Source organism: Ranitomeya variabilis, chromosome 4, assembly GCF_051348905.1.
Source record: "Ranitomeya variabilis isolate aRanVar5 chromosome 4, aRanVar5.hap1, whole genome shotgun sequence".
In the NCBI taxonomy this organism is placed as follows: domain Eukaryota; kingdom Metazoa; phylum Chordata; class Amphibia; order Anura; family Dendrobatidae; genus Ranitomeya; species Ranitomeya variabilis.
In genome coordinates this window covers 239,823,364-239,967,542 of record NC_135235.1, presented here as the reverse complement: position 1 = coordinate 239,967,542, position 144,179 = coordinate 239,823,364, and the positions used below count along the sequence as shown (strand labels likewise).

Here is a 144,179-nt window from a genome sequence, read left to right as displayed (position 1 = left end):
GCAGCGTCTCTCCCTCCTCGCTCTCTTGCAGCGCCTCCTCTCCCTCCTTTCTCTTGCAGCTCCTCTCCCTCCACCCTCTCTTGCAGCGCCTCTCCTCTCCCTCCTCCCTCTCCTGCAGCACCTCTCCTCTCCCTCTTCAGTGCTGTGTTGCTGTGTTCCAGGAACGCCTTGGTTTGCAGCCATGATCATCTCACCTTGTTCCTCACCCTGGTGTCCGGCTTGGAGTTCATTAGATTTGATCTGGAGCTGGTGAGTAGAGTGGAGACCTGCAGGGGCTGGTGATGGGGCGCACGCACCGCCAATACTGACCATCAGGGGGAGACTGTGGGGGGATAAGGGAGGTGACCTGTGTCCGAAACTGAGCAACACAGACACCAGGTGAGGTCAGAGAAGAGAATGGCATCCGTAGTGCAGCCTCAGGACCTGTGCCCGAGACCGGGATCTGTCAGCATGGAAAAAATAAAATGTACCTGTGAGTGCAGCTCTGGAGTATAATACAGGATTGTCACTGATCCCTTCTCCGTGGTGTCTCTAATTCGTCATATACCCGCTCTCAGCACGTGACTTGGGTTGTGCCTTCAAGGGTTAGTATATCTCCCCACTCTTAGTCCAGCATTCAACCTCTGTCCCATGCTGTAATGGGAGCATAAATCACACACCGACCCAGGCCACACACCCGTGCATACACGCTGCCACCACTCACCGAATACACGGGCGATGAGACCCGGAAATATTAATACTAATAATGTCTACCACTCAAAAGGCTCACACACCTTTGGCTATGGATTCTTTTAGAACATTCAAGGTTCAACTTGTTAAAGTTTTATACTTTAATACAAAAAACTTCAATGCTTACAATATGAAAAAGGTATAAAAATATGATAATAAAAAGACACACAACTTATGTAAAACAGTATAAAATAACAGGAGAAAACTTACAGAAATCATTTAACTGGTAGTTTGCTTGCTGCTGTCTGTGGGGGGGGGTGAATATGGAGTTCGTGGAACCCATCAGCTCCTCAGGCTGCCCTCATTATGTGAACAAGATTCTAGGTATACAGGTCTAATTTATAGCTTTGGTCTGGAGGTCAGGTTTCTAGACCAGCCCCTCAGGTTAATATCATAATTGCTTGTTTTTTGATTGGTGATTGGACCACAGCCATGACCCCCCCCCCCCCATCCCCCAATGAACCAATGAATATATTATTTTCTCTTGAAATCCTTTGTGTAAAAGCTCTCACAGAGATACTATCAGGCCGTAATTAACATCTCTCTTCCAAGAGCTAGGAGGTGTCAAATGCTACCTTTCTTCTTGGCTTCCAGCAGGACCCCCTGGTGAGATTGGAGATAGAAGTCTACTTGTCTCAGGAAAATATATATTAACACCTGGGTGCGACCTGCAGCTTTTCAAAACAGATGTTACATTATTGCTAGTGACACTAGCTGCTGCGGAACCTCTTGCGGCAACCGCGGCTACACTCCACAAGGCTCTACCGCAGACTTCGTGGACCCACCGATCCACAGCAAGCCGCTTGTCAGCTTCGTAACCCCGCCGAGTTACAGCCAGACACAATCTTCGTGGCCCCGCCGGGCCACAGCAAACAACTCTGAACGTGCCTCCTGGACCGTTGCCCGCATTCGAGCACCATATGTAAGATTGCACTTACTTACGGGTTTGGGGAATACTCGTTTGGCAGCGTATTACACACAAGACCGTATTTTCTTCCAAAAGTTCAACTGGGTTTATTACTCCATAAACCCCAGTGGCAGAAAACACAAAACAACAATCTTCATATCACGGCAAAACAAAGTAACAATGTTCACAGCGTGACTCTGTTCCATCAGGACTGTGGCCATACACTCTTGGTCGAGTCCAATATTCAGCCTCTCTCTGGAGCCAAACACACAGTCTGGTATTACCTGCTTGTCCATGCTGCAGGCTTTCCAGTGGCAGTACCACACGGGACCTGTTTCTGGCTCTGCAGATCCCTGTCCTCACCTCGTGCTGTTCAGGGATCCAGTCCTCCTCCCAGGACCTCCCAATACCCAGTTTACTCGGGATCACACAGATGGCCTGTCCGGGTACTATTCAGGACGTCCATCCCCGGCGGGGACCGTCCAATACCCAGGCCAACAGTCGCAAAGTCCCACCACGTGCTCTTCAGGGCTAGCACACCCAACACCGAGGTTTCTCTCAGGACCTTGCACCTGTATCATTCAGGTCTGCACACTCAGACCTACAGGAACCTTCAGGAACATACACAGGGACCATGTGACCCACACCCTGGTCGCATTATGTACCTTGTAACCACACCCCCATAGGTGAGGTACGGATCACATGGGCTGGTCACGTGATCCTGACAGCATTGCAGGTCCTCAAAATACCCACACTGCCAAATAGGAAAAGGGGTACAGTGAGTGCCCCCACTCAGAGTTGAGGTATGTGGGTAGCTAGACCCTCCCATCTCTCATAGCTACCCGCAACCCGGACCCAGGTGCACTAAATGACATCTTCAGTGCTTACGTGCTCTAAAGCAAACTGCATTCCTCAAGGTCTGCAAACAGGTCATGTTTTCAGGATTTCCTTGTATTGCACAGGTGATCATTTAATCACCTGCACAGAATGATTCCAGCACCTTGTGCAATGAGAAGGAAATCTTGAAAACACGCATGGTTTGAGGCTCTTGAGGAATGCAGTTTGACACCCCTGCTCTAAAGACAAGATACTCCGGGATGCATCGCAGGGAGCATCCATCCCTGTGACACATACCTCCCATTAACCACAATGCCAGACACTGTCTCACCATCACATCCATGCCTACAACTGCCATGCTTTCTCACGGCCTCAATACGCCTCCGTGCGCATACTGAGGAGACCATGCAGCGCCCCCTACCTGTTACAGGGGTCACTGCATCACTATATATATATATATATATATATATATATATATATATATATATATATATATATAATATATTTTACCACAAGGATGTAACTCAGGATCAGTAATGTATGTACACAGTGACTGCACCAGCAGAATAGTGAGTGCAGCTCTGGGGTATAATACAGGATGTAACTCGGGATCAGTAATGTATGTACACAGTGACTGCACCAGCAGAATAGTGAGTGCAGCTCTGGAGTATAATACAGGATGTAACTCAGGATCAGTAATGTTGTTGAGGGAGGATCTAAAGTGATCCTTCACGGTTAACTCAGTGATTTCCAAATTAATCTACAGGGCGTTGCCGGCAACTGAAAATGACCAGACGGAGACGTGTGTCTCTGTTTGGGGGGATCGAGCAGATCTCTGGCCCCCGTTTGTGTATCACTTTTCATAATCATAGAAGTTATACTTCAACCAATCAACATAAGAACACGCTCACGGTTCTTAACCTATAAGAATGCAGGAACAGTCTGTACGTCAAAGTCTCGTAGAACAATACACCCTCAGTCTCATGTCCTGCCCAGGTTGAAACAATCAAGGTCTCATAACAGCTGTGAGCTTTAGCCTAGTATCAAAATTTATATCAAAACAGCAAAATGGAGTTGAAAAGCACAAAATGGAGAATCTTTCTTAATTTGTTCCTTCACATTCCCCCCTAGATAAATTTTGTTAACTAATATGCAGCATCAGAGGTACTATCCCAAGCTATAAGCTCGAGGGGTACTGGTCTTCACATGGCTGGTGTCATGTTACCAGCCATGGCTGTTGCAGCGTACCCGTCCCCCCCTGTATACTAGAATTTATGAATAACAATTATTGATAACAGTAGTGGGGATCTTTTGAAGGTAGCCATGCGCTTGGCTTTAACATCATCAGGCAACTTTGTGAAATCGGTGTATAGAACAGAAGAGCAGGGGTGGCAACGCTTTTGGTATTATCATTAGCTGTCCTAGTGCAGAATTTCCTAATACATACAGAAATACACCAAAGAACAAGTTTTAGTATTACTTACATGACAAGGATAAAGGCAGTGATGTGTAACAAACTTTGCAAGATTCCAGCTATCCAGCCCCCAAGTCCCTCAAACCAATTGGCTGGATTAAGAAAGGAGAAGGTGTCTGCCCACCAACTGTCCTTATTACGATCATTGTCTTTATCATATTGATCTCTGAGTCTTTAAATGTCTTCAAACTTTAACTTTAACTTCATAGTGCTATTGGGATCTATATAATAACAGCATGCCGGTCCAATACCCTGACACATACCACCCTGTGCTGCTGTTAAGTAATCCAGTACTACAGTATGTTGATTAGTGACTAATAAATTGGTTTTGGACAGCAACAGTAGTATTAAGTATATCCAATATATCCCAAATTTGATCATCTAGAAAATCTATGGCCCTAAGCAATTTATCCCACATTTGTGTAATCATAAGGTAAATGAAAATAGAACTGACAATTTTATTGGCTATACCCATCTGTACTACTAATCTTTCATGATATTGTACAAACTTATTATTCAAGAATGTTGGGGAATTTGGGCTGTCCCATGTGTTTACCAATATTATTATATGGAAATACGAAAAACCAAAACATTATGCCCCTTTATCTGCCACTACTGTGTTTAACCAGCTTGCAGTGTGATGCGTGGATCCACGTCGACCTTCCTTCCAGCTTTACTGACGTAGGATAAGGAGGACCTGATAGGGACCGTCATATAAGGGTTCTAGTCCGTGTTTCCTGACATGCCTTTTCACGACCACAAAATCACCAGGCTTCAAGTTGTGACAAATGTCGGTTTCTGCTGAATCTGGAAGGGAAGAAGAAACTAGAGCATGGGTGTTGGCAAGATTTTTACTAAGCTGAATAACATATTGAACAGTACAGTCAGTTTCCTCTAAAAACTGCTGAGGCTGGAAATTTGCAACTGGAGGCCTAGCACCAAACAATATCTCATATGGGGACAGGCCATGTTTTCCAATAGGGGTAGTACGAATGTGGTACAGTACAATGGGTAGGAGCTCTGGCCATGGAGCCGTAGTCTCCTGCATCATTTTGGTCAATTGTCCCTTCATTGTGCCATTCAGCCTCTCAACTTTCCCACTGGATTGTGGATGGTAAGGCTGTGTGCACATGTAGCAGATTTTTCGCGGTTTTTCCCTATGAAAACGCTATAAAACCGCAAAAAAAAAATGCTCACATTAAGCATCCTATTTAATAGAATGCAATCCGCATTTTTTGTGCACATGCTGCATTGTTTTCCTGAGCGGAATCGCATTCCAGAAAAAAACGCGGCATGTTCATTAAATTTGCTGAATCGCGGGGATTCCGCACACCTAGGAATGCATTGATCTGCTTACTTCCCGCATGGGGCTATGCCCACCATGCGGGAAGTAAGCAGATCATGTGCGGTTGGTACCCAGGGTGGAGGAGAGGAGACTCTCCTCCACGGACTGGGCACCATATAATTGGTTAAAAAAAAAAGAATGAAAATAAAAAATCGTAATATACTCACCTTCGATGGCCCCTGGAGTCTTCCCGCCTCTCAGCGGTTCACGCGGCCGCTTCCGTTGCTATAGATGCTGTGTGTGAAGGACCTGCGATGACGTCGTGGTCACGTGACCGCGACGTCATCGAAGGTCTTTCACACACAGCATCTATAGGAACAGAAGCCGCTGAGGAGATCGGCTGTCTGCGGGAGGTGAGAATAACTATTTTTTTTATTATTTTTAACATTCTATCTTTTACTATTGATGCTGCATAGGCTGCATCAATAGTAAAAAGTTGGTCACACTTGTCAAGCACTATGTTTGACAAGTGTGACCAACCTGTCAATCAGTTTTCCAAGCGATGCTACAGATCGCTTGGAAAACGCTAGCATTCTGCAAGCTAATTATGCTTGCAAAACGCTAGTTTTTAGCGGGAATATGCATGCCAATTCCGCATGCGATATACCCACGGCAGGAGCTGCAGAATTGCCGTGAAAATTTCTGTGGCAATTCTGCAACATGTGCACTTAGCCTAAAGAGTATGGAGGGCTACAGTGGATCCAAGCATTGTCAGAACCTCCTGATACACATGAGAAGAAAAGGCCGGGCCTTGGCCACTTTCAACAACTTCTGGAACACTATATCTGCATATAACTTCCATCACCAGTTTCTTCACTGTGGTCTTTGCAGTCATGTCAGACATACAAATGGAACGGTCGAGTTTAGTCCGGGATGCCCAAGGCAGGGGCGGAAGCAATAAGCCGCTTTAATTCAGAGAAGGCACGATAAAGGCTTTCCATACAAACCGGTGATCTTTGCTTATAGTTTATTATACCGTCTTTCAGGGCATTGTAGAGAGGTTGCATTATGCGGGATGCGTCCGGTATCCACTGACGACAATAAGTACATAGTCCAAGAAAACGCTGGAGTTCAGTCTCATCTTTCGGAAAAGGAAGGGAGCTGACGGCTATTTTTTCTTTCTTTTGTGAGGTGTCTGACACCCTGAAGGAGATAGTGACCCAAAAATGTCACTTGACCAAAGCAGAACTGAAGTTTCGAGGCCGAAACCCGACAGTTCAGATCTGCCAGATACTTGAGAAGGCTAACGGTGGCAGCAATGGCTTCCTGCTCTGTTTGCGCACACAACAAAAGATCATCCACATACTGAAGCAGCGTGACATAGGGGTGATTTAACTGCCAGAGTAAAAGACACTTGCCCATATTTTTTTTGCAAACTGATTGGGACTGTTTCGGGCCCCTTGTGGCATAACTGTCCACGTCAATTGTCATCCCTGATAAGTGAATGCAAACAGAAACTGGCAATCTGGGTGTAATGCAATGCTGAAGAAGGCATCGGTAAGGTCGGTGACTGTGAACCCAGCAGCATCTTGAGGTATCTGGGAAATACTACCATAAGACGCCCATAGAACTTCTCGGCAGTCCAGGATATATTGGTGTCTTGGGGTTAAGGGGCATAGGGCTTACAGTCGGGAGAAGAGGCTTAATTTCCTGGGGAAGGACCATATCCTCTAACAGGGAGACCCCCTGTCCCAAATTTTTAATTGTTTGCTTTCCCGACACATTAATCTCAGTCACTTTCTCAGTTCCTTCTTGCACCACAAAACATCCAGTTTTTTGTCATAGTAATAGACAACTTTCCTTTTTTCAACGTAACAAAAACAATCAGAATTCACTTCCTCTGTTAATCCTCAATTTGCTATATATCAACCACTCAACTTGAAGCAGGTGAATCTTTTACCAATCTTTCAATCACGCTGATAACCAAACAATCACTTACAAGTTTCCTTCTAAAATTAGGCACCATATTTCACTTTCAACTTCCAACTTCAACTTACAATATTTCTTTCTACTGCAATACAATACTGTTGCTTTAAACAAAACACAGATCTCCCAACGCGTACTACACCAAGGACACAAAATACAGAGAATCTTGAAGGCAGCTACATGCCCCCTCCATACCAGAGACTTGACAGAGATAAGAACAGAGAGGAGAAAATCACAAGCAATTCTCGCAGCGGTTTGATTCCCCCCTCCCATCAGGTATTCAGCAGAGATAAGAACATGGTGTCTTTCACACAGAAACAGAATACAGCAGTTCTCAGACTTAATTTCTACAAAACCTTCATCACACAATTCATGTGCCAGACCACCTTAGAAAAACCCATGATTGAGAATATCTTTCCTGCATTCCTAACAGATTTCTTTCCCTGTCTTTAGGCTAACAGTATCAGATCCATCATACAAATTCAAAGTCTTTTTCTTCCACGGAAACTGATTCTCCTTTAGAGCTAAATATCCTTACTTTAGTTGTGCACAATACTAGAGCGGCCGTATAGTTTGTGCCACTGGGTCTCTCTGTCCTCCACTGGGGCAACCCAAAAATGCAGTACTCAGTGAAAGGAGGAGGGCGTCTCAGACTAACCCTCCAGATACCCCTGGACATACACATATATCTATATATTCCTGAGTTACGCATCCTACCCATCTTCGATCACCTCACCGCGCCTGATTCTAACAGTGATCAGGATTTCAGGATATTTTGACTATAAAGAGAATTACATCACTGGTCAAACCGGGGTGTCCGTCCCTTATGAGGTATGGTTCGAGCACTGGGCCCCCAACGGAACTACACCTCTATATGATTCCACCCAAGAATCACCTCAACATCGGGGACAAACCTCAGATCCTCTTTGCAGCTCAAACACAGGAAAACCACACCAAACGGTCAGTCTGGACAGTATAACTGCCAGCTTACCGTGGTTGTTGTGGGGGATGATCAGTCACAATTTTCCAGTGCCTGTGTCCGGTCCGAGGGTCCTTTGTCTTGTTGTCCTCTGGGGGGCAGAGGCGTTCCTGTTTGGGGCCCCACGTACGTGCTGTTGAGGGAGGATCTAAAGTGATCCTTCAAGGTTAACTCAGTGATTTCCAAATTAATCTACAGGGTGTTGCCGGCAACTGAAAATGACCAGACGGAGACGTGTGTCTCTGTTTGGGGGGATCGAGCAGATCTCTGGCCCCCGTTTATTGTGTATTACTTTTCATAATCATAGAAGTTATACTTCAACCAATTAGCATAAGAACTCGCTCACAGTTCTTAACCTATAAGAATTCAGGAACAGTCTGTACGTCAATGTCTCGTAGAACAATGCACGCTCAGTCTCATGTCCTGTCCAGGTTGAAACAATCAAGGTCTCATAACAGCTGTGAACTTTACCTAGTAACAAAATTTATGTCAAAACAGCAAAATGGAGTCGAAAAGCACAAAATGGAGAATCTTTCTTAATTTGTTCCTTCACAATGTATGTACACAGTGCCTGCACCAGCAGAATAGTGAGTGCAGCTCTGGGGTATAATACAGGATGTAACTCAGGATCAGTAATGTAATGTATGTACACAGTGACTGCACCAGCAGAATAGTGAGTGCAGCTCTGCATGTGTATAGGGAAACTGAGATCCACTTGTTAATTACCATTATTGAGTTTTTCTTTTGTTTTCTGTGTGGATTATAAATCTTTCTTTATCCGCACATGTCGGAGAGTTGGGGGATCAGTATTATAATTTTTGGGCGTTTTAGCGGACTTCTTTCCTGTGTGCTCAGCTCTTTTCCTTGCTTCCTCTTGGTGGTGATCTGTATTTTCTCTTCCGCAGGATGTTCCTTACCTGGACGTGGCTCCTTACATGCCGGAGTACTACAAACCTCAGTATCTCCTGGACTTTGAGGACCGCCTTCCCAGTAATATTCGGAGTTCTGAGAGTCTGTCTCTGAATTCCTTCAACTCCATCAACTCCACTAACTTGGAGTGGGACGACAGCGCCATTGCGCCATCCAGTGAAGGTAGGAGTGCTGCTGGGGTGGAGGTCGGTGGCGTTACGGGGGCTGGTTTATACACATGCAAATCGTGGAGCTTGGTGCAACTCGCGGTCCATCTACACTGGTTCCTAATCCACTCTCTTGTCCCTGGTCTCTGTAGATTATGATTTTGGAGATGCTTATCCTGCGGTGCCGTCCGTCCCCAGCACAGACTGGGAAGGTGGGGACCAGCTGCATTCTGCCCCTGATTCTGCCTCCTCATGTGGTCACTTCTCGACCTTCTTTTGTGTTCTCCTTTGCCTTCATCCTTCTTTTTGCGTTTTCTCCTCATCTTTGACATTGCCTGTCTTCACCTTTTGTTGCTTTGTCTTCCTCCTCCTTATCGTCAACTCACACTCATTACATTTTTTCCTCCATCTCCTCTTCCTCCTCTGCCATTATGTTGTCTTGTCCTCCTCCGCCACCATGTTGTCTCGTCCTCCTCTTTTTCACATTGTCTTCTTTTCATCCATGTCTTCCCTGTCACTAATCTCCAGATCAGATCTTCATGCCGCTGTTGGATGATACTAACGCACCTTGTTTTATTCTACGGGTCCAGATTTGATGATCTTCCTTGTAGATGGTTTTGGTGCTTGGTTCTTTGTGACTCAGAATCCACAGACAAAAGAGGGGATGACAAAGCTATGACGGGTTTTCTGCTTATTAATCTGGAATTGGTAGAGATACTGGGGTCCCTGCATGTCTGGATTTGTGGTCAGACCTGTGCTCTCTTGTATGCCTCAGTATATCCTCCCTGCTGCCACACATCCCTCCCTTTGTCTGTCAGTCTGTCCCCTCCCTCCCTTTTTGTCTGTCCCCTCCCTCCTTTTTGTCTGTCCCTCCCTCCCTTTGTCTCTGTCCCTCCCTTTGTCTGTCCTTCCCTCCCTTTGTCTGTCTGTCCCTCCCTTTGTCTGTCTGTCCCTCCCTTTGTCTCTCTGTCCCTCCCCTTGTCTGTCTGTCCCTCCCTCCCCTTGTCTGTCTGTCTGTCCCTCCCTCCCCTTGTCTGTCTGTCCCTCCCTCCCCTTGTCTGTCTGTCCCTCCCTCCCCTTGTCTGTCCGTCCCTTCCTTCCTCCCTGCCGCCGCACGTCCGTTCCTTCCTTCCTCCCTGCCGCCGCACGTCCGTTCCTTCCTTCCTCCCTGCCGCCGCACGTCCGTCCCTTCCTTCCTCCCTGCTGCCGCACGTCCGTCCCTTCCGCCGCATGTCCGTCCCTTCCTTCCTCCCTTCCGCCGCACGTTCGTCCCTTCCTTCCTTTCTCCCTTCCGCCGCACGTCCGTCCCTTCCTTCCTCCCTGCCGCCGCACGTCCGTCCCTTCCTTCCTCCCTTCCGCCGCACGTTCGTCCCTTCCTTCCTTTCTCCCTTCCGCCGCACGTTCGTCCCTTCCTTCCTTTCTCCCTTCCGCCGCACGTCCGTCCCTTCCTTTCTCCCTTCCGCCGCACGTCCGTCCCTTCCTTCCTCCCTGCCGCCGCACATCCGTCCCTTCCTTGCTCCCTGCCGCCGCACGTCCGTCCCTTCCTTCCTCCCTGCTGCCGCACGTCCGTCCCTTCCGCCGCACGTCCGTCCCTTCCTTCCTCCCTTCCGCCGCACGTTCGTCCCTTCCTTCCTTTCTCCCTTCCGCCGCACGTTCGTTCCTTCCTTCCGCCGCACGTCCGTCCCTTCCTTCCTCCCTTCCGCCGCACGTTCGTCCCTTCCTTCCTTTCTCCCTTCCGCCGCACGTTCGTTCCTTCCTTCCGCCGCACGTCCGTCCCTTCCTTCCTCCCTGCTGCCGCACGTCCGTCCCTTCCTTCCGCTGCACGTCTGCCCCTTCCTTCCTCCCTTCCGCCGCACGTTCGTCCCTTCCTCCCTTCCGCCGCACGTCCGTCCGTCCCTTCCGCCGCACGTCCGTCACTTCCTTCCTCCCTTCCGCCGCACGTTCGTCCCTTCCTCCCTGCCGCTGCACGTCCGTCCGTCCGTCCATCCCTTCCTCCCTGCCTTTGTCTCTCCCTCCAGCTTCTTCCCAGTGTGGTTGTCGGCAGTCTATGACGAATGATGCAGAGGGTGTATGTAGTGACAGGATATGGTCATGGCAAAAACCCCGACCTCTGCCGTCCCAGGGTGCCCTCTGTAAATGAGTAACGCTTGTTTATAATTCCCCCCGATCCCTTGTCACAGATGGAGACCCCCATGATGGCAGCAGCTTCCCCCGCTCTGCACCGTTTGTGCTCAATGTCCCCAAAACACAAGGGAAGAGCTCAGTGCAGCGATGCAACCCGTTCACACAGGATGTGTCCCCTTGTGATGTCACCCCAGGACCCGGCACAATGGCCGACACGCCCGACACCAGTGACCCCATCACACAGGACTCGGAGCTAGAAGTCACCTCTTCTGAGACCACCCAGTCTAATAATCGGCCTCCTCAGGACACTCGCCAAGATGTGACTGATGGTCTCTCCACCTCTGAATCCACCCCGGTGCATGACGCAGCCTGGAGGACAGGAAACAACGGCAAAAATGCCGAAGACAACTGCGAGCTGGAGGTGATACGGTGAGTAACTGTGGGCGGGGGAGGGGAGTCGTGCACTGGGCTAAGGGGGAGGGAGTGCTCGGCTGGTGCAGGGTGGGGGGGGAGTCGTGCGCTCAACTGGGGAGAGGGTTGTGGGGTGGGAGTTATTATTGTTGTTTATTATTATTATTATTATAGCGACATTTATTCCATGGCGCTTTACATGTAAGGAGGGGTACACATAATAAAAACAAGTACAATAATCTTGAACAATACAATTCACAACTGGTACAGGAAGAGAGAGGACCCTGCCCGCGAGGGCTCACAATCTACAAGGGATGGGTGAGGATACAGTAGGTTAGGTGAGGATAGAGCTGGTCGTGCAGTGGTTTGGTCGATTGGTGGTTACTGCAGGTTGTAGGCTTGCCGGAAGAGGTAGGTCTTCAGGTTATTTTTGAAGGTTTCGATGGTAGGCTAGAGTCTGATGTGTTGGGGTAGAGAGTTCCAGAGTAGGGGGGTGCGCGAGAGAAATCTTGTATGCGATTGTGGGAAGAGGAGATAAGAGGGGAGTAGAGAAGGAGATCTTGTGAGGATCGAAGGTTGCGTGCAGGAAAGTACCGGGAGATGAGGTCGCAGATATATGGAGGAGACAGGTTCTGGATGGCTTTGTATGTCATGGTTAGGCTTTTGTACTGGAGTCTCTGGGTAATGGGGAGCCAGTGCAGGGATTGACAGAGGGGTGCGGCCGGGGAATAGCGGGGGGTCAGGTGGATTAGTCGGGCAGCAGAGCTTAGAATAGATTGGAGGGGTGCGAGCGTGTTCACGGGGAGGCCACAGAGCAGGAGGTTGCAGTAGTCGAGGCGGGAGATGATGAGGGCATGGACAAGGGTTTTTGCAGATTCTTCGTTTAGGAATGTACGGATCCGTGAAATATTTTTGAGTTGAAGTCCGCAGGAAGTGCAAAGGGCTTGGATATGTGGTTTAAAGGAGAGATCAGTGTCAAGGATTACCCCGAGACAGTGAGCTTGTGGGGCTGGGGAGAGTGGGCTTTAATGGATAGGTTGGGGGGAGTCAAGTGAGATGGGGAAAAGATGATGAATTCTGTTTTATCCATATTAAGTTTTAGAAATCTAGCAGAGGAGAAGGATGAAATAGCGGATAGACATTGAGGGATTATGGTTAGTAGGGTGGTGATATCTGGTCCAGACATGTAGATCTGTGTGTTCTCAGCATAGAGATGATACTGAGGGCCGAAGGTGTAAATGGAGAAGAGCACCTTCGAGAGGAGAATACCTTCAAAATGTGAAACATGTTTGTGGTGAAATAAATCTATATATATAAATATATATAATCTGTCCTGAAGGCTGCAGGTCTCACCCAGGTGTTAGTATGAATTATCCTGAGACACCAGACTTCTGTCTCCAATCTCGCCAGGGGGGCTAGCTAGGACCAGGAAGGAGAGGAAGCGCTTCACACCTTCGGCTCTTTTGAAGAGAGATGTCAATTACAGCCTGACACTATCTATCTGTGGGAAACTTTACACAAAGGATCTCAGAGAAAATAATATATTCATTGGGGGCACGGCCGTGGTCCTATCAAAAACAAGCAATTAGAATATCAAATTGAGGGGATGGTCTAGAAATCTGACCTCCAGGGTGACTCTATAAATTAGGCTCGTATACATTCAAAATTGTTCACATATTGGGGGCAGCCGAGCTGATGTGATCTAGTCTATATTCATCCTACCCTCAGGGAGCAGAAGCAGACTATAAGTTAGCTATTTATGTAAGTTTTCTCCTGTTTATTTTATACTGTTTTGCATACCTGTATGTCTTTTTATTACCATATTTTTATACCTTTTTCTTCACTGGAAGCACTGAATCTTTTTTTATTAAAGTATAAAACTTTAACAAGTTGAACCTTGAATGTTCGAAAATAATCCATAGCCTAAGGTGAGTGAGCTTTGAGTGGTAGACATTATTAGTACTAATATTTCCAGGCCTGGGTCGGTGTGTGACTTATGCTCCCATTACAGCATAGGACAGAGGTTGAATGCTGGACTGAGAGTGGGGAGGTAGATTAACCCTTGCAGGCGCAACCCCAAGTCGCGTGCTGAGAGCGGATACGTGACAAATTGGTGGCAGCACGAGAGGGATCTGTGAGAATGTTATTAATCTAGAAAAAGGAGTTTACCAGAAAAGAGGGAAAGTGGAGTCTTATGATAAACTGTGGACGCTTTGGCTGGAATTGGTAGGGGAGGGTTGAGGAAAGAACGTTCTGGGAAGTTTTTTCCTGTTGGAATGTTTGTTCATAAGGGGACACTAGGAGTCATCACATAATACTGAAGTATACGATATGCTAAGGGAAGAGCATGAGCTGTCTAAATGGGGAGAAGGAAGGGGGAGGGTAATGTTGGGAATTATTGTGGGGGGAGGAAATTTTTTCCAAATCCTTGTATTGTTGTAAAATGTTTGTTATTTTATACTTAATAAAAATCTATTTGAGTTAAAAAAAAAAAAAAAATGAACAGGCGCCCAAGGACTGAACCTTGCGGGACTCCGACAGACAGGTGGCGAGGTGAGGAGGTGGTGTGCGAGTGGGAGACACTTAATGTCCGGCCTGTTAGGTATGATGAGATCCAGGATAGGGCCAAGTCTGTGATGCCAAGGGATGAGAGGGTCTGTAATAATAGGGAATGGTCCACTGTGTCAAAGGCAGAGGACAGGTCCAGGAGGAGGAGGATAGAGTAGTGTCGCTTGCTTTTGGCGGTTAATAGGTCATTGGTGACCTTAGTTAGGGCAGTTTCAGTGGAGTGATTTGACCGGAAGCCAGATTGTAAGCGGTCGATAAGGGAGCAGGATAAATCCTCATTATTCTGTGGATATCTGAGGTAAATCCTCATAGCTCCCAACCGTCCCTCATTGTGCGGGACTGTCCCGGTTTTGAGCCTTTGCCCCGCTGTCCAGCACGGGACACTCTGCTTCCCGCAGACAGCAGGAGAAGCAGCCGACACGCCCCCTTGTGTTAAGCCGGGCCCTTACCCTTCTGTATGGCTGCCTGCTTTCTGCGCACAGGACCTGTGATGAGGTCACAGGAGGGGGAGGAGTCAGAGGTCACATGATCGGGACCTCCGTGGATTGCAGGACTCGGCTGTGCTGATTGCCAACTTGCCACATGGTGCTGCAGGATGAGGTAAGTAATGCCTTGTGTGTGTTCAGGAGGTGTACAGTGTGGATGTAGCAGAGCCATGTGTGTACGAGGTGTATGGAGCGGAGCCGTGTGTACGAGGTGTATGGAGCGGAGCCGTGTGTGTATGAGGTGTATGGAGCGGAGCCGTGTGTGTATGAGGTGTACGGAGCAGAGCTAAATGTGTACGAGGTGTATGGAGCAGAGCCGTGTGTGTATGAGGTGTACGGAGTGGAGCCGTGTGTGTGAGGAGTATGGAGCGGAGCCGTGTGTGTACAAGGTGTATGGAGCGGAGCTGAATGTGTACGAGGTGTATGGAGCAGAGCCGTGTGTGTATGAGGTGTATGGAGCAGAGCCGTGTGTGTATGAGGTGTATGGAGTGGATCTGTGTGTGTATGAGGTGTACGGAGCGGAGCTAAATGTGTACGAGGTGTATGGAGCGGAGCGCGTGTGTACAGAGCGGAGCCGTGTGTGCAAAGTGTACGGAGCGCAGCCGCGTGTGTGGGAGTAGCTATGTGTGGCCATTATATGGTACGAAGTATCATGTGCGGCCAATATACAGTATGGAGCATCATGTGTGGTCATTATACAGTATGGAGCATCATGTGCGGTCATTATACAGTATGGAGCATCATGTGCGGTCATTATACAGAATGGAGCATCATGTGGGGCCATTATACAGTATGGAGCATCATGTGCGGTCATTATACAGTATGGAGCATCATGTGGGGTCATTATACAGTATGGAGCATCATGTGGGGTCATTATACAGTATGGAGCATCATTTGCGGTCATTATACAGTATGGAGCATCATGTGGGGTCATTATACAGTATGGAGCTTCATTTGGGGCCAATATACAGTATGGAGCATCATGTGCGGTCATTATACAGTATGGAGTATCATGTGCGGTCATTATACAGTATGGAGCATCATGTGCGGTCATTATACAGTATGGAGCATCATGTGGGGTCATTATACAGTATGGAGCATCATGTGGGGTCATTATACAGTATGGAGCATCATGTGGGGTCATTATACAGTATGGAGCATCATGTGTGGTCATTATACAGTATGGAGCACTGTGTGGCCATATTTTTTTGTTTATAATTATTGTATCTGAAACAGTGTGATCAGCAGTGCTAAACGGGTGTGGTTGGGATGTGGATATGGGTGTGACTAATTATGAATGGGTGTGGTCAGAGGCGTAGCCTAAAATTTGCCGCGGCGCGTGTTGTGCGCCGCAAACTTTGTCCCTCTTTCCCATCTTCAAAAGTTGGGAGGTATGCTCATTATTCTGTGGATATCTGAGGTAAACCCTCATTATTCTGTGGATATCTGAGGTAAACCCTCATTATTCTGTGGATATCTGTGATAAATCCTCATTATTCTGTGGATGTCTGTGGTAAATCCTCATTCTGTGGATATCTGTGATAAATCCTCATTATTCTGTGGATATCTATGATAAATCCTCATTATTCTGTGGATATCTGTGATAAATCCTCATTAATCTGTGGATATCTGTGATAAATCCTCATTATTCTGTGGATATCTGTGATAAATCCTCATTATTCTGTGGATATCTGTGATAAATCCTCATTATTCTGTGGATATCTGTGATAAATCCTCATTATTCTGTGGATATCTGTGATAAATCCTCATTCTGTGGATATCTGTGATAAATCCTCATTATTCTGTGGGTATCTGTGGTAAATCCTCATTATTCTGTGGATGTCTGTGATAACTCCTCATTATTCTGTGGATGTCTGTGATAAATCCTCATTATTCTGTGGATGTCTGTGATAAATCCTCATTATTCTGTTGATGTCTGTGATAAATCCTCATTATTCTGTGGATATCTGAGGTAAACCCTCATTATTCTGTGGATATCTGTGTTAAATCCTCATTCTGTGGATATCTGTGAGGTAAATCCTCATTATTCTGTGGATATCTGTGAGGTAAATCCTCATTATTCTGTGGATATCTGTGATAAATCCTCATTAATCTGTGGATATCTGTGATAAATCCTCATTATTCTGTTGATGTCTGTGATAAATCCTCATTATTCTGTGGATATCTGAGGTAAACCCTCATTATTCTGTGGATATCTGTGATAAATCCTCATTATTCTGTGGATATCTGTGATAAATCCTCATTATTCTGTGGCTATCTGAGGTAAATCCTCATTATTCTGTGGATATCTGTGATAAATCCTCATTCTGTGGATATCTGTGATAAATCCTCATTATTCTGTGGATATCTGTGATAAATCCTCATTATTCTGTGGATATCTGAGGTAAATCCTCATTATTCTGTGGATATCTGTGATAAATCCTCATTCTGTGGATATCTGTGAGGTAAATCCTCATTATTCTGTGGATATCTGTGATAAATCCTCATTATTCTGTGGATATCTGTGAGGTAAATCCTCATTATTCTGTGGATATCTGTGATCAGGGTCAGACTGGCCCTCTGGGAAATCGGAGAATCCTCCGGTGGGCCCACCCTCTGACCAGCACCACAACTCCTGCCTACTTCACTAGTGCCTGCTCTGCCCTGTATTCCTATCATGTGCACCGAGCAGTCAGTGAGTGCATTATTCCGTACTCGGTGCCGCCTGCATTGCTCAGCAACTGGTGACCTGCAGTGAGCGCTTTCTCATCATCTGCTGCTGCGGCTTCTATTGATCTCATCGAGCACTGTGCAGCTGAGAGCGGTGAGCGCCATGAGATCAATAGAAGCTGTAGCAGCAGGTGATGAGAAAGCACTCACTGCAGGTCACTTGTTGCTGAGCAGTGCAGGCGGTGCTGGCATCGGGTAATGAATAATGCACTCCCGGTAAAGCCAACACAGACTGGTAGACTGCACACAGCACGGGAGCGGCTAGAATGGAGCTGATTTTTGGAGGGAATGATGTCACTGGGAGGGGCGGGGCCTCTTGTCTATTGAAGACCCAACAGCAAGAAGCAGCGTTGTGCTGAGGCATCTGGAGAGGAGGGAAACATGGAGCTGTGTGAGGAGAGGACTGAGGGGCCGCACCATGGAGCCGTGTACAGATGGGAATGAGGACCCAGGACTCACTGTGAGTACTATGAACATGTATTTTGGAAAGTGTTGATGTAACTTGAGTGGGCTGCATAGGGAAGATGATGATGAGGGGCTGTTTGGAGAAGGGATGATGATGAGGGGCTGTTTGGAGAAGGGATGATGATGAGGGGCTGTTTGGAGAAGGGATGACGATGAGGGGCTGGTTGGAGAAGGGATGATGATGATGAGGGGCTGGTTGGAAAAGGGATGATGAGGGGCTGGTTGGAGAAGGGATGATGATGAGGGGCTGGTTGGAGAAGGGATGATGATGAGAGGCTGGTTGGAGAAGGGATGATGATGAGGGGCTGGTTGGAGAAGGGATGATGATGAGGGGCTGTTTGGAGAAGGGATGATGATGAGGGGCTGTGTGGAGAATGGAGGGGGATGATGACTGGGTGGTTGGAGAGGTTGAGGAGTGAGAAAAAGTCTCATGGTGCAGCGCTGAGCTCAGAGTTCACCAGGAGAAATTTCTCAAAGTGGTCTGCTGTGAACTCTCTGAGCTCAGCGCTGCACCGTCAGACTTTTTCTCACAATCCTAGCAGGGATCTTACCGAGGTCACCACAATTCATTGGCCTGACTGGGAACCCAGCCTCAGTGACCTTGGGTAACCTCAATGACGTCACCACCGGTCACAGACGCTGCGCTCTCAAGCAGCTCATTCTTCCTGTGGTTCTCAGCCTGGACGGTCGCATCTTGGCATCATCCATGTTGAAAACTGTTTATCATCCAGACATGGATTACGGCGTGGGACAGAACGATGGACAGGTATGGTATATTGTTGTTTTTTATTTTTGTTTTATTACAGGAGACGAGTGATTCAATGGAATGGGCATTAGGTGAGTATGGTTTAATTTAGAATTATTAAAGGAGTCTGTGTCTTTCTTTCAATTAAAGGATTTTATCCTGGCTGTCTTTATTTACCTAACCATGTTTTCCAGGTCACCACCTGACAGCACACTGGAGGACGTCCTTCTTATCCATCATGGGACAGGAAACACGAGAGGTTAAAAGGACCCTCCCCCTACCACCCTTCAGTGTTTTTCCTCTCCCATTATGGATAGGAACGGACGAGAGGTCTGACCGTTCTGTGCGGGAGGTGTGGATCGGGGGGGCTTTGCCTCACCCTTCCTACCATGAGGCACCCGCTGGCCGACACCCTCCCGAGGGTCCCTCTGCCTACCAGTGTAGCGCTGCTCCTGGTATGAGGATCGCTTCTCCCTGCCGGGGGCTCTCGATCCTTCCGTCGCGCCCCCTGGTGCATGCGATCCCGGCGGCAGCCTCTGGTGATGTCGGCGTTTCCATGTGGCCGTCGGGGAAGCCAAAGCACGCTGCACCGCGCTCTGTTTCCGGCCGCGCGTCACTTCCGGTTTGCGGCCGAGGGGGGCGGGCGGCATCTCTGCAGCTGCAGGAAGTTTGGAGCGGTCAGATGGCGCGAAACGCTCCATGAAGAACAGGATAAAAAGGTATGTGCTGGGGCATTAGCGATCTCCAGAGAAACATGGAGGACGCAGCTAGATCAGAGGGGCAGGAGACCATAGCACCAGTAAGTGGGGCAGGAGCCCTGTGTTATATGGATTCCCTTTTAAAAAAAAAAAAAAGTACTATACTAGCGATTGCTATGTGTTCTGTATAGGCGGCCTCCTTGCCTGAGAAATCCTTAAAGAAGCCCAGCAGGAATAAAAAGTGTCCTATCTGTGCGGCTAAGATGAAGGATACCTGGCAGAAACCCCTGTGTGAAGCATGCACCTGCAGGATCATAGGAGAGGAGCAGGCTTCTCTCATGACAAACATGAGAGCTATTATAAGAGAAGGAGGCTCAGGCTTCCGTATCAGGCCTGGTACTTCCTCAGGCCTCACTTCCAGAAAAATCTAGGAAAAGGCCGAGGGAAGAGTACTCATCAGGAGACTCATCATCTTCCGTGTCAGACCTAGAAGAGGAAGAAGAAAGTAGAGAACCTCCAGAGAAAGGGAGAAGATATTTATTTTCCGCTGCAGACACGGGAGAAGTGTTAGAGGCTGTGCGTCATATTATGCAGATCGAGGAGCCCCAGCCATCTTGTTCTGTTCAGGATGAGATGTTTGGTGGCTTACGCTCTCAAACCTCTAAGGTTTTTCCGGTAAATTCCCATATCCGATCCATGATTCTGGAGGAATGGGAGGAAGCAGAGAAAAGACTGACTATTCCTAAAGACTTCAGACTCCGCTTGCCATTTGATCCAGACGAAGTTAAAGAATGGGTCGACATTCCTAAAATAGACATACCGTTGGCTAAAGTGTCCAAAAGGACTGCAATTCCTTTTGAGGACTCATCCAACCCAAAAGAGCCCATGGATAGAAAGGCAGACGGCCTTTTAAAAATGGCCTGGAGAGAGTTCATCAGCAGTTATTGGAGCTAATATAGCAGCGACATCGGTTGCTCGCTCCATGCACCTGTGGTTAGATGACCTTCAGGATCAATTAACAGCTAAAACTCCTAGGGAAACTATTCTGAAATCCCTGCCTCTGTTAAAATTGGCAACCACCTTTCTGGCAGATGCGTCCACAGAATCCGTTAAGTTCGCAGCTAGGGGTCAATCCCTATCTAATGCAGCCCGAAGAGCTATCTGGCTCAGAAGCTGGTCGGGAGATATGCATTCTAAGAATAAGCTGTGTTCGATCCCCTTTTCCGGGGGCAGGGTCTTTGGACTGGTCCTCGATGATATCTTAGAGAAAGCCTCAGACGTAAAGAAAGGGTTCCCTGAAGAAAAGCCTAAAAAATTCCAGCCCTTTCGTAGACCCCGCTATAATCAAAAACCAGATTACAGGGGTAAAGGGAAACAAGGTAGATGGAGTTACCAAAAAGGAGGGGATAGCAGGCTTAAAACCAAAGACTCGAGCTACTCGGGTTCAGGTTCTAGCTACCGGAGAAAATGAAGCCATCAGAGTAGGTGGTCGTCTAGCCGAATTCCTAGAGGGATGGCGGGAGATAACGAGTCCTTGGGCCTTACAGGTTCTGTCCCAGGGGTACAAAATAGAGTTTATATCTCTCCCTCCCGAAAGGTTCCTAGTTTCCAGCTCCCATCTAAAATCGTCATCCCCCATGTGGTCAGATATACAGGACCTCCTAAAAAAAGCGGCAATTGTTCCGGTACCCCCTCAGGAAGAGTACAGAGGTCATTACTCTAATCTCTTCTCAATAATAAAAACATCGGGAGAATCGAGAAAAATAATAAATCTAAAACACCTAAACAATTGGGTGTTATACAAGAGATTCAAAATGGAGTCAATTCGGTCAACCATCCCTCTGTTGGGAAGGGGTATGGTAATGTGCACTCTAGATCTAAAGAGTGCATATTACCATGTACCCATTCATCTAAATCCCCAGAAGTTTCTGCGCTTTGCGGTAAATATGGAATGAAAAATCTACCATTTTCAATTTCGCTGTCTCCCCTTCGGCCTGGCATCTGCTCCTAGAGTTTTTACAAAACTTATGGTAGAGGTGGTCGCCTATCTGAGAAATCAGGATATAATGGTAATTCCTTATTTAGATGACTTTTTAATAGCGGCAGAATCCATAGGCCAGCTCAGGATCAACTGTCAATCCCTCATTTCCACACTAGAGACTCTAGGGTGGATCATAAATTGGGAAAAATCAGACCTAATACCAAAGTCAAAAATAAAATTCTTAGGAGTCATGCTGGATTCGGAGACAAGAATGTCCTACCTACCAGAAGACAGGTTAAAGGGCATAATAGAAAAAGTCCATCACTTTTCCCAGGGACGGAACTCTATCAGAGACGGGATGAGAATATTGGGATTAATGACGGCCTGCATCCCTTGCATGAGCTGGAGCCAGTTTCATTCTCGGCAGCTTCAGCAGGGAGTTCTGATGAGTTGGAACAGAAAACAGAACTCTCTAAATCGGAGGCTGAAACTCTCTTTCCAGATCCAAAGATCCCTGAAATGGTGGACTCTCTCCAGGAACCTTCGGCTAGGGGTACCATGGCTTCAAACCCCCCGAGTGTGTCAGTCACGACAGATGCAAGTCAGCAAGGTTGGGGAGGTCATGTTCAAGGAAGATATTTCCAAGGTCGTTGGGAAAGGAAGGACAGCAAGAAGTCATCGAACTACAGGCAACTACACGCAGTTTGGAAGGTCTTAACAGCTGCGCAGCACCTACTGAGAGAAAAACATGTAAAAGTATTTTCAGACAATACGACAACTGTAGCCTTCCTTCGGCATCAAGGAGGCCCAAGACATATGGCATTGCAAGGTGTGGCGGAACAGATCTTCAGATGGGCAGAAAAGTCGGTACTGTCAATCTCGGCGGTGCATTTGGAGGGGTCCAAGAACCAGTTGGCGGATTTCATCAGCAGGAAAAGAGTATCTCCGACAGAGTGGGAACTGAACAACGAGGTCTTCAAAAGTCTTTGTCACCGTTGGGGGAAGCCGGCTGTGGATCTGTTTGCTACCAAACAAAATGCAAAGGTCAAAACCTTTTACTCCCTAAATCCCGGGGAAAGCCCAACTGCGATCGATGCCTTCTCACATCCCTGGAACAACGGTCTTCTGTATGCGTTTCCTCCTCTGGCAATGATTCCAAGAACACTCAGGAAAATTTGCGAGGACAAGGCCAATGTCATTCTCATAGCTCCTCACTGGCCAAAACGGAGTTGGTTTCCGTTGTTAAGAAGGCTATCAGTAGAGAAACCCCTACGGTTACCAGGAAGAGAGGATCTTCTTCTACAGGGTCCAGTTCTACACCAGAATCCAGGAGCTCTTCAATTGACTGCCTGGATTCTGAACGGAAGGTCTTGAAGGCAAAAGGTCTTTCAGATGACGTCATCTCTACCCTCCAAGCCAGCAGAAAACCTGTGACATCAGCTATCTACACAAAAATATGGAAACTATTTTGTGGGTTTTGCGGGGAGATGACAGTTGATACTGACCATCCAAATATCCCAAAGATCCTTGACTTCCTGCAGTCAGGATTCCAAAAAGGCCTTAGGCCTAGTACATTGAAGGTCCAAATAGCGTCCCTGAGTGTGTTTTTCGATTTTCCTCTATCTACCCACCCCTGGATTAGTCGGTTCTCTAGAGCAGTCCAGAGGCTAAAACCGTTAATTAGGAGATCGGTCCCGCCGTGGGATCTTAATTTAGTCCTGAATTTTCTATGTGAACAGGCGTGGGACATAACGGGGTATAGATATTAACAAACTCTCCCTTAAAACCGCGTTTTTAGTAGCAATCACGTCGGCAAAAAGGTTGGGGGAACTACAGGCTCTATCAGTGCTGAACTCGTATTTACAGATCTTTGAGGATAAACGGATAAACTAGTGCTAAGACTCGATCCGGCTTTTCTCCCTAAAGTCGTCTCCGATACTAATATGAATCAGGAGATTGTATTACCGTCATTTTGCCAGTTCCCTAAAAACCAAAAATAAAGATTTTATCATAATCTGGACGTGAGAGAGACGGTACTCATGTACCTTGATTCATCTAGGCCCTGGAGACAAGATAACAACTTGTTCGTTCAGTTCAGGGATCCGAAAAAGGGGAAAAAAGCGTCTAAAGCGACTATTGCACGGTGGATAAAATCCACAATCAGTTTAGCTTATAAAGCTAAAGGGCAGAGTTCCCCCGGTTAACATTAAAGCCCATTCATCTAGGGCCATGGCCACGTCATGGGCAGAGAAAGGGGGGTCTACGGCAGATCAGATCTGCAGGGCTGCATCATGGTCTAATCATAGTACCTTTTCTAAACATTATAAGTTAGATGTGGTATCGCCTCAGTTGGCTTTTGGTAGAAAGGTACTTCAAGCAGTGGTCCCACCCTAAATACCATTCTCCTTTGGTATTTCTCCTGTGTGCTGTCAGGTGGTGACCTGGAAAACAGTAATTAGACCTACTGGTAATTGTATTTCCAGGAATCCATCCTGACAGCACTATTAGTTCCCTCCCTATTGTATGATCTTTATACTCATGTGATGTAACATTTGTATGATTGATTATTTTGTTGGAATAAATCTTGTTTTTTTGCATCCATCCAGATGTGTTACTTTGGAAAAGCACTGAAGGGTGGTAGGGGGAGGGTCCTTTTAACCTCTTGTGTTTCCTGTCCCATGATGGATAAGAAGGACGTCCTCCAGTGTGCTGTCAGGATGGATTCCTGGAAATACAATTACCAGTAGGTCTAATTACTGTTTTTTATACACAATAATCAATTAATATGGTGTAAAAAAAAATTTGAAGTGACAACAAAGTTTATTTTTAAAACAATAGTAGTTTTTATTATTGTATACAAAACAATATTAAAAAAGTTCAGGAGCAAAAGATCACTGGAAAAGTGGAAGTTACGAAAGGTTCACAAATGACATGTAATTGGCAGATAAAGTGCATAGTGCAAAAAAATCATTCATTAGTATATAGATTACCGTATATACTAGAGTATAAGCCAAGATTTTCAGCCCAAATTTTTGGGCTGAAAGTGCCCCCTCGGCTTATACTCGAGTCACGGTCGGCGGGGGAGAGGGAGCTGAGGCATACTTACCTGCTTCCGGGGCTCCTGGTGCTCCCCCTGCCCGTCCCACGGTCTTCGGTGCCGCAGCTCTTCCCCTGTTCAGCGGTCACATGGGACCGCTCATTAGAGAAATGAATAGGCTGCTCCACCTCCCATAGGGGCGGAGCCGCATAATTCATTTCTCTAATCAGCGGTGCCGGTGACCTCTGACAGAGGAAGAGGCTGCGGCACCGAAGACCAGCTGTCCGGGGGAAGGAGCGGGACGCCGGGAGCAGGTAAGTATTACATATTTACCTTCCCTCGTTCCACACGCCGGGCGCCGCTCAGTCTTCGCGTCCTCTTGTTCTGACTGTTCAGGTCAGAGGGCGCGATGACGCATATAGTGTGCGCGCCGCCCTCTGCCTGATCAGTCAGTGCGGAGAGACGCCGGGACGGGACACTGGGGAGCTGCAAGCAAGAGAGGTGAGTATGTGTTTTGTTTTTTTTATTGCAGCAGCAGCAGCAATGGCACAGATTTATGTGGAGTATCTATGGGGCAACGGTGCAGAGCACTATATATAAGGCACAGCTTTATGTGGAGCATCTATGGGGCAACGGTGCAGAGCACTATATATAAGGCACAGCTTTATGTGGAGCATCTGTGGGGCAACGGTGCAGAGCACTATATATAAGGCACAGCTTTATGTGGAGCATCTATGGGGCAACGGTGCAGAGCACTATATATAAGGCACAGCTTTATGTGGAACATCTATGGGGCAACGGTGCAGAGCACTATATATAAGGCACAGCTGTATGTGGAGCATCTATGGGGCCATAATCAAAGGTCAAAGGTGCAGAGCATTATATATGGCACAGCTAGCTATGGGGCCATAATCAAAGGTGCAGAGCATTATATATGGCACAGCTATCTATGGGGCCATAATCAAAGGTGCAGAGCATTATATATGGCACAGCTATCTATGGGGCCATAATCAAAGGTGCAGAGCATTGTATATGGCACAGCTATCTATGGGGCCATAATCAAAGGTGCAGAGCATTGTATATGGCACAGCTTTCTATGGAGCATCTATGGGGCCATAATGAACGGTGCAGAGCTTTATATGTGGCACAGCTTTATGTCGAGCATCTATGGGGCCATAATGAATGGTGCAGAGCATTATATGTGGCACAGCTTTATGTCGAGCATCTATGGGGCCATAATGAACGGTATGGAGTATCTATTTTTAATTTTGAAATTCACCGGTAGCTGCTGCATTTTCCACCCTAGGCTTATACTCGAGTCAATAAGTTTTCCCATTTTTTTGTGGCAAAATTAGGGGGGTCGGCTTATACTCGGGTCGGCTTATACTCGAGTATATACGGTATTAAGTGCATTCAATGGTATATGTTATAAAATGCAGTTCACCAATTTAACTAATCTATACCAAAACTTGCCACTACATGGTACAATTGCTCAAAAGAGCAAAAAATATATTTCACCTTCATATGTGTAATGTTGATTTACTGCCCTAAATCAGGGAGCAGTAAATGTGTGAGCACCTTATGCTAAATAATAGTCAGTGCTTTTAAATCCTCTCTGCTAAAAGCAGTAGCTAGGTTTATGTTAAGGCATGTATTCATCCTTGGGATATCTAAAAGTGCCTATATACTCCGCAATCTATATAATACCTTAGTAGCATTGAAAGGATAAAGGTGACTGAAGACACTTTTAGTTAAGTAGTGTGGATGGGTAAAGAAGCCCAAAACACATTAAATGGTGGTTAAGACACAAAAGGCAATCATTACCTGGATGTCACCGTGATCACCGCGTTTGCTGCCGTGCCGCCATCAAGGAGCCCTAACCTCCCGCCCCGACGTGCGCGTTTTGCCACCCTTCTTTTTCTTTATTCTGGCTGTGTCTTTATTTACCATACAACTATAGGATTAGTAGGATTAGTAATGGATGGGTGTCTTATAGACGCTTCTCCATTACTAATCCATGGGCTCGATGTCACCTGACAATACAAATACAAAGGTGACATCAACCCCACTTGCCACCGCTACAGGGAAGTGGGAAGAGGCGGGCAAAGCGCCAGAATTGGCACATCTAATAGATGCTCCTTTTCTGGGCAGCTGCTATTTTTTTAGGCTGGAGGGAACCTATATCAATGGTCCCTTACCTGCCCCCAGCTTTGAGCTTTAGCAAGGCTGGTTGTCAAAAATGGGGGGGACCCCACGTCGTTTTTTTTTTTATTCTTTATTCTTGATAACCAACCTTGTTGACTCTGACAGCTGAGGGCCCCCAGCTGTAAGTTTTGCCTGGCTGGTTATCAAAAACACGGGAACCCACTGTGTTTTTTTTTTTTTATTAGAGCGCAGCCACCTCTTGCTCTCACTTTTATTAGCAGCAGCAACCGTAGGTGGATGGAAACAGTAGTCCCATCAGCGGACGCCAGTGACCGTAGGAAAACGTTATACCTCTGATCACAGCTGCAGGCTCATGCTGTCATTTCACAGCGTCGGAACTGCAGCTGTCTGACAGGCAGTAATAATTTTACCACCAGTCAGAAGCAGTGTTTTCCGAGCTGTCATGCATATGACATTGTGGCAAACACTGGATGTTTGGGAACCCCATTCAAGTGAATTGGGTCAGGGTACTGTTCTGCTATCTGAACACAAACTTTCAGGGGTCCACCCATCTCTAACCTTGTGTTTAGTGAGTGTCTGGTGTGTATGTGTCATGTATAGTGTGCTTATGTGCCACATGTTTAATACAGTTTTTCTGTGCTAATTGATTATAACTGTTCTCAGCAGCACTTGACTTGTTTACACTAAACTATCTGCTGCCGATAAGGATGCTTTTTACCCCTTAACGACCGCCGATACCCCTTTCCACGGCGGCAATTAAGAGTACTTAAACCACGGCGCCATTAACGGCGCTGTGGAAAAAGTGTACAGCGCCCCCCAGAGTTGGAATTTCTCCTGGGTCTCGGCTACCGGGGGAAGCTGAGACCCCAGAGAATATGATTCGGGTTGTTTTTTACCGACCCCGGTGTTGCTATCGCCATTATTGATGGTATAACGGTGACTGCAAAAAAAAGGTCAGATTTTCCATTTAATTTCGGGTCCCCTGATTTCCTTCCCCGCTGTACCTCTGGACTCCAGGAATCTCCCTGTGATTTCCCCCAGCGACTTCTTCCGGGAGAAAATGACATGCGCAGTGCGCCAGCCGAGATCGGCCCGGCAACAATAGGAAAATTATTCCTATTGGTTCATTTTGATCACTGTGATTGACACTATCACCGTGATCAAAATAAATAAAAATAGTAAATAAAACCCCCTTTTATCACCCCCCTTAGATAGGGAAAAATAATTAAATTAAAGATACATTTTTGTCCATTTTTCAGTTAGGGTTAGGTTTGGGATTAGGGTTAGGTTTGGGATTAGGGTTAGGGGTGTCTTGTGGTTAGGGTTGGGATTAGGGTTAAGGGTGTGTTGAGCTTAGGGGTGTGTTAGGGTTAGGGTTGTGTTTAGGAGTGTGTTGTGGTTAGGGTTTGGATTAGGGTTAAGGGTGTGTTGAGCTTAGGGGTGGGTTAGGGTTAGGGGTGTGTTGGGGTTGGGGTTAGGGTTGTGGTTAGGGTGTGTTGGGGTTAGGGTTGGGATTAGGCTTAGGGCTGTTTTGGGGTTAGGGTTGGAGTTATAATTGGGGGTTTCCACTGTTTAGGTACATCAGGGAGTCTCCAAGCGTGACATGGCGCCATCGTTGATTCCAGCCAATTTTGCGTTCAAGAGGTCAAACGGTGCTCCCTCCCTTCCGAGCCCTGCCATGTACCCAAACAGTGGTTTACCCTCACATTGGGGTATCGGTGTACTCAGGACAAATTGCACAACAAATTTTGTGGTCCATTTTCTCCTAATACCCTTGTGAAAATAAAAAAAAAATAGTTCCAAAGTACAGTACATTTTTTTGTGAAAAGAGTAAAATGTTCATTTTTTCCTTCCACATTGCTTTAGTTCTCGTAAAGCACCTGAAGAGTTAATAAACTTCTTGAATGTTGTTTTGAGCACCTTGAGGGGGGCAGTTTTTAGAATGGTGTCACATTTTCTATCATAAAGACCCCTAAAAGTGACTTTAAATGTGATGTGGTCCCTAAAAAAAATGGTTTTGTAACTTTTGTTGGAAAAATGAGAAATCGCCGGTCAACTTTTAACCCTTATAACTTCCTAACAAAAAATTGTTTCCAAAATTGTGCAGATGTAAAGTAGACATGTGGGAAATGTTATTTATTAACTATTTTATGTGAAATATCTCTCTGATTTAAGGGCATAAAAATTTAAAGTTTGAAAATTTTTAAAATGTTTGCCATTTTTCCGTTTTTTTCATAAATAAACGCAAGTCATGTCGAAGAAATTTCACCACTAACATAAAGTACAATGTCACGAGAAAGCAATCTCAGAATCACCGGGATCCATTAAAGAGTTCCAGAGTTATTACCTCATAAAGGGACAGTTGTCAGAATTGTAAATATTGGCCCGGTCATTAAGCTGCAAATTGGCTCTGTCACTAAGGGGTTAAATCAAGTGTAAAAATCATTGCACCCAACAAATGAGCGTGTTGCTTGTTTGTCAGGTGATTGTTTGGACAGGTCTATAGTTGGAAAAAATTCCCTGATTATCCGCTTGACTAGATGGAAGCGAAGGGAAGACTCTGCAGCTAATACCGCTTAAGCGTGGTGGGCCCCATGAATGATTTTCTCTGGTGGGCTCAAACTACTCCAGTCCGACCTGAGTATTATACGGGGGTGTCACGAATCCCTACTCCGTGGTGTCACTTATTCGTCACGTGCCCGCTCTCACACGTGACTTGGGGTTGTGCCTACAAGGGTTAATCTATCTCCCCACTCTGTCCAGCATTCAACCTCTGTCCTATCCTGTAATGGGAGCATAAGTCACACACCGACCCAGGCCACACACCCGCTCATACGCGCTGCCACCACTCATCGAATACACGGGCGATGAGTCCCAGACTAATAATAATACTAATAAAAATATGTCTATCACTCATAAGGCTCACACCCCTTTAGGCTATGGATTCTTTAGAACATTCAAGGTTCAACTTGTTAAAGTTTTATACTTTAATAACAAAAGGGTCAGTACTTACAATAAGAAAAGGTATAAAAATATGATAATAAAAAGACATACAACTTATGCAAAACAGTATCAAAATAAACAGGAGAAACTTACAGAAGTTATCTAACTGGTAGTTGCTTCTGCTCCCTGAGGGTAGGATGAATGTAGATTGGATCACAACAGCTTCTCAGGCTGCCCCCACATGTGAACACAATTCTCTGTCTGCAGCCTAAATTTATAACTTTGGTCTGAGGTCAGGTTTCTAGACCGGCCCCTCAGGCTAATATCATAATTGCGGGCTGTTTGATTGGCCACGGCCGCTCTACTAATGAATATATTATTTTCTCTTTTGAGACACTTGTGAAAAGGTTCTCAGGAGCAGATCACCTCAGGCCGCATTTAGCATCTCCCCTCCAAGACCTAAAGGTACCTTCACACTGAACAACTTAACAACGATAACGATCCGTGACGTTGCAGCGTCCTGGATAACGATATCATTGTGTTTGACACGCAGCAGCGATCAGGATCCTGCTGTGACATCGTTGGTCGGAGCTAGAAGGAAAGCACCTTATTTCGTCGCTGGCTCACCCGCTGACATCGCTGAGTCTGCGTGTGTGACGCTGATTCAGCGATGTCTTCACTGGTAACCAGGGTAAACATCGGGTTACTAAGCGCAGGGCCGCGCTTAGTAACCCGATATTTACCCTGGTTACCAATGTAAATGTAAAAAAACCCAAACACTACATACTTACATTCCGGTGTCTGTCGCGTCCCCCGGCATCCCCTTCCCTGCACTGTGTCAGCGCCGGCCGGCCGTAAAGCAGAGCACAGCGGTGACGTCACCGCTCTGCTTTACGGCCGGCGCTTACACAGTGCAGGGAAGCGGACGCCGGGGAACGCGACAGACACCGGAATGTAAGTATGTAGTGTTTGGGTTTTTTTACATTTACACTGGTAACCAGGGTAAACATCGGGTTACTAAGCGCGGCCCTGCGCTTAGTAACCCGATGTTTACCCTGGTTACCCGGGGACTTCGGCATCGTTGGTCGCTGGAGAGCTGTCTGTGTGACAGCTCTCCAGCGACCACACAACGACGAAACAGCAAAGCTGCAGCGATCGGCATCGTTGTCTATATCGCTGCAGCGTCGCTTAATGTGACGGTACCTTAAGAGGTGCCAAATGTTACTTTTCTTCTTGGCTCCAGCTAGACCTCCTGGTGAGATATGGGGACGCAATGTCTACTAATCCTAAGGAAGTACCTGTTAACACCTAGGTGCGACTTGCCTTCAGGACAAATGTTACATTATCACTAGTCACACATATAACCCTAGACCTAGGTCTCTACACGCATATAGATATATATATACACATATTTCACCACAGGGGGGGGATGATGATCTGTAGTATTATACAGAGGGATGATGACTATCTGTAGTATTATACAGGGGGGATGATGATCTGTAGTATTATACAGGGGGGATGATGAGCTGTAGTATTATACAGGGGGGATGACGATCTGTAGTATTATACAGGGGGGATGATGATCTGTAGTATTATACAGGGGGATGATGATGATCTGTAGTATTATACAGGGGGGCATGATGATCTGTAGTATTATACAGGGGGGATGATGATCTGTAGTATTATACAGGGGGAATGATGATCTGTAGTATACAGGGGAAAAGATGATCTGTAGTATACAGGGGGAATGATGATCTGTAGTATACAGGGGGGATGATGATCTGTAGTATTATACAGGGGGGATGATGATGATCTGTAGTATTGTACAGGGGGGATGATGACGATCTGTAGTATTATACAGGGGGATGATGATCTGTAGTATTATACAGGGGGATGATGACGATTTATAGTATTATACAGGGGGATGATGACGATCTGTAGTATTATACAGGGGGGATGATGACGATCTGTAGTATTATACAGGGGGATGATGACGATCTGTAGTATTATACAGGGGGAGATGATGATCTGTAGTATTATACAAGGGGGATGATGATCTGTAGTATTATACAGGGGGGATGATCTGTAGTATTATACAGGGGGAATGATGATCTGTAGCATTATACAGGGGGATAATGACGAGCTGTAGTATTATACAGGGGGAGATGATGATCTGTAGTATTATACAGGGGGGATGATGATGATCTGTAGTATTGTACAGGGGGGATGATGATGATCTGTAGCATTATACAGGGGGGATGATGATGATCTATAGGGTTACCTGATCTGCCTTCAAACATGCCACCATCACACCCATCCTCAAAAAAGCTAACCTTGACCCAACTGCTATGCCCAGCTATCGCCCCATATCGCTGCTCCCGTTTGCTTCAAAACTCCTTGAGCATCATGTCCATGCTCAACTTTCCTCCCACCTCTCATCTAACTCTCTCCTTGACAACCTCCAATCTGGCTTCCGCCCCCACCACTCCACCAAAACTGCCCTGACCAAAATTACTAATGACTTACTCACAGACAAAGCCAACAGACAGTTCTCCATCCTCCTCCTTCTCGACCTGTCCTCTGCTTTCGACACAGTCTACCACCTCCTACTGCTACAGATTCTTCCTTCCCTCTGCATCAAAGACCTCGCCCTGTCCTGGATCACCTCATACCTTTCCGACCGCACATTTAGCGTTTCCCACTCCCACACTACCTCCTCATCCCGCCCTCTCTCTATTGGTGTCCCTCAAGGCTCTGTCCTAGGGCCCCTACTTTTTTCCATCTATACCCTGGGCCTAGGACAACTTAAAGTCCCATGGCTTCCAGTACCACCTGTATGCAGACAACACTCAGATCTACCTCTCTGGCCCAGATGTCACCTCCCTGCTATCCAGAATCCAGGAGTGTCTATTAGCCATATCCTCCTTCTTCACATCTCGCTTCTTAAAACTCAATGTAGACAAAACCAAACTGATCATCTTTCCCCCATCTCGCGTATCCCCCTTACCTGATCTATTATGGTAAAAGGCATCACACTCTCTACCGCACCTGAAATCCGCTGCCTCGGAGTAACCCTTGACTCTGCCCTGTCCTTCAAACCGCACGTCCAAACTCTTGGCACCTCCTGTCGCCTCCAACTCAAAAATATTGCCAGAATGCATCCCTTCCTCAACCCACAATCTACCAAAACCCTTGTGCATGCCCTCATCATCTTCCGCCTCAATTACTGCAACACCCTCCTCTGTGGCCTCCCCGCTAACTCCTTTGCACCGCTCCAGTCTGTCCTCAACTCTGCTACTCGGCTAATCCATCTCTCTCCTCGCTACTCCCCTGTTTCTCCCCTCTGCAAATCCCTCCACTGGCTCCCAATTCTCCAATAAATCCAGTTCAAACTACTAACACTGATCTACAAAGCCATCCACAACCTGTCCCCTCCCTATATCTCTGAACTAATCTCCCAGTATCTTCCCTCACGTAATCTTAGACCTCCTACTCTCCTCCACACTTATTCGTTCCTCACACAACCGCCTCCAAGATTTCTCCCGAATATCCCCCATCCTCTGGAATTCGACGCCTCAACACATCCGCTTATCCACCACCCTCTGATCCTTCAGACGGAACCTGAAAACCCATCTCTTCAGGAAAGCCTACAGCCTGCAATAACCATTCTACCGCCTCACCACCACCCGAGCTGCCTCCTCACCACCACCCGAGCTGCCTCCTCACCACCACCCGAGCTGCCGCCTCACCACCACCAGAGCTGCCGCCTCACCAACCACCCGAGCTGCTGCCTCACCAACCTCCCGAGCTGCCGCCTCCCAAGCTGCCCCTCACCACCACCCAAGCTGCCGCACCCCTGACCTCCTGTCTCTTCCCCATTATCCCATAGAATGTAAGTGTGCAAGGACAGGGTCCTCGCCCCTCTGTACCAGTCTGTCATCGTAAATTTGTTTATTGTAAACAATATCTATAACCCTGTACGTAACCCCTTCTCATGTACAGCACCATGGAATTAATGGTGCTATATAAATAAATAATAATAATAATCTCTAGTATTATACAGGGGGGATGACAATCTGTAGTATTATGCAGGGGGGGATGATGATGATCAGTAGTATTATACGGGGGGGATGACGATCTGTAGTATTATACAGGGGGGGATGACGATCTGTAGTATTATGCAGGGGGGGGGATGATCTGTAGTTTTAAACGGGGATGATGATCTGTAGTGTTATACAGGGGGTATGATTGCAGTATTATGCAGGGGGGATGATGATGATCTGTAGTATTATACAGGGGGGGGATGATGATCTGTAGTATTATACAGGGCCTAGATGATGATCTGTAGTATTATACAGGGGGGATGATGATCTGTAGTATTATACAGGGGTGGGATAATGATCTGTAGTATACAGGGGGATGATGATTTGTGTATTATATACAGGGGGATGATGATCTGTAGTATACATGGGGGATGATGATCTGTAGTATTATACAGGGGGGGATGATGATCTGTAGTATTATACAGGGCCTAGATGATGATCTGTAGTATTATACAGGGTGGGATGATGATCTGTAGTATACAGGGGGATGATGATTTGTGTATTATATACAGGGGGATGAAGATGATCTGTAGTATACGGGGGGATGATGATCTATAGTATTATACAGGGGGGATGATGTTCTGTAGTATTATACAGGGGGGATGATGATCTGTAGTATTATACAGGGGTGGTATGATGATCTGTAGTATACAGGGGGATGATGATTTGTGTATTATATACAGGGGGATGATGATCTGTAGTATACAGGGGGGATTATGATCTGTAGTATTATACAGGGGGGGGGGGGATGATGACCTGTAGTATTATTCAGGGGGGATGATCCTTGTGGCTTTTTCCAGAAAGGATCTCTGTTCTATGTAATGCTGTGACCTTGCTGTGCACACAAGGACCTTCCTGCAATGACGAGCCATGAGGGGGTCCCCTCCTCTGATCTTAAAGGCGATGTCCACTACCGATGAACCAGGCTGCAGCGTAACTTACACCATATACTTGGCCTCTCCCCTCCCCATTGGCGTCGCCTCGGACTCTCACCCTGACTCTGACTCTCACCCCGCCATCTCTTCTACCTGAGTGCGGATTCGGCAGGTCGGAGCACAGTATGGCCCCTAACTGCTGGTTGGTCCACCTCAGTGTGGGTCTTACGGGTGGGTTTTTCATCCCCGTTGTTGTCTTGATCTTTTATGATCTGTTTCAGGATTGTAAGAAAGAAGAGAGGCGGAAAGCGTAAGAAAGCTCGCTCGGACGATGGCCCCCGGCCCCTCCTCAGCACCTCGGAGCCTGATGAGCTAGATAGCGAGCAGAACACTGGTGTATGTAATGGGGTCGCAGGAGACCAGGCGGGAGAGGTGGCCGAGCCTGTCCTGCGACTGCCCAAAATGCAGGACACATCCATGGAGCTGGTGGGGCAGCCACTGAGCGAGGTAATTGAGAAGTTGAACGGCCAACTGGACCCTCGCAATTGTGACCCTCACACGGAAACCACTGACCATTCCTTTCGGACCCGCTCCCCGGGAGAGACCCCCGGTGGCTTCCAGAGCCAAGACATTAGCCATGGCGCGCAGGACCCCAGAGATTTCTACTACTTTACCCCAGAGAGTCCAGACGCTGCTCCAGCAGGTGGTGGCGACAATGACCCTGCAGGCCAGAGCCAACCAGCACATGTTTCTGGTGGCCCTGAGGATGCTGGACCGGAAGAAGGAGCATGCGGAAGACCACCGGCTCCAGAGCTCCTAGATCTCAGCATGCCCCCCAACACAGGCTCTGCTGGGACTAGTAGTCCAGTGCTGAGCATCGCAGAAGACTCTGAAGTAGAGGAAGGTCAGGGGAGTCCTGCCGAGGCCCCTCACCCCTGTGACTTCAGGTGAGCGGCTCATGTCTGCACCGTCTGGTCAGGGAGATAACGCAAGGAAAGAGGGTGCTCTACTATTTGTGCAGAGGTTGTCTGTGAATGTTGGGAGTTGTAGTGCTTGGTTGTATATTAAAGTGTTTTTCTCCTCAGAGTGGATAATAACCTCCTCCTGCTACTGATGATCCATGTCTTCCGAGAGAACGAGGAGCAGCTGTTTAAGGTAAGGTGGCTGCTGGGGCCAGTGAGGTGTAGTGGCCGCATCATCTCGCCACTTTAGGGGGTGGTGTGGGCTGCAGCCTCCTGTCATTTTAGGGCGTGGAGATGGGCCGCAGCCTCCCGTCACTTTGGGGTGTGGGGTGGGCCGCAGCCTCCCGTCACTTTGGGGTGTGGGGTGGTCTGCAGCCTCCCGTCACTTTGGGGTGTGGGGTGGTCTGCAGCCTCCCGTCACTTTAGGGTGTGGGGTGGTCTGCAGCCTCCCGTCACTTCGGGGCGTGGGGTGGGTCGCAGCCTCCCGTTACTTCTGGGCATCGGGGGGCTGCAGCCTCTGGTCACTTCGTGACGTCTGGGGTCCGCAGCCTCTGGTCACTTTGGGGTGTGGGGGGGCCGCAGCCTCTCGTCACTTTAGGGCTTGGTGGAGCTGCAGCCTCTCATCACTTTAGGACCTCGGGGGGTCGCAGCCTCTCGTCAATTTGGGAAGTCGGGGGCCGCTACCTACCGTCGGGGCTTGGTGGAGCCGCAGCCTCTGGTCACTTTGGGGCATAGGGTGCGCACCCGCAACAGTACAGATGATCAACATCCCCCCTGTATAATGGTACAGATGATCATCATCCCCCTGTATAATACTACAGATCATCATCATCCCACCCCTATATAATAGTACTGAGTAGGCCTGCTCACAACACACTGGTTTCACATAACATCTGTATGCAGGGGGGAGAGAGGAGGGAGCAGAAAAGAAGAGCTTTCTATGGAGCTGAAGAGGGGGGTCAGAGAGCCCACGGCGTGTGTCTGCCTCCATGGTACCTTCTAAAAAATTACTCAGAACATGGCATTTTTACTTAAGTGACACCTCACCCTTTTGGATTGCGCTACGGAGGTAGAACCTCTCTGTACTCCTCCATGCTTACCTCGGCAGGTTCGCCCATCTGCATTGCCATGCTCGCTGCCCTTTTTGTGTTTCACGGTAAAGTCGTACTGATGGAGGGCAAGGCTCCAGCGTAGCAACCTTCCGTTGGTTCCACACATGGTGTGTAGCCAGCGCAGAGGGTTGTGGTCGGTCACCACAGTGAAGGTGCGACCGTGCAGGTAGGGCTGCAAACATTGCAGGGCACAGACCATGGCCAGGCACACCTTGATGGTGGAATAGGCCACTTCCCTCGGCAGAAGCTTCCGGCTCAGGTACAACACGGGGTGCTCTTGGTTCCCTGAGTCAACCTGGCTGAGCACAGCACCAAGGCCAAACTCGCTGGCGTCGGTCTGCACCAGGAAGGTTGACTACTGTCAACTGCTTTTAACACGGGAGAGTTGCACAGGGCTGTTTTCAAAGCCCGGAAGGCCCCCCTCACAGCTGTCTGTCCAGTCGACTGTTTGGGGTAGCTTCTTCCTGGTGAGGTCTGTCAAGGCTTTGCCAGGCCACTCTAGTCCTGTACAAAGTGCCTATAGTACCCTGCAGTGCCCAGGAAGGACATCACCTGCTTCTTGGTCTTGGGGGTGGGCCAGGACGCGATCGTGTCCACTTTCCCAGGCTCTGGCTTCATGGAGTTCCCGCCTACCCGGTGCCCCATGTAATGGACCTCTCTCATGCCCATCTGGCACTTTCCCGGCTTGATGGTCACACCTGCTTGGTGAATTCGCCTGAGCACCTCCTGTAGATGCTGGTTTTTATCCCAGGAGGAACTGAAGATGGCAATGACATCCAATTACGCCACCGTGTACTTCTCCAATCCCTGAAGCAGGTGGTTGACCATCCGCTGGAAAGTGGCTGGGGCATTCTTCATGTCGAAGGGCATGACCGTGGACTCGTACAGTCTGAAGGGGGTGATAAAGGCAGACTTCTCCTGCGCCGCAGGGCTCGGGAATCTGCCAGTAACCCCGACTCAGATCCATTATGGACAGATATTTTGCACCAGCTAACCGCTCAAGCAGTGTTGAGGGAGGATCTAAATTGATCCTTCACGATTAACTCCGTGATTTCCAAATTAATCTACAGGGCGTTGCTGGCAACTGAAAATGACTAGACAGAGACGTATGTCTCTGTTTGGGGGGATCGAGCAGATCTCTGGCCCCCGTTTTATTGTGTATCGCTTTTCATAATCATGGAAATTATACTTCAACCAATCAGCATAAGAACACGCTCACAGTTCTTAACCTATAAGAATGCAGGAAAAACTTAACCCATGAGGATACAGAAAAACCGGAAACTACATATATGGTCATGTCTTCTTGGCACAGAAAAACACATACTAACAGATGCCTCAGTCTTGTATAGCGATACACCCCCGAATCTATTATCTGGCTCGAGTCAGAAGACTCAAGGTCTTTATACCAATTATGAACCATAGCCTAGTTGAATAACAGGCTTGTGAACAACAAGATAAAGTTATTTCATGGCAGCTATAACCTTTTACCTAATTAAATAACAGAATTTATCTTGAAGCAACAAGAAAATGGAGTCGAAAAGCACAAAATGGAGAATCTTTCTTAATTTCTTCGTTCACAGCAGCTCCTCGATGCGTAGCATTGGGTGCGCGTCAGAGGCTGTGATGGCGTTGAGCCCCCTGTAGTCCACGCAGAACCGGGTGGTCTGATCCTTCTTTGGCACGAGGACTACAGGTGAGGCCCACGCACTTTTGGACCGTTGAATCACTCCCAGCTGTAACATCTCATCGATCGCCTGGCGCATAACCTGCTGCACCTCGTCGGAGATCCGATAGGGTGTTTGCTATAGTGGGGCATGATTCCCGATGTCCACCTCGTGGACCGCTAACTCAGTCCTTCCAGGTCGGTTGGAGAGCACGACCCGGAAGGGTTCCAGCGTGGTCCGCAACTGCGACAGCTTGGGTTAGGCTAACAAGACGCCTTCCTCCACATCCTCGATGGACCCACCGACCTTGGCTTGGGCCAGCATGTCCAGGAGTGGGGTCTTCTTTCCTGTCTTCGGACAGGTTCCAGACCGGTAGGACGTAGGCTTCACGTTCGTGATGAGCCTTCATCATATTGACGTGAAAGGCCTTTCGCTACCCCGAGCGTGGTCAAGCGTGACCACATAGGTGACTGGGTTGAGCTGTTGGTGGGCAACGTACGGGTCTTCTCAGGCTACCTGAAGCTTATCCTTTGGTACGGGGACCATCATCAACACCTTTTGACCCACGTGGTAGGTCCGCTCCCGGGCGTTCTGGTCGTACCAGTGCTTCTGATCAGCCTAAGCCTGCGTCATGTTGTCATGCACCAACTGCGTCAAGGTCTGCATCTTGTCATGGAAGTGCATGACATACTGCACTATGGACACTTCAGAAGGGTTCGGCTCCTCTTCCCAGGATACCCTTACCAACCCAAGGTGTCCCCGGACTTGTCTGCCTTACAGGAGCTCGAAGGGGGAGAACCCCGTCGAGGCCTGCAGAACCTCTCGGTATGCGAACAGCAGGTGTGGGAGGTACTGCTCCCAGTCGCATCCTTGGGTCTCAACCAGCATGCGTAGCATCTGTTTGAGGGTACCATTGAAGCGTTCACACAAGCCATTGGTCTGTGGGTGATACGCACTCGATACCAGACGCTTCACCTGCATTTTCTTACAGAGAGCCTCCATTAGGCGATTGGATCCCTTGATCGGTAAGAATCTCCCTGGGAAATCCTACCGGTGAAAAGATGGCCAACAGTGCATCAGCCACTTTATCTGCCCTAGTTGAGGACAGAGCCACTGCCTCTGGGTACCGGGTAGCATAGTCTACCACAGTGAGGATATTGCTTTCCGGAGCTGCTGGGGACGGCCAGCGGGTCACTATGTCCACCGCAATTCTCTGGAAAGGCTCCTCTATCACTGGCAAAGGGATCAAGGGAGCCTTAAGAGCAGGCCCCACCTTCCCCATTCTTTGACAGGTGATACAGGAGCTGCAGTAGTTTGACACATCTGTCCCCATCTTGGGCCATTAGAAGTGTTGAGACAGCCGGGCCTTAGTTTTGCTGATCCTCAAGTGTCCAGCGAGCGAGATCTCATGGGCAATCCGCAACAACTCACTCCGGAATTGGTGCGGGACGACCAGCGGTCTTTCCCTTAACCACTCCTTTTGGGATTGACCGGGTACTGTCTCCCGATACAACCTCCCTTGTTCTCAGAACACCCTCTCCTTATCAGTCACGGAGGTGGGCGTCTCGTCAAGTTGTCTCAAATTCTCCAGGCGAACATCTGAGTGCAGAGCAGCCTGTAACTCCTGGCTAGGGGCAGCCAGAAGCGACGTTAGGGTCCCTTCCCCATGGGGACACTCTGGGACCTGCTCTGGGTCCATCTCTGGTTCAGTCACGCCTGTGACTGAGGAGGGTCCATTAGGCAGAACATTATCTGCGTTCCAGGCACTCTGACTACGGGTGACAGCAGCTACGTAGGCTGTCTCCCCGGGGATTTCCACAGACCCATCAGCTGGCGCTGCAATGGGTTCTACCTCCCCATCCACCCCCACGTCCCAGGAGCAGTGCTACTTATGGGGCACTTTCCTTCCTCTGTGGCACTGGTCAGTTTCACGGCATCACCTTCCTCACGGTTCCCATGCATCTCCCCATTTCCCTGAGCACCATCGCTTGCCCCTGTTAGTGTTTCCTCAGCCATCCTACCCCACAGAGTGACATGGCTGAGCACTCCTGCACCTGTAGACACATTGTCATTAGGAGATAAATGGTTAGCAGGCAAACCATGCACATTTTACTTCATCAGTATTACACTCTGCATTTTCAGAAAAATGATTATCGGGTACATCATTAAACGGTAAAACATTGTCAGGTGACACATGCAATTTCCCATCGCTGTCATCATCATTCGATCGGGGAGGGGAGTCGGACATAATATGCAACCATCCGCCCCAAATCAGTCCCCAATAAAACATCAGTGGGCAAGATATCGGACAGCCCCACTTACTTCACTTCGCTCCCGGCACCCCAATCTATATACACCCGGGCCATTGGCAGGGGACAGCGGATGCCCCCAATCCCAGTGACAGTCAGGGTTTTCCCCGGAATAATCTTATCAGGGGCTGCCAGTTCGGGTCGGATGAGGGTTCGTTCAGCCCCAGTGTCCTTGAGGCCTTGAGCGACATGGTCCCCTACGGTGACGTGCTGCACGTTGTCACATACCCTCCCAACCGCCCCACCCACCAAGAGAACTGCTGCACTAGGCCCTGGGGCCTTGGCTGGGGGTTCTTCTGCTTCCCTGGACAGTTGGTTCTGATATGACCAGTCCGTTTGCAGGAAAAACACTGGCGAGGTTTGGTCGTAGGTCTGGTGCTGTTGGCAACGGGGACAGGGCCTCTGGTGTGTTGGCTGGCAGGGGCATTTGTGTTGGTTGCAAGCTTACCCCCTCTCCAGCTGGCGGTGACTGGCTTCCGGACTTCCGATTTACGGTTGGCCTCGTAGGCATAGGCAATCTGCGCTGTTTTCGTCACGTCTTAGGGCACTTTGTCAATCACGAACTGTCGCACCTCAGCTGGGCAAATATGAAAGAACTGGTCTTTGATCATCAGGTCTCCCAGCTGCTCAAAGGTAGTCACTGACAGTCCTTGGGTCCAGTGGTCAAAGTGGGTCCCGAGTCCATGCATCACATCGCTATAACTGTCGTGTGGGCCACGTTGGAGGTTCCGGAACTTTCTACGGTAAACCTCCGGTGTAAGCTGGTACTTCTTTATCAGGGCCTGCTTGATGGCCTTATAGTCACCATCTTGCTCTTAAGGGAGAGCAGCAAACGCCTCCAGAGCTTTGCCTTTGAGCCCTGGGGTTAGATATCGGGCCCATTCGACATCAGGCAGCCGATACTGTCTGCAGGCTTTCTCAAAGGCCCTCAGAAAAGTGTCCAAGTCCCCGTCCTTTTCCATCGCGGGAAAGTGCTCTGGCTGGGTTTAGGGAACGGAGCGTTGCTGGACTCACTGCTCCACGTGGTAGATGGTACGGCTCTCAGTTGGGCCAGCCGCAGTTCATGGTTTCTGTGAGCCTCTCGCTCAGCTCTCTCTGCCTCCCGCTCGGCTTGGGCCTCCTACTAGTATTGCTGGATCAGCCTCAGACGTCCATCACTGTCATCGGCGGGGAGTTGTTGCAAGGCCGCCTGCAGGTGGGGGTCCAATCCGCCCTGGTTGAATGTAGGGCCGGCATTCAGTGGTTGGCCCTCGGCAGCAGCACCACCTGCGGTTGTACTGGCTTCTGCGTCCCCTGCACTCTGAGAACCGGCTTGGTCTGCTTCAAATTGCACCAGTTCCGTGACCATTTGGACCTTGGTTTTGCCATGGGGGTCCAGGCCGTGGTACATGCATACTCCAACAAGAGTGTCCTTTTTCTGCTGGGTGTACCAGGCTTCTCCTTTTGCGGTCATCATGGCTGAATAAAAGATATGACAGAAAAACAAAGAGAAGCATAGGGGGTAATCGAAAGTACACACGGTATCGTCTCAGAACTAGTTAACACTGAGCTCTTTCTCCAAAACTTTTTTGCGCAGAGTCCTCACAAGAACTGTGCAAGTTTTTAGTGACAGGAATGATTGGTCAATCCAGATCACTAATGCTCTATTATCCCACCGCTCTGCCACCAATATGTCACGAATCACAGAAAGGTTATTTTTATCATCCCCACTGCTCGCACTAATATGTCATGAACCGGGGTTGTTTGGTTGCCCCAGTTCTTTTCTGAAGGGGATTTATCTATATCCCACTTCCCAGTTCCGGTTTGGAATTTTGCAGCTCTCTGGCGCCCCCCTTACCCTCAGGTCAGACAGGGTACTGCGCCTAGCATAATTAGTCGCCAGAAAGGCTGCCTTACTTTGTACTGGCTAATGGGCACACTGCAGCGAGGGCGATATAACTACTCCCACTCAGGCAGGAACAATAACTATCGACGCCATCCGTCACTGCCAGGTTTCCCAAAGGAGCAGGACGAACCCGCTGCCACCAGCTCCGATTTCTTAATAACGGGACCGGAGCCAACCCAGATTAGTAGAGTAATTCACTTCAGAGGACGTGACCGTACGTTATAGAGCAAGGAAAACAAAGCTAGTAATTTTATATATTTTACTCCAAAAGATAGGCAGTGTTTACAGAAGTATAAAAAGATATTATAAAATTAGATGATTTATGTATATACAGACGATTACAAATAAAAAGGTATTAAAGTTGAAACAAAACACAGTTCTCTCATATAATTTCAGATCATGGCAAACCATGTGGCTGGGGGAGGGTCGAACATCAAAATGCATCGGAGCAGCTTGCAGAGCTGCTGTTAGCTCTTTTCCTGGGCAAAGACTAGTGAAAAAGGAGCTCTCACGGTCTTATACCCCCTGGTCGTGAGTGGGCAGAGTTATGGAATGCACTCCTATCTCAGAGGGACTCAGAGTTATGAAACATTCATATTACCCCGTAGCTCCAGGATGCAACCACGTATAGCGACGACCAAATTACCATTGATCTTGTTTTGTGACTAGCATTCTATTAAGACCAAACAGGACCTGGCTATGCCATGTGGGTAAGCAGTAATTCGTTTCTCGGATACCCAGGGTACAGGAAATAGGAACACTCACTGGGTGATGGCCCGGCCGATGCAGAGCCCAAAAATGTATTTGTCCTGCGGCCCCATCGGCCATGTGCTTTTTGCAGGCAGCTGAGTAGACCTGCTCACAGCACACTGGTTTCACATTACAGCTTGTGATGAGGGAACAGCCGCCATCTTGGACGGGCATACTAACAGAGATTGGCGCGGCTCCATTTTGTCTCCTGGTCACAGGTCTGCAGAGAGGAGTGCTCCTGGCCCCCATCTTTTCTAATGAATAAGGTTCCTTTTAGTATGGTAATGGGCTGAGCACAGTGTAACAGGCAGATGGCATTTCAAAGCCTGAGTGAGGAAGCCACACCAGCAGGGGACATAGAGGTGCCTGAGGGGCTTAATTAAAGCACGCATGTCAAGTGGCCACAGGATACACATCTATTATGGCCGTCCAGTCGAACCGTCTCCAACATGGAATCGTGAATTATGGACGCATCGTCCGAGGTACCAGGTCATAAAAAAAAAATCCCCCTCGCCCTAAAGAAATTGCGCATCTGACAGTGCGACTCCCGGGTCTGTGGGAGTTCTGAAACCTGAGATATAGAGATCAGCCTCCCACAGGGAGACAAAGTACGCGTGCGCCGGAGCCGCGGCGTAAAGACCCGAAGAGGACGTCATGGAATGAAGATGGGAGGCGCCGGAGAGGACCGGAGACACCCATTTGACCAGACCGCACCGGGACCGCCCCTGGGTGAGTATAATCTAACGTCTTTTTCTCCCCTTTCAGGTAACATCGGGGGCTTATCTACAGCATTACAGAATGCTGTAGATAAGCCCCTGATGCCGGTGAGCTTACCTCACCAGCCATTTTGGGGGTGACAGGTTCCCTTTAAAATCAATGTGTCTCTGCAGTTGTCATTGATTTTTTGCAGACCGTGTGTCCGTGTGCAAAACACGGAGACATGTCTGTGTTCGTGGGAGCGCACGGATCACACGGACCCATTAAAGTCAGTGGGTCCGTGTAAAACACGTACCGCACACGGATGCTGTCCGTGTGCAGTCCGTGTGCCGTGCAGGAGACAGCGCTACTGTAAGCGCTGTCCCCCCAGCGTGGTGCTGAAGCCGGAATTCATTTCTTCTTCCCAGCAGCGTTGGCTGGAAAGAAGGAATGAAAAATCTTTTTTTTTTATTATTATTATTATTTTTGTCTTTAAAATAAAGATCCTTGTCCCCACCTCCTGTGTGCCCGCCCGCTGTAAATAAAATACTCACCCGGTTCCCTCTATGCTTCCTCTCAGCGCCGCAGCTCTTCCTGTATGAGCGGTCACATGGTGCCGCTCATTACAGTGATGAATATTCGGCTCCACCTCCCATAGGTGTGGAGCCGCATATTCAAAACTGAAATAAGCGGTACCACGTGACCACTCATACAGGAAGAAGCTGCGGCGCTGAGAGGAAGCATCGAGGGAGCCGGTTGAGTATTTTATTTACAGCGGGCGGGCGCACAGGGGGTGGTGACAAGGATCTTTATTTTAAAGACAAAAATAATAAAAAAACAAAACGATTTTTCATTCCTTCTTTCCAGCGTACGCTGCTGGGAAGAAGGAATGAATTCTGGCTTCAGCACCAGATGCAGGGGACAGCGCTTATCTCTAGCGCTGTCTCCTGCACGGTCCGTGTGGTACCCAGTCGGCACACGGCTGCCGCACGTGTGCCACGTGAGCACACGGACACGGATAACTCCGGTACCGGAATTATCTGGATGTGTGGGACAGGCCTTAGAAAAGGTTGGGGCCAGGAGCACTCGTCTCTGCAGACCTGTGACCAGGAGACAAAATGGAGTCACGCCAATCTCTGTTAGTATGCCCGTCCAAGATGGCGGCTGTTCCCTCATCACACAGCTGTATGCAGGGAGGAGGGAGCAGAAAAGAAGAGCTCTCTATGCAGCTGAAGAGGGGGTCAGAGAGCCCACAGCGTGTCTGCCACCATGGTACCTTCTAAAAAAATTACTCAGAACATGGCATTTTTACATTATCGTGACATGGGGCCGCAGCCTCTCGTCACTTTGCGGCGGGGGGGAGCCGCAGCCTCTCATCACTTTGCGGCGGCGGGGGGCCGCAGTCTCTTGTCACTTGGGGCCACAGCCTCCCGTCATTCCTTCTGTCCTTTTCTCCAGATGTTCCGGATGAGTACAGGACACATGGAGGGCGACGTCCAGCTGATCTACGTGCTGCTGACTGACTGTTACATCTACCTGCTGAGGAAAGGTTAGGCTCAGCACCCCGTTGTGTAGCCCCTCAGGGATCCCTTCAGTCATTGACCTGCCTCTCGCCCTCAGGTGCTGCAGATAAGCCGTACATGGTGGAAGATGCGGTGTCGTACAATGAGCTGGACTATGTGTCGGTGGGTGAGCGACGGAGCGTGGCGCTGGCCCGGCTGGTGTCTATTCTCTGCGTCTCATTGGCTGTCGCCCCCGTTTTTTCAGGTCGGCCTTGATCAGCAGGCGGTGACCCTCGTGTGCACAAACAGACGGCGGCAGTTCCTGGTAGACACGGCGGACCTGTCACTGACCGAGTGAGTAAATCTTAGGATGGGGTCTCCATCCTGTGTCGCCATGTGACGGCTGGGGTCCGGGCTTTGTATATTTTCATGCACTCGCACCCCCCATTCTGTGGTCAGGACTTTGGGGGAAATGTAACCCCCGATGTACCAGCCCGTCCCCTATGATCAGGCTTGTGCATTTCTGAATTTCGAAGGGCCAGTTTAGCAGCATTTGCTTTTTCTCTGTAGGATCTTCATATCTGCGTTGAAGTCAGCCATGATAAATGGGTGTCGGGAGCCCCCGTACCCTGGGGTCCTGACCGATGCCACCATGGAGAGACTCGCACTGGCAAAGTTTGTGTCACAAGAGTCCAAAATAGAGGTAATCGTCCTCTCAGGACCCCACAATGCGGAGAGGAGGTCGGCCGTCATGGCTCCAGGTCATCTGTGTGATTTATGGGCTAATTAAAGGGCCAGCGTCACTAATTCTAGCACCTCGGTGTGTGAGGACGAGTTCTCCGTGGACCTTCTAGCTCCATGCCTTCCACAGTCTCTAGAGCTCTGCTTGCTGTCAGTGACTGAGTCTTGTGTGTCCTTTCAGGCTTCGGATGTGGTGATGCTCTACTATGGCCTTGTGCACTGGGAGGATCCCGTCGATGAAGCTATGGGACCTTGTGTTCCCACGTCTTCATCCAGAGACCAGGCCGTGTCCAAGGAAGGCGTCCTCCATTACAAGGCGAGCACGTCCTACCTGGGCAGGGAGACCTGGAAGACATGTTACGTGGTGCTCAGGTGAGGGGTCAGGGCGTGCCGGAGGGCGGGTTTTGCTGTGCGTCCTCCATCTTTTCCCCGGCTGACCTATGACCCTTGCCTTTCAGTAATGGAATCTTATACCAGTACCCAGACCGGACAGACGTCATCCCCCTGCTGTCCATCAATCTGGGGTAAGTCTCAGCTGCTGCACTCTTCTTATGTTGTCCTTGGCTTTTATGATGATAACTAAGAAATCTGCACTCTGTAGAGGCGAGCAGTGCGGAGGATGCCGAAGGGCCAACACCACCGAGAGAGCCCACTCGTTCCAGGTGATCCTTGCCGATCAGCCATCCTTGGAACTGAGTGCGGCCAACGAAGAGGAAATGGCGGAGTGGATGTTACACCTGTGCCAAGCTGTGTCTAAGGGGGTGAGTCTAAGGGGGCTACAGCCTACCCTGTAGATTACCTGTGATCACCAGAGAAAACCAAAGAATCTACACTGTACGCGAGAGCTGCACTCACTATTCTGCTGGTGCAGTCACTGTGTACATACATTACTGATCCTGAGTTACATCCTGTATTATACTCCAGAGCTGCACTCACTATTCTGCTGGTGCAGTCACTGTGTATATACATTATGTCACGGATCCCTCTCCTTGCTGTCACTAATTCGTCACGTACCCGCTCTCAGCACGTGATTTGGGGTTGCGCCTGCAAGGGATAATCTATCTCCCCACTCTCAGTCCAGCATTCGACCTCTGTCCTATGATGTAATGGGAGTACAAATCACACACCGACCCAGGCCACACACCCGCTCATGCGCGCTGCCACCACTCATCGAACACACGGGCGATGAGTCCCCGAAATATTAATACTAATAATGTCTACCACTCATAAGGGTCACACACCTTAGGCTATGGATTCGTTAGAACATTCAAGGTTCAACTTGTTAAAGTTTTATACGTTAATACAAAAAGGTTCAGTGCTTACAGTAAGAAAAAGGTATAAAAATATGATAATAAAGACATGCAACTTACGCATAACAGTATAAAATAAACAGGAGAAAACTTACTGAAGTCACCTAACTTTTTAGTCTGCTTTCTGCTCCCTGAGGGGGGGGGGTGAATGGAGTTGGTGGAACACATCAGCGTCTCAGGCTGCCCTCACATGTGAACACGATTGTAGGTATACAGGTCTAATTTATAGCTTTGGTCTGGAGGTTAGATTTCTAGACCAGCCCCTCAGGTTAATATCATAATTGCTTGTTTTTGATTGGACCACGGCCGCGCCCCCCAATGCATATATTATTTTCTCTTGAGATCCTTGGTGTAAAAATTCTCAGAGATATTATCAGGCGGTAATTGATATCTCTCTTCCATGAGCTAGGTGGTGTCAAGTGTTACCTTTCTTCTTGGTCCTAGCTAGACCCCCTGGTGAGATTTGGAGACTGAAGTCTGCTTGTCTCAGGAAAATACATATTAAAGGGAACCTGTCACCCCAAAATCGAAGGTGAGCTAAGCCCACCGGCATCAGGGGCTTATCTACAGCATTCTGTAATGCATTCTGTAATGCTGTAGATAAGCCCCCGATGTATTCTGAAAGTTGAGAAAAAGAGGTTAGATTATTCTCACCAAGGGGCGAACCCGGTTCTGTACGGGTCCGATGGGTGTCGTGGTCCGGTCCGGGGCCTCCCATCTTCTTACGATGACGTTCTCTTCTTGTCTTCAGGCTGCGGCTCCAGCTCAGGCGTATTTTGTCTGCCCTGTTGAGGGCAGAGCAAAGTACTGCAGTGCGCAGGCGCCGGGCCTCTCTGACCTTTCCCGGCGCCTGCGCATTGCAGTGCACTCACTGTGTACATACATTACATTACTGATCCGGAGTTATCTCCTGTATTATACCCCAGAGCTGCACTCACTATTCTGCTGGTGCAGTCACTGTGTACGTACATTACATTACTGATCCTGAGTTACATCCTGTATTATACTCCAGAGCTGCAATGACTATTCTGCTGGTGCAGTCACTGTGTACATACATTACATTACTGATCCTGAGTTACATCCTGTATTATACTCCAGAGCTGCACTCACTATTCTGCTGGTGCAGTCACTGTGTACGTACATTACATTACTGATCCTGAGTTACATCCTGTATTATACTCCAGAGCTGCAATGACTATTCTGCTGGTGCAGTCACTGTGTACATACATTATATTACTGATCCTGAGTTACATCCTGTATTATACCCCAGAGCTGCGCTCACTATTCTGCTGGTGTAGATACAGGGGTGCACTTAGTTTCCTGGCTCATGTGACACTTCCTGTCCTCAGGTGACCCCTCAGGGCGATGTGCCGTCCCCGTGCCTCCCATGCTGCTTGGTGCAGACAGTAGACAAGCTCATCACCTGCCACCAGGACTGTCAGACCAGTTTCTTCCGAGCACTCGGCGTCACTGAGTTAATGGACTTGTGTTGTGTAAGCATCGTGGACGGGAAGGAGTACTGTGTACTGGTGAGTGTTCGTTACAGTGTGACCCCACGGGAGGAGCAACTGCAGCTTTCTAGCTCCGTCACAATTTTCAGATCTCTTTGCTGTCGGTGAACGAGAAGCTTTTATTTTACATCCATGAGCTGGAAATCTGTGCAGACGTTGATAGTGCTCACAGCTGAGGACTCGTCACAAGGTATCTGTGCAGGAAAGTCTGGTATATATTACCTTACACTGGCACATTGTGACAAGCTGTCAGCTGTGAGAACCGCTGCTTGTGTCCTGTGGATGTTCATGACTGAGCGGTTACAGAGCGCTTTGTTGCAGTGTGTCAGCGCTGTTGTTTCCTGCAGGAGTTCACACAGGAGCGGAGTCGCTGCCCACCTCCCTGGGTGCTGTACTTCAGCGGCCGCCCGGAGCTCGATCGTTTCCTCTCCTCTGTGAGGGCAGCGTGGAAATCCATCTACCAGGTGGGTGTCGCTGGCCGCGTGGTGGTTCGCCCCTAACGTGCTCTGCGCCCTTGGTCCCCCCCTGCTCTCTGCACCCCAGCCCCCCCCCCGGGTCCCCCCTCCTGCGCTCTGCACCCCGGGTGCACTCTGCGCTGCACCCCAGGCCCCCTTCCCTGCACTCTGCGCCCCAGGCCCCCTTCCCTGCACTCTGCGCCCCGGGTCCCACCCTCCCCCTGTGCTCTGCGCCCACATGGCCCCAGTCTGATGACGCGCTCTTCATTTCAGGTGGACCTTCCCCATAACCTGATCCCGGAGCCGGCGGTGAAGAAGTGTGAGGACGCGCTGTCCTTGATCCACAGCAGCTGGCAGCGCAGTGACAGCCTGTGCCGCGGCCGCGCCTCCCGGGATCCTTGGTGCTGATAACTGTGCCGCTCTCCGTGTATCTATGTACATATAGGACCATGTATAGGTGGCTGGCGCCGCGCTTCCGCCCACAGGACGGCGACTCAGCCTCCGGGCATATTAACCCTACCATTGCTGCTACTAACCCATCTGCCTGGCACCGTATGTACCCTCTGCTCAGTGTATCGGAGGGCGGTGCGGCTTGGATGTGCCGGTCCTGCCGTGGTAATGGTGGAAGGTGCGGACCCGCCACACCATGGGCATCGCCCTGGACACTGTGGAAGGTTATGGTTGTGCCCTAACACATTGCTGCTTTTAGATTTTACAGATTTTTATTAATGGCGTCACTCCCATCTCTGAGTTGAGTGGGGGGCGGTGACGTTCGTGGGCTGGGGGGCAGCGCTGCTCTCGTTCAGGGGCTGGGTGTGGGGGGCGCCGCTGTCATTCAGGGGCTGGTGGGGGGCGGCGCTTTTGTTCAGGGGCTGGTGGGGGGCGCCGCTCTCGTTCAGGGGGCTGCTGGGGGGCGCCGCTCTCGTTCAGGGGGCTGCTGGGGGGCGCCGCTCTCGTTCAGGGGGCTGCTGGGGGGCGCCGCTCTCGTTCAGGGGGCTGGTGGGGGCGCCGCTCTCTTTCAGGGGCTGGTGGGGTGCTCCGCTCTCGTTCAGGGGCTGGGGGCCTGACTTCCATATTGTGCCTTCTCTCTTCGGGACCAATTTCCTCATGTCCCGCAGAAACTACAGGACAATCTGCTGTTCCCAAATCCTGTCCTGGTGTCATGCGCTGGTGGGCTGTTACTCTGTGTCAGTGCAGATAAAAAGCTTATGTCTGCAGTTAGGCCTCTTTCACATTAGCGTCGTGCACTGCACGTCGCTATGCGTCGTTCTGTAGAAAAAACACATCCTGCAAAATTGCTTGCAGGATGCGTTTTTCTCCATAGACGTGAATTAGCGACGCATTGCCACACGTTGCAACCGTTGTGCGACGGTTGCGTCGTGTTGCTTCGGACCGTCGGAACAAAAAACGTTACATGTAATGTTTTATTGTGCGTTGTGTGCAGCATTTCCGACCGTGCATGCGCGGCTGGAACTCCGCCCCCTCCTCCCCGAAGCTCAGAATGGGGCAGCGGATGCGTGGAAAAACAGCATCCGCTGCCCCCGTTGTGCGGCGCTTCCACACTATGCGTCGGTGCGCTGCAACGTCGCATAGCGATGTGCAGTGCACGACGCTAGTGTGAAAGTAGCCTTAGAGGATTTTCTGCACTGGATACAATTGTAACGACCCCTCCGCTCCGAGGAGTGTGGGACCAGGACCTACGTCTGCGTGTGACCAGTGATTGGTTTTATTTGTTGACAGCAAGTAGAAATCTTACGTGATAGAGACAGAAGTCAGATAATGACAGGAGGATAAAGCTGATATGTACAGCAGAAGCCTGCGCTGCCCACGGTCAGTGAATACCCCGGTCTGTAGTTTCCCCAGGCTCTTGGGCCGGTCTGTCGGGGGAGGGCGGTCAGTGAATACCCCGGTCTGTAGTTTCCCCAGGCTCCCGGGCCGGTCTGTCGGGGGAGGGCGTAGAGTGAATACCCCTGTCTGTATTTTCCCCAGGCTCCCGGGCCGGTCTGCCGGGTTGGTCGGTCAGTGAATACCCCGGTCTGTAGTTTTCCCAGGCTCTCGGGCCGGTCAGTCGGTGGGTGGGTTCCCTGGCTGCTCCGGCACCCCGGGGAGTTTCCTGTTGTTATACCGCCGTACAATCGTATTGCAGCCTTAGGCCGGCGTCACACTGGCGTTTTAAACGGCCGAGTGCAATGCGATAAAAAAATCACATTGCACTCGGACCAATGTTAGGCTATGGGGCAGCTCCCACCAGCCGACTTTTTGTCGGCCGTTTTCCTCGGTCCGAGACAATCGCAGTATGCTGCGATTGTCTCGGACCGAGGAAAGCTCTCAGCTCACTCGCACCCATATAAGCCTATGGGTGCGAGTGAGACAGTGCACACCACTCGGATATCATCCGAGTGCTGTGCGTTATAAGGGGACCCCAGCAATGGAGGAGATGGAGAAATTAATTTCTCCGCCTCCTCCGCAGCTGTGCTCCGATCCTCCCTGTGCGAGAGAATCGGAGCACAGACGCATGACACTCGGCCCCTGCTCTGCTGCGAGCAGGGGCCGAGTGTCATTAGCATATCGCATCCGATGATCTCGCATCGGATGCAATACGCCAGTGTGACGCCGGCCTTAGTCTGGGCCCGGCTTCTCCGCTGTGGGGCTGTTGCGCAGACGTGGCGGCTCTGTGCAGCCTCCGTGGATTTCCCTTCCTCAGCATTACTTGCATGGTGTCTTGTCTGCATGAATCTGGGTCGTCCTCTGCACCTTTATTTAACCCTTTGCACTAAAAGATGGCGGCTCAGACAAGTGGGTGGAGATTTTTAATAATATTAGGATGGTCGCTGGGGGAAGGGCTATGCCTGGCGACATCGTCCTGATCTGTGCGCTCCCCGCGTCCCAGTATTACTGGTTTTATCTCCAGGGAAGCGGATTTTGTTTTCTTTCCTGCTTTGCACATTTATGGCCTCAGTCCTGCAGTTACGGACCCCAGAGCCCTGTGATGTCCACTCGGTGACAGCTCCGGATGCTGGTGGCCTGTGACACTGTGTATTTATTCCGCATCCTCCGACCCTCGCTTGTCTCTGGATTGTCACCACCCATCTTACGATCCCGCTGCTCCACTCCGGGACCTCGGTATGGCGAAGTGTTGGCACCTGCAGGGTGAAGACTGGGCAGCTGCTTGTGTCACACTCACAGCTCTGCTTCATTCTGCCGTTATGTCTCCACCCGTGTCTGTAGATAACACTAAACCATCACAGCGGTGGCCATGTGTAAATAAACTGCTCCAATACTTCTACACCGCGCCTCCGTCATGTCTGTACAGCCACCAACTGAACACAAGACCAAAGACGTACATTCCCCCACTCGGTATAATGTCCCCACGGTACATTCCTCCACACACCGTTTGATGTCCCCACAGTACATTCCCCCCACACACAGTATGATGTCCCCACAGTACATTCCTCACACACAGTATGATGTCCACACAGTACATTCCCCCCACACAGTATGATGTTCCCACAGTACATTCCCCCACACACAGTATGATGTCCCCACAGTACATTCCTCACACACAGTATGATGTCCACACAGTACATTCCCCCACACAGTATGGTGTCCCCACAGTACATTCCCCCACACAGTATGATGTCCCCACGGTACATTCTCACACACAGTATGATGTCCACACAATATATTCTCACACACAGTATGATGTCCACACAGTACATTCTCACACACAGTATGATGTCCCCACAGTACATTCCCCCACACAGTATGATGTCCCCACGGTACATTCTCACACACAGTATGATGTCCACACAGTATATTCTCACACACAGTATGATGTCCACACAGTACATTCTCACACACAGTATGATGTCCACACAGTACATTTTCCCCCCCACACAGTATGATGTCTCCACAGTACATTCCCCCCACACACAATATGATGTCCCCACAGTACATTCCCCACTCGGTATAATGTCCCCATGGTACATTCCTCACACACAGTATGATGTCCACACAGTACATTCCACCACACACAGTATGATGTCCCCACAGTACATTCCCTCACACACAGTATGGTGTCTCCACAGTACATTCCCCCACACAGTATAATGTCCCCACGGTACATTCCTCACACACAGTATGATGTCCCCACAGTACATTCCCCCCCTCAAACAGTATGATGTCCCCACAGTACATTCCCCCACACACAGTATGATTTCCCCACAGTACATTCCCACACACACATTATGATGTCCCCACAGTACATTCCCCCACACACAGTATGATATCCCCACAATACATTCCCCCCACACAGTATGGTGTCCCCACTGTACATTCCCCCACACACAGTATGGTGTCCCCACAGTACATTCCCCCACACACAGTATGATGTCCCCACAGTACATTCCCCCACACACAGTATGATGTCCCCACAGTACATTCCCCCACACACAGTATGATGTCCCCACAGTACATTCCCCCACACAGTATGATGTCCCCACACACAGTATGATGTCCCCACAGTACATTCCACCACACACAGTATGATGTCCCCACAGTACATTCCCCCCACACATAGTATGGTGTCCCTACAGTACATTCCCCCACTCGGTATAATGTCCCCATGGTACATCCCCCCCCAACACACAGTATGATGTCCCCACGGTACATTCCCCCCACACAGTATGATGTCTCCACAGTACATTCCCCCACACACAGTATGATGTCCCCACAGTACATAACCCCCCACACAGTATGATGTCCCCACAGTACATTCCCCCACACACAGTATGATGTCCCCTCAGTACATTCGCCCCACACAGAATGATGTCCCCACAGTACATCCCCACACACACACACACACAGTATGATGTCCCTACAGTACATTCCCCACACACAGTATGATGTCCCCTTAGTACATTTCCCCCCCCCCCCCCCACAGTATGATGTCCCCACGGTACATTCCCCCCACACAGTATGGTGTCCCCACGGTACATTCCCCCCACACAGTATGGTGTCCCCACAGTACATTCCCCCCTCAAACAGTATGATGTCTCCACAGTACATTCTCACACACACTGTATGATGTCCCCACAGTACATTCCCACACACACATTATGATGTCCCCACAGTACATTCCCCCACACACAGTATGATATCCCCACAGTACATTCCCCCCACCCAGTATGGTGTCCCCACAGTACATTCCCCCACAAACAGTATGATGTCCCCACAGTACATTCCCCCACACAGTATGATATCCCCACAGTACATTCCCCCCACACAGTATGGTGTCCCCACAGTATGATGTCCCCACACAGTATGATGTCCCCACACACAGTATGATGTCCCCACACACAGTATGATGTCCCCACAGTACATTCCACCACACATAGTATGATGTCCCCACAGTACATTCCCCCCCCACACATAGTATGATGTCCCTACAGTACATTCCCCCACTCGGTATAATGTCCCCATGGTACATCCCCCCAACACACAGTATGATGTCCCCACGGTGCATTCCCCCCACACAGTATGATGTCTACACAGTACATTCCCCCACACACAGTATGATGTCCCCACAGTACGTTCCCCCCACATGGTATGATGCCCCCACGTCAGAGGCAGGCAGAAGGTGACCTTCCAAGAACAGTGTCTGAGTCCATTACATCATTGTCTGAGAGAAGCCGTTTGCTGTACAAGTCGCCCCTATTGCCTCGTCCTGTAACCCCCCTCATGCTCCCATTGTCCTGCTGTGCGGCCGATCCGGAGACCTGACGGTGCCTCATTCTCTGCTCAGAATGGTGGAGGGGATGTCTGCTGGATTCCTGCATCTGTCCTGACTCCTGAACATGGGTGACGGCTGCCGACATAAAAGCGGTGTCTCTGGATCCAACTGTATGTGTATGTAGGTAGGGTGCACCAACATGTAGACCAGATCATGTACATCAGGTGCAATATCATGTGCGAGAAGAAAAGGGCGAATACCAATCAGGTGTGCACAGTCCCGAGACAGAGCCGCGTTCTTCTCTGGTGTCTATGCTACATGTAATTTCATTACTTCCAATCATCCTCGATCCAAAGACACCCCAAGATGTAGGATATATCACAGTGTATCTGTCGGGAGGAGGAGGAGCGATGGTCTGCAGAGAGGTCAGAGGTAATAATCTGCAGGATATATCACTGTCAGGTGGAGGAGAGATGCTCTGCAGAGAGGTCAGTGGTGTAACAATCTGCAGGATCTCTCACTATGTATCTTGTCATGAGGAGGAGGAGCGATGCTCTGCAGAGAGGTCAGAGGTGTAATAATCTGCAGGATATATCACTGTATCTGTCAGGAGGTGCAGGAGCGATGCTCTGCAGAGAGGTTAGTGGTGTAATTGCAGGATATATCACTGTATCTGTCAGGAGGTGGAGGAGCGATGTTCTGCAGAGAGGTCAGTGGTGTAATAATCTGCAGGATATATCACTGTATCTGTCAGGAGGTGGAGGAGTGATGCTCTGCAGAGGTCAGTGGTGTAATTGCAGGATATATCACTGCATCTGTCAGGAGGTGAAGGAGCGATGCTCTGCAGAGAGGTCAGTGGTATAATAATCTGCAGGATATATCGCAATGTATCTGTCAGGCGGTGGAGGAGCGATGCTCTGCAGAGAGGTCAGTGGTATAATAATCTGCAGGATATATCACTATGTATCTTTCAGGAGGTGGAGGAGCGATGCTCTACAGAGAGGTCAGTGGTGTAATAATCTGCAGGATATATCACTATCTCAGGAGGTGGAGGAGCAATGCTCTGCAGAGAGGTCAGCGGTGTAATAATCTGCAGGATACATCACTATGTATCTGTCAGGAGGAGGAGGAGCGATGTTCTGCAGAGAGGTCAGTGGTGTAATAATCTGCAGGATATATCACTATCTGTCAGGAGGTTGAGGAGCGATGCTCTGCAGAGAGGTCAGTGGTATAATTGCAGGATATATCACTATGTATCTTTCAGGAGGTGGAGGAGCGATGCTCTACAGAGAGGTCAGTGGTGTAATAATCTGCAGGATATATCACTATCTGTCAGGAGGTGGAGGAGCAATGCTCTGCAGAGAGGTCAGCGGTGTAATAATCTGCAGGATACATCGCTATGCATCTGTCAGGAGGTGGAGGAGCGATGCTCTGCAGAGAGGTCAGTGGTGTAATAATCTGCAGGATATATCACTGTATCTGTCAGGAGGAGTAGGGACGATGCTCTGCAGAGAGTTCAGTGGTGTAATAATCTGCAGAATATATCACTATCTGTCAGGAGGAGTAGGGACGATGCTCTGCAGAGAGGTCAGTGGTGTAATAATCTGCAGGATATATCACTATATCTGTCAGGAGGTGGAGGAGCGATGCTCTGCAGAGGTCAGCGGTGTAATAATCTGCAGGATATCACTATATCTGTCAGGAGGTGGAGCGATGCTCTGCAGAGAGGTCAGTGGTGTAATAATCTGCAGGATATATCACTATGTATCTGTCAGTAGGTGGAGGAGTGATGCCCTGCAGAGAGGTCAGTGGTGTAATAATCTGCAGGATATATCACTATGTATCTGAGGAGATGGCGGAGCAATGCTCTGCAGAGGTCAGCGGTATAATCTGCAGGATATCACTATGTATCTGTCAGGAGGTGGAGGAGCGATGCTCTGCAGAGAGGTAAGTGGTGTAATAATCTGCAGGATATATCACTATGTATCTGTCAGGAGGTGGAGGAGCGATGCTCTGCAGAGAGGTAAGTGGTGTAATAATTTGCAGAATATATCACTATGTACAGTGGGGCAAAAAAGTATTTAGTCAGTCAGCAATAGTGCAAGTTCCACCACTTAAAAAGATGAGAGGCGTCTGTAATTTACATCATAGGTAGACCTCAACTATGGGAGACAAACTGAGAAAAAAAAATCCAGAAAATCACATTGTCTGTTTTTTTATCATTTTATTTGCATATTATGGTGGAAAATAAGTATTTGGTCAGAAACAAAATTTCATCTCAATACTTTGTAATATATCCTTTGTTGGCAATGACAGAGGTCAAACATTTCCGGTAAGTCTTCACAAGGTTGCCACACACTGTTGTTGGTATGTTGGCCCATTCCTCCATGCAGATCTCCTCTAGAGCAGTGATGTTTTTGGCTTTTCGCTTGGCAACACGGACTTTCAACTCCCTCCAAAGGTTTTCTATAGGGTTGAGATCTGGAGACTGGCTAGGCCACTCCAGGACCTTGAAATGCTTCTTATGAATCCACTCCTTCGTTGCCCTGGCGGTGTGCTTTGGATCATTGTCATGTTGAAAGACCCAGCCACGTTTCATCTTCAGTGCCCTTGCTGATGGAAGGAGGTTTGCACTCAAAATCTCACGATACATGGCCTGTAAGATTTCTCTTACTGAGTGTATTGGGGGACACTCACTTGGCGCGGGATTAATGTAGCCAGGCACAATTTTCTAACAAAACAGTCCATGCGGTTTATTGAATATGCCATAAACCGGGTTATGCAAAGTTCATTACTTATATCACATAAAACACAACAGGCACCAACAGTCTCTTTGGTACCTGACGGGAGCTCCTGCTCCTCATGCCGACTCAGTTAACCTCTTCTGGGTAAGCTGCCTAACGAGGATCACCAACTTGCCTGGTCAATACCCAGTAGTCAGTCCAGACCTCACCGAAGGACTCCAGCTTCCCCACACAGTAACTGTCCCTGGCTCCGCAGATCCCGGTCCTCACCTCGTGCTATTCAGGGATCCGGTCCTCGTCGCAGGACCTCCCAACACCCAGGTAGCCAGGACTCTGCCTGGTGGCCTAGTCCGGGTATTCTTCAGGACGTCCTTCCCCAGCCGGCAACGTCCAATACCCAGGCCACCCGAAGCCAAGTCTCACGGTCTCAGGTGCTTGCAGGACCCTAGTCATTCCTAGGACAATCCAACACCGACCGTCTCAGGTGCTTGCAGGACCCTAGTCATTCCTAGGACAATCCAGCACCTTCACCGGTCAGGTCCATACACAGGAACCACACAGGACCTACCGGACACACCTCTCAGCTCCACACACAGGGAGCTCACAACCAACACTGACCCACACCCTGGTCATGTTACATACTGGTAACCACTCCCCTGGGTGGGAGTGTGTGTGTGGCTAGTCTGACCCTCCCATCTCTCATGACTAGCCCTGCCAATCTCCCATGAGAACTACAGGTCCTTCTCAAAAAATTAGCATATAGTGTTAAATTTCATTATTTACCATAATGTAATGATTACAATTAAACTTTCATATATTATAGATTCATTATCCACCAACTGAAATTTGTCAGGTCTTTTATTGTTTTAATACTGATGATTTTGGCATACAACTCCTGAAAACCCAAAAAACCTGTCTCAATAAATTAGCATATCAAGAAAAGGTTCTCTAAACGACCTATTACCCTAATCTTCTGAATCAACTAATTAACTCTAAACACATGCAAAAGATACCTGAGGCTTTTAAAAACTCCCTGCCTGGTTCATTACTCAAAACCCCCATCATGGGTAAGACTAGCGACCTGACAGATGTCAAGAAGGCCATCATTGACACCCTCAAGCAAGAGGGTAAGACCCAGAAAGAAATTTCTCAACAAATAGGCTGTTCCCAGAGTGCTGTATCAAGGCACCTCAATGGTAAGTCTGTTGGAAGGAAACAATGTGGCAGAAAACGCTGTACAACGAGAAGAGGTGACCGGACCCTGAGGAAGATTGTGGAGAAGGACCGATTCCAGACCTTGGGGAACCTGAGGAAGCAGTGGACTGAGTCTGGTGTGGAAACATCCAGAGCCACCGTGCACAGGCGTGTGCAGGAAATGGGCTACAGGTGCCGCATTCCCCAGGTAAAGCCACTTTTGAACCATAAACAGCGGCAGAAGCGCCTGACCTGGGCTACAGAGAAGCAGCACTGGACTGTTGCTAAGTGGTCCCAAGTACTTTTTTCTGATGAAAGCAAATTTTGCATGTCATTCGGAAATCAAGGTGCCAGAGTCTGGAGGAAGACTGGGGGGGAGAAGGAAATGCCAAAATGCCTGAAGTCCAGTGTCAAGTACCCACAGTCAGTGATGGTGTGGGGTGCCATGTCAGCTGCTGGTGTTGGTCCACTGTGTTTCATCAAGGGCAGGGTCAATGCAGCTAGCTATCAGGAGATTTTGGAGCACTTCATGCTTCCATCGGCTGAAATGCTTTATGGAGATGAAGATTTCATTTTTCAGCACGACCTGGCACCTGCTCACAGTGCCAAAACCACTGGTAAATGGTTTACTGACCATGGTATTACTGTGCTCAATTGGCCTGCCAACTCTCCTGACCTGAACCCCATAGAGAATCTGTGGGATATTGTGAAGAGAAAGTTGAGAGACGCAAGACCCAACACTCTGGATGAGCTTAAGGCCGCTATTGAAGCATCCTGGGCCTCCATAACATCTCAGCAGTGTCACAGGCTGATTGCCTCCGTGCCACGCCGCATTGAAGCAGTCGTTTCTGCCAAAGGATTCCCGACCAAGTATTGAGTGCATAACTGAACATTATTATTTGATTGTTTTTTTGTTTGTTATTAAAAAACACTTTTATTTGATTGGACGGGTGAAATATGCTAATTTATTGAGACAGGTTTTTTTGGTTTTCAGGAGTTGTATGCCAAAATCATCAGTATTAAAACAATAAAAGACCTGACAAATTTCAGTTGGTGGATAATGAATCTATAATATATGAAAGTTTAATTGTAATCATTACATTATGGTAAATAATGAAATTTAACACTATATGCTAATTTTTTGAGAAGGACCTGTATACACATAACACAAACTCTTGAGGGACTACAGGTCCCAGCATAACCACAATACATCAGATTGACAGTGCAGAGTAACCTCCTCTGCAACACGCATATTGGCCATTTACAATCCTGCCAAACTTTCTCTCTATACCATCACGTATCCAAGCGCATACTGGGGAGATCATGCAGCGCCCCCTACCTGTTACAGGGGTTACTGCATCACATATATCACAGGCCCCATTCATTCTTTCATGTACCCGGATCAGTCGTCCTGGCCCCTTTGCAGAGAAACAGCCCCAAAGCATGATGTTTCCACCACCATGCTTTACAGTAGGTATGGCGTTTGATGGATGCAACTCAGTATTCTTTTTCCTCCAAACACGACAAGTTGTGTTTCTACCAAACAGTTCCAGTTTGGTTTCATCAGACCATAGGACATTCTCCCAAAACTCCTCTGGATCATCCAAATGCTCTCTAGCAAACTTCAGACGGGCCCGGACATGTACTGGCTTAAGCAGTGGGACACGTCTGGCACTGCAGGATCTGAGTCCATGGTGGCGTAGTGTGTTACTTATGGTAGGCCTTGTTACATTGGTCCCAGCTCTCTGCAGTTCATTCACTAGGTCCCCCCGCGTGGTTCTGGGATGTTTGCTCACGGTTCTTGTGATCATTCTGACCCCACGGGGTGGGATTTTGCGTGGAGCCCCAGATCGAGGGAGATTATCAGTGGTCTTGAATGTCTTCCATTTTCTAATTATTGCTCCCACAGTTGATTTCTTCACTCCAAGCTGGTTGGCTATTGCAGATTCAATCTTCCCAGCCTGGTGCAGGGCTACAATTTTGTTTCTGGTGTCCTTTGACAGCTCTTTGGTCTTCACCATAGTGGAGTTTGGAGTCAGACTGTTTGAGGGTGTGCACAGGTGTCTTTTTATACTGATAACAAGTTTAAACAGGTGCCATTACTACAGGTAATGAGTGGAGGAAAGAGGAGACTCTTAAAGAAGAAGTTACAGGTCTGTGAGAGCCAGAAATCTTGATTGTTTGTTTCTGACCAAATACTTATTTTCCACCATAATATGCAAATAAAATGATAAAAAAAAACAGACAATGTGATTTTCTGGATTTTTTTTTTCTCAGTTTGTCTCCCATAGTTGAGGTCTACCTATGATGTAAATTACAGACGCCTCTCATCTTTTTAAGTGGTGGAACTTGCACTATTGCTGACTGACTAAATACTTTTTTGCCCCACTGTATCTCTCAGGAGGTGGAGGAGCGATACTCTGCAGAGAGATCAGTGGTGTAATAATCTGCAGGATATATCACTGTGTATCTGTCAGGAGGAGGAGCGATGCTCTGCAGAGGTCAGTGGTGTATTAATCTGCAGATAATATATCACTGTATCTGTCAGGAGGTGGAGGAGTGATGCTCTGCAGAGGTCAGTGGTGTAATAATCTGCAGGATATATCACTATGTATCTGTCAGGAGGTGGAGGAGCGATGCTCTGCAGAGAGATCAGTGGTGTAATAATCTGCAGGATATATCACTGTATCTGTCAGGAGGAGGAGCGATGCTCTGCAGAGGTCAGTGGTGTATTAATCTGCAGATAATATATCACTATGTATCTGTCAGGAGGTGGAGGAGCGATGCTCTGCAGAGGTCAGTGGTGTAATAATCTGCAGGATATATCACTATGTATCTGTCAGGAGGTGGAGGAGCGATGCTCTGCAGAGAGGTCAGTGGTGTAATCTGCAGGATATATAGCTGTGTATCAGGAGGTGGAGGAGCGATGCTCTGCAGAGAGGTCAGTGGTGTAAAAATCTGCAAGATATATCACTGTGTATCTGTCAGGAGGAGGAGGAGCGATGCTCTGCAGAGAGGTCAGTGGTGTAATAATCTGCAGGATATATCACTGTATCTGTCAGGAGGTGGAGGAGCGATGCTCTGCAGAGAGGTCAGTGGTGTAATAATCTGCAGGATATATCACTATCATGAAAAACACCAAAAAAGGAACAATTCAAGAAAACACACCAAAAACAGGCAGAGATGCTTACCTGTCTGAATAGGCCTCAATACAAATGCACAAGCAGGGTGCAGCGGACCCAAATAAAATAACAAATGCACAGGTGCAATACCTAATGAAACAGCCAGCCTTCAATCAGGGATTGGCCGTGTGGTACACCAATGACCTAAGATAAAAACTGTATGTGGCGTGTTCACACAAGGAATGCAAGCATCTGGCTCCAGCCTATTAATGACGCCTTGCATGATGCTTGCATTCCTTGTGTGAACACGCCACATACAGTTTTTATCTTAGTGCATTGGTGTACCACACGGCCAATCCCTGATTGAAGGCTGGCTGTTTCATTAGGTATTGCACCTGTGCATTTGTTATTTCATTTGGGTCCGCTGCATCCTGCTTGTGCATTTGTATTGAGGCCTATTCAGACAGGTAAGCATCTCTGCCTGTTTTTGGTGTGTTTTCAGGATATATCACTATGTATCTGTCAGGAGGTGGAGGAGCGATGCTCTGCAGAGAGGTCAGTGGTGTAATAATCTGCAGGGTATATCACTATGTATCTGTCAAGAGGTGGAGGGGCGATGGTCTGCAGAGAGGTCAGTGGTGTAATAATCTGCAGGATATATCACTGTATCTGTCAGGAGGAGTAGGGACGATGCTCTGCAGAGAGGTCAGTGGTGTAATAATCTGCAGGATATATCACTGTATCTGTCAGGAGGTGGAGGAGCGATGCTCTGCAGAGCGGTCAGTGGTGTAATAATCTGCAGGATATATCACTATGCATCTGTCAGGAGGTGGAGGAGCGATGCTCTGCAGAGAGGTCAGTGGTGTAATAATCTGCAGGATATATCACTATGTATCTGTCAGGAGGAGGAGGAGCGATGTTCTGCAGAGAGGTCAGTGGTGTAATAATCTGCAGGATATATCACTATGTATCTTTCAGGAGGTGGAGGAGCGATGCTCTGCAGAGAGGTCAGTGGTGTAATCTGCAGGATATATCACTATGTATCTGTCAGGAGGAGGAGGAGCGATGTTCTGCAGAGAGTTCAGTGGTGTAATAATCTGCAGGATATATCATTATGCATCTGTCAGGAGGTGGATGAGCGATGCTCTGCAGAGAGGTCAGTGGTGTAGTAATCTGCAGGATATATCACTGTGCATCTGTCAGGAGGTGGAAGAGCAATGCTCTGCAGAGAAGTCAGTGGTGTAATAATCTGCAGGATATATCACTGTGTATCTGTCAGGAGGAGGAGCGATGCTCTGCAGAGGTCAGTGTATTAATCTACAGATAATATATCACTATGTCTCTGTCAGGAGGTGGAGGAGCGATGCTCTGCAGAGAGGTCAGTGGTGTAATCTGCAGGATATATAGCTGTGTATCTATCAGGAGGTGGAGGAGCGATGCTCTGCAGAGAGGTCAGTGGTGTAATAATCTGCAGGATATATCACTGTGTATCTGTCAGGAGGAGGAGGAGCGATGCTCTGCAGAGAGGTCAGTGGTGTAATAATCTGCAGGATATATCACTGTATCTGTCAGGAGGTGGAGGAGCAATGCTCTGCAGAGAGGTCAGCGGTGTAATAATCTGCAGGATACATCGCTATGCATCTGTCAGGAGGAGTAGGGACGATGCTCTGCAGAGAGTTCAGCGGTGTAATAATCTGCAGAATATGTCACTGTGTATCTGTCAGGAGGAGTAGGGACGATGCTCTGCAGAGAGTTCAGTGGTGTAATAATCTGCAGGATATATCGCTATGTATCTGTCAGGAGGTGGAGGAGCGATACTCTGCAGAGAGGTCAGTGGTGTAATAATCTGTAGGATAGATCACTGTGTATCTGTCAGGAGGTGGAGGAGCGATGCTCTGCAGAGAGGTCAGTGGTGTAATAATCTGCAGGATATATCGCTATTTATCTGTCAGGAGGTGGATGAGCGATGCTCTTCAGAGAGGTCAGTGGTGTAATAATCTGCAGGATATATCACTGTATCTGTCAGGAGGTGGAGGAGCGATTTTCTGCAGAGAGGTCAGTGGTGTAATAATCTGCAGGATATATCACTGTATCTGTCAGGAGGTGGAGGAGCGATGCTCTGCAGAGAGGTCAGTGGTGTAATAATCTGCAGGATATATCACTATGTATCTGTCAGGAGGAGGAGGAGCGATGTTCTGCAGAGAGGTCAGTGGTGTAATAATCTGCAGGATATATCACTATGTATCTTTCAGGAGGTGGAGGAGCGATGCTCTGCAGAGAGGTCAGTGGTGTAATCTGCAGGATATATCGCTATGTATCTGTCAGGAGGTGGAGGAGCGATGCTCTGCAGAGAGTTCAGTGGTGTAATAATCTGCAGGATATATGATTATGCATCTGTCAGGAGGTGGATGAGCGATGCTCTGCAGAGAGGTCAGTGGTGTAATCTGCAGGATATATCACTGTATCTGTCAGGAGGTGGAGGAGCGATGCTCTGCAGAGAGGTCAGCGGTGTAATAATCTGCAGGATTTATCACTGTGTATCTGTCAGGAGGAGGAGGAGCGATGCTCTGCAGAGAGGTCAGTGTGTAATAATCTGCAGGATATATCACTATGTATCTGTCAGGAGATGGAGGAACGATGCTCTGCAGGGAGGTCAGCGGTGTAATAATCTGCAGGATATCACTATGTATCTGTCAGGAGGTGGAGGAGCGATGTTCTGCAGAGAGGTCAGTGGTGTAATAATCTGCAAGATATATCACTATGTATCTGTCAGGAGGAGGAGGAGCGATGCTCTGCAGAGAGGTCAGTGGTAGTGATATATCCTGCAGATTATTACATGTATCTGTCAGGAGGTGGAGGAGCGATGCTCTGCAGAGAGGTCAGTAGTGTAATAATCTGCAGGATAGCACTATGTATCTGTCCGGAGGTGGAGGAGTGATGCTCTGCCGTGAAGTCATTGTTGTAATAATCTGCTGGATATATCACTATCTGCCGCCTCCTCCTGTTCCGTGCAGGTACTGAGCGTTCCGCTAGGGGGCAGCAAGGGTCGGTGTCCTCGGTGCTTTGTCGCGGTCACCTCACAGGATTCTTCATGCAGGAAGCGGAGGCTGGGCTGCAGGTGCCTTTCTCCCCACGTGATGGGCGGCTGGAGGTGTGTGCTGGTAGGAGGCTGCTGATTGGTCAGTGGAGGCATCCTGGAGGTGAGTGAAGGAAGCCGCGGATTGGTCAGGGACGGTGTCTTGGAGGTGCCGGGTGCGCATAGGAGGTCGCAGATTGGTCAGGGATCGGGCGCAGGGCGGAGTCCGGCTCCGGAGGTGATGAGTGCGCGGCGGCGGTCGGTGGCTCCGGCCCCGTACACGACAGTGGCGGCTGACACCGGAGAGCACTGGCGTGTGCGGTGCTGATGGCGGGGGCTGCGCTCTGATCGGTCGTTCCGGTCTCTACAGATAACCATGGCGACCCCCCCGCCCGGCGCCGCCGTCTCCGTGTCGCCCCCGGTGGACTTCGTGCTCGGCGCCTCCGCCTGCTGCTTGGCCTGTGTGTTCACTAACCCGCTGGAGGTGGTGAAGACGCGGCTGCAGCTGCAGGGAGAGCTGCGCTCCCGGGGCTCCTACCCGCGCCACTACCGGGGGGTGCTGCAGGCCATGGCGGCCGTGGGGGCGGCGGACGGGCTGCGGGGGCTGCAGAAGGGGCTGACGGCGGCGCTGCTCTACCAGGGCCTGATGAACGGTGTCCGCTTCTACCTCTACTCGCACGCCGAGGCCGCGGGGCTGACGGAGCGGCCGGGGGGCAACGTGGCCGCGGGGGCGATGGCCGGGGCCCTGGGGGCCCTCGTGGGGAGCCCGGCGTATCTGGTAAGTGCCCTATGAGAGTCCTATGTAACGCCACAGATGTCACCCGCAGTCCTATGTAAGGCCACAGATGTCACCCGCAGTCCTACGTAACGCCACAGCTGTCACCCGCAGTCCTGTGTAAGGCCACCGATGTCACCCGCAGTCCTATGTAAGGCCACAGCTGTCACCCGCAGTCCTATGTAAGGCCACAGCTGTCACCCGCAGTCCTGTGTAAGGCCACCGATGTCACCCACAGTCCTATGTAACGCCACAGATGTCACCCGCAGTCCTATGTAAGGCCACAGATGTCACTTGCAGTCCTATGTAAGGCTACGTTCACATTAGCGTTGCCCCTATATTTAACATGGGGGCGCATGGACATGCGTTTTGTGACTCGTGCGTAGTTTTTGGCGCAAGCGTCGGCGCACAGGACGCTGCATGTTGCATTTTTTTTGCGTCCAAAATCAAGCCAAAAATGGACGCATGAGTCACAAAACAATGCGTTTTTGCATACGTTTTGCATGCGTTGCGTCACCGACGCAACGCCCAACAACGCAAATGTGAACGTAGCCTTAGGCCACAGATGTCACCCGCAGCCCCGTGTAACGCCACACGTCACCCGCAGTCCTATGTAACGCCACACGTCACCCGCAGTCCTATGTAACGCCACAGATATCACCTGCAGTCCTGTGTAACGCCACAGCTGTCACCCGCAGTCCTGTGTAACGCCACACGTCACCCACAGTCCTATGTAAGGCCGCAGATGTCACCCGCAGCCCCTTGTAACGCCACAGATGTCACCTGCAGTCCTATGTAACGCCACAGATGTCACCTGCAGTCCTATGTAACGCCACAGATGTCACCTGCAGTCCTGTGTAACGCCACAGATGTCACCTGCAGTCCTATGTAACGCCACAGATGTCACCTGCAGTCCTGTGTAACGCCACAGATGTCACCTGCAGTCCTGTGTAACGCCACAAATGTCACCCGCAGTCCTATGTAACGCCACACGTCACCCGCAGCCCTGTGTAACGCCACAGATGTCACCCGCAGTCCTATGTAACGCCACACATCACCTGCAGCCCCGTGTAACGCACAGATGTCACCCGCTAGAGGACGCGGCACCGATACTATGGCTGGTGCAGGGGGGCCGTCCTCTTACGTCTGCCGATACAGTGGGGTCACAGCTGCCGGACCCCGAAATGGTCCACAAGATCTGAGTACGGAGCCCCTCCCCCGTCGTGTGCAGCTCAGGCGACGAATCCACAGATTTTAACGTTCCAACACTAACACTGCGCTGCCGTTCTGCAGGTGAAGACACATCTCCAGGCGCAGACGGTGTCCGCCATCGCTGTTGGACATCAGCACAACCACCAGGTGAGACACTCTGCAGACTATTCACATCCGCAGAGCATCGCTCCTCCACCTCCTGACAGATAGTGATATCCTGCAGATTATTACATCACTGACCTCTCTGCAGAACATCGCTCCTCCACCTCCTGACAGATACACAGTGATATATCCTGTAGATTATTACACCACTGACCTCTGCAGAGCATCGCTCCTCCGCCTCATGACAGATACACAGTGATATATCCTGCAGATTATTACACCACTGACCTCTGCAGAGCATCGCTCCTCCACCTCCTAACAGATACAGTGATATATCCTGCAGATTATTACACCACTGACCTCTCTGCTGAGCATCGCTCCTCCACCTCCTGACAGATATATCTTGCAGATTATTACACCGCTGACCTCTCTGCAGAGCATCGCTCCTCCACCTCCTGACAGATACATAGTGATATATCCTGCAGATTATTACACCTCTGACATCTCTGCAGAGCATCGCTCCTCCACCTCCTGACAGATACACAGTGATATATCCTGCAGTTAATACACCACTGACATCTCTGCAGAGCATCGCTCCTCCACCTCTTGACAGATACATAGTGATCTATCCTGCAGATTATTACACCGCTGACCTCTCTGCAGAGCATCGCTCCTCCACCTCCTGACAGATACACAGTGATGTATCCTGCAGATTATTACACCGCTGACCTCTCTGCAGAGCATCGCTCCTCCACCTCCTGACAGATACATAGTGATATATCCTGCAGATTATTACACCGCTGACCTCTCTGCAGAACATCGCTCCTCCACCTCCTGACAGAACCATAGTTATATATCCTGCAGATTATTACACCGCTGACCTCTCTGCAGAGCATCGCTTCTCCTCCTCCTGACAGATACACAGTGATATATCCTGCAGATTATTACACCGCTGACCTCTCTGCAGAACATCGCTCCTCCACCTCCTGACAGATACATAGTTATATATCCTGCAGATTATTACATCGCTGACCTCTCTGCAGAGCATCGCTCCTCCACCTCCTGACAGATACATAGTGATATATCCTGCAGATTACACCACTGACCTCTCTGCAGAGCATCGCTCCTGACAGACATGGTGATATATCCTGCAGATTATTACACCACTGTCCTCTCTGCAGAGCATCACTCCTCCACCTCCAGACATACATAGTGATATATCCTGCAGATTATTACACCACTGACCTCTCTGCAGAGCATCGCTCCTCCACCTCCTGACATACATAGTGATATATCCTGCAGATTATTACACCGCTGACATCTCTGCAGAGCATCGCTCCTCCACCTCCTGACAGATACACATTGATATATATTTTGCAGATTATTACACCACTGACCTCTCTGCAGAACATCGCTCCTCCACCTCCTGACAGATACACAGTGATATATCCTGCAGATTATTACACCACTGACTTCTCTGCAGAGCATCACTCCTCCACCTCCTGACAGATACATAGTGATATATCCTGCAGATCATTACACCACTGACCTCTCTGTGCAGAGTTGGAGCAGTGGGGGAGGGTTGTGGTTGTTGTTGGTTTGTGTATGGATTCAAAGTCCAGTTGGGGCTGCGTCGGTCTCCGCTCTGTCCGCCGTAAAACCGCCCCCCCTCCGCTCTCCCTCCTCCGCTCTGGCTGCAGTCAAACTCACTGTCTGCCGCTCCCCCCCTCCTATCTGGCTGCCCCTCCCCCATCTGCTCTGGCTGCTGCTCCCCCCATCCTCTCTAGCTGCCGCTCCCCCCCTGTCCGCCGCTCCCCCCTCCGCTCTCTCCCCCCCCCCCCCCCCCCCCCCATCCTCTCTGTCCTCCGCTCCCCTACTCTCACTTGTGATTAGGCTGATCTCCAGGAAATCTAGGGATCCATATTAATGAAGTACAAGAAACCCGACTTCGTGGGGCTGTGAGGGGACCCCATTATCAGAGGGAGCAGCTGCAGATCGTCCGTCGCACTTCTCAGATTATATAGTTGCAGATTTGACCGGATTATTCCTGAATCTTCTTAATCTTGAGCCAACTCCATTTCTTGTTGTATAGTCACAGACCGAGGGGCGAAACCAAACGTCTGCAGCGGGAAGGCAAATACCCCGAGAAAATGGTGTCTGCATGAATATCACATTAGGGATGTCATCACCAGGGGCGGGGCCGACAACCACAGGTATACAGGCTGGTTGTCAGTAAGAGGGCGGGGCCGACAACCACAGGTATACAGGCTGGTTGTCAGTAAGAGGGCGGGGCCGACAACCACAGGTATACAGGCTGGTTGTCAGTAACAGGGCGGGGCCGACAGCCACAGGTATACAGGCTGGTTGTCAGTAAGAGGGCGGGGCCGACAACCACAGGTATACAGGCTGGTTGTCAGTAAGAGGGCGGGGCCGACAACCACAGGTATACAGGCTGGTTGTCAGTAAGAGGGCGGGGCCGACAACCACAGGTATACAGGCTGGTTGTCAGTAAGAGGGCGGGGCCGACAACCACAGGTATACAGGCTGGTTGTCAGTAAGAGGGCGGGGCCGACAACCACAGGTATACAGGCTGGTTGTCAGTAAGAGGGCGGGGCCGACAACCACAGGTATACAGGCTGGTTGTCAGTAAGAGGGCGGGGCCGACAACCACAGGTATACAGGCTGGTTGTCAGTAAGAGGGCGGGGCCGACAACCACAGGTATACAGGCTGGTTGTCAGTAAGAGGGCGGGGCCGACAACCACAGGTATACAGGCTGGTTGTCAGTAAGAGGGCGGGGCCGACAACCACAGGTATACAGGCTGGTTGTCAGTAACAGGGCGGGGCCGACAACCACAGGTATACAGGCTGGTTGTCAGTAACAGGGCGGGGCCGACAGCCACAGGTATACAGGCTGGTTGTCAGTAAGATGGCGGGGACGACAGCCACAGGTATACAGGCTGGTTGTCAGTAAGAGGGCGGGGCCGACAACCACAGGTATACAGGCTAGTTGTCAGTAACAGGTTGCAAACTGACAACCTCTCACACAATGTACGGGGGTTTTCATTGCTCCAGTATTTCTTTACCTGTGTTCTAATTTTCTGAAACTGACACAAGAACAAATAGCAACTACAAAAGCTTTAAGTATCTGCAGAGGAGGAATAATTTGCATAATGTGGAGGAGCGATGTTCTGCAGAACTGCACAGGTCAGTGGTGTAATAATCTACAGGATATATCATCTGAGGAGCGATGTTCTGCAGATCTGCACAGGTGAGTGGTGTAATTGTATGATGTATCGTCTGTCTGAGGAGCGATGTTCTGCAGATCTGTACAGGTCAGTGGTGTAATAATCTGTAGGATGTATCGTCTGAGGAGCGATGTTCTGCAGATCTGCGCAGGTCAGTGGTGTAATAATCTGCAGGATATATCATCCCTGAGGAGCGATGTTCTGCAGATCTGTACAGGTCAGTGGTGTAATAATCTGTAGGATGTATCGTCTGAGGAGCGATGTTCTGCAGATCTGTACAGGTCAGTGGTGTAATAATCTGTAGGATGTATCGTCTGTCTGAGGAGCGATGTTCTGCAGATCTGCACAGGTCAGTGGTGTAATAATCTGCAGGATGTATCATCTCTCTGAGGAGTGATGTTCTGCAGATGTCAGGAGGTGGAGGGGAGAGTTCTGCAGCGATTGTTCTCTTCGGTGACAGCCCGCGCTGGCGCAGCAGTAATGGCCTCTTTTTTTCTCCCTTGCTCAGAGCGTCAGTTCTGCCTTTGAGACCATCTACAAGAAGCAGGGGGTCCTAGGACTGTGGCGCGGGGTTAATGGAGCCGTCCCGCGGGTGATGGTGGGATCCGCCGTGCAGTTGGCGACTTTTGCTAATGCTAAAGATTGGGTCAAGAAACAAAAGGTAAGCGCAAGCGGTGTGTGGTGGAAGTGGCCATGTGTAGGGGACCTCGGTAACGCCCTGACGGGTATTTGTGCGGCACCGGTAGTGGAGTCTCGGCTAGACGGGCCGCTGACCGAACGCGAGCGTCCAATGCAACCATCATTGGTCGATTATATCGGTCTGTGTTCACACCGGCAATGAACCAACAGATGAGCAATTGTCAATAGTGTCCGTAAAGTCCTGCTCTCAGCAGCACATCCTCCCGGTGTAACCAGCACATGTGCAGACGATAAGGCGGCGTGAAGTCCCCATTGCTTCATGCATGGAGAACATGGCGGCTTGTCTGCAGCCGCTGGAAATGCACCATCACTCGTCCTTCATCGGAATTGGGTGTGTATGAGGCTGATCGTGCAGTCCGTACCCCCACCGTGATCCACGGACCACTCAATGAGGTGTTTGGACACTGACCTGCAGTGGAGAACGAGCCGCACATAGCATCCCACTGTATCCGGTGCAGGGAGCCATCTGTGCCGCACACGCTGGTTACACAGGACAAGGCGCTTGCACCCAAGTCACCTCTGCGGGTTCCGGCCCGTGCTCTGCGTAGGCAGGAGGATGGGAAGCGCTGTGCACAGGCGGTCAGAGGCCATTGCCCTTCCATTATACCCTTCTTCTGCCCCTGTAATACTTGTGCATCATGGAGCGCAGCGGCTCCAGCAACATCTGTGTATTGGCAGAGCTGCCGAGAGCGAGACAACCCCTCTGTTAAAGGGGCTTCACCCAGATAGAACAAAGTCCAGCTGACGAGACACCAGATCATTCCTACATTGGCAGTGAACGGTGCCGATGTTACGGCTGCATGATCCACAGGTGTCATGTGGGGGGTATTGTCCGTTCATCGCGGCGGGTTACAGCGCCATCAGCTCTGGATGTTTGTGGATAGCCCCTTTAACACTGAATCGCTGGGTGGGATGAGCGCGGAGGCAGAGACTGGTGACTGCTGCTGGCAAGAATACTACCTGATATGGTGCGGCGCCGCAGTACACAGAAGGTCGGGGCAGGAGACGGCGTTGGCTCGGTGTGATGATGGGGCAGGAGACGGCGTTGGCTCGGTGGGGTGACGGGGCAGGAGACAGCGTTGGCTCGGTGGGGTGACGGGGCAGGAGGCGGCGTTGGCTCGGTGGGGTGACGGGGCAGGAGACTGCATTGGCTCGGTGGGGTGACGGGGCAGGAGACGGCGTTCCTCGGTGGGGTGACGGGGCAGGAGATGGCGTTGGCTCGGTGGGATGACAGGTGGTTGTTTTCCGCAGTGGTTCTCTGATGACAGCTGGCTGGTGCCGTTGGCCGGCGGGATGATCAGCAGCGTTGGTGTTGCCATAGCGATGACTCCATTTGACGTGGTCAGCACACGCCTGTATAACCAGCCGGTGGACGTGCAGGGCCGGGTGAGTGCAGCTCCGCAGTCAAGGTCCTCGTTTCTTATTCATATCCTGTCCTCACTTTCCTTGTCTTTCCTCAGGGCCGTCTCTATCGTGGTTTCTTAGACTGTTTTTTGAAGATCGCGCACAAGGAAGGCGTCATGGCGCTCTACAAGGGCATCGTCCCGGCTTATGTCCGCCTGGGGCCACACACCATCCTCAGCCTGCTGTTCTGGGAGGAGCTGAGGAAGATGACCTATTACTACCAGCACCAGTGAGGGCGGAGCCAACAAGAACATGACCTCCAGAGCCCCAGCACGGGGCCCATATAGTCTCAGGAGACAAAAGAGGAAGGTGACCATAAGAAGCCGCAGATCTGGTGTTCTGTGCCAGGAGGGCGAGACTTCCACTCCCCGCAGACACTGGCGGAAGAGCTTCAATCCAAGTGTAATTACTTAGTAGGAGGGGTGCAGGCGCCCGGCCCATCCCCCGACTACAGGGGCCACATCTATGCACCGCTCCTCATGGCTGCAGGAAGGAACAGGATCGGTGTCAAGACGAGAAGACGAGTTTATTCTTTATGGTGGAGATGATTCAGAATATGATCATGTGATAAACCCCCAATCCCAGCCCTTGCTAGGATCACGTGACGTCCCCCCCCCTTGGGTCTAGATGGGATCACGTCACGTCCCCCCCCGGGTCTAGATGGGATCACGCCACGTCCCGGTTCAACCCCCCCCCCTGCTGCTACCCATCTCCCCCCCCCCACCCCCACCCCCGGGGCCTTGCTGGGATCACGAGTCGTGTGCTGTCCTGATGTCCCGGCCGATGGTGTTGCCCTCCCTGCGTTCACCTGAAGACACTCTGCATCCGCACAAAAACTGGAAGAGAGGGGAAAAAAAAACAACTGAAAACTGCACAAAAATCAGTGGCTGTAATAAGTCGTACAGACGGAAACTCGGACGTTTCATATATAGGTGCCTTATGTACAATGGCTGCGATGGGGGAGGGGAGGAATAAAAATCATCTACCAGAAACCTGTGGATATCACTAATCTGTGCAAGAGGGGATTATGGTAATGTGGAGTCGGAGTTAGTTTTGGTTGGAGTCGGTAGAAATGTTCCAAATCCAGCTTTAAAAAAAATGTATTAATATTTCATAATTGAACTTTCATATGAATTTTATAAATGTTACTCAAATATATATATGTTCTATCAAACTATGAACAACAGTGATAAGCAGTTCTGCTGGAGAAAGAGACATTTCTTAGGGTACTGTCACACAGTGGCACTTTGATCGCTACGACGGTACGATCCGTGACGTTCCAGCGATATCCATACGATATCGCTGTGTCTGACACGCAGCAGCGATCAGGGACCCTGCTGAGAATCGTACGTCGTAGCAGATCGTTTGGAACTTTCTTTCGCCGCTGGATCTCCCGCTGTCATCGCTGGATCGTTGTGTGTGACAGCGATCCAGCGATGCGTTCGCTTGTAACCAGGGTAAACATCGGGTTACTAAGCGCAGGGCCGCGCTTAGTAACCCGATGTTTACCGTGGTTACCAGCGTAAAAGTAAAAAAAAAAAAAAAAACAGTACATACTCACATTCCGGTGTCTGTCCCCCGGCGTTCTGCGTCTCTGCACTGTGAGCGCCGGCCAGCCGGAAAGCGAGCACAGCGGTGACGTCACCGCTGTGCTTTCCGGCTGGCGCAGACAGTGCAGAGAAGCAGAACGCCGGGGGACAGACACCGGAATGTGAGTATGTACTGTTTTTTTTTTTTGTGTGGTGCCCAAAACTTGTCTTGGTCCCCAAGCATAACCCCAAAATAGGCAAAATACACTTTTTTTACGAAGTCTGTTATGTTTCTTCTATGTTTTGGCAGTGTGTATTCACCACAAATGTAACAGAATGAGTCTGGATCGTTAAGACAACTTCTTCTTGATGAGTTCATGCTTTTCACTGGAAAACAGACAACAACATAAAGTTAGTGCAAAAATCAAGCTATGAACAAACTTTTAGAACACTAATTAACACAAAACTATATTGAGAACTGCTCAGTTCAAGTACTAATCCAAAGAAATTAATGAGATGATGTGTCGCATTTACCAACAAGTGCTATAAATAAGATACCAAAAATCTCAAAAACTTGAGCCAATCTGGCAAAACTGATGACATATTCAGAATCAGCACCCTAAAAATACCCTAAATTCGATGAAATATCTTTGGCACCAAAAATGCTGTTGACCAGTGTTATCCTTTCAACAAACTTTGCATCAGTTAACTGTGAGTACATGAGGAATAACAGTATTACTGACCACTATATCAGTTGTACGACCTGGCAATAATTTTGTACAATTGTTTTTAGGAAAAACAATTGTCATTTGGATTGTGAATGCAGAATTAAAAACCTGAGAGAGTCAAAGAAGCGTCACATTAAATCAGCTGTATTTGAACATTTCACCATCACTCAAGATAGAAAACATTGTCTGTCAGTGTATGACAAATGATCCAGACGAAAACAAATGCTGTGAAGCCAAGATCAGTGCATATTCAGGCAAAAGATAAAATGCTCTTACCAGAGCTTCTAATCTAAAGAGACATTTACAGCGCTTTCATCCAGAAGTACTGAAAGCAGTGGATGAGAAAGACTGCATCCAACCAATAAACCAGTGCCCAGCTCTTCCAGCCAAACAAAGGAGCAGAGAACTTTGCTGCCATCAGTTGCAAGATATTTTGTCAGTGACAAAGTTACTGTGACAATGACAGTAGATACATTTAAAAAACAGATCATAGAGCTTGTTGTAAAGGATAGTGTGCCTATTTCATTATTTTCAAGACCAGCTTTTATGTGTCTGAATGGGGAAATGGCCTGCAAGCTTGGTGTTTCTCTGGAGAGAGAGAGTATTAGAAAATTAGTAATCGAAGAAGCTTTTAAACAAAAGGAAGAACTTAAAAAAACTTTCAAGGGACGCTTTCTGTTTCTTAAAATGGATGCCTGCACACGTCACAGAGTGAACTATTTTGCCATCAATGTCCGATTTGTTTGTGACAAAAATGAAATTTAGTTACCAAGACATTGGCAGTAAAAGACACCAAAGCTCATCACACCAGTGAGTTTCTCCAGGTCTTGGTGGAAAAGGTTCTGCAAGACTATGAACTTAAAAAAGAGCAAGTTCTTTCTGTCGTAACTGACAATGCTTCAAATATGATAAGTACTGTTAAGCTAATGAATGAGAGTAATGATGGTGACCAGCAGCTAGAAGAACATTCTGGGTCCACAGAAATGTTTGAAATAGAGGAACACAGTATTGTAACTGAGGAGCAAACTGAAGTTGCTTCAGATGAACAGCAACATGATAGTTTAGATGATCTTGTTGAAACTGTCAATACGGTCTTTCATTCATCACATGCGCTGTGTTGTGCATACGCTACAGCTGGCTATAAGAGACAGTGTGCAAGAAGGACATGCTGCTGCACTGATTGGCAAGGTGAGAAAATTGGCTACTGTTGCCAGAACCCCTAAAGTTGACTCAATTTTTGAAGAGACGTGCTGGAAAAGGGGCAATTATTGATCAAGCCACACGATGGGGCAGTACTTATTTAATGATTCAGCGCTTGGTTGAACTGAAAACCTTTCTTGTAGACATGGCTAACCCTCAACTAACGCTAAATGAAAGTCAGTAGAATCAGGTGACAGCTGGAAAAATTGCTAGAGCACCCATTTACAGTGACTAAAAAATTACAAGCAGAGGACTTAACTCCAGGTATTTTCTTAAAGGAGTGGAAGAACCTGATGTACTTAACTCCAGGTATTTTCTTAAAGGAGTGGAAGAACCTGATGTTTCGCCTGTCCCAAAGAGGAGGGTTAATTGCAAGTGGCATTGCTACATCAATGAAACGGAGAGAGGAGCTACTATTACAAAATAACATTCTTTTGGCAGCTGTTTATGTAGACCCAATGCATCGGATTCTTCTAGATGATCAACAGCTAACTAAAGGAAAAGAAGCTCTGTTTGAAATAGCAGTAAGGATGAAAGGGTTGCAGAACAGTCAGGAGGAACAAGAAGAATTTGGTCATCCTGCCACATCTTCACCCTCATCAACTGATGAAGAATTTAATTTCGAAAAATATTTGGATCACAAGGACTGTGCAAAGCATTCCCGCATAGAAGAGTCATCCCCATAAAAGAACACAGCCAGTACATTTCAGCAGAATTTTTCATGTGCGCTAAAAGAAATTGAGAAATTTGACCGTTCATCAAAAATAACAGTGCAACAAGCGATTCCTCTGTATCCTGACATTGTCAGAGATGTTGCCCGAGTGGTTACTGCTTTGCCACCAACCCAAGTTAGTGTAGGGAGGTTGTTCTCTGCTCTCAAAATAATTAGATCACATTTGAGGGCATCCATGAAGGAGGATCTGACAGAGGCAATACTTTTTCTGAGGACAAATTTATAGATTTCTTCCTATTAACTGCATAACAGTGTTTATTGCATATTTACTTACAAGAGTTTATAAAAGTTATTTGCTAAATTCTAATTGTATTCTAATAAATTTAGTTTTTGCTCTAAGTGGTCTGATTACTTATATGATGGTGAGAAACTGAATAAGTACGATGTTAATATTTTACAACAGTAAATTTATTGTTACGAATTGGCCATTTATGAAGGAGTCGGAACCTGATAAAATCCAGGAGTCGGAGTCGCAACTGTGGCTTACCGACTCCACAGCCCTGGACAGGAGGGGACACATAATGCAGCGGCTACAGAGCCTACAAAAAGTGATCACATCGTAAATGTTTCCACATTTTTCCTTGTTAACACAACCTGAAATGTATTTTATTGCAATTTTATGTGAAAGGAACACAAAAGCCAAAAATATTTGTGACATGATATGAAGTTTTCTAATTATTGTAAAAATATACGGTACATCTCACAAATCTAAGGTGCCTTAGTATTCAGCCCTTGGAGTCTGAGTGACCACTCACCCCCAGAAGTCACATCATTAGTACATTGCGTCCCCCGGGGTGTGATTTCTTCAGTATAGCTACAGCTGTTCTGTGAAGGCCTCAGAAGTTTGTGTGAGATCATTAGGATCAAACAGCATCATGAAAACCAAGGAGCCCACCAGACAGGTCAGGGATAAAGCTGTAGAAAAGAGGAAAGCTGGGTTACGTTATAAAAAAATAGCCCAAGCTCTGAACATCTCACGGAGCACTGATCAATGCATCATCCAAACATGGAGTATGGCACAACTTCAAACCTACCGAGACATGGCCGTTCACCTCACCTGACCTCCCAAGAAATGGCCGACCACCTACCTGACCTATCGAGACATGGCCGTCCACTTAACCCGACCTCCTAAACCAGGAGAGCACTAATGAGAGAAGCAGCCGAGAGGCCCATGGTCACTGGAGGAGCCGCAGATCCACAGCTCAGGGGGCAAATCTGTCCACAGGACAATGATGGGGGTAAAGTTCAGAGGCGATGAAAACTTATTCAAGTTATTCTATAGACAGAATAATACAGATACTGAGTTACCACCAGTAGAGAGGACAGAAGGAGTGGTACTGTGCAGTGTATATATACAGGACAGGAGGAGTGGTACTGTGCAGTGTATATATACAGGACAGGAGGAGCGGTACTGTGCAGTGTATACATGTAGGACAGGAGGAGCGGTACTGTTCAGTGTATATATACAGGACAGGAGGAGTGGTACTGTGCAGTGTATATATACAGTAGGAGCGGTACTGTTCAGTGTATATATACAGGACAGGAGGAGCGGTACTGTGCAGTATATATACAGGACAGGAGGAGTGGTACTGTGCAGTGTATATATACAGGACAGGAGGAGTGGTACTGTGCAGTGTATATATACAGGACAGGAGGAGTGGTACTGTGCAGTGTATATATACAGGACAGGAGGAGCAGTGTATATATACAGGACAGGAGGAGTGGTACTGTGCAGTGTATATATACAGGACAGGAGGAGTGGTACTGTGCAGTGTATATATACAGGACAGGAGGAGTGGTACTGTGCAGTGTACAGGTCCTTCTCAAAAAATTAGCATATAGTGTTAAATTTCATTATTTGCCATAATGTAATGATTACAATTAAACTTTCATATATTATAGATTCATTATCCACCGACTGAAATTTGTCAGGTCTTTTATTGTTTTAATACTGATGATTTTGGCATACAACTCCTGATAACCCAAAAAACCTGTCTCAATAAATTAGCATATCAAGAAAAGGTTCTCTAAATGACCTATTACCCTAATCTTCTGAATCAACTAATTAACTCTAAACACATGCAAAAGATACCTGAGGCTTTTAAAAACTCCCTGCCTGGTTCATTACTCAAAACCCCCATCATGGGTAAGACTAGCGACCTGACAGATGTCAAGAAGGCCATCATTGACACCCTCAAGCAAGAGGGTAAGACCCAGAAAGAAATTTCTCAACAAATAGGCTGTTCCCAGAGTGCTGTATCAAGGCACCTCAATGGTAAGTCTGTTGGAAGGAAACAATGTGGCAGAAAACGCTGTACAACGAGAAGAGGTGACCGGACCCTGAGGAAGATTGTGGAGAAGGACCGATTCCAGACCTTGGGGAACCTGAGGAAGCAGTGGACTGAGTCTGGCGTGTGCAGAAAATGGGCTACAGGTGCCGCATTCCCCAGGTAAAGCCACTTTTGAACCATAAACAGCGGCAGAAGCGCCTGACCTGGGCTACAGAGAAGCAGCACTGGACTGTTGCTAAGTGGTCCCAAGTACTTTTTTCTGATGAAAGCAAATTTTGCATGTCATTCGGAAATCAAGGTGCCAGAGTCTGGAGGAAAAATGGGGAGAAGAAAATGCCAAAATGCCTGAAGTCCAGTGTCAAGTACCCACAGTCAGTGATGGTGTGGGGTGCCATGTCAGCTGCTGGTGTTGGTCCACTGTGTTTCATCAAGGGCAGGGTCAATGCAGCTAGCTATCAGGAGATTTTGGAGCACTTCATGCTTCCATCGGCTGAAATGCTTTATGGAGATGAAGATTTCATTTTTCAGCACGACCTGGCACCTGCTCACAGTGCCAAAACCACTGGTAAATGGTTTACTGACCATGGTATTACTGTGCTCAATTGGCCTGCCAACTCTCCTGACCTGAACCCCATAGAGAATCTGTGGGATATTGTGAAGAGAAAGTTGAGAGACCCAAGACCCAACACTCTGGATGAGCTTAAGGCCGCTATTGAAGCATCCTGGGCCTCCATAACATCTCAGCAGTGTCACAGGCTGATTGCCTCCATGCCACGCCGCATTGAAGCAGTCATTTCTGCCAAAGGATTCCCGACCAAGTATTGAGTGCATAACTGAACATTATTATTTGATGGTTTTTTTGTTTGGTATTAAAAAACACTTTTATTTGATTGGTCGGGTGAAATATGCTAATTTATTGAGACAGGTTTTTTGGGTTATCAGGAGTTGTATGCCAAAATCATCAGTATTAAAACAATAAAAGACCTGACAAATTTCAATTGGTGGATAATGAATCTATAATATATGAAAGTTTAATTGTAATCATTACATTATGGTAAATAATGAAATTTAACACTATATGCTAATTTTTTGAGAAGGACCTGTATATATACAGGACAGGAGGAGCGGTATTGTGCAGTGTATATATGCAGGACAGGAGGAGTGGTACTGTGCAGTGTATATATACAGGAGGAGTGGTACTGTGCAGTGTATATATACAGGAGGAGTGGTACTGTGCAGTGTATATATACAGGACAGGAGGAGTGGTACTGTGCAGTGTATATATACAGGACAGGAGGAGTGGTACTGTGCAGTGTATATATACAGTAGGAGCGGTACTGTTCAGTGTATATATACAGGACAGGAGGAGTGGTACTGTGCAGTGTATATATACAGTAGGAGCGGTACTGTTCAGTGTATATATACAGGACGGGAGGAGTGGTACTGTGCAGTGTATATATACAGGACAGGAGGAGTGGTACTGTGCAGTGTATATATACAGGACAGGAGGAGTGGTACTGTGCAGTGTATATATACAGGACAGGAGGAGTGGTATTGTGCAGTGTATATATACAGTAGGAGCGGTTCTGTTCAGTGTATATATACAGGACAGGAGGAGTGGTACTGTGCAGTGTATATATACAGGACAGGAGGAGTGGTACTGTGCAGTGTATATATACAGGACAGGAGGAGCGGTATTGTGCAGTGTATACATGCAGGACAGGAGGAGCGGTACTGTTCAGTGTATATATACAGGACAGGAGGAGTGGTACTGTGCAGTGTATATATACAGTAGGAGCGGTACTGTTCAGTGTATATATACAGGACAGGAGGAGTGGTACTGTGCAGTGTATATATACAGGACAGGAGGAGTGGTACTGTGCAGTGTATATATACAGGACAGGAGGAGTGGTACTGTGCAGTGTATATATACAGGACAGGAGGAGTGGTACTGTGCAGTGTATATATACAGGACAGGAGGAGTGGTACTGTGCAGTGTATATATACAGTAGGAGCGGTACTGTTCAGTGTATATATACAGGACAGGAGGAGCGGTACTGTGCAGTGTATATATACAGGACAGGAGGAGCAGTGTATATATACAGGACAGGAGGAGTGGTACTGTGCAGTGTATATATACAGGACAGGAGGAGTGGTACTGTGCAGTGTATATATACAGTAGGAGCGGTACTGTTCAGTGTATATATACAGGACAGGAGGAGTGGTACTGTGCAGTGTATATATACAGGACAGGAGGAGTGGTACTGTGCAGTGTATATATACAGGACAGGAGAGCGGTACTGTGCAGTGTATATATACAGGACAGGAGGAGTGGTACTGTGCAGTGTATATATACAGGACAGGAGGAGTGGTACTGTGCAGTGTATATATACAGGACAGGAGGAGCGGTATTGTGCAGTGTATACATGCAGGACAGGAGGAGCGGTACTGTTCAGTGTATATATACAGGACAGGAGGAGTGGTACTGTGCAGTGTATATATACAGTATGAGTGGTACTGTTCAGTGTATATATACAGGACAGGAGGAGTGGTACTGTGCAGTGTATATATACAGGACCGGAGGAGCAGTGTATATATACAGGACAGGAGGAGTGGTACTGTGCAGTGTATATATACAGTAGGAGCGGTACTGTTCAGTGTATATATACAGGACAGGAGGAGCGGTACTGTGCAGTGTATATATACAGGACAGGAGGAGCAGTGTATATATACAGGACAGGAGGAGTGGTACTGTGCAGTGTATATATACAGGACAGGAGGAGTGGTACTGTGCAGTGTATATATACAGTAGGAGCGGTACTGTTCAGTGTATATATACAGGACAGGAGGAGCAGTGTATATATACAGGACAGGAGGAGTGGTACTGTGCAGTGTATATATACAGGACAGGAGGAGTGGTACTGTGCAGTGTATATATACAGTAGGAGCGGTACTGTTCAGTGTATATATACAGGACAGGAGGAGTGGTACTGTGCAGTGTATATATACAGGACAGGAGGAGTGGTACTGTGCAGTGTATATATACAGGACAGGAGAGCGGTACTGTGCAGTGTATATATACAGTAGGAGCGGTACTGTGCAGTGTATATATACAGGACAGGAGGAGTACTGTGCAGTGTATATATACAGGACAGGAGAGCGGTACTGTGCAGTGTATATATACAGGACAGGAGAGCGGTGCTGTGCAGTGTATATATACAGGACAGGAGGAGTGGTACTGTGCAGTGTATATATACAGGACAGGAGGAGTGGTACTGTGCAGTGTATATATACAGTAGGAGCGGTACTGTTCAGTGTATATATACAGGACGGGAGGAGTGGTACTGTGCAGTGTATATATACAGGACAGGAGGAGTGGTACTGTGCAGTGTATATATACAGGACAGGAGGAGTGGTACTGTGCAGTGTATATATACAGGACAGGAGGAGTGGTATTGTGCAGTGTATATATACAGTAGGAGCGGTTCTGTTCAGTGTATATATACAGGACAGGAGGAGTGGTACTGTGCAGTGTATATATACAGGACAGGAGGAGTGGTACTGTGCAGTGTATATATACAGGACAGGAGGAGCGGTATTGTGCAGTGTATACATGCAGGACAGGAGGAGCGGTACTGTTCAGTGTATATATACAGGACAGGAGGAGTGGTACTGTGCAGTGTATATATACAGTAGGAGCGGTACTGTTCAGTGTATATATACAGGACAGGAGGAGTGGTACTGTGCAGTGTATATATACAGGACAGGAGGAGTGGTACTGTGCAGTGTATATATACAGGACAGGAGGAGTGGTACTGTGCAGTGTATATATACAGGACAGGAGGAGTGGTACTGTGCAGTGTATATATACAGGACAGGAGGAGTGGTACTGTGCAGTGTATATATACAGTAGGAGCGGTACTGTTCAGTGTATATATACAGGACAGGAGGAGCGGTACTGTGCAGTGTATATATACAGGACAGGAGGAGTGGTACTGTGCAGTGTATATATACAGGACAGGAGGAGTGGTACTGTGCAGTGTATATATACAGGACAGGAGGAGTGGTACTGTGCAGTGTATATATACAGTAGGAGCGGTACTGTTCAGTGTATATATACAGGACAGGAGGAGCGGTACTGTGCAGTGTATATATACAGGACAGGAGGAGCAGTGTATATATACAGGACAGGAGGAGTGGTACTGTGCAGTGTATATATACAGGACAGGAGGAGTGGTACTGTGCAGTGTATATATACAGTAGGAGCGGTACTGTTCAGTGTATATATACAGGACAGGAGGAGTGGTACTGTGCAGTGTATATATACAGGACAGGAGGAGTGGTACTGTGCAGTGTATATATACAGGACAGGAGAGCGGTACTGTGCAGTGTATATATACAGGACAGGAGGAGTGGTACTGTGCAGTGTATATATACAGGACAGGAGGAGTGGTACTGTGCAGTGTATATATACAGGACAGGAGGAGCGGTATTGTGCAGTGTATACATGCAGGACAGGAGGAGCGGTACTGTTCAGTGTATATATACAGGACAGGAGGAGTGGTACTGTGCAGTGTATATATACAGTATGAGTGGTACTGTTCAGTGTATATATACAGGACAGGAGGAGTGGTACTGTGCAGTGTATATATACAGGACCGGAGGAGCAGTGTATATATACAGGACAGGAGGAGTGGTACTGTGCAGTGTATATATACAGTAGGAGCGGTACTGTTCAGTGTATATATACAGGACAGGAGGAGCGGTACTGTGCAGTGTATATATACAGGACAGGAGGAGCAGTGTATATATACAGGACAGGAGGAGTGGTACTGTGCAGTGTATATATACAGGACAGGAGGAGTGGTACTGTGCAGTGTATATATACAGTAGGAGCGGTACTGTTCAGTGTATATATACAGGACAGGAGGAGCAGTGTATATATACAGGACAGGAGGAGTGGTACTGTGCAGTGTATATATACAGGACAGGAGGAGTGGTACTGTGCAGTGTATATATACAGTAGGAGCGGTACTGTTCAGTGTATATATACAGGACAGGAGGAGTGGTACTGTGCAGTGTATATATACAGGACAGGAGGAGTGGTACTGTGCAGTGTATATATACAGGACAGGAGAGCGGTACTGTGCAGTGTATATATACAGTAGGAGCGGTACTGTGCAGTGTATATATACAGGACAGGAGGAGTACTGTGCAGTGTATATATACAGGACAGGAGAGCGGTACTGTGCAGTGTATATATACAGGACAGGAGAGCGGTGCTGTGCAGTGTATATATACAGGACAGGAGGAGTGGTACTGTGCAGTGTATATATACAGGACAGGAGGAGTGGTACTGTGCAGTGTATATATACAGGAGGAGTGGTACTGTGCAGTGTATATATACAGGACAGGAGAGCGGTACTGTGCAGTGTATATATACAGGACAGGAGAGCGGTACTGTGCAGTGTATATATACAGGACAGGAGAGCGGTGCTGTGCAGTGTATATATACAGGACAGGAGGAGTGGTACTGTGCAGTGTATATATACAGGACAGGAGGAGTGGTACTGTGCAGTGTATATATACAGGAGGAGTGGTACTGTGCAGTGTATATATACAGGACAGGAGAGCGGTACTGTGCAATGTATATATACAGGACAGGAGAGCGGTACTGTGCAGTGTATATATACAGGACAGGAGAGCGGTGCTGTGCAGTGTATATATACAGGACAGGAGGAGTGGTACTGTGCAGTGTATATATACAGGACAGGAGGAGTGGTACTGTGCAGTGTATATATACAGGAGGAGTGGTACTGTGCAGTGTATATATACAGGACAGGAGAGCGGTACTGTGCAGTGTATATATACAGGACAGGAGAGCGGTGCTGTGCAGTGTATATATACAGGACAGGAGGAGTGGTACTGTGCAGTGTATATATACAGGAGGAGTGGTACTGTGCAGTGTATATATACAGGAGGAGTGGTACTGTGCAGTGTATATATACAGGACAGGAGGGGTGGTACTGTGCAGTGTATATATATAGGAGGAGTGGTACTGTGCAGTGTATATATACAGGAGGAGTGGTACTGTGCAGTGTATATATACAGGACAGGAGGAGTGGTACTGTGCAGTGTATATACACTGTGTTCCAAATTATTATGCAAATTGGATTTAAGTGTGATAAAGATTTAATTGTTTTGTTTTTCAAATAAACTCGTGGATGGTATTGTGTCTCAGGGCTCAATGGATCACTGACATCAATCTTAAACACATGGGATAATTAGTTTTCCAGGTGATTCTAATGAAAGGAAAACTACTTAAAAATGTTCCACATTATTAAGCAGGTCACAGTTTTCAAGTAACATTGGAAAGTAAAAGGATCTCTCTGCTGCTGAAAAGCATCAAATAGTGCAATGCCTTGGTGAAGGGATGAAAACATTAGAAATTTCCCGAAAACTTAAGCGTGATCATTGTACTGTTAAGAGATTTGTGGCTGTATCTGAGCACAGATGTGTTTGTGCTGATAAAGGCATAATGCGGAAGGTTTCTGCCAGGCAAGTTCATCGGATTAAGAGAGCAGCTGCTAAAAAGCCATTACAAACCAGCAAAACAGATATTTGAAGCTGCTGGTGCCTCTGGAGTCCCTCGAACCTCAAGGTGTAGGATCGTTCAAAGGCTTGCTGTGGTGCATAAACCTACTATTCGACCACCCTTAAACAGTGTTCACAAGCAGAAATGGTTGCATTGGGCCCAGACATGCATGAAGACTAATTTCCAAACAGTCTTGTTTACTGATAAGTGTTGAGCAACCCTGGATGGTCCAGATGGATGGAGCAGTGGATGATTGATGGATGGCCGCCATGTCCCAACAAGGCTGCAACAACAGCAAGGAGGTGGAGGATTCATGTTTTGGGCCGGAATCATGGAGAAACAGCTGATAGGGCCCTTTAAGGTTCCTGAAGGTGTGAAAATGACCTCTGCAAAGTATATAGAGTTTCTGACTGACAACTTTCCTCCATGGTATAAAAAGCAGAAATGTGCCTTCAGGAGAAAAATCATCTTCATGCTGACAATGCCCCATCTCATGCTGCAAAGAATACCTCTGAGTCATTGGCTGCTATGGGCATAAAAGGAGATAAACTCATGGTGTGGCCACCATCTTCCCCTGTCCTCAACCCTATAGAGAACCTTTGGAGTATCATCAAGCAAAAGATCTATGAGGGTGGGAGGCAGTTCATATCCAAACAGCAGCTCTGGGAGGCTATTCTGACTTCATGCAAAGAAATACAAGCAGAAACTCCAAAAACTCACAAGTTCAATCGATGCAAGAATTGTGGAGGTGATATCAAAGAAGGGTTCCTATGTTAATATAACTTGGCCTATTAGGAGGTTTTGGAGTTAAATAGGAGGTCACATTCACTGAACAAAAAAGCTAACGCTGCAAATTCCACAAATGAGCATTTTCAGTTCTTTAAAACATATCAAATGTTTAGAAATTCTACTGTGCCTAATAATTTGGAACAGTGCATTTTGAGTTTTTATTCATTTTGGAGATTATACTGTTATGATTGGGAGGTTTCTTCAATAAAATTCGATGTATACTCTAACGAGTGATGACTTTTATTAGACTGACTGTCATTTGCACCGACCATTTAGGAAAATCAGAGAAAAATGTCATTTGCATAATAATTTGGAACATAGTGTATACAGGACAGGAGGAGTGGTACTGTACAGTGTATATATATATAGGAGGAGCGGTACTGTTCAGTGTATATATAAAGGACAGGAGGAGCGGTACTGTGCAGTGTATATATACAGGACAGGAGGAGCAGTGTATATATACAGGACAGGAGGAGTGGTACTGTACAGTGTATATATACAGGACAGGAGGAGCAGTGTATATATACAGGACAGGAGGAGCGGTATTTGTCACGATATGGTATGAAATATATAAGTTTAGTTCTGTTGCTAGCAAGCTGTGGGTTAAAAACCCCCCTTCCCTTTCACTCAGCCAAGAGCTGCCTTGCCAATGTATGTGAGAGGGGAGTTTTATTGAAGAAAGGCATTTACGACCGGCATTTCCTGCCGTGTAAGCTCGTGTCCAGGTATCACTGGACTAGAAGCTTCTAGAATCATGAAAGTCTTTTGTTCTGTTTTTGGAAGATATTAGGCAAATCGTTTAAGTTAAGACCACGAAAACATATATTTGTAATCTCCATCGAAGGAGCTACCCATCACTCTAAACATGAGCTTTTAACTCCATCAGGGGAAGAAGTAGGGATTTCTCTGTAAATATACATCCCAAATAGGACATATTTGATCTCACTAGAATGCCAGCGATAATACGAGATGAATGAGGGGTATGGTGCGATGATGATATGTTCAGCAGCGGAATTACAAGTCTTAGAAAGATTTAGCTTATACTTAGTCAGAATGCAGAGAGAGGAGGGACTGGGATAGCCAGCCTTTTTGGTGATGTCACCAGGTTAAACTATAACTGTTTTGGCCGGACTCCAGCAGTGAGTCTGTTGCTGGAAGAACATGTGGGTCTGACCTGAAGAGCTGTACCTCATGCATTGGGATTTTTGGGAGCCCCTCCCCCCTAGCATGGTGTTTGCCTGAACTGATATGAACTAAGAACATGTGAGTTATCTTTTCTTCCTTTAATCCCTTTATTTTTATAATTACCTGGTACATATTTGCAATTGTCTCACTTGTAACATCTTTGTAGAATATTTTGATAAACACTGCATAAACTTTATGGGTATGTTATTTCATGCCAGTTATTTCTCCATGCTCTAAAAACGTACCCTGTCTCTTGAAGGGAAAGTACGCTACTGTTTTGGGGTTTGCTTCGGACCCGTTTAATCGAGGCTGGTGGCAGTGATACCGTGTACTGTGCAGGCCTTTGGGTTTCACTGTAGCGACTGCGGCTTGATAATTATTGTTCCTGCCTGAGTGGGAGTAGTTATCGCGTCGCTGCAGCGCGCCCAATAGCCAGTACATAGCAGGCAGCCTTTCTGGCGACCAATTACCCTAGGTGCAGTACCTAATCTGACCTGAGAGTAAGGGGGGCGCCAGAGAGCTGCAAGTGTTAAGTGGAACTGTAAGCGGGATATACACAAATCCCTGCAGTTCATGGTATATTGAAGAGCAGTGGGATACCTAAAATAAGCCCCTGCTGTAAACTAAGAGGTCAATAACCTTGTGTGTGTTCTTTTCATCACATTGTGGCAGTGGAGGGATAACTAGGATAAGCCCCTCTGCACATGTGATAGCCGTCTGCTGGTCTAAAGTTACCCCGATCCGTGACATATTGTGGGCAGCGGCTAAGGGATCTTGACAGTCGCGGTGTGAATCGTGACATATTGGTGGCAAGGCGGTGGGATATTAGAGCATTAGTGATTTGGTTTGAGCAATCATTCCTCTCACTAAAAACTTGCAGAAAGTTCTTGCGAGGACTCTGCGCAAATAAGTTTGGAGAAAGAACTCAGTGTTTATTAGTTGTGAGACAATTGTGTACTGGTAATTATCCCCTCCCTTTTTCTTCGTTTTTCTATCCTATCTTTTATTTGGCAACCATGGTTGGGCTGGGAGAAGCCTTTTATGAACAGCAGACCAGAGACACCCTTGTTGCCTTATGCAAGTCACAGCACATTGACTATGCAAGCAAAAACAAAAGCGAACTGGTCGCAGCCCTGATGCAATGGGAAGCCGCTCTAGACCACTCACAGAGCCCAGAAGCCGCAGATGCCAGCACCAGCGAACATGGTGCTGCAGCAGAGGTCCAACCACTGAATGCTGGCCCTGTTAGCAATCCGGGCGAATTGGACCCCCACCTGCAGGCGGCCTTGAAAGAATTCCCCACTGACGCCCATGAGGGACGTCGGCAGCTGATTCAGCAATACCGGCAGGAGGCCGAGGCCCGAGCCGAGCGAGAGGCCCAGCGAGCCGAGCGAGAGGCCCAAGCGCAGCGGGAGTACCAGCTGCAGATGGCCCAACTGCAAATGCAGGGGTCGTCCCAGTCCAGCCGTGAGCCCAGCAGCGCTCAGACACCAAAGCCCCGGCCCGACCACTTTCCTGTTATGGAAAAGGATGGGGACTTGGACACGTTTCTGCGGGCCTTTGAGAAAGCCTGCAGACAGTACCAGCTGCCTACACAAGAATGGGCACGATACCTGACACCAGGGCTGAGAGGAAAAGCTCTGGAGGCGTTTGCTGCCCTCCCTCAAGAACAAGATGGTGACTATGAGGCCATCAAGCAGGCTCTGATAGCCAAGTACCAGCTTACACCCGAGGTGTACTGTAAAAAGTTTCGGACCCTCCTACGTGGCCCACACGACAGTTACAGTGATGTGGTGCATGGACTGGGGACCCACTTTGACCAGTGGACCCAAGGACTGTCAGTGACCACCTTTGCACAGCTGCGAGACCTGATGATCAAAGACCAGTTCTTCCATCTTTGCCCAACTGAGGTGCGACAGTTCGTGATGGACAGAGAACCCAAAGACGTGACGAAAGCAGCGCAGATTGCCGATGCCTATGAGGCCAACCGTAGATCGGAAGTGCGGAAGCCAGTCACCACCAGCTGGAGAGGGGGTAAGCCTGCATCCAACGCCAGTACCCCTGCCAGCCAACATACCAGAGGTCCTGTCCCCGTGGCCAACAGCACCAGACCTACCACCGAACTTCGCCAGTGTTACCACTGCAGGCAGACTGGACACCTCAGTCACCGATGTCCAGCCAAGCAAAAGAACCCCTCATCCCAGGCCCCAGGGCCTAATGCAGCAGTTCTTTTGGTGGGTGGTGTGGCTGGAAGGGGGTGTGATAACGTACAGCCTGTCATTGTGGGAGGTCGTGTTGCTACAGGCCTCAAGGACACCGGGGCTGAACGAACCCTCATCCGACCCGAACTGGCGGCCCCTGAAGAAATCATTCCGGGGAAAACCCTAACTGTCACTGGGATTGGGGGCATCAGCTGTCCCTTGCCAATGGCCCGGGTTTTTATTAATTGGGGTGCCGGGAGCGGGGTGAAGGAAGTGGGGCTGTCTGATAATTTGCCCACTGATGTTTTGTTGGGGACTGATTTGGGGAGGTTGGTTGCATACTTCGTGGATGACCCTCCTCCCCAATCTACTAATGAGGGTAAAGTTAACCCTGATGATGATGATGATGGGAAATCGCATGTGTTACCTGACCATGCTTTATCTTGTAATGTTGCATCTGATAACCATTTTTTCCCTAAGATTGATGGTGGAAATGTTGTACCTGTGCCAACTGTATCTGATAATGATGTTTCTGTGAAAGTTGATGTGTCCATAGGTACAGGAGTGCTCAGCCACATCGCTCTGCGGAGTGAGACGGCTGAGGAACCCCTAGCAGGGGCAAGTGTCGGTGCTACAAGAAATGGGGAGATACATGGGAACCGTGAGGAAGGTGATGCCATGCAATTGACCAGTGCCACCGAGGAAGGTAACTGGCCCATAAGTAGCAATGCTCCTGAGGTAATGGGGGTGGATGGGGAGGTAGAGCCCATAGCAGCATCGGCTGATGGGTCTGTGGAAACCCCCGGGGAGACAGCCTACGTAGCTGCTGTCACCCGCAGTCAGAGTGCCCGGAACGCAGATAACTGTCTGCCTCCCGGACCCTCCTCAGTCATCAGTGTGACTGAACCAGAGGTGGACCCAGAGCAGGTCCCAGAGGGCTCCCGTGGGGAAGGGACCCTGACGTCGCTTCTGGCTTCCCCTAGCCAGGAGTTTCAGGCCGCTCTGCACACAGATGCGAGCCTAGAGAGTTTGAGACAACTCGCCGGGACGTCATTCTCCGAGACTGATAAGGAGAAGGTGTTCTGGGAAGGAGGAAGGTTGTACCGGGAGACAGTACCCGGAGAATCACAAAAGGAGTGGTTGAGGGAAAGACAGCTGGTCGTCCCGCAGCAATTCCGGGGTGAGTTGTTGCGGATTGCCCATGAGATCCCGCTAGCTGGACACTTGGGGATCAGCAAAACTAAGGCCCGGCTGTCTCAACACTTCTATTGGCCTAAGATGGGGACAGATGTGTCAAACTACTGCCGCTCCTGTGTCACCTGTCAAAGAGTGGGGAAGGCGGGGCCTGCTCTTAAGGCTCCCCTGATCCCTTTGCCAGTGATAGAGGAGCCTTTCCTGAGGATTGCGGTGGACATTGTGGGCCCGCTGGCCGTCTCCAGCAGCTCTGGAAAGCGATATATTCTTACTGTGGTAGACTACGCTACCCGGTACCCAGAGGCAGTAGCTCTGTCGTCAACTAGGGCAGATAAGGTGGCGGATGCCCTGTTGGCCATCTTTTCACGGGTAGGATTTCCCAGGGAAATGCTTACTGATCGAGGGACCCAATTTATGTCTCACCTAATGGAGGCTCTCTGTAAGAAAATGCAGGTGAAGCACCTGGTATCGAGTGCATATCACCCACAGACCAATGGCTTGTGTGAACGCTTCAATGGTACCCTCAAACAGATGCTACGCATGCTGGTTGAGACACAAGGGCGCGACTGGGAGCGGTACCTCCCACACCTGCTATTCGCTTACAGAGAGGTTCCGCAGGCCTCGACGGGGTCCTCCCCCTTCGAGCTCCTGTACGGCAGGCGAGTCCGGGGACCCCTTGGGTTGGTAAGAGAATCCTGGGAAGAGGAGCCGAACCCTTCTGAAGTGTCCATAGTGGAGTATGTCATGCGCTTCCGTGACAAGATGCAGACCTTGACGCAGTTGGTGCATGACAACATGACGCAGGCTCAGGCTGATCAGAAGCACTGGTACGACCAGAACGCCCGGGAGCGGACCTACCACGTGGGTCAAAAGGTGTGCGTGCTGGTTCCTGTACCAACGGATAAGCTTCAGGCAGCCTGGGAGGGCCCGTACGTCGTCCACCAACAGCTCAACCCGGTCACCTATGTGGTCACGCTTGACCACACTCGGGGTAGGCGAAAGGCCTTTCACGTCAACATGATGAAGGCTCATCACGAACGTGAACCTTTCATCCTACCGGTCTGCAGCGCACCCGAAGAAGGGGAGGAAGACACCCTCCTGGACATGCTGGCCCAAGCCAAGGCCCGTGGGTCCATTGAGGACGTGGAGGTAAGCGCCTCGCTAGATGAACCACAGTGGTTGCAGTTGCAAACCACACTGGAACCCTTCCGGGTCGTGTTCTCCAACCGGCCTGGAAGGACTGAGTTAGCGGTCCACGAGGTGGACACCGGGAATCACGCCCCACTACGGCGAACACCCTATCGAATCTCTGACCAGGTGCAGCAGATTATGCGCCAGGAGATCGATGAGATGTTACAGCTGGGGGTGATTCGACGGTCAAAGAGCGCGTGGGCCTCACCTGTAGTTCTCGTGCCAAAGAAGGACCGGACCACCCGGTTCTGCGTGGACTACAGGGGGCTCAATGCCATTACAGCCTCTGACGCGCACCCAATGCCGCGCATCGAGGAGCTGCTTGAGAAGTTAGCTGGCGCAAAATACCTGACAATAATGGATCTGAGTCGCGGATACTGGCAGATTCCCCTGAGCCCCGAGGCGCAGGAGAAGTCCGCCTTTATCACACCCTTTGGACTGTACGAGTCCACGGTCATGCCCTTCGGCATGAAGAATGCCCCTGCCACTTTCCAGCGGATGGTCAATCTCCTGCTTCAGGGACTGGAGAAGTACGCTGTGGCGTACTTAGATGACATTGCCATCTTCAGTCCCTCCTGGGATGAACACCTGCAGCATCTCGAGGAGGTGCTTGGGCGAATTCACCAAGCAGGCCTGACTATCAAGCCGGGAAAGTGCCAGATGGGCATGAGGGAGGTCCACTACCTGGGACACCGGGTAGGTGGAGGCACCCTGAAACCGGAGCCTGACAAAGTGGGCGTGATCGTGAACTGGCCCACTCCCAGGAACAAGAAACAGGTGATGTCCCTCCTGAGCACTGCAGGGTACTATAGGCGCTTCGTGCAGCACTATAGTATCCTGGCAAAACCTTTGACGGACCTCACCAGGAAGAAGCTACCCCACATCGTCAACTGGACAGATGGCTGTGAGGGGGCCTTCCAGGCGTTGAAGACAGCACTGTGCAACGCCCCTGTGTTGAAAGCAGTCGACAGCAGTCGACCATTCTTGGTACAGACCGACGCCAGCGAGTTTGGCCTTGGTGCTGTGCTCAGCCAGGTGGACTCGGAGGACCAAGAGCACCCCGTGTTGTACCTGAGCCGGAAACTTTTGCCGAGGTAAGTGGCCTACTCCACCATCGAGAAGGAGTGCCTGGCCATAGTCTGGGCCCTGCAGCGCTTGCAGCCCTACTTGTACGGTCGCACCTTCACGGTGGTGACCGACCACAACCCTCTGCGCTGGCTAAGCACCATGTGTGGAACCAACGGCAGGTTGCTACGCTGGAGCCTTGCCCTTCAGCAATTTGACTTCACCATTAAACACAAAGCGGGCAAAGAGCATGGTAATGCAGATGGACTCTCCCGCCAGGGTGAACCCATGGAGGTGCGCATGGAGGCATACCGAGAGGTTCTGCCGCCGTAGCGCATGCTAAAAGGGGGAGGTGTCACGATATGGTATGAAATATCATATAAGTTTAGTTCTGTTGCTAGCAAGCTGTGGGTTAAAAACCCCCCTTCCCTTTCACTCAGCCAAGAGCTGCCTTGCCAATGTATGTGAGAGGGGAGTTTTATTGAAGAAAGGCATTTACGACCGGCATTTCCTGCCGTGTAAGCTCGTGTCCAGGTATCACTGGACTAGAAGCTTCTAGAATCATGAAAGTCTTTTGTTCTGTTTTTGGAAGATATTAGGCAAATCGTTTAAGTTAAGACCACAAAAACATATATTTGTAATCTCCATCGAAGGAGCTACCCATCACTCTAAACATGAGCTTTTAACTCCATCAGGGGAAGAAGTAGGGATTTCTCTGTAAATATACATCCCAAATAGGACATATTTGATCTCACTAGAATGCCAGCGATAATACGAGATGAATGAGGGGTATGGTGCGATGATGATATGTTCAGCAGCGGAATTACAAGTCTTAGAAAGATTTAGCTTATACTTAGTCAGAATGCAGAGAGAGGAGGGACTGGGATAGCCAGCCTTTTTGGTGATGTCACCAGGTTAAACTATAACTGTTTTGGCCGGACTCCAGCAGTGAGTCTGTTGCTGGAAGAACATGTGGGTCTGACCTGAAGAGCTGTACCTCATGCATTGGGATTTTTGGGAGCCCCTCCCCCCTAGCATGGTGTTTGCCTGAACTGATATGAACTAAGAACATGTGAGTTATCTTTTCTTCCTTTAATCCCTTTATTTTTATAATTACCTGGTACATATTTGCAATTGTCTCACTTGTAACATCTTTGTAGAATATTTTGATAAACACTGCATAAACTTTATGGGTATATTATTTCATGCCAGTTATTTCTCCATGCTCTAAAAACGTACCCTGTCTCTTGAAGGGAAAGTACGCTACTGTTTTGGGGTTTGCTTCGGACCCGTTTAATCGAGGCTGGTGGCAGTGATACCGTGTACTGTGCAGGCCTTTGGGTTTCACTGTAGCGACTGCGGCTTGATAATTATTGTTCCTGCCTGAGTGGGAGTAGTTATCGCGTCGCTGCAGCGCGCCCAATAGCCAGTACATAGCAGGCAGCCTTTCTGGCGACCAATTACCCTAGGTGCAGTACCTAATCTGACCTGAGAGTAAGGGGGGCGCCAGAGAGCTGCAAGTGTTAAGTGGAACTGTAAGCGGGATATACACAAATCCCTGCAGTTCATGGTATATTGAAGAGCAGTGGGATACCTAAAATAAGCCCCTGCTGTAAACTAAGAGGTCAATAACCTTGTGTGTGTTCTTTTCATCACATTGTGGCAGTGGAGGGATAACTAGGATAAGCCCCTCTGCACATGTGATAGCCGTCTGCTGGTCTAAAGTTACCCCGATCCGTGACATATTGTGGGCAGCGGCTAAGGGATCTTGACAGTCGCGGTGTGAATCGTGACAGTATTGTGCAGTGTATATATGCAGGACAGGAGGAGCGGTACTGTGCAGTGCATATATACAGGACAGGAGGAGTGGTACTGTGCAGTATATATATACAGTAGGAGCGGTACTGTTCAGTGTATATATACAGGACAGGAGGAGTGGTACTGTGCAGTGTATATATACAGTAGGAGCGGTACTGTTCAGTGTATATATACAGGACAGGACAGGAGGAGTGGTACTGTGCAGTGTATATATACAGGACAGGAGGAGTGGTACTGTGCAGTGTATATATACAGGACAGGAGGAGTGGTACTGTGCAGTGTATATATACAGGACAGGAGAGCGGTACTGTGCAGTGTATATATACAGGACAGGAGGAGTGATACTGTGCAGTGTATATATACAGGACAGGAGGAGTGGTACTGTGCAGTGTATATATACAGGACAGGAGGAGTGGTACTGTGCAGTGTATATATACAGTAGGAGCGGTACTGTTCAGTGTATATATACAGGACAGGAGGAGTGGTACTGTGCAGTGTATATATACAGGACAGGAGGAGTGGTACTGTGCAGTGTATATATACAGGACAGGAGGAGTGGTACTGTGCAGTGTATATATACAGGACAGGAGAGCGGTACTGTGCAGTGTATATATACAGGACAGGAGGAGTGGTACTGTGCAGTGTATATATACAGGACAGGAGGAGTGGTACTGTGCAGTGTATATACAGTTAGGTCCATATATATTTGGACAGAGACAACATTTTTCTAATTTTGGTTATAGACATTACCACAATGAATTTTAAACAAAACAATTCAGATGCAGTTGAAGTTCAGACTTTCAGCTTTCATTTGAGGGTATCCACAATAAAATTGGATGAAGGGTTTAGGAGTTTCAGCTCCTTAACATGTGCGACCCTGTTTTTAAAGGGACCAAAAGTAATTGGACAATTGACTCCAAGGCTATTTCATGAACAGGTGTGGGCAATCCCTTCGTTAGGTCATTCTCAATTAAGCAGATAAAAGGCCTGGAGCTGATTTGAAGTGTGGTGCTTGCATTTGGAAGGTTTTGCTGTGAAGTAAACATGCGGTCAAAGGAGCTCTCCATGCAGGTGAAACAAGCCATCCTTAAGCTGTGAAAACAGAAAAAAACAAGCCGAGAAATTGCTACAATATTAGGAGTGGCAAAATCTACAGTTTGGTACATCCTGAGAAAGAAAGAAAGCACTGGTGAACTCATCAATGCAAAAAGACCTGGGCGCCCACGGAAGACAACAGTGGTGGAGGATAGAAGAATAATCTCCATGGTGAAGAGAAACCCCTTCACAACAGCCAACCAGGTGACCAACACTCTCCAGGAGGTCGGCGTATCAATATCCAAATCTACCATAAAGAGAAGACTGCATGAAAGTAAATACAGAGGGTTCACTGCACGGTGCAAGCCACTCATAAGAATCAAGAATAAAAAGGCTAGACTGGACTTTGCTAAAAAACATCTAAAAAAGCCAGCACAGTTCTGAAAGAACATTCTTTGGACAGATGAAACCAAGATCAACCTCTACCAGAATGATGGAAAGAGAAATGTATGGCGAAGGCGTGGTACAGCTCATGATCCAAAGCATACCACATCATCTGTAACACACGGCGGAGGCAGTGTGATGGCTTGGGCATGCATGGCTGCCAGTGGCACTGGGTCACTACTGTTTATTGATGATGTGACACAGGACAGAAGCAGCCGAATGAATTCTGAGGTATTCAGAGCCGCCATACTGAGTGCTCAGATCCAGCCAAATGCAGCAAAACTGATTGGTCGTCGTTTCATCCTACAGATAGACAATGACCCAAAACATAAAGCCAAAGCAACCCAGGAGTTAATTAAATCAAAGAAGTGGAATATTCTTGAATGGCCAAGTCAGTCACCTGATCTCAACCCAATTGAGCATGCATTTCACTTGTTAAAGACTAAACTTCAGACAGAAAGGCAACAAACACACAGCAACTGAAAACCACCGCAGTGAAGGCCTGGCCGAGCATCAAAAAGGGGGAAACACAGCGTCTGGTGATGTCCATGAGTTCAAGACTTCAGGCCGTCATTGCCAGCCAAGGGTTTTCAACCAAGTACTAAAAATAAACATTTTATTTAAAATTATTGAATCTGTCCAATTACTTTTGGTCCTTTTAAAAACAGGGTGCCACATGTTAAGGAGCTGAAACTCTTAAACCCTTCATCCGATTTTAATGTGGATACCCTCAAATGAAAGCTGAAAGTCTGAACTTCAACTGCATCTGAATTGTTTTGTTTAAAATTCATTGTGGTATTGTCTATAACCAAAACTAGAAAAATATTGTCTCTGTCCAAATATATATGGACCTAATTGTATACAGGACAGGAGGAGTGGTACTGTGCAGTGTATATATACAGGACAGGAGGAGTGGTACTGTGCAGTGTATATATACAGGACAGGGGAGCGGTACTGTGCAGTGTATATATACAGGACAGGAGGAGTGGTACTGTGCAGTATATATATATACAGTAGGAGCGGTACTGTGCAGTGTATATATACAGGACAGGAGGAGTGGTATTGTGCAGTGTATATATACAGGACAGGAGGAGTGGTACTGTGCAGTGTATATATACAGGACAGGAGAGCGGTACTGTGCAGTGTATATATACAGGACAGGTGAAGTGGTACTGTGCAGTGTATATATACAGGACAGGAGGAGTGGTACTGTGCAGTGTATATATACAGGACAGGAGGAGTGGTACTGTGCAGTGTATATGTACTGGAGGAGTGGTACTGTGCAGTGTATATATACAGTAGAAGCGGTTCTGTTCAGTGTATATATACAGGACAGGAGGAGTGGTACTGTTCAGTGTATATATACAGGACAGGAGGAGTGGTACTGTGCAGTGTATATATACAGGACAGGAGGAGTGGTACTGTGCAGTGTATATATACAGGACAGGAGGAGCAGTGTATATATACAGGACAGGAGGAGTGGTACTGTGCAGTGTATATATACAGGACAGGAGGAGTGGTATTGTGCAGTGTAAATATACAGGACAGGAGGAGCAGTGTATATATACAGGACAGGAGGAGTGGTACTGTGCAGTGTATATATACAGGACAGGAGGAGTGGTATTGTGCAGTGTAAATATACAGGACAGGAGGAGTGGTACTGTACAGTGTGTATATACAGGTCCTTCTCAAAAAATTAGCATATAGTGTTAAATTTCATTATTTACCATAATGTAATGATTACAATTAAACTTTCATATATTATAGATTCATTATCCACCAACTGAAATTTGTCAGGTCTTTTATTGTTTTAATACTGATGATTTTGGCATACAACTCCTGATAACCCAAAAAACCTGTCTCAATAAATTAGCATATTTCACCCGTCCAATCAAATAAAAGTGTTTTTTAATAACAAACAAAAAAAACATCAAATATTAATGTTCAGTTATGCACTCAATACTTGGTCGGGAATCCTTTGGCAGAAATGACTGCTTCAATGCGGCGTGGCATGGAGGCAATCAGCCTGTGACACTGCTGAGATGTTATGGAGGCCCAGGATGCTTCAATAGCGGCCTTAAGCTCATCCAGAGTGTTGGGTCTTGCATCTCTCAACTTTCTCTTCACAATATCCCACAGATTCTCTATGGGGTTCAGGTCAGGAGAGTTGGCAGGCCAATTGAGCACAGTAATACCATGGTCAGTAAACCATTTACCAGTGGTTTTGGCACTGTGAGCAGGTGCCAGGTCGTGCTGGAAAATGAAATCTTCATCTCCATAAAGCATTTCAGCCGATGGAAGCATGAAGTGCTCCAAAATCTCCTGATAGCTAGCTGCATTGACCCTGCCCTTGATGAAACACAGTGGACCAACACCAGCAGCTGACATGGCACCCCACACCATCACTGACTGTGGGTACTTGACACTGGACTTCAGGCATTTTGGCATTTCCTTCTCCCCAGTCTTCCTCCAGACTCTGGCACCTTGATTTCCGAATGACATGCAAAATTTGCTTTCATCAGAAAAAAGTACTTGGGACCACTTAGCAACAGTCCAGTGCTGCTTCTCTGTAGCCCAGGTCAGGCGCTTCTGCCGCTGTTTATGGTTCAAAAGTGGCTTTACCTGGGGAATGCGGCACCTGTAGCCCATTTCCTGCACACGCCTGTGCACGGTGGCTTTGGATGTTTCCACACCAGACTCAGTCCACAATCTTCCTCAGGGTCCGGTCACCTCTTCTCGTTGTACAGCGTTTTCTGCCACATTGTTTCCTTCCAACAGACTTACCATTGAGGTGCCTTGATACAGCACTCTGGGAACAGCCTATTTGTTGAGAAATTTCTTTCTGGGTCTTACCCTCTTGCTTGAGGGTGTCAATGATGGCCTTCTTGACATCTGTCAGGTCGCTAGTCTTACCCATGATGGGGGTTTTGAGTAATGAACCAGGCAGGGAGTTTTTAAAAGCCTCAGGTATCTTTTGCATGTGTTTAGAGTTAATTAGTTGATTCAGAAGATTAGGGTAATAGGTCGTTTAGAGAACCTTTTCTTGATATGCTAATTTATTGAGACAGGTTTTTGGGGTTTTCAGGAGTTGTATGCCAAAATCATCAGTATTAAAACAATAAAAGACCTGACAAATTTCAGTTGGTGGATAATGAATCTATAATATATGAAAGTTTAATTGTAATCATTACATTATGGTAAATAATGAAATTTAACACTATATGCTAATTTTTTGAGAAGGACCTGTATACAGGACAGGAGGAGCGGTACTGTGCAGTGTATATATACAGGACAGGGGGAGCGGTACTGTGCAGTGTATATATACAGGACAGGAGGAGCGGTACTGTGCAGTGTATATATACAGGACAGGAGGAGCGGTACTGTGCAGTGTATATATACAGGAGGAGTGGTGCTGTGCAGTGTATATACAGGAGGAGTGGTACTGTGCAGTGTATATATAAAGGACAGGAGGAGTGGTACTGTGCAGTGTATATATACAGGACAGGGGGAGCGGTACTGTGCAGTGTATATATATATACACAGGACAGGGGGAGCGGTACTGTGCAGTGTATATATACAGGACAGGGGGAGCGGTACTGTGCAGAGTGTATATACAGGACAGGGGGAGCGGTACTGTGCAGTGTGTATATAGGACAGGAGGAGCGGTACTGTGCAGTGTATATATACAGGACAGGAGGAGCGGTACTGTGCAGTGTATAAATACCGGACAGGAGGAGCGGTACTGTGCAGTGTATATATACAGGACAGGAGGAGCGGTACTGTGCAGTGTATATATACAGGACAGGAGGAGTGGTATTGTGCAGTGTATATATACAGGAGTGGTACTGTTCACTGTATATATACAGGACAGGAGGAGCGGTACTGTGCAGTGTATATATACAGGACAGGAAGAGCGGTACTGTGCAGTGTATATATACAGGACAGGAGGAGCGGTACTGTGCAGTGTATATATACAGGAGGAGCGGTACTGTGCAGTGTATATATACAGGACAGGAAGAGCGGTACTGTGCAGTGTATATACACGACAGGAGGAGTGGTACTGTGCAGTGTATATATACTGGACAGGAGGAGCGGTACTGTGCAGTGTATATATACACGACAGGAGGAGTGGTACTGTGCAGTGTATATATACAGGACAGGGGGAGCGGTACTGTGCAGTGCATATATACAGGACAGGGGGAGCGGTACTGTGCAGTGTGTATATACAGGACAGGGGGAGCGGTACTGTGCAGTGTGTATATACAGGACAGGGGGAGCGGTACTGTGCAGTGTATATATACAGACCAGGAGGAGCGGTATTGTGCAGTGTATATATACAGGACAGGGGGAGCGGTACCGTGCAGTGTATATATACAGGAGGAGTGGTGCTGTGCAGTGTATATACAGGAGGAGTGGTACTGTGCAGTGTATATATACAGGACAGGAGGAGTGGTACTGTGCAGTGTATATATACAGGACAGGAGGAGCGGTACTGTGCAGTGTATAAATACCGGACAGGAGGAGCGGTACTGTGCAGTGTATATATACAGGACAGGAGGAGCGGTACTGTGCAGTGTATATATACAGGACAGGAGGAGCGGTACTGTGCAGTGTATATATACAGGACAGGAGGAGTGGTATTGTGCAGTGTATATATACAGGAGTGGTACTGTTCACTGTATATATACAGGACAGGAGGAGCGGTACTGTGCAGTGTATATATACAGGACAGGAGGAGCGGTACTGTGCAGTGTATATATACAGGACAGGAGGAGCGGTACTGTGCAGTGTATATATACAGGAGGAGCGGTACTGTGCAGTGTATATATACAGGACAGGAAGAGCGGTACTGTGCAGTGTATATACACGACAGGAGGAGTGGTACTGTGCAGTGTATATATACTGGACAGGAGGAGCGGTACTGTGCAGTGTATATATACACGACAGGAGGAGTGGTACTGTGCAGTGTTTATATACAGGACAGGGGGAGCGGTACTGTGCAGTGCATATATACAGGACAGGGGGAGCGGTACTGTGCAGTGTGTATATACAGGACAGGGGGAGCGGTACTGTGCAGTGTGTATATACAGGACAGGGGGAGCGGTACTGTGCAGTGTATATATACAGACCAGGAGGAGCGGTATTGTGCAGTGTATATATACAGGACAGGGGGAGCGGTACCGTGCAGTGTATATATACAGGAGGAGTGGTGCTGTGCAGTGTATATACAGGAGGAGTGGTACTGTGCAGTGTATATATACAGGACAGGAGGAGTGGTACTGTGCAGTGTATATATACAGGACAGGGGGAGCGGTACTGTGCAGTGTATATATACAGGACAGGGGGAGCGGTACTGTGCAGTGTGTATATACAGGACAGGGGGAGCGGTACTGTGCAGTGTATATATACAGGACAGGAGGAGCGGTACTGTGCAGAGTATAAATACCGGACAGGAGGAGCGGTACTGTGCAGTGTGTATATACACGACAGGAGGAGCGGTACTGTGCAGTGTATATATACAGGACAGGAGGAGCGGTACTGTGCAGTGTATATATACAGGACAGGAGGAGCGGTACTGTGCAGTTTATATATACAGGACAGGAGGAGTGGTACTGTGCAGTGTATATATACAGGACAGGAGGAGTGGTATTGTGCAGTGTATATATACAGGAGTGGTACTGTTCACTGTATACATACAGGACAGGAGGAGTGGTACTGTGCAGTGTATATATACAGGACAGGAGGAGTGGTACTGTGCAGTGTATATATACAGGATAGGAGGAGTGGTTCTGTGCAGTGTATATATACAGGACAGGAGGAGCGGTACTGTGCAATGTATATATACAGGAGGAGTGGTACTGTGCAGTGTATATACAGGAGGAGTGGTACTGTGCAGTGTTGTTTTCTGGCTTCTCTTATAGACCAGTGAGGAGCAGGCAGTGGTTCCCTCCATATCAGTGGCGCTCCCTTCCCCCATGTGAACAGCGTAAAGGTCTATTCCCGAGCCCCACACTGGTGCCGGTCCACGTGGGCCGCAGGTGCAGGGATCTGTGGGACATGAGGGAATGACAACTTGTAAACAGATTATAAATAGCCGTGAGTGCGGAGGATCCTGCGGATGATGTGAGCAGGGCAAGGGGGTCTCATAAAAAATGTAGGGAAATAGGGGCCATCGATAAGCGCTAACGATTTGTGAATCCTGCCCTACAACGAGAAAGCAGCTGCAGACACTGAGGACACAACGTTTTTCTCTAGAGCGCGGAGACCCCGAGTACCCCAGAAAGTGATCAGTGGGGGTCATGAAGTGTCAGTAAGGCCGGGGTCACACGAGTCTATGGATCCATCATGTTCTTGACGCTCGGCTTAATCTCAGCTCCGAGGTTGATCAGAGCATCAGCTTAATGTGAGCCGATTCTGGAGAACTAAATATTTCCAATGCCTGTGTCTGCGGATGTCGGACTGGACTGTGATGACATCCGAGTGCAGTCCGATGTTTCCCACTCACCCCTAGACTTGTATGGGTGCACGTGATCCGATTATTGGATGTTTTCTCATGCTGACTCACAGATCTGCACTGCCCCATAGTATAATACCGGGCCGTGTGCGATCCGATAAACCATCAGATCGCGCTCATCCGATGAATATGCTTGTGTGAGCCCTAATAGGAGTCCTGAGGCTGCCTCCTGCTGGTGATAAGTCACCTCACATCAGCTGTGATTGTCATCAGTCCTGATAGCTCTTTCTTAGTAAATTACTGTGTTTCTAGCACAAATAAAAGTAATAAATAGGTAAAAACTGCTGACCCAGCTCAGCTCATTAGCTAAATACAATGGAGCAGAACCATAGAGGACAATATACGATCTGTACAATGAGGGGGACACGCAGGGCAATGCGAATCCAATGCACTCCCCCAATATAATGTCCCGAGGGGCAGCACAGGTGGGAACACTGATGAACTACCACTCCAATCATTCACAAGGAGGGGGTGCACACACTGATCTAACAGCATGGATGGCAGTAATGGGGGTTAGCTGTAGTGGATCACTACACGTATCAGTGTGACTGGTGCACCCCTCTGTGGATGATGGGAGTGGTTGGACATCAGTTTCCCACCTGTGCTGCCCTCAGTCCTCTGTAATGGTGAGTGCGGCTTTTCTTTTGAGCCATATTCCCATGTAGCAGCAGTACAGGGGGGTTTGTGCAGAGACTGTGGTGTTTGATCATCCAGGTGACGTTGATGTGAGTCCGAGAAGTCGCCCGCTGCGTGTACGGGCGTCGCTGAACTGTACAGATATTTATTTTAGTGCATGTCTCCTCTATGGAGAATCTGACAAAATGCAGATTACAAAATCACAGTTGATGAAGTGCAGAATTGAAGCTTCTCTACTAGAAAACGCTGCAGAATAAAAGCTAATTCACATCTGCAGCAAAACGCCATAATCCTACCCAGAGAAACAACAACTGGTTTTTAGTAGTTTTACAGAGGGGCCGGGGGTCACCCTATACCTGGTGGGCTGCGCCGGTCACAGCTCCGATGTCTGATGCTCACCGAGGCCCCAGACCTTGTCCTGTCACCAGCAAATATTTACCTGGAGAATCCTCCCAGTTGTCTCCTCTGCACCAGGGCAAGGTCTCGCTGACCCCCGCATTAACCCTGTGATAACCAGAGGCCATCTCCGGCCCATTGCTCCTGGTGATTGACTGTAGGGCCCTCTTCACACTGTGCTTTTTGCCCCCAGAACATGTACAGGCTGACACCTCCTCCTTGTTTAGAACTTGTTGCATGTGTTTTGTGCAGGATTTTCCTGCCAACGCTCTGGTTGATGCTGCAGATTCCCCAGGTGTAGTATATGCCTCGCGGTGTGCTGCTACGGCCGGAGGCGGCTGTGGGACGTACCGCCATGTCTGCGCTATGCCACATAGGACAAATAAAGCAAATCTCCAATTATGAAAATATTCACTGGTGACATCAGGTCACATTTTAGCGACAAATTGTGCAAAAAGGAAACGTTTTTTGGTAACCGAATTGTGTGGTAACCACAGCAACGACCCCTGTTCTTATTACAGGGTGTGATGGGCGGGCATCCGCTGCTTCCCAGGTTCAGGTGTACAGCAGTGAGAGCATGCAGCCATCAGGGAGGTTGGGGCCACAGACCGGGCCCTGGGGACTGCGAGCGTGGGCCTGCTGGGGATAGTGTCTGCCCCTTTGCCTGTAGACAGTGGGCCGGCAGGGGTTAACGTGTGCCCCTTTGCCTGTAGACAGTGGGCCAGCAGGGGATAGTGTCTGCCCCTTTGCCTGTAGACAGTGGGCCGGCAGGGGTTAACGTGTGCCCCTTTGCCTGTAGACAGTGGGCCGGCAGGGGTTAGCGTCTGCCCCTTTGCCTGTAGTCAGTGGGCCGGCAGGGGTGAACGTCTGCCCCTTTGCCTGTAGTCAGTGCGCCGGCAGGGGATACTGTCTGCCTCTTTGCCTGTAGACAGTGGGCCGGCAGGGGTTACCGTCAGCCCCTTTGCCTGTAGTCAGTGGGCCGGCAGGGGTTATCGTCTGCCCCTTTACCTGTAGTCAGTGGGCCGGCAGGGGTTAGCGTCTGCCCCTTTGCCTGTAGTCAGTGGGCCGGCAGGGGTGAACGTCTGCCCCTTTGCCTGTAGTCAGTGCGCCGGCAGGGGATACTGTCTGCCTCTTTGCCTGTAGACAGTGGGCCGGCAGGGGTTACCGTCAGCCCCTTTGCCTGTAGTCAGTGGGCCGGCAGGGGTTATCGTCTGCCCCTTTACCTGTAGTCAGTGGGCCGGCAGGGGTTAGCGTCTGCCCCTTTGCCTGTAGTCAGTGGGCCGGCAGGGGTGAACGTCTGCCCCTTTGCCTGTAGTCAGTGCCCGGCAGGGGATACTGTCTGCCCCTTTGCCTGTAGTCAGTGGGCCGGCAGGGCTGAACGTCTGCCCCTTTGCCTATAAAGAGTGGGCCGGCAGGGGTGACCGTCTGCCCCTTTGCCTGTAGACAGTGGGCCGGCAGGGGTTACCGTCTGCCCCTTTGCCTGTAGACAGTGGGCCAGCAAGAGTTACCGTCTGCCCCTTTGCCTGTAGACAGTGGGCCGGCAGGGGTTAGCATCTGCCCCTTTGCCTGTAGACAGTGGGCCGGCAGGGGTTAGCGTCTGCCCTTTTGCCTGTAGACAGTGGGCCGGCAGGGGTGACCGTCTGCCCCTTTGCCTGTAGACAGTGGGCCGGCAGGGGTTACCGTCTGCCCCTTTGCCTGTAGACAGTGGGCCAGCAAGAGTTACCGTCTGCCCCTTTGCCTGTAGACAGTGGGCCGGCAGGGGTTAGCATCTGCCCCTTTGCCTGTAGACAGTGGGCCGGCAGGGGTTAGCGTCTGCCCTTTTGCCTGTAGACAGTGGGCCGGCAGGGGTGAACGTCTGCCCCTTTGCCTGTAGTCAGTGGGCCGGCAGGGGTGAACGTCTGCCCCTTTGCCTGTAGACAGTGGGCCAGCAGGGGTTAACATCTGCCCTTTTGCCTGTAGACAGTGGGCCAGCAGGGGTTATGGTCTGCCCCTTTGCCTGTAGACAGTGGGCCGGCAGGGGTTAACATCTGCCCCTTTGCCTGTAGACAGTGGGCCAGCAGGGGTTAACGTCTGCCCCTTTGCCTGTAGACAGTGGGCCGGCAGGGGTTAACGTCTGCCCCTTTGCACAGTTTATCAGGACTGACCTTTAGTCTCACTACAGAGGAAGAGCAGAGCAGCCTCGTCCTTCCACATCACCAGCATGGGGCTCCTCTCCTATGTGGCCTCCTTCCTCCCCGAGGTGCCCTGGAGCCCATGGGGCAGCGTGGATTCCTTCCTACAAGGTGAGACCCTTCGTCCCCAGCAGGACCCCCAGTCAGCGCTGTACCCTGTATAAAACGCAGCTTATACCCCTGTCTCCCTCTCCACAGGTCTGGTCGGGGCCTGCGCCGTGTCCGTCCTCTACACCCTGATGAAGGTCCATCTGTACATCATGTGTCTGAAGTAAGAGCACACCCAGCGCTAACCAGGGACTAACTAGTACTCACTGCCGCTAACTACACCTCTACAGGCGGCTAACTAGTACTATCTGCTATTACTACTAACTACACCTATAGACTGCTAACTAGTACTATTACTACTCACTAACTACACATATAGACTGCTAACTAGTACTATGCTATTACTACTAACTACACCTATAGACTGCTAACTAGTACTATTACTACTCCTCACTAACTACTATAGACAGCTAATACTCACTGCTAACTACACCTCTACAGGCTGCTAACTAGTACTATCTGCTATTACTACTAACTACACCTATAGACTGCTAACTAGTACTATTACTACTCCTCACTAACTACTATAGACAGCTAATACTCACTGCTAACTACACCTCTACAGGCTGCTAACTAGTACTATCTGCTATTACTACTAACTACACCTATAGACTGCTAACTAGTACTATTACTACTCACTAACTACACATATAGACTGCTAACTAGTACTATCTGCTATTACTACTAACTACACCTATAGTATACATAATTAGTCCATAAATATATAGCATAACACATTCATAAATACTGAATAGCGCAGGGCCTCTCTTAAAGAACTTATAAAGACAGGCCACAAGAATGTATGGTTAAAAAATACAAATTTTATTTGAAACAAGATAAAAATATCTCAATCATAAACACGTGGATATAATGTTGAAAAATACCTCCAATCTAATATAGGTCCGGTGAAGGAACCCGTATAATATCTAAATCTCAGTACAAAAAATGTATGCTTTGATATGCCATCTAGTGGCTATTGGTTATATACATCAGCATCATAACGACAGCTATAGAAAAAGGTTAAAGTGCATGGTGCCTATATTTCTATGTGTATATAATAGTGGCTTATTAGTAACCTTATAAAGAGACCACACATGAATGAAAATCTATAGTGTACTCATAAGTATAACTGTCCACTATTATACCTCAAGTGCTAAAAAGCCAAATACATACCGATGTCAATAGTGATAGATGGACCTACACTGCCTCCCTGCAATAGAATGCAATTCAGGTATCAGGAGACCCTACAGGAAACCCTGTGTCAAAAGTGTGACGGTACCTGTTGTAGCATAGCAGACCAAATACATCTGCATGCGGCATAAGGCTGAAACACCAAGAAAACAGAAACCTAAAACATAGTTACCGGGATGGGAGACACCGGACCCAAGAACCCCTACGCGCGTTTCGATGTGTATTCTTCTTCCGGGGGCGTGAAGAAGAATACACCCGGAAGAAGAATACACATCGAAACGCGCGTAGGGGTTCTTGGGTCCGGTGTCTCCCATCCCGGTAACTATGTTTTAGGTTTCTGTTTTCTTGGTGTTTCAGCCTTATGCCGCATGCAGATGTATTTGGTCTGCTATGCTACAACAGGTACCGTCACACTTTTGACACAGGGTTTCCTGTAGGGTCTCCTGATACCTGAATTGCATTCTATTGCAGGGAGGCAGTGTAGGTCCATCTATCACTATTGACATCGGTATGTATTTGGCTTTTTAGCACTTGAGGTATAATAGTGGACAGTTATACTTATGAGTACACTATAGATTTTCATTCATGTGTGGTCTCTTTATAAGGTTACTAATAAGCCACTATTATATACACATAGAAATATAGGCACCATGCACTTTAACCTTTTTCTATAGCTGCCGTTATGATGCTGATGTATATAACCAATAGCCACTAGATGGCATATCAAAGCATACATTTTTTGTATTGAGATTTAGATATTATACGGGTTCCTTCACCGGACCTATATTAGATTGGAGGTATTTTTCAACATTATATCCATGTGTTTATGATTGAGATATTTTTATCTTGTTTCAAATAAAATTTGTATTTTTTAACCATACATTCTTGTGGCCTGTCTTTATAAGTTCTTTAAGAGAGGCCCTGCGCTATTAACTACACCTATAGACTGCTAACTAGTACTATTACTACTCACTAACTACTCCTATAGACAGCTAATACTCACTGCTAACTACACCTCTACAGGCTGCTAACTAGTACTATCTGCTATTACTACTAAATACACCTATAGACTAACTAGTACTATTACTACTCACTAACTACACATATAGACTGCTAACTAGTACTATCTGCTATTACTACTAACTACACCTATAGACAGTTAACTAGTACTATTACTACACCTATAGACAGCTAACTAGTACTATCTGCTATTACTACTCACTAACTACACCTATAGACAGCTAACTAGTACTATCTGCTATTACTATTCACTAACTACACATATAGACAGCTAACTAGTACTATCTGCTATTACTACTCAGTAACTACACCTACAGACAGCTAACTAGTACTAACTGCTATTACTACTCAATAACTACACCTACAGACAGCTAACTAGTACTATCTGCTATTACTACTCAGTAACTACACCTCTACAGGCTGCTAAATAGTACTAACTGCTATTACTACTCACTAACTACACCCATAGACTGCTAACTAGTACTCACTGTTATTACTATTAACTATACCTATAGACTGCTAACTAGTATTCACTGTTACTATTCACTAACTACACCTATAGACTGCTAACTAGTAGTTATTACTATTCACTAACTACACCTATAGAATGCTAACTAGTACTCACTGTTATTACTATTCACTAACTACAACTATAGACTGCTAACTAGTACTCACTGTTATTACTCACTATACCAATAGAGACTGTTAACTAGTACTGACAACTAACTACTACTCACTAACTACACCACTACAAGCTGCTAGTTATCGCTCACTAACTATATGAATACAAAGCTAACTAGTACTCACTAACTACACCACTACAGGCTGATCACTAGTACTCACTGTTATTACACACTAACTATGCCAATAGAGACTGCTAACTAGTACTAACTGCTAATTACTCATTAACTACACTGCTAGAGACTGCGAACCAGTACTCTATACTGAGATAGCTAACTAGTACTCACTGCAATAGACTAGTCCTTACTAACTACATCTCTACAAGCTACTAACTAGTACGTGCTATCTACACTGCTGCTACCTAGAACTCTCTTCTGGTTGCTAACTAGTACTCCCTAACTCCTCCAGTACAGACTGCTAACTAGTACGCCCTAACTCCTCCAGTACAGACTGCTAACTAGTGCTCCCTAACTCCTCCAGTACAGACTGCTAACTAGTGCTCCCTAACTCCTCCAGTACAGACTGCTAACTACTAATTAGTACTCCCTAACTCCTCCAGTACAGACTGCTAACTAGTACTCCCTAACTCCTCCAGTACAGACTGCTAACTAGTACTCCCTAACTCCTCCAGTACAGACTGCTAACTAGTACTCCCTAACTCCTCCAGTACAGACTGCTAACTAGTACTCCCTAACTCCTCCAGTAGACTGCTAACTAGTACTCCCTAACTCCTCCAGTACAGACTGCTAACTAGTACTCCCTAACTCCTCCAGTACAGACTGCTAACTAGTACGCCCTAACTCCTCCAGTACAGAATGTTAACTAGACGCCCAGAGGCCGCTCGCTCGCCATCACTCTGTTCCCGGCATTCTCCATCTTTTCTCGCCTGCAGTGACCCCGAGAGGCAGAAGAAGGCGGCCCAGCTCAGCTCCTCGTCTCGGCTCCGCGACCTCCTCCATCTCCTGCTCCTCACCTTCATCTACTCCCTCCTGGGGCCCCGGGTGGGCGCTCTGGTGGTCCTGGAGTTCTCCCTCCGGGCAGTGTCCATGATCTTGTCTCTACACAAGGTTTGTAAAAGATTGACAAGAACAGGGGCTGATGACATCACATGACATCATGATGTCACATCTGTCCTGAGCACTTGATGACATCACAGAATTTGGCATAAACACTATAAAACCCTCCGATCACCTCAACAGAACAGAATATTAGCCGCCCTTGACACCACAGGGGCAGAACCAGAAATGAGCATGACTGGAGCGTAACGCATCTCTGTCTCAGCAGGGCAGCCGGAGTTCCCAGCTTTTCCTCCTCTGTCAGTTTTCCCTGGGATGTGGGGTGACCTGTAGCCTGGATTACCTGCATGAAGGGGCCCCGCACCGGACCTGGAACCTGCTGCTGGCGGTGGGGCTCTCGGGGCTGATTGTGTGGCAGACGAGGAGGATGTGCCGGCACGTGGCAGCCATGTACCAGCTGCACAGCAGTAAGCGCTACTGTGGGGTCTGCCTGTCTCTGCTGGCCAGCTGGCATGACATCCCTGCAGTGCTGTGGCGGGCACTGAGAGTGGCATTCCTGGTGTCCGATCTGGCCGCTGTGGCTGTGATCAACCGCGACTTCCTCAGCACGGCCGAGGCCGTGAGGTTCTGGACACCGCTGACCATCTGCTACACCCTGCTGGTGATCTACATGCAAGGTGAGGACCGCAGCGCCCAAGAAAGGAGCAGATACAGCCCTGGGGGGCCGCGAAATGTCTCACACCATGGCCCCCAGCACTGCACCCGCAGGGGACGGCACACAACAACCCTACAAATCCGCAGCGCTCCCTCTGCCATCCTGCACCCACCGTGATCTCTGTCCTGACGCTCCCCCTCATCTGTGTTCCTTTTCTTAGCATACCACCTATGCGCTCCCACTGCCGTCGTGGACCCACCGTGCCCCTCTGTCGTCACATGTCCTCTCCTGTCATACCTCTGCCGGGCTCCCACTCCCATAGTGTACCCTTTCCCATCGAGATCGCACACCTGTCGTGCCTCCTCTCCCATGACATCCCCTCTGCACCTCCTCTCCCATCGTGTACATTCTTCCCATCTCCGTTCTCCCTTTCTCGTCTCGCCCTCTATGCTCCCTCCGTGCTCCCTATAGTGTCTCGCCCCCTCCGTGCTCCCTATAGCGTCTCGCCCCCTCTGTGCTCCCTATAGCGTCTCGCCCCCTCCGTGCTCCCTATAGCGTCTCGACCCCTCCGTGCTCCCTATAGCATCTCGCCCCCTCTGTGCTCCCTATAGCGTCTCGCCCCCTCCGTGCTCCCTATAGTGTCTCGCCCCTCCGTGCACCCTATAGTGTCTCGCCCCCTCCGTGCTCCCTATAGCGTCTCGCCCCCTCTGTGCCCCCTATAGTGTATCGCCCCCTCTGCTCCCTATAGCGTCTGGCACCCACTGTCCTCCCTATAGCATCTCGCCCCCTGTGCTCCCTATAGCGTCTCGCCCCCTCTGTGCTCCCTATAGCGTCTCGCCCCTGTACTCCCTATAGCGTCTCGCCCCTGTACTCCCTATAGCGTCTCACCCCTGTACTTCCTATAGCGTCTCGCCCCTCTGTGCTCCCTATAGCATCTCGCCCCCTCTGTGCCCCCTATAGCGTCTCGTCCCCTCTGTGCTCCCTATAGCGTCTCGCCCCCTCCGTGCTCCCTATAGCGTCACACCCTCTGTGTTCCCTCTCCCATCTCGCTCCCTCTGTGCTCCCTATAGCATCTCGCCCCCTATGTGCTCCCTATAGCATCTCGCCCCCTCTGTGCTCCCTATAGCCTCTCGACCCCTCTGTGCTCCCTATAGCGTCTCGCCCCTGTGCTCCCTATAGCATCTCGCCCCCTCTGTGACCCCTATAGCGTCTTGCCCCATCTGTGCTCCCTATAGCGTCTTGCCCCCTCTGTGCCGCCTATAGTGTCTCGCCCCCTCTGTGCTCCCTATAGCGTCTCGCCCCCTGTGCTCCCTATAGCATCTTGCCCCTGTGCTCCCTATAGCGTCTCGCCCCCTCTGTGCCCCCTATAGCGTCTTGCCCCCTCTGTGCTCCCTATAGCGTCTGACCCCTCTGTGCTCCCTATAGCATCTCGCCCCCTGTGCTCCCTATAGCGTCTCGCCCCCTCTGTGCTCCCTATAGCATCTCGCCCCTGTACTCCCTATAGCGTCTCGCCCCCTCTGTGCCCCCTATAGCATCTCGCCCCCTCTGTGCTTCCTATAGCATCTCGTCCCCTCTGTGCCCCTTATAGCGTCTTGCCCCCTCTGTGCTCCCTCTCCCATCACATCTCGCCCCCTCTGTTCTCCCTATAGCGTCTCACCCCTCTGTGCTCCCTATAGCGTCTCACCCCTCTGTGCTCCCTATAGCATCTCGCCCCCTCTGTGCTCCCTCTCCCATCACATCTCGCCCCTTCTGTGCTCCCTATAGCTTCTCGCCCCCTCTGTACCCCTATAGCATCTCGCCCCCTCTGTGCTCCCTATAGCGTCTCGCCCCCTCTGTGCCCCCTATAGCGTATCGCCCCCTCTGCTCCCTATAGCGTCTGGCCCCCACTGTGCTCCCTATTGCGTCTCGCCCCTGTACTCCCTATAGCGTCTCACCCCTGTACTCCCTATAGCGTCTCACCCCCTCTGTGCCCCCTATAGCATCTCGCCCCCTCTGTGCTCCCTATAGCGTCTCGTCCCCTCTGTGCCCCCTATAGCGTCTCGCCCCCTCTGTGCTCCCTCTCCCATCACATCTCGCTCCCTATAGCGTCTCGCCCCCTCTGTGCCCCCTATAGCGTTTCATCCCCTCTGTGCTCCCTCTCCCATCACATCTCGCCCCCTCTGGGGTCCCTATAGCGTCTCGCCCCTCTGTGCTCCCTATAGCGTTTCGTCCCCTCTGTGCTCCCTATAGCGTCTCGCCCCCTCTGTGCTCCCTATAGCGTCTCGTCCCCTCTGTGCTCCCTATAGCGTCTCGCCCCCTCTGTGCCCTCCTATAGCATCTCGCGCCCCCTGTGCTCCTTATAGCGTCTCGCCCCCTGTGCTCCCTATAGCATCTTGCCCCTGTGCTCCCTATAGCGTCTCGCCCCCTCTGTGCCCCCTATAGCGTCTCGCCCCCTCTGTGCTCCCTATAGCGTCTGGCCCCCTCTGTGCTCCCTATAGCATCTCGCCCCCTGTGCTCCCTATAGCGTTTCATCCCCTCTGTGCTCCCTATAGCATCTCGTCCCCTCTGTGCTCCCTATAGCGTCTCGCCCCCTCCGTGCTCCCTATAGCGTCTCACCCCCTGTGTTCCCTCTCCCATCTCGCCCCCTCTGTGTTCCCTCTCCCATCTCGCCCCCTCTGTGCTACCTATAGCATCTCGCCCCCTCTGTGCTCCCTATAGCCTCTCGACCCCTCTGTGCTCCCTATAGCATCTCGCCCCTGTGCTCCCTATAGCATAGCATCTCGCCCCCTCTGTGACCCCTATAGCGTCTTGCCCCCTCTGTGCTCCCTATAGCGTCTTGCCCCCTATAGTGTCTCGCCCCCTCTGTGCTCCCTATAGCGTCTCGCCCCCTCTGTGCTCCCTCTCCCATCACATCTCGCCCCCTCTGTGCTCCCTATAGCGTCTCGTCCCCTCTGTGCTCCCTATAGCGTCTCGTCCCCTCTGTGCTCCCTATAGCGTCTCGCCCCTCTGTGCTCCCTATAGCATCTCGCCCCCTCTGTGCCCCCTATAGCGTCTCGTCCCCTCTGTGCTCCCTATAGCGTCTCGCCCCCTCCGTGCTCCCTATAGCGTCACACCCTCTGTGTTCCCTCTCCCATCTCGCCCCCTCTGTGTTCCCTCTCCCATCTCGCCCCCTCTGTGCTCCCTATAGCATCTCGCCCCTTCTGTGCTCCCTATAGCCTCTCGACCCCTCTGTGCTCCCTATAGCGTCTCGCCCCTGTGCTCCCTATAGCATCTCGCCCCCTCTGTGACCCCTATAGCGTCTTGCCCCCTCTGTGCTCCCTATAGCGTCTTGCCCCCTCTGTGCCCCCTATAGTGTCTCGCCCCCTCTGTGCTCCCTTTCCCATGACATCTCGCCCCCTCTGTGCTCCCTCTCCCATGACATCTCGCCCCCTCTGTGCTCCCTATAGCGTCTCGCCCCTCTTTGCTGCCTATAGCGTCTCTTCCCCTCTGTGCTCCCTATAGCGTCTCGTCCCCTGTGCTCCCTATAGCGTCTCGCCCCCTCTGTGCTCCCTATAGCATCTTGCCCCCTCTGTGCCCCCTATAGCATCTCGTCCCATCTGTGCTCCTTCTCCCATCACATCTCGCCCCCTCTGTGCTCCCTAAAGCGTCTCGCCCCCTCCGTGCTTCCTATAGCGTCTCACCCCCTCTGTGCTCCCTTTCCCATCTCACCCCCTCTGTGTTCCCTCTCCCATCTCGCCCCCTCTGTGCTCCGTATAGCATCTCGCCCCCTCTGTGTTCCCTCTCCCATCTCGCCCCCTCTGTGTTCCCTCTCCCATCTCGCTCCCTCTCCCATCTCGCCCCCTCTGTGCTCCCTATAGCATCTCGCCCCCTCTGTGCTCCCTCTCCCATCACATCTCGCCCCCTCTGTGATCCCTCTCCCATCTCGCCCCCTCTGTGCTCCCTCTCCCATCACATCTCGCCCCCTCTGTGCTCCCTATAGCGTCTCGCCCCCTCTGTGCTTCCTATAGCGTCTCGCCGCCCCTCTACCCCCTATAGCATCTCGCCCCCTCTGTACCCCCTATAGCGTCTCGTCCCCTCTGTGCTCCCTCTCCCATCACATCTCGCCCCCTCTGTGCTCCCTATAGCGTCTCGCCCCGTCTGCGCTCCCTATAGCGTCTCGCCCCCTCCGTGCTCCCTCTCTCATCTCGCCCCCTCTGTGTTCCCTCTCCCATCTCGCCCCCTCTGTGTTCCCTCTCCCATCTCGCCCCCTCTGTGCTCCCTCTCCCATCACATCTCGCCCCCTCTGTGCTCCCTATAGCGTCTCGCCCCCTCTGTGTTCCCTCTCCCATCTCGCCCCCTCTGTGCTCCCTCTCCCATCACATCTCGCCCCCTCTGTGCTCCCTATAGCGTCTCGCCCCCTCTGTGTTCCCTCTCCCATCTCGCCCCCTCTGTGCTCCCTCTCCCATCACATCTCGCCCTGTGTGCTCCCTATAGCGTCTCGCCCCCTCTGTGCTCCCTATAGCATATCGCCCCCTCTGTGCTCCCTATAGCGTCTCACCCCTCTGTGCTCCCTATAGCATCTCGCCCCCTCTGTGCACCCTATAGCGTCTTGCCCCCTCTGTGCTCCCTATAGCATCTCGCCCCCTCTGTGCACCCTATAGCGTATCGCCCCCTCTGTGCTCCCTATAGCGTCTCGCCCCCTCTGTTCTCCCTATAGCATCTCACCCCTCTGTGCTCCCTATAGCATCTCGCCCCTCTGTGCACCCTATAGCGTCTCACCTCTCTGTGCTCCCTATAGCATCTCGCCCCCTCTGTGCACCCTATAGCATCTCACCCCTCTGTGCTCCCTATAGCATCTCGCCCCCTCTGTGCACCCTATAGCGTCTCACCCCTCTGTGCTCCCTATAGCATCTCGCCCCCTCTGTGCACACTATAGCATCTCACCCCTCTGTGCTCCCTATAGCATCTCGCCCCCTCTGTGCACCCTATAGCGTCTCGCCCCCTCTGCGCTCCCTATAGCGTCTCGCCCCCTCTGCGCTCCCTATAGCGTCTCGCCCCCTCCGTGCTTCCTATAGCGTCTCACCCCCTCTGTGCTCCCTCTCCCATCTTGCCCCCTCTGTGTTCCCTCTCCCATCTCGCCCCCTCTGTGCTCCGTATAGCATCTCGCCCCCTCTGTGCTCCCTCTCCCATCTCGCCCCCTCTGTGTTCCCTCTCCCATCTCGCTCCCTCTGTTCCCTCTCCCATCTCGCACCCTCTGTGTTCCCTATAGCATCTCGCCCCCTCTGTGCTCCCTCTCCCATCACATCTCACCCCGTGTTCCCTCTCCCATCTCGCCCCCTCTGTGCTCCCTCTCCCATCACATCTCGCCCCCTCTGTGCTCCCTATAGCATCTCGCCCCCTCTGTGCCCCCTATAGCGTCTCGTCCCCTCTGTGCTCTCTCCCATCACATCTCGCCCCCTCTGTGCTCCCTATAGCGTCTCGCCCCCTCTGCGCTCCCTATAGCGTCTCGCCCCCTCCGTGCTCCCTCTCTCATCTCGCCCCCTCTGTGTTCCCTCTCCCATCTCACCCCCTCTGTGTTCCCTCTCCCATCTCGCCCCCTCTGTGTTCCCTCTTCCATCTCGCCCCCTCTGTGCTCCCTCTCCCATCACATCTCGCCCCCTCTGTGCTCCCTATAGCGTCTCGCCCCCTCTGTGTTCCCTCTCCCATCTCGCCCCCTCTGTGCTCCCTCTCCCATCACATCTCGCCCTGTGTGCTCCCTATAGCGTCTCGCCCCCTCTGTGCTCCCTATAGCATATCGCCCCCTCTGTGCTCCCTATAGCGTCTCACCCCTCTGTGCTCCCTATAGCATCTCGCCCCCTCTGTGCACCCTATAGCGTCTTGCCCCCTCTGTGCTCCCTATAGCATCTCGCCCCCTCTGTGCACCCTATAGCGTATCGCCCCCTCTGTGCTCCCTATAGCGTCTCGCCCCCTCTGTTCTCCCTATAGCATCTCACCCCTCTGTGCTCCCTATAGCATCTCGCCCCTCTGTGTACCCTATAGCGTCTCACCTCTCTGTGCTCCCTATAGCATCTCGCCCCCTCTGTGCACCCTATAGCATCTCACCCCTCTGTGCTCCCTATAGCATCTCGCCCCCTCTGTGCACCCTATAGCGTCTCACCCCTCTGTGCTCCCTATAGCATCTCGCCCCCTCTGTGCACACTATAGCATCTCACCCCTCTGTGCTCCCTATAGCATCTCGCCCCCTCTGTGCACCCTATAGCGTCTCGCCCCCTCTGCGCTCCCTATAGCGTCTCGCCCCCTCTGCGCTCCCTATAGCGTCTCGCCCCCTCCGTGCTTCCTATAGCGTCTCACCCCCTCTGTGCTCCCTCTCCCATCTTGCCCCCTCTGTGTTCCCTCTCCCATCTCGCCCCCTCTGTGCTCCGTATAGCATCTCGCCCCCTCTGTGCTCCCTCTCCCATCTCGCCCCCTCTGTGTTCCCTCTCCCATCTCGCTCCCTCTGTTCCCTCTCCCATCTCGCACCCTCTGTGTTCCCTATAGCATCTCGCCCCCTCTGTGCTCCCTCTCCCATCACATCTCACCCCGTGTTCCCTCTCCCATCTCGCCCCCTCTGTGCTCCCTCTCCCATCACATCTCGCCCCCTCTGTGCTCCCTATAGCATCTCGCCCCCTCTGTGCCCCCTATAGCATCTCGTCCCCTCTGTGCTCTCTCCCATCACATCTCGCCCCCTCTGTGCTCCCTATAGCGTCTCGCCCCCTCTGCGCTCCCTATAGCGTCTCGCCCCCTCCGTGCTCCCTCTCTCATCTCGCCCCCTCTGTGTTCCCTCTCCCATCTCACCCCCTCTGTGTTCCCTCTCCCATCTCGCCCCCTCTGTGTTCCCTCTTCCATCTCGCCCCCTCTGTGCTCCCTCTCCCATCACATCTCGCCCCCTCTGTGCTCCCTATAGCGTCTCGCCCCCTCTGTGTTCCCTCTCCCATCTCGCCCCCTCTGTGCTCCCTCTCCCATCACATCTCGTCCCCTCTGTGCTCCCTATAGCGTCTCGCCCCCTCTGTGTTCCCTCTCCCATCTTGCCCCCTCTGTGTTCCCTCTCCCATCACATCTCGCCCTGTGTGCTCCCTATAGCGTCTCGCCCCCTCTGTGCTCCCTCTCCCATCTTGCCCCCTCTGTGCTCCCTCTCCCATCACATCTCGCCCTGTGTGCTCCCTATAGCGTCTCGCCCCCTCTGTGCTCCCTATAGCATATCGCCCCCTCTGTGCTCCCTATAGCGTCTCACCCCTCTGTGCTCCCTATAGCATCTCGCCCCCTCTGTGCACCCTATAGCGTCTTGCCCCCTCTGTGCTCCCTATAGCATCTCGCCCCCTCTGTGCTCCCTATAGCATCTCGCCCCCTCTGTGCACCCCATAGCGTCTTGCCCCCTCTGTGCTCCCTATAGCATCTCGCCCCCTCTGTGCACCCTATAGCGTATCGCCCCCTCTGTGCTCCCTATAGCGTCTCACCCCTCTGTGCTCCCTATAGCATCTCGCCCCTCTGTGCACCCTATAGCATCTCGCCCCCTCTGTGCTCCCTATAGCGTCTCGCCCCTGTGTTCCCTATAGCGTCTCACCCCTCTGTTCTCCCTATAGCATCTCGCCCCTGTGTTCCCTATAGCGTCTCACCCCTCTGTGCTCCCTATAGCATCTCGCCCCGTCTGTGCTCCCTATAGCGTCTCGCCCCTGTGTTCCCTATAGCGTCTCGCCCCTGTGTTCCCTATAGCGTCTCACCCCTCTGTTCTCCCTATAGCATCTCGCCCCTGTGTTCCCTATAGCGTCTCACCCCTCTGTGCTCCCTCTCCCATCTCGCCCCGTCTGTGCTCCCTATAGCTCCTCGCCCCCTCTGTGTTACCACTCTCATCACATCTCGCCCCCTCTGTGCTCCCTATAGCGTCTACACCTCTGTGCTCCCTCTCCTATCACATCTCGCCCCCTCTGTGCTCCCTCTCCCATCTCGCCCCCTTTGTGCTCCCTATAGGGTCTCGCCCCCTCTGTGTTCCCTCTCCCATCTCGCACCCTCTGTGTTCCCTCTCCCATATCGTCCCCTCTGTGCTCCCTCTCCCATCTCACCCCCTCTGTGCTCCCTCTCCTATCACATCTTGCCCCCTCTGTGCTCCCTCTCCCATCTCGCCCCCTCTGTGCTCCCTATAGCGTCTCGCCCCCTCTGCACCCTATAGCATCTCACCCTCTGTGCTCCCTATAGCATCTCGCCCCCTCTGTGCACCCTATAGCGTCTCGCCCCCTCTGTGGTCCCTATAGCGTCTCACCCCTTTGGGCTCCCTATAGCATCTCGCCCCCTCTGTGCACCCTATAGCATCTCGCCCCCTCTGTGCTCCATATAGCGTCTCACCCCTCTGTGCTCCCTATAGCATCTCACCCCCTCTGTGTTCCCTATAGCGTCTCGCCCCCTCTGTGCTCCCTCCCATCTCGCCCCGTCTGTGCTCCCTATAGCGCCTTGCCCCCTCTGTGTTACCACTCCCATCACATCTCGCCCCCTCTGTGCTCCCTATAGCGTCTCGCCCCCTCTGTGCTCCCTCTCATATCACATCTCGCCCCTTCTGTGCTCCCTCTCACATCTCGCCCCCTTTGTGCTCCCTCTCCCATCTCGCCCCCTCTATGCTCCCTCTCCTATCACATCTCGCCCCCTCTGTGCTCCCTCTCCCATCTCGCCCCCTCTGTGCTCCCTATAGCGTCTCGCCCCCTCTGTGCTCCCTATAGCGTCTCGCCCCCTCTGTGCTCCCTATAGCGTCTCGCCCCCTCTGTGCTCCCTATAGCGTCTCGCCCCCTCTGTGTTCCCTCTCTCATATCGCCCCCTCTGTGTTCCCTCTCTCATATCGCCCCCTCTGTGCTCCCTATAGCTTCTCGCCCCCTCTCTGCTCCCTATAGTATCTCGCCCCCTCTGTGCTCCCGCTTCTGTCTCGCCCCTCTGTGCTCCCTATAGTATCTCGCCCCCTCTGTGCTCCCTCTCCCATCTCGCCCCCTCTGTGCTCCCAATAGTATCTCGCCCCCTCTGTGCTCCCTCTCCCATCTCGCCCCCTCTGTGCTTCCTCTCCTGTCTCGCCCCTTCTGTGCTCCCTCTCCTGTCTCTACTGTTTCTTGTTATTTTGGGGAAATGCTTTCGCTGTGGCCGATTCCCATCTCTGCTGTTTGTGTCCGGCAGAGGAGCAGCACCAGAACCCCACAGAGCAGATGGCCTATCAGACGGTGTTTGTTCGGATGGGGGGCCTCCTGATCCTGATGATGACAGTGGGAAGATGGGCAGATATCTTACACATCTTCATCTCACTGATCGGGGAGCTGTGGTGTCTGATGCATGCCGGGGTGATGCTGGACGTCTGCAGAGAGGAGGTAAGAGAAGCACAAGGATCCTCTGATTACTCCCCCCCCCCCCCTCAACTTTCAGGAGCACATACCCCACTGGATCCAATAATTACGCCCCATTTCTTTCGCCGCCTCCACTGCACCCCTCACACCTTGTTGGCATTAGCGCTCTTGCTAATTTTGGCTGTAACACCCACTGTGGCCTCTAGATGGCAGCACACATCCGCACTATACCCTCTGGAAGTTGTAGTCCACAGCAGTGTACATGGGCAGGATGCTGGGATTCCATGTAATGGCTTCTTCCTGTGATTTTTTTTGTTTGGGGGGGGAGGGTAGGTCTTAGTTTCCATATTCTTATTTCCCTTTCATTCTCCAGGATTATGCTGAGAGATTATCGACTGCTAGAAAGGTCTCGAAGCCCAGAAATCTGAGACCCGAGACCACCCTGGAGGAATGAGACGAAACCAATTTTGAGTGGTCTCATAGTGACTGTGTATGAAACATCGAGAACACGGACCCCCATAGCGAGAGGGAAGCAATGGCGGGGCAGACTCGTGAGCGGGGGGGTGACACCTCCTGGAGCCTCCGTCATTTGTGGAGCGGACCGAATGATGATCGCCTGCAGTGTGAATGACAAACCCGTGATCTGCTGCCCCAGACACGGTCCTCTGCTTGCTGTTATTGGATAGAAACACTTGCATGTACAGCTGCAGCTGATGCCCCGCACTGACCTCCTACTGCTCCAGGCTGAGGGTTTGCTGCAATGTGGGCAGTAGTGCGTCCTCTGGACTGATACACTGTAACAAACGCACAGGACCTGGATATGATAGGATCAGATCAGAGGATTGTCTGGATACAATTGGAACAAACCTTCAGCTGTTACAACTAGGTCCTATGAGCTTCTATAAGCAAGAATTCTCCCACTCACTGCCAGCAATCAGGGATCTTGGGGTGAAAAGCAGAAACGTATTGTCTATGAGAAAGATGCAAGAAGAGTATTGGCCTGCACTGTCCCATGGCACGGTGCTGCTGTAACGGCAAGTCCGTATAATTAACGTTTACCGCTCGCTCTGGGACTTGGGCGCTGTAAGAAAAATTGTATTTAAATCAGTGAAAGTCAGAAGAAAAAAATGAGCAAATCACAGGAAAAATCAGATAACGTTGCAAAAGCGACTATATTCGATTGTAGCCGTTTCGCCCTATCCAGGCCTTATTCATTACGTCGTTGGATGAGGATACTCATGTTTCAGAGCGGTGGCAGACCCCAGAATACGAGAATATACCAGAGAGAGGACACGCTCACAACCTAGTGAAAAGCGTGGGAGCGTCGCCACTCTCCAGCCCGGCACACTGCTGCTCCAGGACACCCAGGACTACAAAGCTCTCGTATATTCTCGTATTCTGGGGTCTGCCCCGTTCTGAGACATGTCTCTTATCCTCATCCAACGACATAATGAATAAGGCCTGGATAGGGCGAAAAGGCTACGATCGAATGAAGTCTCTTTTGTAACGTTATCTGATTTTTCCTGTGATTTGCTCATTTTTTCTTCTTACATCACCCAAGTACCAGAGTGTGCGGTGAACTTTAATTATATAAGAAAGATGCTGGGATCCGGTGTCTCCGGGGGATGGGTGGGCATTGTACGTCTGTCTACATCAGGTCCCGGGCACTCGCCATCATGGCGTCCAGCCCGTGATTGGTCGACTCTGTGCTACTTATTATATGTGAGCAGTTTGTGTACAAATGTCGGCTCTGTACGTTCATCTCTACGGGAGGCGACCCCACAAGAGCGAGCGGCATCACAGCCCCTGTATCCAAGCCCATTACCCAAGCCACGGTATACCGGAATCTGTAACTATAATCACTGATGTATCTATTCCCCTCCAGTGTGGTACCGCCTGCTGAGCCGTGCATCTAATCCCCTCCAGTGTGGTACTATGCTGAGCCGTGCATCTGATCCCCTCCAGTGTGGTACTATGCTGAGCCGTGCATCTAATCCCCTCCAGTGTGGTACTATGCTGAGCCGTGCATCTAATCCCCTCCAGTGTGGTACTATGCTCAGCCGTGCTTCTAATCCCCTCCAGTGTGGTACTATGCTGAGCCGTGCATCTAATCCCCTCCAGTGTGGTACTGCGCTTGCCGTGCATCTAATCCCCTCCAGTGTGGTACTGTGGTGAGACGTGCATCTAATCCCCTCCAGTGTGGTACCGCCTGCTGAGCCATGCATCTAATCCCCTCCAGTGTGGTACTGCGCTGAGCCATGCATCTAATCCCCTCCAGTGGGGTACCGCCTTCTGAGCCGTGTACCTAATCCCATCCTCTGTGGTACCTCCTGATAAGCTGTGTATCTAATCCCATCCTCTGCGGTACTGCCTGTTGAGCCATGTATCTAATCCTATCCTCGGTTGTACTGCCTGCTGAGCCATGTACCTATTCTGGTCCTCTTTGGGTACCGCCTGCTGAGCGGTGTATCTAATCCTATCCTCTGTGGTACCGCCTGCTGGGCTGTGTATCTAATCCCGTCATCTGTGGTACCTCCTGCTGGGCGGTGTATCTAATCCCATCCTCTGCGGTACCGCCTGCTGAGCCGGGTATCTAATCCCATCCACTGTGGTACCGCCTGCTGAGCCAGGTATCTAATCCCATCCACTGTGGTACCGCCTGCTGAGCCGTGTATCTAATCCCATCCTCTGTGGTACCGCCTGCTGAGACATATACCTCATCCCATCCTGCGAGTCTGTCCCCCCCACAAATACCATACTAGGTGTGCCTCACACCCGGGGGGTGCAGACTTGTGCAGTGAGTGTGATCTAGAAGGGTTAATAGGTTGCCTTTAAGTGCCTCTTGCCTTTAATTGCTAGAATTACTAGAATCTGTTAACGCAGTAGTCTGATGGTCTCCCCTTCAAGGAGACTACACTTCTTATCATGTATGTTCTCAATAGTCAGTCACAACATGTTTTTGGTACGTTGTAAGGAATAAAGGTCAGTATGACCCTGGGTGATGGTGGGGGCTACTTGAATTACATTGTGTGTTACATTTGTTGTAAATGGTATAAAATACTGCATCTTGCTGCATTACATCAGATAAAAGTGACTTGCTCACAGGATATGTGTGAGGTATCTTTTTGTCTCCAAGCGCGCTTGTAAAATGACGGGCGTAACCTCTTGATTTGGTCTCACTGGTGATCTGGCGTACTGACATTGGGTCAGAATGAAAACAGCTACGACAGTTTTGGCGCCCGACCGGGGCTGTGGTAACCAGCCTATTCGGAATCCGTAAGTGGGGGCTTCCTGAGAGATTGGACATGCAAAACACCAGCTGCAGCAAGGTGAGATTTCATTCTTACACTCAGTTTTGCACTTGCAATCTCTCTTCTGGATCTCTCCATACCTCTGGGTAAAGGCTGCGAACACGGTTCAAAGAATCCACATCACCAGTGAGTTTTGTGTTTTGTCTGTTTATGTCCGTATGAGAGTTGAATAATAGAGTAATAAGATAATAATTGTTATCTGTATTATTTGTCAATATCCTAATTGGTTGTGTATTTGTTTAGTGTGTGTGTGTGTGTAATACCGAGCTGGGATAGGCTCTGTGCAGTGTTATTTTGGTCATTTTGGATTGGCAGTACATTATATGAAGCTGTATTTTGTATATGGCTGTGGTTTTTGTTGTATGGCCTTAAAGTGCTTTCAGAGTGTCAAGTGGACACTGCTGCAGTTTTATTTATATAGAGTTATGTTAATTCCAAAGTGCAAAATAGGCAGGCTGTGTGAACCTTGTATGTATGTATGTAAGGGTACTGTCACACAGTGCAATTTTGATCGCTACGACGGCACGATTCGTGACGTCGCAGCGGCGTATGATTATCGCTCCAGCGTCGTAGGCTGCGGTCACACGGTGCAATCACGGCGCTGGAGCGATGCCGAAGTCCCCGGGTAACCAGGGTAAACATCGGGTTACTAAGCGCAGGGCCGCGCTTAGTAACCCGATGTTTACCCTGGTTACCAGCGTAAACGTAAAAAAAACAAACAGTACATACTTACATTCCGGTGTCTGTCCCCCGGCGTTCTGCTTCTCTCCACTGTGTCTGTGCCAGCCGGAAAGCACAGCGGTGACGTCACCGCGTCACCGCTGTGCTCGCTTTCCGGCCGGAAGGCGCTCACAGTGCAGAGAAGCTGAGACGCCGGAGGACAGACACCGGAATGTGAGTATGTACTGTTTGTTTTTTTTACGTTTACACTGCTAACCAGGGTAAACATCGGGTTACTAAGCGCGGCCCTGCGCTTAGTTACCCGATGTTTACCCTGGTTACAAGCGAACACATCGCTGGATCGCTGTCACACACAACGATCCAGCGATGTCAGCGGGTGATCAAGCGACGAAAGAAAGTTCCAAACGATCTGCTACGACGTACGATTCTCAGCAGGGTCCCTGATCGCTGCTGCGTGTCAGACACTGCGATATCGTAACGATATCGCTAGAACGTCACGAATCGTACCGTCGTAGCGATCAAAATTGCACTGTGTGACAGTACCCTAAGTCTATGAGAACCTCTGAATGAGATAAGAGGTGAGTAAATGAGTATAAGGGATAAATAAATAAATCCATCCCTGAGTGATGAGGGGTTCCGTTAGGTGTGGTCCTCTGTATGTGACAGAAGACATTATTCAACTCAGTTTGAGCTGAATTAGGTGGAGTGATGGATGTTAAGGGATTTTCTTCTTGTAAAAATCAACTGAAAAGTGAAAGGAGAAAGGAAAAAAACAATCCCTGAATGAGCACGTATGAATGAGTGATCACATAAGTATCATTACTTATCTAACTGTTGTTTAGGGTCCAGGATGAATGAGTTGTGGATATTTTTAATGTACATTTAATTTACATCTGAGATTCAGTGACACCTGTGTTATATATGGTTTGATACTGGATAGGTTTCTATATGTGTTTTGGCCGGACGCGGTCAGAATCAGCTTATTCAAGTTGTGCAGTGATCTGCCTGTATAGAGAAACTATTTTTAATTCCGAGAGGATGAATGTTTTGTAGAGATTAAGTCTGAAAACTGCTGCATTCTGTTTCTGTGTGTGTGTAAGGGTACCGTCACACATTGAAATTTCCATCGCTACGACGGTACGATTCGTGACGTTCTAGCGATATCCATACGATATCGCAGTGTCTGACACGCTACTGCGATCAGACACCCTGCTGAGAATCGTACGTCGTAGCAGATCGTTTGGAACTTTCTTTCGTCGCTTGATCACCCGCTGACATCGCTGGATCGTTGTGTGTGACAGCGATCCAGCGATGTCTTCGCTTGTAACCAGGGTAAACATCGGGTAACTAAGCGCAGGGCCGCGCTTAGTAACCCGATGTTTACCCTGGTTACAAGCGTAAACGTAAAAAAACAAACCGTACATACTCACCCGTCGGTGTCCTTCAGGTCCCTTGCCGTCTGCTTCCTGCTCTGAGTGCCGGCCGGAAAGTGAGAGCAGAGCGCAGCGGTGCTGCGCTCTGCTCTCACTGTACGGCTGCACTCAGAGCAGGAAGCAGACGGCAAGGGACCTGAAGGACACCGACGGGTGAGTATGTACTGTTTGTTTTTTTACGTTTACGCTGGTAACCAGGGTAAACATCGGGTTACTAAGCGCGGCCCTGCGCTTAGTTACCCGATGTTTACCCTGGTTACCCGGGGACTTCGGCATCGCTCCAGCGCCGTGATTGCAACGTGTGACCGCAGTCTACGACGCTGGAGCGATGATTATACGACGCTGCGACGTCACGAATCGTGCCGTCGCAGCGATGAAAATTTCAATGTGTGACGGTACCCTAAGACACCAAGCTCTTATCTGTGCAGAATACCAGATGGGAGGAGGGAAGCGAACCCCTGCGCGAATTGCTTGTGATTTCTCCTTTCTGTCCTTATCAGTCCTGAGTGCCCGAGGAAGGGGGGCATAGAGCTGCGCTCAAATATTCTGTCCTTGGTTTAGTACATGCTGAGAGAGTTGTGTTTAAGGCAATAATACTGTATGTATTGAAGTAGAAAGAAATATTGTTAAGTTGAAGTTGGAAGTTCAAAGTGAAAAGAACTGTGCCTAGTTTTAGAAGGAAACTTGTAAGTGATTGAAAGATTGGTAAAAGATTCACCTGCTTCAAGTTGAGTGATTGATATAGCAAATTGAGGATCAACAGAGGAGGTAACCAACTGCACGGCTGATGTAGTAGGTGGTGTAACCTTGCTACAGTCAGCCTACGGCACATAGGTGGTGTAACCTTGCCGTTCCATGGAGCTGTGCTAGCCAGCTGATCTACCGAGTGGTAGGTGGTGTAACCTGCTCGGTGTTGTTTGAGCGGATAAGTTGAAGCCATGGGCAACTTATTCTGTGTGCAGTCAGGGCCCCAATGGGATCCAAAACCGCTGTACAGATTGAAAAAGGAAGCAGTGAAAGATGTGAGACCGAGATTGAAAAAGGCAAAAATGCCAGTGTGTGGATGTTTGGATGTTCAAAAAGGCACAGACAAAGGAGGAAAATAGCAAGTGAATAAATGGCATCTGAGAGAGTGCAGCAGGACGGAAGTAAGGTGTATTATGAATGTTTTGATGAAGTCCGACTATGACCGACACATTACTGCTACCGTTATACCTTTGTATAACCAGAGACCCAGACAAGACAGATGGACTTGTAAACACTGTGGTCAGACAAACCCAGACTGGAAAAATACTTGTATGATCCGTGCTGCAACCCGACCTAAGAGAATTGCACTGAATCCTGTCCAGACAAGATCACATGTAGTGACATACTGTAAGAAGCTGACACAGGGTTGTGATTGGTGGATAGTGGGGACATTAACTTTTGGGAGTAGGCTGACAGTAATCCTTTTGGGAAGGAGCTGTAGACCAGCATGTCATGTCACCCCCAACCGGTCATCTAGTAGCCCCCACCACCAGAGAACCAACCACATCAGGTAGGGTAAAACAGATAAAGGAGTATTATCCCTGGAGGCCCTCTGACTAGCTAGCTACGCTAAAACAATTGGCTGACTGTCATGGTTCCCAATGGCAAGGGAACGTAAGAAACATATAAGTAACGAACGAGCTCTCGGGTGATGGAAACTCGAGTTGACCGTGAGCTAAATCTACCACACAACTAACAGTAGCCAGGGAGCATACCTACGGCTTCCTATATGCCACGCGCCAGCCGGAGGACTAACTACGCCTGGTAGAGGAAGAAACAGACCTGGCTTACCTCTAGGGAAATACCCCAAAAGATGATAGCAGCCCCCCACATGTAATAACGGTGAATTAAGAGGAAAAGACATACACAGTATGAAAGTAGATTTAGCAAAGAGAGGTCCACTTACTAGATAGCAGAAGGATACAAAAGAGGACTTCACGGTCAACTGAAAACCCTTTCAAAAACCATCCTGAAATTACTTTAAGACTCCTGTGTCAACTCATGACACAGGAGTGGCAATTTCAGCCCGCAAGAGCTTCCAGCTACAGAGAATAACAAAACTGCAAACTGGACAAAAGGTACAAAACAAAAGGACAAAGTCCACTTAGCTGATCAGCAGACTAGTAGCAGGAACATGCAACCGAAGGCTCTGGTTACAATGATGACCGGCAAGGAAAAGACTGGAGAGCAAGGCTAAATAGGAAACTCCCAAACACTGATGGAAGCAGGTGAACAGAAGCAGCAAAGTGCAAACAAGTCACCAGTACCACCAGCAACCACCAGGGGAGCCCAAAAAGCGGATACACAACAGTACCCTCCCCTTAAGGAGGGGGCACCGAACCCTCACAAGAACCGCCAGGGCAATCTGGATGAGCCCTATGAAAGGCACAAACCAAATCCGAGGCATGAACATCAGAGGCAGTTACCCAAGAATTATCTTCCTGACCATAGCCTTTCCATTTAACCAGATATTGAAGTCTCCGTCTGGAAATACGGGAGTCCAAGATCTTCTCTACGACGTACTCCAATTCACCCTCCACCAGCACAGGAGCAGGAGGTTCAGTAGAAGGAACCACCGGTACCTCATATCTCCGCAACAACGACCGATGGAACACATTATGGATAGCGAAAGATGCCGGGAGGTCCAAACGAAAGGAAACAGGGTTAAGAATCTCCAAAATCCTATAAGGACCGATGAACCGAGGCTTAAATTTGGGAGAAGAAACCCTCATAGGGACAAAACGGGAAGACAACCACACCAAGTCCCCAACGCGAAGGTGGGGACCAACACGACGACGACGGTTAGCAAACTGCTGAGTCCTCTCCTGGGACAATTCCAAATTATCCACCACTTGTCCCCAAATCCGATGCAACCAATCCACCACCGCATCCACTCCAGGACAATCCGAAGATTCAACCTGACCAGATGAAAAACGCGGATGAAACCCTGAATTGCAAAAGAAAGGAGAAACCAAAGTGGCAGAACTAGCCCGATTATTAAGAGCAAACTCCGCCAACGGCAGAAAGGCAACCCAATCATCCTGATCCGCAGACACAAAACACCTCAAATAAGTCTCCAAAGTTTGATTAGTTCGCTCCGTCTGGCCATTGGTCTGAGGATGGAATGCAGACGAAAAGGACAAATCAATGCCCAACCTGGCACAGACTGCCCGCCAAAATCTAGACACGAACTGGGTACCCCTGTCAGAAACGATGTTTTCCGGAATACCATGCAAGCGAACCACATTTTGAAAAAACAGAGGGACCAACTCAGATGAGGAAGGCAACTTAGGCAATGGCACCAAATGAACCATTTTAGAAAAACGGTCACACACCACCCAGATGACAGACATCTTCTGAGAAACAGGGAGATCCGAGATAAAGTCCATAGAGATGTGCGTCCAAGGCCTCTTCGGAATAGGCAAGGGCAACAACAACCCACTAGCCCTAGAACAACAAGGCTTGGCCCGAGCACACACATCGCAAGACTGCACAAAAACACGCACATCTCGAGACAGGGAAGGCCACCAGAAGGATCTAGCCACCAAATCTCTGGTGCCAAAAATTCCCGGATGACCTGCCAGAGTAGAAGAATGAACTTCCGAGATGACTCTAGTGGTCCACTCTTCAGGAACAAACAGTCTACCAGACGGACAACGATCAGGTCTATCCGCCTGAAATTCTTGCAAAGCACGTCGCAAATCTGGAGAGACAGCAGACAAAACCACTCCATTCTTAAGGACACCAGCAGGTTCAGAATTCCCAGGAGAGTCAGGCTCAAAACTCCTAGAAAGAGCATCTGCTTTCACATTCCTAGAACCCGGTAAGTACGAGACCACAAAATTAAACCGGGAAAAGAACAATGACCAACGTGCCTGTCTAGGATTCAGGCGCCTGGCAGACTCCAAATAAATTAAATTCTTGTGATCAGTCAAAACTACCACCTGATGTCTGGCACCCTCAAGCCAATGACGCCACTCCTCAAATGCCCACTTCATGGCCAAAAGCTCCCGATTACCAACATCATAGTTTCGCTCGGCGGCCGAAAATTTTCGCGAAAAGAACGCACAAGGTCTCATCACTGAGCAGTCGGAACTTTTCTGCGACAAAACCGCCCCCGCTCCGATCTCGGAAGCATCGACCTCAACCTGAAAGGGAAGAGAAACATCAGGCTGGCGCAACACAGGGGCAGACAAAAAGCGGCGCTTAAGCTCCCGAAAGGCCTCCACGGCAGCAGGGGACCAATTGGCAACATCAGCACCCTTTTTAGTCAAATCCGTCAGAGGTTTAGCAACGCCAGAAAAACCAGCTATAAATCGACGATAAAAATTAGCAAAGCCCAAGAATTTCTGGAGACTCTTCAGAGAAGTAGGCTGCGTCCAGTCGTAAATAGCCCGAACCTTGACAGGGTCCATCTCAATAGAAGAAGGGGAAAAAATATACCCCAAAACTGAAATTTTTTGAACCCCAAAAACACACTTTGAACCCTTTACACACAAAGAATTCTCCCGCAAAACCTGAAAAACCCTCCTGACCTGCTGAACATGAGACTCCCAGTCATCAGAAAAAATCAAAATATCATCCAAGTACACAATCATAAATTTATCCAAATATTCACGGAAAATATCATGCATTAAGGACTGAAAGACAGAAGGTGCATTAGAAAGGCCGAAAGGCATTACCAAATACTCAAAATGGCCCTCAGGCGTATTAAATGCGGTCTTCCACTCATCCCCCTTCTTAATTCGCACCAAATTATACGCCCCACGAAGATCAATCTTAGAGAACCACTTAGCCCCCCTTATGCGAGCAAACAAATCAGTCAACAAAGGCAACGGATACTGATATTTGACTGTAATTTTATTCAGGAGACGATAATCAATACAAGGCCTCAGAGAGCCATCCTTTTTAGAGACAAAGAAAAAACCAGCTCCTAAAGGAGATGAAGAAGGACGAATGTGTCCCTTTTCCAGGGACTCCTTAATATACTCGCGCATAGCAGCATGTTCAGGTACAGATAGGTTAAACAAACGACCCTTTGGAAATTTACTGCCAGGAATCAGATCTATGGCGCAATCACAATCCCTGTGAGGAGGGAGTGAACCAATCTTAGGCTCTTCAAAAATATCACGATAATCAGACAAAAATGCCGGAATCTCAGATGGAATAGATGACGAAATGGACACCATAGGAGTGTCCCCATGAGCCCCCCGACATCCCCAGCTTAACACAGACATAGCCTTCCAGTCAAGGACTGGGTTATGAGACTGTAACCATGGTAATCCAAGCACCAAAACATCATGTAAATTGTACAACACAAGGAAGCGAATCACCTCCTGATGGTCTGGAGTCATACGCATAGTCACTTGCGTCCAGAACTGTGGTTTATTACAAGCCAAAGGTGTAGAATCAATACCCTTCAGAGGTATAGGGACTTCCAGAGGCTCTAAATCAAACCCACAGCGCCTGGCAAAGGACCAGTCCATAAGACTCAGAGCGGCGCCAGAGTCCACATAGGCATCCACGGTAATAACTGATAATGAACAAATCAAGGTTACAGACAAAATAAATTTGGACTGTAAAGTGCCAATTGAAATGGACTTGTCAACCTTCCTAGTACGCTTAGAGCATGCTGATATAACATGAGCAGAATCACCACAATAGAAGCATAACCCATTTTTACGCCTATAATTCTGCCGCTTGCTTCTGGACATAACTCTGTCACATTGCATTTTCTCTGGCGTCTCTTCAGAAGATACCGCCAAATGGTGCACGGGTTTGCGCTCCCGCAAACGCCGATCAATCTGAATTGCCATTGTCATGGACTCATTCAGACCTGTAGGCGCAGGGAACCCGACCATAACATCTTTAACGGCATCAGAAAGGCCCTCTCTGAAATTTGCCGCTAAGGCGCACTCATTCCACTGAGTAAGCACAGACCACCTACGAAATTTTTGGCAGTATATCTCCGCTTCATCTTGCCCTTGAGATAGGGCTATCAAAGCTTTTTCAGCTTGAATCTCCAAATTAGGTTCCTCATAAAGCAACCCTAAAGCCAGGAAAAACGCATCCACATTGAGCAACGCAGGATCCCCTGGTGCCAATGAAAATGCCCAATTTTGAGGGTCACCTCGCAGCAAAGAAATTACAATCTTAACCTGCTGGACAGGATCTCCTGAGGAGTGAGGTCTGAGAGAAAGGAATAATTTACAATTATATTTGAAATTCAAAAACCGAGATCTATCTCCAGAAAACACCTCTGGTGTAGGAATTTTAGGTTCAGAAATAGGAGTATGCATAACAAAATCTTGTAAATTTTGAACCTTCGTAGCAAGATTATTTAAACCTGCAGCCAAACTCTGAGGATCCATCTTTAAACAGGTGAGCTCAGAGCCATTCAAGGATTAGAAGGAGAGAAAGGCAAAGGCTGTAATTAGAGCTGAAATACAACTGATCCAACTATGGAGCAAACATAGGAAAAAAAAAAAAATCTACAGACTTCTTTTTTCTCTCCTTTCTTCTGCCAATAAGTTTAACACAGGCCGGTCATACTGTCATGGTTCCCAATGGCAAGGGAACGTAAGAAACATATAAGTAACGAACGAGCTCTCGGGTGATGGAAACTCGAGTTGACCGTGAGCTAAATCTACCACACAACTAACAGTAGCCAGGGAGCATACCTACGGCTTCCTATATGCCACGCGCCAGCCGGAGGACTAACTACGCCTGGTAGAGGAAGAAACAGACCTGGCTTACCTCTAGGGAAATACCCCAAAAGATGATAGCAGCCCCCCACATGTAATAACGGTGAATTAAGAGGAAAAGACATACACAGTATGAAAGTAGATTTAGCAAAGAGAGGTCCACTTACTAGATAGCAGAAGGATACAAAAGAGGACTTCACGGTCAACTGAAAACCCTTTCAAAAACCATCCTGAAATTACTTTAAGACTCCTGTGTCAACTCATGACACAGGAGTGGCAATTTCAGCCCGCAAGAGCTTCCAGCTACAGAGAATAACAAAACTGCAAACTGGACAAAAGGTACAAAACAAAAGGACAAAGTCCACTTAGCTGATCAGCAGACTAGTAGCAGGAACATGCAACCGAAGGCTCTGGTTACAATGATGACCGGCAAGGAAAAGACTGGAGAGCAAGGCTAAATAGGAAACTCCCAAACACTGATGGAAGCAGGTGAACAGAAGCAGCAAAGTGCAGACAAGTCACCAGTACCACCAGCAACCACCAGGGGAGCCCAAAAAGCGGATACACAACAGCTGACCCTGAGAACCAACCTTTCCCATTTTTCAGACAAAGACAATATGATGGACGTATAAGTGCACCTGAGCAGACCTAGAGAGTTGGTGAGCACAAAAGCAGGTGACGTACTAGGATGCAAATTAAGACTTTTACAGATGTGACAAAAGGAGAGAGTGTAGAGATGTACTTTGGACGGTTACAGCTGAAATGGGCAGACATGGGGTACAGTCCCATAAACCCACTCGATGTTAAAGTAAATACATTCATTGACGGTATGACCAAAGGCTTACGAGACACAGTACAGAGAGCCAGACCTGAATGGAGAAATGTAGATCCAAAAGACCTGAAGGTTCCTAAAGGAGTTGAACAAACTAGGACAATAAGACGACGTGTCATGTATGCTGGAGTACAAGGAAAACAGTAGAGACGTAGTAAGGGACCTAGGGACTTAGAAACAGTAAAGTGCAGGAATTGTGGAGAAAATAGACACTCAGACCAGTCTTCCACTTTCTTCACCTTCAGACTAGGAAACTGACAACCCAGTGACAAATGTGTGCCCTGTTCTTGTCCCCTCTGGACCTGGTCCTGCCTTGATGACCACCATACCAATCCCGGGAGGGAAAGAGACAGAATTCTTGATTGACACTGGGGCAGCCGGAACTGTGGTACACAAAGACTTGATAATGCCAGACATGATTACTGACGAGACTGTGGAATGTGTGAGTGTAGAGGGACAAGCGACTGAAGCCACTATGACTAAACAAATAAGACTAGAATCACGAGACAGCCAAGAGGTGCTTACAAACTTATTGTTAGTGACAATTCCCCTATGAATTTGCTGGGAGCAGAGTTGAGTGCTGGCTAGGCCATCATACAGTACTCTCCTGAGGGTATTACAGTCACAAGTCCCCTTTCATATAAACACTTGGGGCAGAGGAACGCCAGGGTCTTCCACGTGCACATTATACCACAGGTAAATCATGCCCTATTATAGTTACACTTAATTCCATTCATTTGCCAGTTTAGTAGTTTCCTTACACAAGATGGTATAGTTACCATGTATTTCTAGGTTGTCTTCATATGATATATAGTTTTTTAGCCATTCATTATATTGGCTCAAGCCACTGTTTATTTGTCTTTTCCACTTCTTATACCTTATTGCAAGCAACTGGTATTGATATTTGGTATTTTTCAAATACCTTCTTTTTATATTTGGAACTGTTAGTTATGGATTTATATAGGGCTGCTACTTTCTTAGAATAAGCTTGTGCTTTGCTGTGCCCTATGGCATTGTGCTCCCCCATTTTATGACTCAGTATCTTTAGTAATTATATATTTTCATATATATAATTTTCTTTTGGTAACATATTCTGTGAATCAAATTTAGTTCTTAAGGGGTACTCTACCCAATCAAATACGGGTATAAATAATATTTGGACATTAATGTGTGACTTATATAAACACTTGTGTAATATTGCAGAACTGGTGTATATGGCAAGAGTAGTGAAAGTAACACCTGACACCAGAATGTCTGAGGACAGGGAAAAGAGTCAGGTACCAGACACCGTTTGGGCAAGGGGAAAATCTGATGTGGGTCAGCTGCCCATTCCCCCTGTCATGATTAAATTAAAAGAAGGAACCACTCCCTTTTGGTTAAGGCAATACCCCTTAACTCTAGTCAAATCAATGGCCCTGAGCAGGGATATTAAAGAGTACGTTAAGGCAGGGGTTCTGGTGCAAACATCTTCCCCCTGGAACACCCCTTTGTATCCCATTAAGAAAAAGGACCCAAGGGTTCCCCTGACACAGAATAGTTCATGACTTACAGGCTATTAATGATGTTACAGTGAGTGTGATCTCAATTGTCCCTAATACACACACCGTACGGTCACAAAATGTTTCAGTCATTAATTTGGCAAATGCATTCTTCTCTGTACCCCTGCACTCTGACTGTCAGTATCTTTTTTCTTTTACTCACGAAGGTAAACAATACTGTTGGACGGTCCTCCCACAAGGGGGAAAGAACTCCCCAACCATCTATTCAACAGCAATGGCAGGGATTCTTGAGCAGTGGCAACCACCTCATCCACAGACTCTACTATTGCAGTACGTGGATGACCTCTTGCTCTGCTGCCCGGACCAGATGTCCTGCAAGGAAGCTACAGTTTCCTTGCTGTGTTTTTTGGCAGAGAAGGGTTGCAAGGTCTCAAGTGACAAATTACAGTATTGCAAACAAAAGGTGACATTTTTAGGAAAAGAAAAGTCCAGCTCACCATAGTCGTTATCCCAGGAAGCTCGGAGCACGGAAACGCTGTGTCAGGGAGTGAGGAGGCCAGAAATGAAGAAAGAATTCCAGCTCAACGAGGCGGTGAAAAGTAAACACTTGGTACTTTATTCACTTCATGTCAGAAGCAGAGGATAAGACATCAGCACAATACAATTAAAAACACTATCTACGCATTTCAGGTGACAGAGCACCCTTAATCATGATATCATGATTAAGGGTGCTCTGTCACCTGAAACGCGTAGATAGTGTTTTTAATTGTATTGTGCTGATGTCTTATCCTCTGCTTCTGACATGAAGTGAATAAAGTACCAAGTGTTTACTTTTCACCGCCTCGCTGAGCTGGAATTCTTTCTTCATTTCTGACATTTTTAGGACATTGTATTGCTGAAGGTACAAGACACCTGACTGAAGACAGAAAACAGGCAATACAAAATCTCCCTTTACCCAGGTCACACCAGCATCTACGCATTTTCCTAGGTTTGGTGACCTACTGTAGGCCTTGGATAAGGTCTGCTTCACAAATGATGCAACCACTCTATGACAGGTTGTCATCAGACCCCTACAATCTCACTCAAGAAGCAATTGATTCCTTCTATTCTCTGAAGCTGCTCATCGTGTCAGCCCCGGCCTTAGGCATTCCAAACTATGATCAGCCATTTTTCTTATTTTGCACAGAGCAGGGAGGACATGCTACCACAGTACTGACACAACAACATGGAGAGAAACAGAGACAAATAGCTTACTACTCAGCACAATTAGACTCAGTGATTAGAGGGTCTCCTACGTGTGTCCGTGTTGTAAGAGCTACTGTATTACTGCTAGGCATGTGAGCTCACACTGACTTTTTCTTTTGACAATTTGTTCCTCACATGACATTAATGCCATACTCGTACAAGTTCAACCAAAACACCTGTCTATGGCTAGACAGATCAGACTTGAATGTGCTCTAATACTAATTTAATGAATACGTCACCCTCAAATCTGAATCCAGACACTCATCTGCTTGTGGATTCAGAAAAGGGGGAATTGGTGACAGCATTAGAGGGGGAAAAAAAAAAAAAAGTACTCTGGTACGTTGACATGACACACAAACATGACTGCATAGGAACTGATGAGTCAGGAGACAGTATGTTTTACATATGTTCATGAAAAACCTGTTCCTAATGCGTATTTTGAGGTTTTTATTTTTGTAGATGGCTCCAGATACCACCAGGATGGGCGATTCTACACTGGACATGCAGTAGTATCCTCACATGAGGTAATCTGAGCTGAACCACTCCCTCCTCACATGTCAGTGCAGGAGGCAGAGTTGAAGGCACTCACTGAGGCGTGTAGAGCTGCTGCAGGTAAAGTCGCTAATATTTACACAGATTCGAATTGTGCATGGGGAATATCCCATGATTATTGCCCTATCTGGAGAAACAGAATGTTTCTTGCATCAGCCGGTAAGCCCATTAAAAAAAAAAAAAAGCAGAGCTGGTGAAACAATTAGTGGAGGCATTGACGTTACCAGTCCAGGTTGGCATCATCAAGGTAAAAGCACACACGGACGGTGACTCTGTGGAGGTAGAGGGCAACAGAAGGGCGGACGAGGCTGCTAAAGTAGCAGCAAGGCGGCCTAGGGAGCAGTGGACGGTGGCGGGGAGTCAGCGTATTCCAGCCACACTGAGCCTAGATGTCCTGAAATCCCTCCAGCTGCCCAAACAGAAGGAACACGGGGGAGAATGGGAGCTGAGCTGAACTCAAAAGGAGTTTTGGGAGAAGAAGGATAAATTGTATATACCAAGGTCCCTGTTCCTAATTATGGCGCAAGAAACACCTAGCCCCACTCACACCTCAAAATGTCACATGTGTCCATGGTAGATGCCTTCTGGATCGCTCCTGGTTTCAGTTACGCAGCAGCAAAGCTCGTACAGTCATGCCTCATCTGTGCACAGCACAACCCTGGTAAAACAGTAAAAATCCCTAAGAAAGCGACACCCAGGCCTCTCTACCCGTTTCAGAGACTGCAGACTGGCTACATACAGCTACCCAAGGTAGGAGTGTGTGGAAAAGGAAAAAATGTCCTAGTATGTGTGCATCTCTTCTCTGGTTGGCTGGAAGCCTATCTGGTAAAATGTGCAAATGCTAAAGCGACTGCAGACAAACTGATGAAAGAACTGATCTGCAGGTATGGTGTCCAGAGACCATAGAGAGTGATAGGGGTACACACTCCACGGGAGAAATAATGAGGGAAGTCATGCAGGCCCTGGGAGTACAGCAAGCATATCATGCACCATATAGACAACAAAGTAGTGGGAAAGTGGAAAGACTAAATGGGACACTTAAACTGAAAATTCAAAGGCCATGGCAGACACAGGAAAGAGCGGGGTAGAGTGCTTGTCTCTTGCACTCTTGTCAGTCAGACACACTCAAAATAGAAAGACAGGCTTGTCTCCTTTTGAAGTCCTGTTTAGTAGTTTGCCAGAGACTGGTCTGTACTTCCCACAGGTGCTACAAATGCAACACGGTGCTATGACAGCCCATGTCCAGGCCCTGCAGAAAAGACTTAATGTGGTGCATAAACATGTGTTTTCATCCATTCCAGATCTTAATGCCAGTGCAGACGCACATCTGCTGAATCAAGGTGATTGGGTGGTCATACACAGACACGTGAGAAGGAGCCTATATCCACGGTTTGACGGCCCGTTGTAAAGTCCAGTTGACCACATTCACTTGAGGGAACGCCCACCTGGATCCATGCCAGTCACTGCAAAAAGATCTTTTCACTAGCAGAAAGACTGTTGTTCTAATCACCTTGCTGGCAGTGGTAGGATGTTTGCACCTTACAGAGACACTGGATAAACTTTTAAATGTTGACAAGGACAACAAACTTATTACATAGACTTGGACTCAGATTTTCTTGGTTCCTTAAGGTTCTTAATAAGACTAATACAATATAGAGACTTCTTTTTAAATCCAGCCAATTGGCTTAGCGGCCTAGCGGGATGGATTATTTTTGGTATTTTTCAGACTTGTATGCAAATCTTGTTGCTTTGCTTATTGTTTTATGTAGCCGTAAAAGCGCTAATATATGTATTACCTAAGGCTGAACCTTCTGCAGTGTATCATAGGCCCCGTATAGCCACTGCTGACGGGGGAGGTGAGTGTCCACACTGAGGGTGGATGGGCGAAGCAGGTAGAAAGCCCCCTTGTGGGTACTAGACCCATGAGACAGTAGCTCCTTTGTGGACATCAGCTGACCCTATAGCAAAGGTTATACCATTTACAAAAGGGGGAAATTGATATAGAAGGGTTAATAGGTTGCCTTTAAGTGCATCTTGCCTTTAATTGCTAGAATTACTAGAATCTGTTAACGCAGTAGTCTGATGGTCTCCCCTTCAAGGAGACTACACTTCTTATCATGTATGTTCTCAATAGTCAGTCACAACATGTTTTTGGTACGTTGTGAGGAATAAAGGTCAGTATGACCCTGGGTGATGGTGGGGGCTACATGAATTACATTGTGTGTTACATTTGTTGTAAATGGTATAAAATACTGCATCTTGCTGCATTACATCAGATAAAAGTGACTTGCTCACAGGATATGTGTGAGGTGTCTTTTTGTCTCCAAGCGCGCTTGTAAAATGACAGGCGTAACCTCTTGATTTGGTCTCACTGGTGATCTGGCGTACTGACATTGGGTCAGAATGAAAACAGCTACGACAAGTGGATCTTGTAGACAAAGGGCTCAGTGATCAGCCAGGAATCAGGTGGAAAAAAAATGACTGATTTCTCACATTAACCATTTCTGTGCCTGCTGGGCCCCGCCATCCCACGCGACCGTGCAGGGCTGAAGGGGTTAAGGGAAAGTTGTAGGAAACTGGATCCGTCTCTGGGGAGATGTTGTGTCGTGACAGAGCCCACACGTCACATCACCCGCGCGACCCACGATACACGTCACATCACCCGCGCGACCCACGATACACGTCACATCACCCGCGCGACCCACGATACACGTCACATCACCCGCGCGACCCACGATACACGTCACATCACCCGCGCGACCCACGATACACGTCACACCACCCGCGCGACCCACGATACACGTCACATCACCCGCGCGACCCACGATACACGTCACATCACCTGCGCGACCCACGATACACGTCACATCACTCGCACGACCCACGATACAGGGGGTGACCGTACCACACTGAGCTCCCGCCTCTCTCCAGGCACCAGGATTTGAGTTTTACATCTGGCACAAAATATCAACCTGCAAGAACCCTGACATCACAGGGGAAGAAGCAAAGATGGAGGAAACACCGTGTGGATATACGACGGCAGAAGGGGCAACAAAAACACAGACATGAAGCGCTGACCCCAGAGGGACATGACGCAATCACCGAGAGGGACCACAACAAAAGGGAAGTCCAAGAACAGATGGACAAGGCATAAAGAGAGATACAATGTACCCGACACCTCGCGGAGCAAGATAACGACTGATGGGGGAGGATCTAAAACAGATCTGATCCCAGACCAGATCACAGCAGACCGACCACCAGTGAGAGATTTACATCCCATCAATTGAGCCCAGACCAGATCACAGCAGACCGACCACCAGTGACAGATCTACATCCCATCAATGGAGCCCAGACCAGATCACAGCAGACCGACCACCAGTGACAAATCTACATCCCATCAATGGAGCCCAGACCAGATCACAGCAGACAGATGACCAGTGACAGATCTACATCCCATCAATGGAGCCCAGACCAGATCTACATCCCATCAATGGACCCCAGACCAGATCTACATCCCATCAATGGAGCCCAGGCCAGATCACAGCAGACCAACCACCAGCGACAGATCTACATCCCATCAATGGAGCCCAGACCAGATCACAGCAGACCAACCATCTGGGTCAGATCTACATCCCATCAATGGAGCACAGACCAGATCACAGCAGACCGACCATCTGGGTCAGATCTACATCCCATCAATGCACAGACCAGATCACAGCAGACTGATGACCAGTGACAGATCTACATCCCATCAATGGAGCCCAGACCACATCACAGCAGACCGATGACCAGTGACAGATCTACATCCCGTCAATGGAGCCCAGACCAAATCACAGCAGACCGACCATCAGCGACAGATCTACATCCCATCAATGGAGCCCAGACCAGATCACAGCAGACCGACCACTAGTGACAGATCTACATCCCATCAATGGAGCCCAGACCAGATCACAGCAGACCGACCATCAGCAACAGATCTACATCCCATCAATGGAGCCCAGACCAGATCACGGCAGACCAACAATCAGCGTCAAATCCACATCCCATCAATGGAGGCCAGACCAGATCACAGCAGACCAACAATCAGCGTCAAATCTACATCCTTCCAATGGAGCCCAGGCCAGGTCACAGCAGACCGACCACCAGTGGCAGATCTACATCCCATCAATAGAGCCCAGACTAGATCACAGCAGACCGACCATCAGCGACAGATCTACATCCCATCAATGGAGCCCAGACCAGATCACAGCAGACCGACCACCAGCGACAGATCTACATCCCATCAATGGAGCCCAGACCAGATCACAGCAGACCAACCATCAGCGACAGATCTACATCCCATCAATGGAGCCCAGACTAGATCACAGCAGACCGACCATCAGTGACAGATCTACATCCCATCAATGGAGCCCAGACCAGATCACAGCAGACCGACCATCAGCGACAGATCTACATCCCATCAATGGAGCCCAGACCAGATCACAGCAGACCGACCATCTGGGTCAGATCTACATCCCATCAATGGAGCCTAGACTAGATTACAGCAGATCAACAATCAGTGTCAAATCTACATCCCATCAATGGAGCTCAAACGGGTTACATTAACCCCTTTCATTTGCTTCGTCTCTCTGCTACCACCGACAATGACACTCTATAGATTGTTACCCCCGCACTGTCTTGTGATGGCTGTACATCAGTGAGGACAAGGGGAATTTAATATCTTTTAAATGTAGAGGAGAATGATGGGGGTATTATACAAAGATGAAACGTATGGGGTGTTATATCACAGGTGATAATAAAGTAGCATGTTAAATCTTGGTAGGTTAGATCAGGACCAGAGAAAATTTATTGATGGGTGATGGAGGAAGTATATAATATATAGGCGAGGAGGTCGGGGTCAGAGGTGAATGTACCATTAGTGGAACCTGTGCAGCCACACAGGGGCCTCATCAGTCTGCTATTTTATGTTGTGTAGAGGTGAGGATGGCGGGGGTATTATATATAGGTGAGGATGGCGGGGGTATCTTAGCCAAAACCTTCCTGTCCACATTGAGAAGGGCACCAATTCTCAATGCGTGACGGATACTTACCCTTTTGCAAAATGATCAAAGGTGACCTGATTGATTGAGTTGTCAAGGAGAGACACTCATTAAACACCTTAGTCAAGAGGGGGATCAAGCAGTCCCTAAAGGTCCTAAAGAACTTGGATGTTAAGCTATCCGGACTTGGCGCCTTTTTGAGCCTGAGCCCATCGATCGCCAGTCTCACTTCCTCTTCTCTGATCACTTCTGCCACACCTCCCAGCGAGAGGTCAGCCCCTGGCTCAGAAACAGCTTCAGCCAGTAAAGACGTCATCCTGTCACGATCCAGTCCCCTCCTTCCCAAGAGGTGCGAGAAGTATGACCTGACGACCTCCAAGATCCCTGATCTGGACCTTTTCAGGGATCCTGTACTGTCCATCAGCCCTGTCACTATCTTCCTATTCACTGACATCTTACATCTTCTGTAAGGGTCGGGGGAGTAGTACTTCCCGTAGTCAATATGACAAACCAAAGATGCGTGCCTATTGTACTGACACCTCTTCAGCAAGGATTTCACACTGGAGATCGCCTCGTGGCTACCCCCAGTCGAGACAAGATGCTCGAGTTTCCTCCTCAGGCTCTGATACAGGCGATCCCTGTTCAGGCTTCTGAGGCTCGAGAGTTGCCGAAAGAATCTCGCCACCCGATGTTTGAACATCTCCCACCGCTCAGACTAAGGGTACTTTCACACTAGTCCGTCGGTACGGGCCGTCGCAAACCGTCGGCCCGACGTACTGACGGACAGTGTGTTAATTAAGCACAACAGGGGCAGCGGATGCAGTTTTTCAATGCATCCGCTGCCCCATTTTAATGTCCGGGGAGGAGGGGGCGGAGTTCCGGCCGCGCATGCGCGGTCAGAAATGGCGGACACGACGCACAAAAAAAGTTACAAGTAACGTTTTTTTGTGCCGACGGTCCGCCAAAACACGACGCATCCGTCGCACGACAGATGCGACGTGTGCCCATACGTCACAATGCGTCGCTAATGCAAGCCTATGGAGAAAAAATGCATCCTGCGGGCAACTTTGCAGGCTGCGTTTTTTCTCCAAAATGACGCATTCCGATGTACAGCAAACAACGCAAGTGTGAAAGTAGCCTTAGTGTTACTTAGGCCCAGCAGTGGTACCTGGCTCTGAAGAAATTCCTCAAAGGACCGTCTTACAGCTTCTTTCTCAAGGAGTGACGAATTCAGCTTCCAATAACCTCTTCCCATCCGAGGAGTCTCTGTAACGCTCAGAGAAAACATAATCAAACAGTGTGAAGGAAACCCAGTTCCTCCCACGTCACCAATCCGTGATGTCACTACACAGGCACAGCTCTCCGGCGCCCCCTATGTCTCTCAGGTCAATAAGGGAACTGCACCTCGAGCAAATGGTCGCCGGGGAGACTGCCCTGTTACCCACGCTGGGTATTCTAAGATCCGCAATCAGAGTAAAAGGATCAGCCCAAAATTAATTTATGATTTAATTGCCTTAAGGGCGCACTAGGTAATTACAAGAAATATACAGTCAAAATATATCAAGAGTTACAGTCAGAGTAAAATATAACAATAATAATACAAGGCTTAAAGGTATAAAGCTGGAGGTCAATTTACCAGGTTGAAGGTCGCTTGTGGAAGCCGGGGAGCTCTGCGGTCCACAGGTATAAGACTTAGTTGCCGGGCAGCCCCACAGAAAGCGTGTGCTTGCTCCCCTCTGGCTGGCGTATGCCCTCTTGCTTAGTTCATGGTCATCTTCTTCTGTTGTGTGCCACTCTCCAAATGTCCCAGCTCTTAACCCTGCTGTGTCCCTCCCCCTGTAGCTGGGTGGGCTTAGCAATCTCTACCCCTCTGCATCCCTTCAAGATTTATTCCAATATCTAATAAATGGGATAACTTCTCTCAGGGGTGATCGGATCAGTACCCGGGCGGTACCAGCGCATGAGGTTTGTTCTGCCAGTCGTATAGGGATCAAACCTAGACCCATTCGGTCGCTGTGGGAGGCTGATCTCCATATCTCAGGTTTTAGAACTCCCATGGACCCGGGAGTTGCACTGTCCTAATTACTTTAGGGCGAGGGGAATATTTTTTATGAGCCTGTACCTCGGACGATGCGTCCATAATTCACGATTCCATGTTGGAGACGGTTCGACTGGAAGACCATAATAGACGTGTATCCTGTGGCCACTTGACATGCGTGCTTTAATTATGCCCCCAAGCACCTCCTAGTCCCCTGCTGGTGTGGCTTCCTCATTGAGCTTTGAAGTACCTTCTGCCTGCTACACTGAGCTTAAATCCATTACCATGCTAAAATGAACTTTATTCATGAGAAAAGGT

At 49.0% G+C, this 144,179-nt stretch overlaps 3 protein-coding genes and 1 long non-coding RNA gene across 6 annotated transcripts in view; 3 read left to right on the top strand and 1 right to left on the bottom strand.

Annotated features, from left to right (window-relative positions):
• Positions 1-50,313, top strand: part of PLEKHM2 (pleckstrin homology and RUN domain containing M2) — a 59,598-nt gene extending 9,285 nt beyond the window's left edge. Inside the window, exons 5-20 of one of the 2 annotated variants that reach the window (XM_077260431.1) lie at positions 162-249; positions 9,103-9,289; positions 9,426-9,485; positions 11,454-11,826; positions 34,886-35,551; positions 35,690-35,759; positions 45,441-45,531; positions 45,603-45,667; positions 45,750-45,838; positions 46,055-46,187; positions 46,407-46,597; positions 46,684-46,749; positions 46,827-46,986; positions 48,885-49,064; positions 49,394-49,510; positions 49,775-50,313. In XM_077260431.1, the coding sequence (XP_077116546.1) occupies positions 162-249; positions 9,103-9,289; positions 9,426-9,485; positions 11,454-11,826; positions 34,886-35,551; positions 35,690-35,759; positions 45,441-45,531; positions 45,603-45,667; positions 45,750-45,838; positions 46,055-46,187; positions 46,407-46,597; positions 46,684-46,749; positions 46,827-46,986; positions 48,885-49,064; positions 49,394-49,510; positions 49,775-49,909 (2,671 nt within the window). In that variant the 3' untranslated portion in view covers positions 49,910-50,313. The remainder of the gene's footprint in view (positions 1-161; positions 250-9,102; positions 9,290-9,425; positions 9,486-11,453; positions 11,827-34,885; positions 35,552-35,689; positions 35,760-45,440; positions 45,532-45,602; positions 45,668-45,749; positions 45,839-46,054; positions 46,188-46,406; positions 46,598-46,683; positions 46,750-46,826; positions 46,987-48,884; positions 49,065-49,393; positions 49,511-49,774) is intronic. The other variant, XM_077260432.1, reaches the window with a different exon arrangement.
• Positions 50,314-65,552: 15,239 nt separating this feature from the next.
• Positions 65,553-73,798, top strand: SLC25A34 (solute carrier family 25 member 34). The gene is made up of 5 exons (XM_077260430.1): positions 65,553-66,146; positions 67,437-67,502; positions 71,212-71,364; positions 72,654-72,788; positions 72,863-73,798. The coding sequence occupies exons 1-5, from the start codon at positions 65,745-65,747 to the stop codon at positions 73,037-73,039; spliced, it is 933 nt and encodes a 310-aa protein (XP_077116545.1). The 5' UTR covers positions 65,553-65,744; the 3' UTR covers positions 73,040-73,798.
• A 2,598-nt stretch (positions 73,799-76,396) lies between these two features.
• On the bottom strand, positions 76,397-76,700 carry LOC143770622 (uncharacterized). Its single transcript, XR_013214679.1, has 2 exons — positions 76,599-76,700; positions 76,397-76,553 (listed from the first exon to the last, which is right to left on the bottom strand). It is a non-coding gene; the product is annotated as an uncharacterized LOC143770622 (long non-coding RNA).
• Positions 76,701-106,387: 29,687 nt separating this feature from the next.
• TMEM82 (transmembrane protein 82) lies at positions 106,388-124,405 on the top strand. 2 transcript variants are annotated; one of them, XM_077260428.1, is made up of 6 exons: positions 106,388-106,632; positions 106,720-106,792; positions 110,414-110,588; positions 110,803-111,214; positions 120,337-120,524; positions 120,874-124,405. In XM_077260428.1, exons 1-6 carry the CDS (start codon positions 106,551-106,553, stop codon positions 120,952-120,954), a joined length of 1,011 nt encoding a protein of 336 aa, XP_077116543.1. In that variant the 5' UTR covers positions 106,388-106,550; the 3' UTR covers positions 120,955-124,405. The 2 variants fall into 2 exon arrangements, with proteins under 2 accessions (XP_077116543.1, XP_077116544.1); XM_077260429.1 differs by having other exon boundaries at positions 106,389-106,632; positions 110,806-111,214.
• Positions 124,406-144,179: the final 19,774 nt, after the last annotated feature.

Excerpts from the sequence above, each read along its gene's own strand:
- SLC25A34 (XM_077260430.1), top strand. The coding sequence starts at position 65,745 with ATGGCGACCCCCCCGCCCGGCGCCGCCGTCTCCGTGTCGCCCCCGGTG. Across the intron at positions 67,503-71,211 it reads GACATCAGCACAACCACCAG|AGCGTCAGTTCTGCCTTTGA; the intron begins GTGAGACACTCT and ends TCCCTTGCTCAG. Across the intron at positions 72,789-72,862 it reads CGGTGGACGTGCAGGGCCGG|GGCCGTCTCTATCGTGGTTT; the intron begins GTGAGTGCAGCT and ends GTCTTTCCTCAG.
- TMEM82 (XM_077260428.1), top strand. The coding sequence starts at position 106,551 with ATGGGGCTCCTCTCCTATGTGGCCTCCTTCCTCCCCGAGGTGCCCTGG. Across the intron at positions 111,215-120,336 it reads GCTGGTGATCTACATGCAAG|AGGAGCAGCACCAGAACCCC; the intron begins GTGAGGACCGCA and ends TGTGTCCGGCAG. Across the intron at positions 120,525-120,873 it reads TGGACGTCTGCAGAGAGGAG|GATTATGCTGAGAGATTATC; the intron begins GTAAGAGAAGCA and ends TTCATTCTCCAG.